We start from the raw sequence: 138,653 nt of genomic DNA, 5'->3' as shown, positions 1-138,653 counted from the left end.
CTTTACATACATTTTCATTTGCTGGTATCATCGGAGACATCCTCTAATATTTGGAGACATGCTATGGTTGTGATATTAGCAAGTAGAAATTATATCAAGTTTGAAAATAAGAGGCAAAAAATATTTTTGAAGAGCTGAGATGTTATGGCTATTCCGCGCCCACCCCTCTCCCCCAGCCAGAACAAAAGTGCCCGTAGTGTGTATTCTGTTGACTAGAAAATGTTTTTGTTTTTCCCTGTATTTACTTTCAAACAAAGCTCTAACCATTCAATCTACTAATGCATGCCAATGTCATATTTCAGGCTAATTATGGACTGCAGTACTATTGAAGGCTGCAGTGAGATTTCTTTTTTTATTTTTATTTTTTTGATACTGGGAAAAATAAAAATCTCAAATCCAGTGAGTGTGAGCTTCTTGTACCACCCATTGTACTGGACCACTGCATATGTTGTCTACATAGAAACTAATTCTACAATCATACAGGTTTATTTTTATACATGTTTGCAAATCTGTCCCAGTATTAAAACTGTGATGCAAACTGAGGGTATATGGCACTTTTTTTTTTTTTGATTTATTGAAATAAATGAAATTCCTGTGATTTGATGTATTTTGAGATAGCTAATATGATGAAGTGTTAAAATAAAACTAATTTTGATGATTGGTCGGTTTGGCAATGCAGGTATTTGAGACTGTCTGGAAATAATGGGGAGTGTAGCTCAAACAATCTGCAGTGCCAAATCTGAACATGTTTTATACTGCTCGATATGATTCTTGTATTTGTAGAAGTAAATTGGTGCCAAGGACTAGGGAAGGTTTAAGCCATGGTGATTTTTTTTATTTATTTATTTTTTTTCATGTTTTTCGTTCATCCGAGTGGCAGTCACCAAGTAACTTAAAAAAAAAAAAAAACACAGAATGCTGCCCCAACTCTCTGGGCTTCTCTGGACAGATAGGTCAGGTAGCGTTGCCGTCCAGCTTTTATTTTAGGGAAAATATCGGATGGTATTCTGTTGAGAGAAAATGTGGCTTGTTTTCCATTTGGCTTTGCAGTGGCGGACCTCGCAGACACTCCTCAGTTACCGACCAGGTTCAGTTCCTACGACCCGGTCGTAGAATGAATTGGTCGGTAAGTGGGGAGTTATGGAATTCTTTGCTTTGGTGCGTTTGTTTATGTTCGGGGAAACTTCCCCGAAAATAGACGAACGCACCAGAGCAAGGAACCCCTCTAATCTATGTTCGGGCAAATTTCCCCGAACATAGATTAGAGGGATTCCCTGCTCTTGTGCGTTTGTCTGTGTTCGGGGAAATTTCCCCGAACATAGACATGCGCACCAAAGCAGGGAATCCCCACGAACGGCAAGTAAGTGCGAGCCGTCGTAAAACAGGTAGGGTGCTAAATGAGGACCACCTGTAGTCCCAAGCTGAACACAGGAGGGGCCTATCTTTTTTCAAGACTGTCTGCACCCCCATCAATAACCCGCAAGAACACCTAAGCATTTATATAGAATGGCACCCCTAAATGGGCAGCACAGCCAAAAGTAGTGTTGCACACTGTAACGCTGGAAAAGAGTTTAGTTGTTTTGTCCTAAAATTTGAAATTCAGAGACCATGTCAAATAAAAACACCCCCCTTCCTTTTCCTGAGAAAAGGGTGTGGACTTTTGTTTTTGGACAAAATAAGTAATGTCTTTCAGCCTTTGTTCTTGTTTAAAAAGTTCTGAGACTGGATCATTCAGCATTTCTTGTGATTTCAAGGTTGATTGCTATGCTTTTAGAGCTTTTCCCTTAAATGAATCTTTATTAATAACCTCCTCCGTATTTTATTTTCTGCCTACACACAGCATAGCTTGAGGAATCCATTTAAGTCATCTAAATCCCATCTTTGCCATTTAGATGGACATTGCAAAGACATGATAGACCCAATCAAGGCTAATGTGCTCTATATTAGAATTGCTGTCTGAGTACTTTATTTACTGCTAACAGTGGGATCCCATTTCTGGACTCTGATTGTCTGTTTGTGATGGAGAGTAGTCTGGTTAATTGGGGAGTGCTTTTAATCAGAGATTGGGATACATTGTTACTCTCCATCTTTCGGTGGATTATAACTGCCATTGCTGAGCTAGCATTCGGTTTGTGACGGGAAAACAAAGCATCTGGTTTTATTCTGTACAAATATGCAAAATAATCCCTACAGAGCAGTATAAAACATTATTTTTTTTTTGTTTTTTTTTTTTAAACCGCTACAGGCTTGTTATGTTTGTTTTAGACCAAAGGTGCCCAAAATGTAGATCCCCCAGATGTTAGAGATGCTTTGCAAGCCTTAAGAGTGCTTTAGAATGACAAAGCATTGTGGAAGCTGAATTTGAAAACATCTGGGGATCTACTATTATGGCACCCCTGTTTTAGACAAACCCCAGGTATGTCCTTTCTTTACAAGTCGCGGTTTACGAATAGCAATTAATCGAACTGAGAATCATGGAGAATTGGACATTTTTGCCCCAAATACCCAAGCTGATAACCTTGCCATCGTGGTTAGCTTATGATAATCTGGGAATTGACTAGGGGATGCGAGTTGGAAGTAAAAATGTGAGGGAAGCGGTTTTCAATTTGGCGTTCTGTGAAAACACTGTTGTTGTTGTTGTTATTGCTTTTTCCCCATTTTCTCCAAAACACCCAGTTTAGTAAATAGACCACAATACATGTTTACAGTGGGATTATAAATAATGAATAATGATCGACTGTTCGAGTAGCCTTGCAATCCTAAGTGAGAGGTTGCCAGCGGGTATTTCTAAAATGTTTAATTGTAAAAATGACTTTCTCATGCAAAAATATGCCTCTGTAGGTAATTATTTAAAAAATAAAATAAAAAAATAGATTTATTATTTTGCCCATCGCATGGAAACATATTCTTGTTACTTTTAACCCTCTCGCTAGCCCTGCACGCACACGGTTACTGTATTGTTTCTCCGAACACTGAAAAAGTCTATAGAAATTTTGTAAGATTTGTCTATAATGAAATTAAAGTTTTTCTTAACTAAGTTTCTTTGTGTATTTATTTTTGATAACTGTGGGTATAAGACAAAAGCCTATATATATTCATATATGAAGAGCAATTACAGCACACATTTCTAAAATGGATGCCATCACCATGGAAACAATGGAATCGGTGGTAATGTTGCACTGGTTACCGTGGTGATTACTCCAATTTTAAAGGGAGTGACTCCTTTTTTCAGTTTGTCGTTAAAGGAAAAAAGCTGTATTCTTAACATACTTTTCCCTGACCCCCCCTCAAAGGGTTAAATAACCCTTAAATCCATTCTCCTTATTCCAGCGTTGAGCTCCCTCCGCATTGGCTCCATCTCAGCCTACTCCAACATCAGCGCCGATGGGGATCCTTCCCTCCCCTATAGGAAAGCATTGACTCAATTCTTTACTATGAGGGATTTGAAGACGCTGAATGTCCTTATAAAAAGGACAAACTCCGTGAAACATCAGGAAGTGCTTCTAGTGACTGTCTGGTAGACAGCCACTAGGGGCAGTCTTAACCCTGCAATATAAACACTGCAGTTTCTCTAGAACTAAATAAGATAATGAGTGAGCAGTATGGGTGTTGTAGTTCATGTTGTCATTATGGGGGAGTTGCACCCAGCTTTGAGAGGGTTTGACTTATTGCCTGGTGTCCGCTAGCACTGCTGCCTGCCTCTCGTCTCGTATAAGAGCTAGAAACGTCTGGTAGAAGCTTCCGTCTGCTCTCCCTGCTGTGCAAGGCGTGCTCATTGGCTGATAGTGTCAGCAGATTGCTCTCAGCCAATGAGCAAAGCCCTGCACCTGGAGCAACGACCAGCAGACTCCAGGTGAGAAGTCACACCATTCGCTAACAAATTAACTGCTTACCTTGAGGAGGCACTGCAGTGGTTATAGTGCTTATAGCATTCCTTCGAAAGTCTCTGATTTTTATTTATTTCTATTTCCCTCAATGACTGATACCCCTTTTTATATGTAATTAGTAGAGTAGTATTTACACCCTTGCATTGAATCGCTAGTCAGTTGTATCGCTAAGTAAAAATTTGCATACATTTATGAAAAAATGGGCATTTAAAAAATTTTGTGTTTTGGTCTAAATTTTCCTGGTCATTTTCTCTGTTGGTTAATAACCCCTGATTGTGTCATATTTAATAAGATTTTTTGTCTTTTTGGGGAAAAAAAATTGTATTTATTACTATATTTGTTACCCTGCTAAAGAGTAATTATAATGTCTGTTCTATGTGCATAAAACACACATATGACACTTGACTCATTCGACTGTTACCCTGTTTACTGGCCACATATAACATTCGCTTTTACAATAATGTTTTATATGTATACGCAAAGTGAAGGGGGGGGGGGGGCGGGCGCATGACGTGGGGAGTTAGGCTTTAATAATAAGGTATTAGCACTCGCAGCTTCTAAATGTATTCTATTCAATCCCATAATTAGCTTAGTTCATCTACATGTTCTTTATGTCATCAGTATCCTTCTAAAGACTGTTTAAGTTAACTCTGTCTTTTTAGAGTGGTATGAATATAATTATCCTCATGTGAACTGGAAAACCAAAATAGCTGCTTCTGCCAGAAGCACACATATTCTTAACTCCCTACTGGGATTGTCTCTAAAACAAGTCATTGAGGAGCCAACTCGTAAAGAGGCCATACTAGATTTTGTGTTTACAAATGGAGAGGTGGTATCAGATATTAATGTAGGTGAAAGTTTAGGATCCAGTGATCATCAGTCAGTGTGGTTTAATATAAGAACAGTGACTGAGTCACACCACACAAAAACAAAAGTTTTATACTTTAGAAAAACAGACTTTTCTAAAATTAGAATATGTGTAAAGGAGTCATTATCAGACTGGAGCAGTTTAAATGCAGTCCAAAAGAAATGGGATTATTTAAAAGTTGCACTGCTGAAGGCAACAGAAAATTGCATTGTCAGTAACAGCAAAAAAAATTAAGAAACCACTGTGGTACTCCGCAGATGTGGCCAAAATAGTAAAAAACAATAAGTTGGCATTTAGTAATTATAAAAAAAATTATAATTATAAAAAAAAACATAGTGAGGAAGATAGACAGATCTATAAGATTAAGCAAGTTATAAGAGCCTCCAAACCACACACAGAAGAGAAAATAGCAGTCAGTAAAAAAAAAAAAGGGACATTTTTTTAGATACATAAATGAGAAAAGGAAAGTAAAACAAAAGAAGGAAGGTATGGAGAAGAGGATAAAGGTCTAGATGACTGCGTCAATGAATATTTTTGTTCAGTACTTACAGATGAAAATGAAGGAAAGGGGCCTCAGTTAGGAAAAAGGACAAATTAATAATTTGTTACATGTGAGTTTACAGAGGAAGAGGTTCTATTTCATCTGTCAAAAGTAAAGACAAATAAGCCAATGGGGCCTGATGGAATACACCCAAAATTATTAAAAGAGCTTAGTGGTGTACTCGCAAAACCATTAACAGATTTATTTAACCAATCATTAACAGGAGTAGTCCCAGAAGATTGGAAGTTAGCAAATGTGGTGCCTATTCACAAGAAAGGTAGTAGGGAGGAGTTGGGCAACTATAGGCCAGTAAGCCTTACTTCAGTAGTAGGGAAAGTAATGGAAACCATGTTAAAGGATAGGATTGTTGAACATCTAAAAACACATGGATTTCAAGATCAGAGACAACATGGGTTTACTTCATGGAGATCATGCCAAACTAATCTTATTGATTTTTTGATTGGGTAACTAAAATAATAGATCAGGGTGGTGTTGTAGACATTGCTTACCTAGATTTCAGTAAGGCTTTTGACACTGTTGCACATAGAAGGCTTAACAATAAACTGCAATATTTAAGCTTGGATTCCAATATTGTTGAATGGGTAAGGCAGTGGCTGAGTGACAGGCAACAGAGGGTAGTCAATGGAGTATATTGGAAGCATAGTCTTTTCACCAGTGGGGTACCTCAGGGATCTGTACTTCGACCCATTCTCTTTAATATTTTATTAGTGATATTGCAGAAGGTCTTGGTGGTAAGGTATGTATTTTTGCTGATGATACTAAGATATGTAACCGGGTTGATTTTTCAGGAGGGATAAGCCAAATGGAAAATGATTTGGGTAAACTAGAAAAATGATCAGAGTTGTGGCAGCTGACATTTAATGTGGATAAGCGCAAGATCATGCATCTTGGATGTAAAAACCCAAGGGCAGAGTACAGAATATTTGATAGAGTCCTAACCTCAACATCTGAGGAAAGGGATTTAGGGGTGATTATTTCTGATGACTTAAAGGTAGGCAGACAATGTAATAGAGCAGCAGGAAATGCTAGCAGAATGCTTGGTTGTATAGGGAGAGGTTTTAGCAGTAGAAAGAGGGAAGTGCTCATGCCATTGTACAGAACAATGGTGAGACCTCACTTGGAGTATTGTACGCAGTACTGGAGACCGTATCTCCAGAAGGATATTGATACCTTAGAGAAAGTTCAGAGAAGGGCTACTAAACTGGTTTATGGATTGCAGGATAAAACTTACCAGGAAAGGTTAAAGGATCTTAACATGTATTGCTTGGTGGAAAGGTGAGACGGGGGGGGATATGATTTGGGGAGACAAAATGGGCCGAATGGTTCTTATCTGCCATCACATTGTATGTTTCTATGTATCCGTTAATGCAAGAGATGGACTTTGCTTTCCTATTTTTTTTATTTTAGAGAGGACAGGGAAAAATAACAAAATAAAAAACAAACAAAAATAAAACCCAACAGATGATGCGTAAGGACCCGTTGCTTAGAAACGTGTATTAAATGTGGCAGGCTGTGTACAAAAGGTCACAGGTAAGAGACTGTTCTTGGAAAACCTATTTATAGTTTTGTTTGTCTGTGTCACAGGGATATGCCTTCACCGTGGGGTGGGGGGGCAGGATTGCACTTTTGCAAAATTTAACCTGCCGGAGAGCTCCTGCTCACAATGGTTAGTGGATCTGCCACTGAAAACTCTACATCAATTTTCTTTAATCTTCCATTTATTTTTCACAGGTGCAGACCCCCACCCCCTGTTCCTTAAGTAAATGGTGCCATCCAGTATCGTTAAATGAAGTTTGGGGTTTGTGCACTAAATTCCTAATCACAGCGAATCGAAAAATATCTTGTGAAATTTAGGGCCATGTAGCCAAGCTATAACTAATCTTAAATAGCTGAGAATTGCAAATTTTATGTCAACATAGCGAGGCCAAAGAATGTCCCAGCATCATAATTGTGCTTTTATCTGGAGATAATGTCCTGTCTATTCTGTAGGCTGTAGTGTAAGGATTAATAATGGACTTTGTGGGAAGCCACTCTGTTATCTATAGTTTTATTTATTTTTAGGGGTACATTATATTCCTTTTGGGGTACATCCTATTCCTCTGTGGATATGATTCTTTTTTTTAACATAGAAATTAGTTATAAAAATGGAAACAGTTGCATCTTTTCCCCTCTCTGTCCTGCATTCAGATTCCGCTTAAAAAAAACCCCATCTAATTTCAGGAATAAATAAACCAGTTGTTTTTTCTTTTTTTTTTTACATTTTCTGATGCATTTGCACAACCTAGTCTGAGCACTAGAGGGAGCTGTCTGTCTGTAATGTTCATGTTATATGTTGGTGTTTGTGGTGTGAATCACATGCTGTCTCCTAATCTTGATTTTACTGAGTGGACTATGAGGTTTTTTTTCAGGAATGTGCTGTATTGGTTCAGATGAAATCTCAAACTAGGCAATGAAAGTTTTTGTTAGTGAACCTTATACCACTTGCTATTCCGCGTCTTTTTGCGTTGCTTTTGCAGTGCGTAAAATTAGATCAAGTTGAGCCATATAAATTCTGCTTTTATATATTTACATTTTTTTTATTATTTTAAAACCATAGTGATGTATATTTCCCTCTGTATCCAAGTAGTTATATGTATTCAGATACGCCTGCTGTCATCTTGTGTAATGAGTAGAACTGCAAGTGGGGTCTGAACTACCTAACACATAAACCGCTGATGGGTGGAGTTATGAGATCATAAACGCCGCCAGAACCAAGAATGAGAGACTTTTGATTGGTGGAGCATCTTCCTGGTCTGATAAGGTATGAACACGTATTAGCATAAGCAGCACAGACTTTGAAATCGAGAGAGCCTTATGCCTATCCCACGCATGCTTAAACACCTTCACTGTGTTAACCTCTACCACTTCAGCTGGAAGGCTATTCCATGCATCCACTTCCCTCTCAGTAAAGTAAAGTGCTTTCTGATATAATTTTTTTTTTTTTTTTTTTTAAATTCTTTATTTTTTGGTGCATTCAGTTAATACAGTCACTTGTTGTGCCACAACAGCAATAACAAGTAGAGTGGGTAACATTGTTTAAACAAGTTTGTGGAATATAGAGGTACTGCACACTTTTTTAAACAGATAAGTAAACAAGGTTTTCTCTCGGGCTTCATAAAAACAAAAGGCTACTTTCCTGGCTAGCAGACAAGCTTCGTCCAGTGGGCACAATAACAGTAAAGCAGGCTAGGACATAAAATTACATAACTGAGCTTAACACTTCTATCACAGTGTCTGGCTACGCACGGTCATGCCGTTAATGTAAGTTTAAATGTGCTACGCTAGGTGAGAATGCAATGCGATTAAAATAGGTAACCAGGGAGTACAGGCTAGTTCCTCATGTCTGAGCTGTGGATCACGTTTTGGTAACTCAGAGAAGCAAACTAGGCATGAAGGTTAAAAACACGACAACAAAAAAAACAACAATAATAAAATAATAATAAAATAATAAAATGTCGCTTGTCTTACAAATGATTCGAGAGTATGGAGCCGTCTCTACATGGCTCCCTAAGTTTGGTACAGGCTAAACATTCCTGGCTAAGTCTGGCACGTAAAAACTAAACAAGGTGAAAACAGGTTCAATAGTGTGATCTATAATACTAGCTGTGATTGCAGGGCACATTACTATGTACTTAACAGGCTATTCTTAAGCATGGGACGTATTGGCAGAGTAGGAAACCCCAGGATAATATGGATTTGACATATAGGTAAGGTAAGCGTGTCTATTTCAGGGTTGAGTAAAGCAATATTTCTTTAATATGTCCCTGTATGTCTATAGGGCACCTTGTGATGTGGTTGCCGCGAGTGTCCTTTGGTGGTTGCGGTCATCTCTGTATGCTGCTTAGCCGATGCCCTGCGATGGGAGGCTGCAGAGGTGTAAGTGCTTTAGTAGGGCATGTAAGTCCTGCTGGGGTAGGGCAAAGTTCTGCTGTGTTAGTTCCGGTGTTGGGCCCATTCTCCTATTGCCATAGGTACTTGTAGTTGCGTTGCGGGTAGTTGGTGTTTTGTAGGCTGGATCTCCCCGTGTTCTTGGCAGGTTCTGGTGTCGTGATAGGAGCCTACCTCTCGGAGGTTGCTTAACGTGTCTTGGTTTCATGTGGGGTTTGGTTGGAGCCTGTATGTCCCTGCGGGCTGCCATCACTGCTTGTTTCAGTCTCTTACGAGCGGGCGGGAGAAGTCTCCGTCGATGGCGGCAGCGCCATCTTGTGGTTACCTTTGGGTGGGAGACAGCGCGGCTGTAGCTGGTACATGTGGGTCTCTCTCTGGGTAGGTTCGCTGGCATGTTGCCCTGCCGCTCTCTGTGTGCCAGTTTCTCCCAAAAGGCGTTGAAGATGGCGTCCAGCCGTGTCAGGATGTTGGTCCCCTCTCTACCGCCATTGTGGTCGCACGTTGGGTCCGCCATTTTGTGGGCCTGTGTGGCTAGGAGTTGCTTGTGGGGCTCGGTTTTCTGCGTCTGCTTTTGCCAAGCTGTCTGGCGAGGTTGGACCGGGATCACCCCCACCGGTCCTGAGGGGGGGTAGCGGGCGATCAGTGGCTCAGCACCCCCGGCTTGGAGGCGAGGGGAGCGGCCGCCTCCCCCCATCCCCGTCCACCGCAAGTCGCCGTGGGTTACTTCAGGTTTGTGCTTGTGGGAAATGCTTGTGTCTGGTATCAGGCGATTCACCAGGGTGCCCCAAGCTTGGGTAGCGTACCCCGGCATCTTTTTTGGCATCAAATCAGCGGGCATTTTCCCAAAAGTCGCTTTGGCGCTGGGAGCTCCTCTGCCAAGCGACCGTTCAGTTTGCAAGTCAGGCCCCGCCCCCCACTCTGATATTATTTTTAAATAATTATTTTTAAGATCATAGAACTAAACCCCCAAAAAGTTACCTGCGCACTATACCAAATGTATAAGTACTTTTAAATAACAGAGGTTTTTAGTACAACTGCAATGGCAAATAAAATGGCTCTGTCACCCCCGTATCAAAAATGAGTATTTCATAAAGATTGAATCTTTACTGAATACTCATATTGACTGTGTTGAAATTTTACTGAAATTTCGACCCAGTCAAAAGACTGAAGAGGATGGCAGCACCTGCTAAGGACATGTTAGGGTAAGTAAATCTCACTTTTCCCTGCATCACTCGGCCACTGCTCCCCCAGCGGCAATGTCAACCTCGGGGGGTCTTTACAAATTATTCAATATACAGCAGGTTAGCTTTGTTTGTTTTAGGTAGAGTCAAATGCCTATTACAGTAATTAGTAGATACAGTCAGGTGATATAGCGTGCTATATCTATTACTTCTGATTATCTACCGAATGTCTAACTGACATGTTCTGCTATTGCACAATTATTTCTAAATCTGATATTGGCTGGCGCTGCCACAGGGAAACGGGCACATTTCTACGTGTGTTGTGGAGCTGCGCTAAAATACAATCCTATTGGAAGAATGTCATCTCCCTCACTCAACAACACACCAATATTAAGGTGCCAAACTCTCCCGTCTCCATTTTATTATTTATGTTTGATGAACTACACGCTAAAGCTGGCAAATACCTGATATTCCATATCTTAAAGGACCACTATAGTGCCAAGAAAACAAACTTGTTTTCCTGGCACTATAGTATTAATAGGTCCCCCCTACCCTCATGGACCCCCTCCCGCCGGGCTCTAGGGGGAGGAAGGTTTAAACAATCACCTTTCTCCAACGCCGGGCTGCCTCGGCGCTGGGGACTCCCCTCCTCCTTTGGACGTCATCGGCTGAATGCGCAGCAAGAACCGCGCGCGCATAAGTCAGTCCATAGGAAAGCATTCTTAATGATTTCCTATGGATGCTGGCGTCTTCTCACTGGGAAAATCACAGTGAGAAGCGCAGAAGCGCCTCTAGCGGCTTTCAATGAGACAGCCACTAGAGGCTGGATTAACCCTATTTCTCTGAAACTGCTATGTTTACAGCAGGCAGGGTTAAACCTAGATGGACCTGGCACCCAGACCACTTCATTGAGCTGAAGTGATCTGGGTGCCTATAGTGGTCCTTTAATAACAGCACTGTCATACATAGTTTAAAAAATTGGCTATCCTCATCCACTGCAACAATGCAAGAACTTATAAGATACATTTCACAAGTAGGCAGATATGAAATAGGCACGGGAATATATAATTGAGACAGAGCTGGAGACACAAAGTATGGGACACCCAACCTGAAGGGACCCTCTAGATAACGACTTACAGCACCTTCACAAGACTTTGCCAAGACACCAAACAGGGCCGATACCCCACTGAGAAGCGAGTGAGAAACAAGTGAAAATAGAATTACACTGGAGTCCGTCCCCCCCCTCCCTCCTCTACAATGCTCACACATTTTATTCTATACACATGTATCCCTATGTTAAACCACACCATCCAGTGTACGTACTCCATCGCCATAGCCAAAAAGTGATACGCTGACACCAGATACGACTGTGAGAGGTACCACCCTATGCTACCACACCTACACGTACGATACAAACCGAACTAAACAGGGCACACATACCGCAACTAGCTGAAACACTAGCTGTCACAAGACGCGTTCCATCAGAGTCTCAGCTGTATTATATGCCAGTATACCCAAAAGTTTCCATGCGTGGTAGTACACAAGTAACTAGGTCTAAGACCCTGGGCACAAAATAGCGCCACAGAAATGACAGTTTATTGGTTTTTGATATATGATCCAGATCGTCTGCCAAGGTTCAATGTTGGCTGTTACCCACCACAACATCTGTACTACCAATCTCTACATAGGAACACACCGGCTCTAACTGATGTTCTATATCTGTGTGGCTTGACTATTGATTTATTACTGTTTGAACGTATGTATCAGATATAATATGTTGTTGCTCTCCCAATCCCCCTTTTCTTTTCTGTTCCACCAATTTTCTATTGAAAATAGAAATTGCCAAATTGAAAGAAAAAAGCCTTTGTTTCCGAGACATCACTCTAAACTCATTAGCACCTGTAGTCTATACAGCGTTAGTCACATGGTGTCAGTCACAGCAGAATTCCCTGGTGTATGTAGAATGCGTCATTTGCAATGTTTTTTTACACTAAAAATGAACTTGTTGAATACATTTGACACATTTGCGGAACTCGAAAAGTGAATAATCGTTTTAATTTAATACATATATTTGTAAGTTGGCTACAGTTCCTAAACTTATACAGTTCTGGCTGTTACTACCGAAACTAATTTTTCCAGAACAGATCATATTATGTGTTTATTATCTTTGGGGAATGTTAAAAAAAAATAAAGACATTTAGGATGATTTACTTGAAATATCAGGAAATTCAGTGTGAAGTGGAACGTAGCAGGAACTCAAAGTACATTTCAAATTTTAGACCAAAAAATATGAACTTAGAGATTTTTCCAATTCAGCCATTTTTGCCTTAAATTTGAAATCCACTTTAAATTTACTCTGACTTCTCGACAATTTTCACTTTTGTAAATAACCCTGATTGGCACAGAAAGTCATCATTCCCCCAGTACATCAAGGGGAAGGGTCCGATATCATGTCCAATCTGGATGCCTCTGACGGGCATAGGCTGAATGAATTCCAGACTACCATCTCCCAAAGCCTGACTAAGCCTTGGAGGAGTGATGGACAAGGCATATTTCTTTTCCGCTATGACCATAACTATAAGTTGTGCTCTCCTATACTCTGGACTCTCCTATACTTTATATGGGGCCCTATCGTGTTCTTTCATGTGTGGTCAGCTAATCTCTTGCGGTATTAATTAATTTGTGACCTGGCTCACACTTGTCTCCTATACTTTATCCTTTCAACAAAAAAAAAAGGGGAGTCGGGGGGGCGTGGCCGGACCGGGCATGGAGTAGGACGCATCTAACCGCAGCTCCGTGGCCCCAGCACACTGTAGCACCGATATTCGAGCCGGAATTGACCCAAGATGGGTAAAACAAGAAAATTGCTCACCCCGGGACCCTCCCAGACGGGCTCGCCGAGCCGAACCGCGGGACCCATGGACGGGTACCTCGGAACTCCGAGAGACTCGCGGGCACACCAGGCCGCGGCCAAAATGGCGCCGACCTCGCCTGAAAAGCGCCACACTGAAAGCCCCACGAGCAGCCCGGCCAGGGGGGAATCCCTCACGCAAATGGCGGCGGACATAGCCACAATCACAGCAAACATGATGTCCAAGTCGGACAAAGCTGAATTACTGGCAGAAATCCGTACTGCGATCAGGGAAGAGGTCATGGAGGTAAGGAGAGACCTGACAGCCCTGGAACGCAGGGTGGAAGAACTAGAGGCAGACAGAGCCCAAAACATACAGCAGCACCAAGCTACTGAAACAGCCGCTACCAGGCAGGGCAATGTCCTGCTGGAACTAAGAAGAAACCTAGAAGACCTAGACAATCGCGGACGCAGAAATAACATCCGCATACGCGGGCTGCCTGAGTCCGCCGGGGAGGCACTGCCGGAACTCCTACAAGGCCTGTTCACTCTCATCCTAGGGGACAGGGCCCCGGCGGACTTTGGCATTGAGCGTGCCCACAGAGCTCTACACCCTGCATCCACAGAAGGCCCACCAAGGGATGTCATCTGCTACCTGCTTTCCTACTCGTTGAAGGACGACATTATGAGGGAAGCACGGAGTCGGCAAAACCTCACCTATATGGAGGCCCAAATCTCCCTATACCAAGATCTCTCTGTGCTCACGCTAGAAGCGAGAAGGGCTCTGCGCCCACTCACCACCATGCTCCGAGACCAGCGGATACAATACAAATGGGGGTTCCCCTTTAGTCTGCAGGCGAAGGTGGGCAACACATGGCACATCGTGCGCTGGCCAGCGGACGTCCCACGATTCTTACGGGCCGCAGGCCTCCCAGCAGTGACAGTATCAAACTGGATCCTCGAAAGGCAACCAACGCGCCAGAATGCACCACGTGAAAGGCCAGGCACCGGCCTCACAGGAGCTGGATTCCGCCGGGGTGGCCCGGACAGCCATGAGGAATGACCTACCCTGGGGCCGGGACCCGGCAGGGTGGGGAACCAGCTGTCGGCCCGACACCCCAGCCCTACACATAGACACACCGCTGCGCCAAGACAGGCATCCTTACCCCCCCCAGGGTCTACGTCGAAAGCCAGCCTGCCTATGCAGCACACAGCTGTTTGATCCGGAGCTGCTGCCAACCCACTGGGTATGTACTTGACCCCTTACTTTGGGCCCCTACTGTTATGGAACTAGCCAGAAATGCATGACACTGAAACGGGAGGGAGCCACACGACTGGGGCGGGGGGCTCTGGTGGGTTCATGGATCACCCGGGGAAGCATGAGGGAGGGGACACCCCACGCTATACATGATTGAGGCTTAATAATGTCTGAAGCCCCCCCTTTTTTCTTTGTGCGAGTGGGTGGGATATGTGGTCGCCCCAGCAGTCAGCAATGAGCAGTGGCCCGGGGCGGACCCTGGGCTCACCCCTAGATGAGCCCTTCTATGCCTGGAGGCGCATCACCCCAGACCCTGCCAAACCCCGTGATGGTTGCCTTGCCCGCAGGCAATATAGCCCGACCCAAGGCCTGCTGAAAGACGTGGGGGTGGGAGAGAAGTGGCCCCTGGGGAGGGGGGTAAAGGGGAAATTGCATGTTGTGGACTGTCATGTACTGCTTTAAGGTTCATACTGTTTCTAATGTTTATAAGTTTTAAGCTGCATTTGGCCGCACACACACCTACACGGGAGAGAGGGACACCCTACAGCTCCCATTGGTTGGGGGAGGGAGGGCCGGGGCGGGAGCCCGGGGTGGCATCTGGTCCCCATGGGGGCTACTGAGCTAGAACGCTACAACACATACCCGCTAAGGGGCCATTAAAACCTAGAGAGGCACCTAGACGGATTACAGGGCACTGCCCCATACGAGTCCCCCGAAACGATAGGGACGATTCCGACTAATCTTGATCAGTGGGCTGGGAGCCAAGGGAGCAGGGTGACACACACGACGGTACACACCTGTACGGACGACCCACGTGCCCCTTGTAACCGACTCGCGCTATACAATTACTCGGAAGCAACTCTGGTGACACGCCCCGAGGGGACTGGACACCGGGGGGCGACTAACTCCGAGGCGAGTACCTGTTACCTACCACACGGACTGACACCCCCACTGACACTGACCCGACTGTACTCCCCTTCCCCTCTCATACCCCACCCCCCCAACCCTCGTGCAGACAGGGATGGGTCCTAAAGATGAACCGGCACCACTCACTCTATGGTCAAATAACGTTAGAGGCTTGAACGTGCCCGAGAAACGAACCCAAATACTCCGCACCCTATTGTCGGAGCGTGTCTCGGTCGCGTTCCTGCAAGAGACGCATCTCAGGGGAGCGGAGGCACCCACCATTAGGAACGGGAGATACCCCACGGGATACTATTCAAACCACCCAGATGAAAAGAAAGCGGGTGTGGCGATCCTATTCTCCCATAATGTCCCGTTCATATGTACTGAGCAACGACCGGACCCAGGGGGTAGATACCTGTTTCTCAAGGGGACAATAGCACAACACCCTTACACATTCGCCTGCCTATATGCCCCGAATCGCAACCAACACGTCTTCCTAACCAAAACGCTTGCGAAACTAGATAAATTCCGGGAGGGACTTTTAGTTCTGGCAGGAGATCTTAACATGCCACTGGACACTAGGCTAGACACCTCTAGAGGGGAAAGCTCGATACCAGGTCACTGCATACGCGCTGCCGGGAGAGCTCTGACACGGTGTGGACTAGTTGATTGCTGGAGGGTGGCAAACCCTGACGGCAGAGACTATTCCTATTACTCGGCTGTGCACCGGCGTTACAGCCGGATTGATTATATTTTTGTGGCACAAGAAGCCCTGCCACTGCTCCGTAAGGCGACTATAGGCCTGATGGCAGGGTCAGACCACGCCCCGATCACGGTCCAGATACAATCACCACTGTACAAACCCGCTGAAAGACAATGGAAGCTAAATGAGAACATGCTCTTACACATGGGGGACACGGACCCGGTCAGACAAACATTGCAACAGTATTTTGACACAAACACTACCCCAGATGTACAGCCGCTGACAGTGTGGGAGGCACACAAATGTGTCATACGGGGACATTACATAAAGGTCTGCACACAGCGGAAAAAAGACAACGCACGACAACTAAACACACTGAACACACAAATTGCGACCCTAGAGCAAACCCATAAGCAGAATCAGGACGAGGATATATTCCTCCGACTGACGACGCTTCGGAAACAGAGGAGGGATATACTAGCCCAGGGCCTCCTGCGCACCATTAGGAAATCAGCTAGGTTCTTTTTTGAACACTCTGATAAGAACGGGAGACTGCTGGCCCGCCAGCTCCGAGACCGGAGGAGGGCGAGCCACATTCATAAAATTAGACCCAAGGACGGGACAGAAACCCGTCTGCCCGATGGGATTCAGCGAGCGTTTGTAGACTTCTACACGGAACTGTACAATATACCCCAAACCACATCAGACGCTGCTCGAGCACTGCGCTCCCGGCAGATCACTGAGTTTCTAGAACGCAACATAGATAAAAAACTGACCGCGGAAATGCGAGAAGACCTGGAACGACCCCTGTCGGCGGAAGAGCTAGCGGCGGCCCTTAAACTCTCCAAAGCCCCGGGCCCGGACGGCCTTCCCTTACTGTACCTACGCACATTTAAAGATGTTTTGCTACCACACCTTTTACTTGGCCTCAACTCCATACTGGAGGGGGGCCGTTTCCCCACTGACACTTTAGCAGCCATAGTTACCGTGATACCTAAAGAAGGGAAAGACCCGGCGAACTGCGCGAGCTATCGCCCTATCTCATTACTAAATGCGGACCTGAAGCTGTTTGCGAAAGCCATAGCCCTGAGAATCGCAAGCCACCTCCCATACCTCATACACTCGGATCAGGTCGGATTCATCCCGGGCAGGGAAGGGAGAGACAATACGATAAAGGCACTGAACATTCTTCACATAGCGCGGTCGCAACGCAGGGAACTCCTGCTATTGTCGACAGATGCTGAAAAGGCCTTCGATCGGGTGGACTGGTCGTACCTGGGGAGCACCCTTTCGCACATGGGCTTCGGCCCCAACATGCTGTCCTGGATGCTCTCCCTGTACACTAGTCCCACGGCACGGATCCGAATCAATGGAGCACTGTCCGCCCCTTTTCAAATCAGGAACGGCACTCGGCAAGGATGTCCGCTCTCCCCCCTCCTGTTTGCCCTCTCCCTGGAACCATTCCTGGGGGCGGTCAGACGGAACGGGGGAATATCCGGCTTCTCCCATGGTCGCCACGAATACAGAGTGGCGGCATACGCTGACGATATGCTGTTTTTTCTCACTCAGCCACTGATATCACTGCCGAACCTCCTCACAGCATTTCAGGAGTTCGGAACACTCTCCAACTTAAAACTCAATACAGATAAGTCAGAGGCCCTCTACCTCCCTCCCCCAAACGGCCCCCCACCCCATCTGTACTCCCAATACCGCTTCAAATGGTGTGACACCAAACTGAAATATTTGGGAATTTGGCTGCCCAAACACCCATCCCAACTATACCTACACAATTATCACCCATTGCTACACTCCCTGATGGTAGACATCAAGAAATGGTCCCCATACTATATCTCCTGGTTTGGACGCATCAATGCGATCAAGATGAACGTGTTGCCCAGGATACTATACCTTTTCCAAACAGTACCGATTACCGTGCCCAGAGCCTTTTTTAGCTCCCTATCGACTGCTATCCGACAATTCGTTTGGAAATCCCGCCAGACCCGGATTAAAAAATCCACGCTGGAACTCCCAAAGCGGAAAGGAGGCACAGGCTTGCCCTCCATTGAGACCTACTACCGCGCCACACACCTACACAGGCTGGCAGACTGGCACGTACAATACCCCACAAAGCAATGGGTAACCCTCGAGCTGGATCAAACGGACAGGAAAATTCCCTCCAGACTATGGCTACACACCGCCACATACTCTGACTTACGCACCGACAACCCCCTAATTGACGCCTCGATCAGGGTATGGACAGCCGTACGCTACAGACTTAGGCTCACTACCTCCCCGAGCCCTCTAACCCCCATCACCCATAACCCAGACCTGGCAGGCGCACTGACCCAACGAGATCGGGCTGGTCTCCAGCAGGCTGACTGGATGTACTTGCACCAATGGAGTGGCACGAGGGGACTTAAACCGCTCACTGAGATATGCCCAGACAGACCACCAACGTTACTTGAACGGTTCAGATACCACCAAATAAACACATACTATCACTCTCTACCTGGCCGAGGGCACCTACTCAGACCTCTCACCAGCTTTGAACTCTTATGCGTACATAGAATACAGGTACACAGAGGTACCTCTACCATATATGCCTGGCTCATGGCCCAGGCCAATGGGGATGTGGAACTCAAGTTTAGGAGGCACTGGGAGGCAGATTCGGGGGAAACACTCACCCCACAGGACTGGGATAAAATATACACCCTCACCCATAAATGCTCCATCAGCTCGAAGTACCAAGAGCTAAATTACAAAATCCTAACCCGCTGGTATAGAACCCCGGACACACTACATCGCATGAACGACAGCACACCGGACACATGTTGGAGATGCGGCACACACAGAGGCACATTCATCCACATATGGTGGGAATGTCCTGACATCACCACTTACTGGGAGAGAATCAGGGTAGAGATTAACAGAATTACAGGGACAGGGATGCGCTTAGACCCCCTAACGATGCTGTTACACCACACCCCCGTACCCATCAAGACCTATAAGAAGTCCTTAACTTTACCACTGCTTAATGCGGCTAAGGTCCTTATCCCTGCAATGTGGAAGCAGAGGGGGGCGCCTACCCTCCAGCAATGGATAACAAAGGTGGAGGAAATCCACGCGATGGAGTCTCTAACGGCGGACCTTTATGGCAGACAGGAGCAGTGTGCATTGACCTGGTATCCCTGGGAGGTGTATCTGGCCAACGGATCCACCAATTCCAGAGGAATATCCCAGAGGGCCATAGAGAGCAACCAAGTGCAAAGCTAACCTAGACAGACACCCTTCCCTCTACCCCCCCCACATCCCTCACCTCTTTCCCGGACTGGACGACAGACATACCCCCAACGACCGACTCGGACAGACCCTTGAGAGGGACTCACTGACAAGTAAACACGAGACGTTGGACTTGAGAGGCCATGTAGGGCACGGTGAACGTAAGACCTGAGGTCACCTTTACAACGCAAATCACCTGACTACCTAGACCGACACCAGACGGGCTTGAGTCTCCTGCTGACACTAGGGTACAAAAGGCAAACATATCCCCAGCCTAATCCTCACCCACGACAAAAAATTGAACGGAAAGACGTTAGCTTACCGGGCCCTCGCCTACACAACCCTGAGGTTAGCATGGAGCAGAAATTTGGGCAAACATGAGTACCTTCTACCCTAGAAGTGTTCCCAGCTAGGGCGGCTCAGCGACGAGCCCGGTAATATTCTGTTCAAAGGGCACACAGATGGTGTAGAAAAACTAGCTAGCATCAGGGGAATATGGGGAGATAAAGCACGACAAACTAAGAATACTCATAGCAGTATAAACCCACACTAATGTGACTCCGAGCTGTCTTAAAGAAGAAAACAAATGGTAGAAGTCTCAGATTGAGATCTGGTGGTACCACTCAGGTGGAGAGATTCACTCAGACTACTACCACCGCTGCACTACACACTTCTCAGTCTATACGAATTGTTGAAACCGATTGAATTACTATGTTTATTTTGCCAACTGAACTGACGAGCAATTAGTATGTAACCAATTATTGACTGTGAGTTGAGAAGTACAATTGTACATATGTTTACTGACTTCACTGTTCTGTACCTTGCTACATACCATATGTGTAAAAAACTATTTGGAAAAATAAAGATTGTCTAAAAAAAAAAAAAGGGGGGAGTCTTCTACACTCTGAGTTTTATTCCAATACATACTCTTGTCTAAATGTACATGATTTTTTTTGTTTTACCCTGCACAGCAAAAATAAAGATTGTCAAAAAAATTAGGTGCAAAATACACATTTTTTTTTAATCTACAAACTGGGCGCATGCAGAGATATATAAGATTTATTCTTTAATAACGTGACAATAAAAAGGTTTCAGGCGCAAGTACACACAGAGACTCAAACGAGATCAATTTTCCCTAAATTAGAATGTGTTCACCCGGTACACCCCTTGATGTTCCTTTTTAGCTATATATGAGTAAAGTTCCATTAAGAGACCCGGACAAAGGGCGTCTTGCCGAGTTTGTCATCAAAACGCAGCTGGTAAATAAACTCTGTCTCTGTCGAGCTTTTTATAAAGATATAGCCTTGTGATTGCCTATGTCACCTCATTGTGTAAATGTGAGACTATCTATGGAAGATACTGCAGTCTCACCAGGGTTTCCATAGACTTGTTTTGTACAATAGTGAAGGTTCTTGGCAGATAAAGTCATCAGGAATTAAAAAAGCATGTCAGGTTCAATGTGCTCTAAATTTCAAGAGCTTAATTATAAGCTATTGACACAGTGGTACAGGACACCGGAGATACTGCAATGAATTAACCCGGCAGTGTCAGACGTGTGCTGGAGATGTGGAGGGAGGTCGGCTCCAGCCTAGTTTCTGGTGGATGTGACCGGTGAAAAGAGAGAACTGATTCTGATCTACCATTTCAGCCCATACTCATTCTGTTCCCCTCCATTGTAACAATTGCCCCCTTTTTTCTTTGAAACCGCTGCGATGTATGGGTATAGAGCGAGTGTTGCCTCATTGGAGGGGGGGGGGGGGGAAATAGGGAAAGAAAATTGGCACAGAGGGAGACATACTGGATCCACGAATTAGGAACATTATCACCAAGAGGCCTCAATTTAGATGTGGATCTAGTGTGCTTCCTGGGATGTTAACCTTTATGTTTCTTATATATTCCAACTTTCTTCTGCATTATTTGGAAGAAATTATTATTAATTTTGAGATGAGCTTAGCCATTTATAGCACTGAATTAAGGATAATATATCAGCACAGCATGGATTGGTAATTGGATACTTAATTGTGTGTGTTTGTTATATGACAAACAAAAAAACAAAACAAAAAAAACATTTATTATTATTATCATCTTTTTCCTTATATAAATCTAATGTTACTGTCGACACTGTTTGTAAAGTAAACTTGATAAACGAGCTCTTATAGAAAAATAAATATGAAAAAATAAATAATGTTTATTACATAATTTCTGATATCTTAGTACCTTATCACCGTATTGAGGTGAAATTAATACAAGGTAATACACATTCAATTATACTTTACAGGCGAAATTAATATAATGAAATATATATTTAATCATATTTTATAAAAAATATATATAAACAAGTGGGATGCTATGATAGGGAGCTCCACTGTGTTGTATAAATAAGAGTTAGACTTCATTATTTTATATGAATTATGAGATGTAATTCGTTAGTGCATTATACTGCTTAGTAACAAGTTTTTTATTTAGATGTATTGGCGTTTTTCTTCTGGCGACCAGAGGGGGAGATGATGAGTTTTCTCACATCCTTACCCCTTGGAACGCACGGCCATTTTCACTGGAACGCAAGCGCATCACGTGTATGAACGCGGAAGTCATCCTAAACAGCCGTCGGAAGTTTCATTACACCGGTAATTTGCCACAGATGGAAGGAATTCCCCGAGCAAATGAAAGAAGCTAGAAGGTGAAGACGCCCATCGATTACTCCAATGAACTTTAAGGGTTAGCCCTATTTAAAGCAGTATGTTTGAAACTGTTTATTAGATTGATTTTTTTGATGCATGAATCTTAATCATTGTTTTATTATCTGGTCCCTGAGGAAGTTCTTGCATAAGAACGAAACGCGTAGGACCTGTGGACTTTTTATTCTATTTTTTTTAAAATTCTTATATTGAATCAATGTTACTTTGTATTGTATTTTATTCATCAATTAAAACCGTTTTTGGGAGCTGTTTGGTGAGGCTGGATACTTGCTCTGTCCTAGCAACCGGGCACCCTGCGGTCATTATCTAAGGAGGCTTTCTATTCCAACCCCCATCTTTACTGTGGAGAGGCACCTTTGATATGCTCTAAAAACGCTTGGAATTTGTGAGTGTACTGTCACACCTTACAACTTGATGTGGTTTTAAACAATATTGCACTACGTTTTCTATCTTTCATTATAGGCATTTCAGCGACATCCCAAAACCCTATCTTCTGACATACCCATACTGTTGAGTCACATTAAAACCCTGCAATGGCACACCCAGGCATGAAAGGGTTAAACCGCCGTTTAGTAGATCTTCCCCTTCCAGAGACACAGGCACAGCTACTGTAGACACCAATCCACCGAACCGGAGAAGCATACAAATGCTCTCAAACATACGAATGCTGTAAACAGTCGAATAGGAAAAAACATACGAAAGGTTTACACTCCTAGCAGTCGAACTGGAACAGCATGGCGCCGTGTTGAGGGTCAAAAGAGGAACAGCCAGAGCTGTGGGTTTATTGTTCTTATATACACATTCTTACACATTAGTACCACCCACAGGGTTTTGTAAAACAACCAATAAACACGTACAATACACTCAGACACTCCCACACAAAATCCTCCCCTCTGCCTGTAATACACTTACATTACACAATGGGTTAATGTAATTATCACAGACAGAGAAATACAGTTTTTCCCCTTTATTCATAACTTTAAAAGTATATATCACATTCACTTACATTTTTAGAATCCACATACTACAAATACAAACATATGTCAAAATAATACAAATTGGTCCAGTGGGTCAAAAGTTAGATCAAAGTCCTTTGTGACCAAATGAAGCATGGTTTTTCTGCCCAAAACCAGTTCCACAGAGTCTTCTATCCTGGAGATAATTGAGAAGTAATCCAATTATCTCCAAGGACAGAGGCAAAACTCCACTAGCCACATGGTAGCAAAAGACAATAAAATACATAAAAATATATAACTGTGCAGCTATTGCATAAAACAGGTACATTCATATCCCCAGATAGCTTAGATCTGAGCGCACATTATTACTGAATGGCGCTCAGATCACATACATACAGTTCAATTGCCATGGAGCCAAAGTCTTTCACATAGTCTTTCGTTATACGAATGGGCTCCATGGCATAGCTATCTGGGGTATCACTGTTCAAATAGGGCAAGTACCGAATGACCGGCTTCCGTGTCTTTGCAGGGGAAAATCAAGCGTTTCAACATGGGGCCATAGTCTAAAGGCAGCAGGTGGGCAACCAGGCTCCTCCAAAGCACAGTGGCGAGATTGGTCTCGTCACAAGCCCCCATCTCTAAGTACAAACAAATCACTCACCAAACATTTACTGATAGCGGCAAAATCACAGATCTTTTTAAACTGGAAAAAGATGGGTTCTCCATCCCTCTGGCATTGGATGGACGACGTAGAAGAGATATACACCATGGAAAATGTAACTGTGGCTGATAGGGAATGCAGAAAAGTGTACACAGATGTGGATACCATGGTTAGACTTCATATCAGGTAGCCATGCTTGCACGGCAGCAAGCATGCGATACAGGTGCCATGGCAGGACGGGGGCTGCAGGGAGGAAAGGAGAGGATGAGTTAGGGATGCTGCCATGTGGGTATCACCCATGTATCAGAGGGAAGGTGTGCAAGTTAGTGCGCTGACTCCCAAACAAGAGGAACATCATAAATAAACCTAAACCTGTCACAACCCTAATTAACGAATCCTTGGAAGACTGTAAGAGTAGTGCCTATCGATAAACTTGGTGAAGCTACTTTGGTTTCTAATTATCGCCCAATTTCATTGCTTCCAGTATAGTCAAAAATCTTTAAAAAATGCGTCCATACACAACTATATAGGTATTACCAACAATCAAACTATCTGACTCCTGATCAATAGGGTTTTTTTTTTATTTTCTTTCATAAATAAAGAGTGTCAAAACAACAAAAAGAAAAGCACGACAGCAGGGAGATGGCGGCCCCAACAAGGGAGACGTAAAGGTAAGTAAATCTCCTTAACTGCTTCCCTCACCGGTAACCACATCAAAACCTTGAATGCCATCATGCGGAGTCTTAGTAGAAAATGTAAAGACTCTATAAGTGGCAGGGCTTCCCTATACATCACTAATGCCCAAAGCCAGTAATTCACATCTGCCTCTATTGGACCCACCACCTACTTAGCATTTGCTAAATATTTACCACTATAAACTATTCTGCTGTTGCTATAAGAACTCTACCTGTACTCTATAAACACGGTTGTTGTGACCTCAACAATTCTACTAGGACACATATTGATACACTATTGGAGTTACCATAACCACTCTACCTGAATAGACGACTGTTATCAGTGTTGGTGTTGCTATAAAAACTCTACCAGGACACTCTAAGCTCTGTTGGTGTTAACATAGCAACCCTACCAGAATACTAGGGCTGGGCGCACAGTGGGTCACCAGATGTTTTAGAATTGGAACTTTCATGATGCTGTGCCATTCTAAATACATCATGACTGTTCTAGAATATCTAGAAATATTCTGTTCGCCCAGCTCTGATATAAACTGATTGTTGGTTTTGCTATAGAATCTCTACTAGGACACTATAAAATAAAGGGTAACAAAATAAAAAAGTCGAGGCACTCCAAGGTACAAATCAGGCAATTTTATTGAACCCACTCCATCGCAACGTTTCGACCTACACGGTCTTTGTCAAGCTTGACAAAGACCGTGTAGGTCGAAACGTTGCGATGGAGTGGGTTCAATAAAATTGCCTGATTTGTACCTTGGAGTGCCTCGACTTTTTTATTTTGTTATTCAGCATTTTGGTCTCTGGTACTGAGACTGTCTGAGTTGCACCCAGCTACATACTGCTTAAAGGGATAGAGTGCAGTTCCACACCCTACCATAACTACTTATAAAATAAAGGGTGGCCAAAATGTTGACCCCTGCAGTTTTGTACTTTTTTTTGTTTTCTTGGCACTATAGTTTCCCCCTCCCTCGCTCCACACTTCCACCGCCCTCCCCTTCTGTCACTTACCTCAGTCCAGTGCCAATGTCCCTTGGCGCTGGCTTAGGTCCGCCTTCGTTCCTCCCCTGACGACGTCAACCAGGAATGGCCGTGCTCACTTTGGAATTTCCCCATAGGAAAGCATTATATAATGCTTTCCTATAGGGTTTTGGGTGACACTGAATGTCCCCATGCACAACGTGAGGACGTCCAGCGTCAGTAAGGCGACCAAAAGTTGCCACAAGACACGGAGGTTAACCCACCAAGCTACAGTGAGGGAAAAAGTATTTGATCCCCTGCTGATTTTGAATGTTTGCCCACTGACAAAGAAATGATCAGTCTGTAATTCTAATGGTAGGTGTATTTTAACAGTGAGAGACAGAATAACAAAAAAACAAAATCCAGAAAAACGCATGTCAAAAAAGTTATAAATTGATTTGCATGTCAATTAGTGAAATAAGTATTTGACCCCTTCGACTTAGTACTTGGTGGCAAAACCCTTGTTGGCAATCACAGAGGTCAGATGTTTCTTGTAATTGGCATGCAAATCAATTTATAACTTTTTTGACATGCGTTTTTTTGGATTTAGTTTTTTTTGTTATTCTGTCTCTCACTGTTAAAATACACCTACCATTAAAATTACAGACTGATCATTTCTTTGCACACATCTCAGGAGGGATTTTGTCCCACTTCTCTTTGCAGATCCTCTCCAAGTCATTAAGGTTTCCAGTCTGACGTTTGGCAACTCGAACCTTCAGCTCTCTCCACAGATTTTCTATGGGATTAAGGTCTGGAGACTGACTAAGCCACTCCAGGATCTTAATATGCTTCTTCTTGAGCCACTCCTTTGTTTCCTTGGCTGTGTGTTTTGGGTCATTTTCAATGCCCTGGCTGAGGGAAGGAGGTTTTCACCCAAGATTTGATGGTACATGGCCCCATCCATTGTCCCTTTGATGCGTTGCAGTTGTCCTGTCCCCTTAGCAGAAAAACACCCCCAAATCATAATGTTTCCACCTCCATGTTTGACGGTGGGGATGGTGTTCTTGGGATCATAGGAAGCATTCCTCCTCCTCCAAACACGGCGGGTTGAGGCCAAATAGCTTGATTTTGGTCTCATCTGACCACAACACTTTCATCCAGTTCTCCTCTCGATCATTAAGATGTTCATTGGCAAACTTTAGAAGGGCCTGTACATGTGCTTTCTTGAGCAGGGGGACCTTGCGGGCGCTGCAGGATTTCAGTCCTTCATGGCATAGTGTGTTACCAATTGTTTTCTTGGTGACTATGGTCACAGCTATCTTGAGATCATTAACAAGATCCTCCCGTGTAGTTTATGGAATAAAAGAAGCCTAGGTGGGGATTGTACGACTGGCGCCTGATTCATAGAGAAGTTCATTTGCTCTACAAGTTGGGAGTAACATTTCATTTGGTTTTATATATACAGAGAGCACTACTGTTTTGTCTTTTATATTTTGGGTTTTATGGTTATTTTCCTGCTGTGGACATCTACATCATATATATATATCTTACAAGTGGAGATCTATACCACTGAACGCTGTTTATGGTAGAGCTGATTATAGCCCTAACAAATGTGAGTAAGCCATTATTATATGTTGTACAAGCTCCATTTGCCCTGACATAAAGCACCATTAGGTCCTTTGGTTTTATCTTCTCTTTTGTATTTTCTTACAGACTCCGTGACGAAACAAGAATCTCTACTGTGTTTCCCCTAACAAGAAAAGACTGTTTATTTGGGGACCTGTTGTATTTTACCTTCCTTTAAGTGGTATGAACCCCATACCCATACATACAGACTTCATTGTTTATTTTCTCCGATTTATATTTTTACCTCTTGTTTTAATATATTTTCTACTTTTTATTTGTGTTATCGTTATACTTTCTTGCACAACTTGTTTTTTGTTTGGCTTTTATCATTTGATATACTAGTGGTATGGGTTCTCTTTGTAATGGCACAAACTAGCAAAAAAAATTTGGGGGGATTCAATGTTTTATTAAGATGATTGCTTAAAAGTTAAAGATCATTACGGTATCACAGATCGGAGTTACGGTGTAAACAACATACATGTACAGCAAGATATAGCACCTTCTTTTATGAATTTAAGTAGAACATCAAAACAAGCTAATGTATTTTAGCATCACAGGAGCAGAACATCTAAAAATATCAAAATGAAAATTCAAATACTTTGGACTCAAGAAAACAATTTAAGGGATTAAAATCAGTAGTCGAAATATTAAAAAAAAAATACAAAAACAGGAAGAAATTGTGCAGGTAGCACCCCTTGTTGAGAAAAGGCGTTTTTGAGACTTAAGCGGATTAACTAAGGGGCAAGCTACTGAGATTTCTCCAAGATTTGTCCGTTTCCAGAGTTCTCATAATCTCTGTTTTTGTTGCAATGCATGTATATAGGATCTCCCTAAATTACAAGACTAGCCCAGATGTTGACCTGTTGGTCACTGTGTCTAGAGGGGTGTCATGGAGTAACACTTCCGGGTTCGGCACTCAGCGGTGAGGAGCCGGACCCCGCCCCTCTCTGACACAGCTCTGACGGTATTTAGGGAGACTGGGCCAGAGAGAGGGGGCTTGGTGATTGATTGTGTGAGCTAACGTGTGAGCTGCCTCCGCGAGACCGCGGGCTCCACAGGCTCAGCTACTGGGAGCTACTTCCACCAGACTTACCTCTCTACAAGCTCAGACAAGCCGTTCCAGCATTTGAGCAAATGCAAGGATTGCTGCATGCCATAAAGGATTACTGGAGAACGGATACTTTGCTACTTTACAAGTGGACAATATGTCTGGACTATTGGAGGACTACCCATATTAACCTTAAGTATATCTTTCAGCTATTCTGCAATATCATTTATTAATGAACTAATGCTTGCTTACTCAAATCTTCATTGCTACAAGTTACTGATCTCATGACGGACAACTCCCATCATGCTTATTCACTATGAACTGTTTCTTGCTTTGCAATTACATTCAGTGCTTCAAGTTACTAATCTCATGACGGGCAACTCCCATCATGCTTATTCACTATGAACTGTTTCTTGCTTTGCAATTACATTCAGTGCTTCAAGTTACTAATCTCACGAAGGACAACTCCCATCATGCTTATTCACTATGAACTGCTTCTTGCTTTGCAATTACATTCAGTGCTTCAAGTTACTAATCTCACGAAGGACAACTCCCATCATGCTTATTCACTATGAACTGTTTCTTGCTTTGCAATTACATTCAGTGCTTCAAGTTACTAATCTCATGACGGACAACTCCCATCATGCTTATTCACTATGAACTGTTTCTTGCTTTGCAATTACATTCAGTGCTTCAAGTTACTAATCTCATGAAGGACAACTCCCATCATGCTTATTCACTATGAACTGTTTCTTGCTTTGAAATTACATTCAGTGCTTCAAGTTACTAATCTCATGACGGACAACTCCCATCATGCTTATTCACTATGAACTGTTTCTTGCTTTGCAATTACATTCAGTGCTTCAAGTTACTAATCTCATGAAGGACAACTCCCATCATGCTTATTCACTATGAACTGTTTCTTGCTTTGAAATTACATTCAGTGCTTCAAGTTACTAATCTCATGACGGACAACTCCCATCATGCTTATTCACTATGAACTGTTTCTTGCTTTGCAATTACATTCAGTGCTTCAAGTTACTAATCTCACGAAGGACAACTCCCATCATGCTTATTCACTATGAACTGCTTCTTGCTTTGCAATTACATTCAGTGCTTCAAGTTACTAATCTCATGAAGGACAACTCCCATCATGCTTATTCACTATGAACTGTTCTTGCTTTGCAAATATCCTTAGCTACTTGATTATTGTTCCTATTGAAGATTATTCTCATGAACTAATGTTACTTAATGCATCTCTGAAGAAATACTTAATAATGAACTTTGTGTTGTTGATTACTTGCACTTCTTCTTATTGGATTATTGCCTAAATGCAATTCATTTAAGTTTAACACTTATTAAAACTTCGGTTGAATCAAGTTACCAGTGATTCTCTCTTTTCTTAAAGCTACAGTATTGATACTTAAGGATTCTCCATTTCTTCACTATTGTAATTAGGGAGATTACCAGCTGCAGTTGAGTTCCAATCCAAATCACCCCTAGTAGCGTAAAAGGGGGTATCAGACTCAGCTACACCTTGCTGATGAGCCCAAAGAAGGCTGTATGTCTCATGCACACGGAACTTGCAAAAGAATTCCGGATCTGCACTGCCCTTATAGGTAGGATCTGATAAATGGTGTATATATAGGCTCTCTTTGTAATGACACGAGTGAGCAAAAAATTATTTTGAGACCTGAATGGGGACTAACTGAAGGGCAAGCTATTGAAGTTTCCCTAAGCGTTTGCCTGTTCTCGTTCACTCAAACCAACAAGCACACACTGTTTTGTGCGCATGGAAAATAAATATAATTAAAATATAAATTTAAAGATTTTATTTGTACATTAAACAAAATGTAAGTGAGTGAAAGATGTTTACCTATCGCAGAAATCTCGCCAATCTGAAAGCGATATCTCCAAAACGAATCTGAAAGAAAAAACCTGCACCTGTTTTTTTTTTTTTTTTTGTTTTTTTAAATTTGAAGCAACAATGAGGGGGGAAAATAATAAGAAAATAAAAGGAAAGAAGTCTAAGGTAATATTTTGGTACAAATAAGGAAATAAATCGACAGAAACAGGAAAAGTGCCAACAAAAAAAAAAAAGCCTAAAAAATGAATACTACGCTTTTTAAATGTTATATAACCACTATAGTACCAAAAGGGAGCCTGCTAGTGCGGCCCCGCTGTCGCTGGCCCCTTTGGAGACGGAATACCTCTTTCAGACCTTCTCTTCTTTGTTTCGTGGGAGTGATTTCATTTTGGGATGCAAATCTAACACATAGGTGACATGGGCTCAGTATAGTTTATAGACTCTGTGGTTTACGGCAAAGCTATAAAATAGCAGAATTTTAGTTTTTAGTTTTTTTTTTCAAATTAACTATTTTGGCCTAAACTTTAATTTCTCAAATTCTTGGTGATTTTTCGAATTGTGTAAATTGAATACATGAATTTCTAGAGTAATTCTGAATAGTGGATTTCGAAAGTTCCCGAAATGTAAGCCTGTAGTTCCCAAATAATCTTGGCAAACCATTGGACAAGAAAAAATTAATAAATCAGACCTGAAAAATCTCTGCACCCTGTCCCAAACTGCTTTTATCATGGACATATTGAGATATTTACATATACAGGTATATCATTATTTTGTATTGTTATCAATATTGCAGCAGATAGGTCGACCCTAGTAATATAGTTTTGGTTAGTTCTATTAAATAAAAAAATAAAAAGAAATAAATAATAATTAATATTGTGTGAAATCTACCAGAAAATTAACCCTTTGAGTGCCAGGCGACCTTGATACATGGGAGTGGCAGAGTTGCTCTCTAGTACCCCAAGGGTTTAATCTACTATAACTACACACAGTGATTGCATCAGAGCCCTTTATACAGCAAGTCCCTTCCTTTGATTGGCTAAAGAGCTGTGTCACGGGCAGGAAGGGGTTAACCAGCCTGCTCTCCCCAGGGATGCGGGATCGGTGCCTTGGACACACTGCTGCCTGACGTCACAGGCACAGGCCACGCCCCGGCCAGAGCTGCTGCTCTTTAAACCTGAGCTGATTACTTGGAGGGGATTTAAACAGGGAGCATGGTGGAAAGTGGCACCTGAGGAGGGACAGCTCAGAGAGGAAGGGGACCAGGAGGCTGGGAGACGGCTGGCATCTTCTCAGAGAGGAACAGACAGCTGGAACTTGGAACAGGAGAGCTGTCAGGAGACACTACATGAGAGACGCTATAACACAGAGAGAGAGAGAGAGAGAGAGCAGGTCCTGAAACTTGGGAGCAGCTCGATGGTGCAACTTCAGAGCAGAGAGATAGCAGGGTGCTGAGACTGAGATAGCAGGGTGCTGAGACTGAGATAGCAGGGTGCTGAGACTGAGATAGCAGGGTGCTGAGACTGAGAGCACAGAGATAGCAGGGTGCTGAGACTTGGTACCATAGATAGCAGGGTGCTGAGACTTGGTACCATAGATAGCAGGGTGCTGAGACTTGGTACCATAGATAGCAGGGTGCTGAGACTTGGGACCAGAGATAGCAGGGTTCTGAGAGCAGAGATAGCAGGGTGCTAAGAGCAGAGATAGCAAGGTGCTGAGACTGAGAGCAGATAGCAAGGTGCTGAGACCTCAAAGCAGAGATAGCAGGGTGCTGAGACATGAGACCATAGGTAAGAGGGTGCTGAGGATGAGATAGCAGGGTGCTGAGACTGAGGTAGCAGGGTGCTGAGACTTGAGAGCAGAGATAGCAGTTTGCTGATAGCAGAGATAGCAGGGTGCTGAGACTTGAGAGTAGAGATAGCAGGGTGCTGATAGCAGGGTGCTGAGACTTGAGAGCAGATATAGCAGGGTGCTGAGACTTGAGAGCAGAGAGATAGCAGTGTGCTGATAGCAGAGATAGGGTGCTGAGACTGAGAGCAGAGATAGCAGGGTGCTGAGACTGAGAGCAGAGATAGCAGGGTGCTGAGACTTGAGAGCAGAGATAGCAGGGTGCTGATAGCAGAGATAGCAGGGTGCTGAGACTTGAGAGCAGAGATAGCAGGGTGCTGATAGCAGAGATAGCAGGGTGCTGAGACTTGAGAGCAGAGATAGCAGGGTGCTGATAGCAGAGATAGCAGGGTGCTGAGACTTGAGAGCAGAGATAGCAGTGTGCTGATAGCAGAGATAGCAGGGTGCTGAGACTTGAGAGCAGAGATAGCAGTGTGCTGATAGCAGAGATAGCAGGGTGCTGAGACTTGAGAGCAGAGATAGCAGTGTGCTGATAGCAGAGATAGCAGGGTGCTGACACTTGAGAGCAGAGATAGCAGAGTTCTGAGACTGAGAGCAGAGATAGCAGGGTGCTGAGAGCAGAGGTAACAGAGTTCTGGGACTTGGCAGTAGTGTTAACAGGGTGCTGAGACTTGGTTAAACTGATAGCAGGTGTTGAGAATTGGGAGCAGAGATAACACGGTGCTCAGACTTGGGACCAGATATAGCAGGGTGCTGAGAGCAGAGATAGCAGAGTCCTTGGACCTGGCAGTAGTGCTAACAGGGTGCTGAGGCTTGGTATTAGTGATTACAGGGTGCAGTAAGTTGGAACAGATCATAAAGCAGGGGGAGCTGTGAGGAAATCCACCTGGACGCACTTTTATCCCAGTACTGAGAGGAGTGCCATCTGGGAGCAGACACCAAGGTGTCAAGGCAGCTACTACTAGCAGAATCCAACCAGGAACCACAGGTGAGTAGTTTAATAATGTTCTGTGCCCTTGCCCCCCCTCCCTTACCTCCCTTACCCCCCTTACCCCTCTTCCCATCTCCTGTCCAATATTTGCAACTGGTGATGATCACGTCTTCTCATATCAAATTGTTTTGCCAAATTCTTTTTATGTGGGATCTGCTGGTTACATTCATCTTGTAATTGTCACAAAGTTGCCCCCTCCTCTGGCAGTAGAAGTGTTGTGGGCAAATAAATGAATGAGGATTATCACCAAATAGGAAACTGTGGGAAAAAAAATTACATTTTAACTTAAAATTGCACAAAAAAAATAACTTTTAATTTTTTTTAAAATACTTTTTCCCAGTTTAGTGACTGATGTATAGTGTCTGTGTTTCTTTTCCATCTCCCATGTCTCTTCACCTGTTTCTAAGATCTGGATTTACCCCCGAGACCCTGTCTGTTTTAGTATAAATCGCCTTATTTTATATTATCATTACGTATAAGGTTTATGAAAGATAAATTAACTACTTGCGTAAGGATTTAATTCCATTGTGAATAGCGATTTCTGTGATGCTACCATTGTCTAGCAGTAATAATAAAATACACTATTTAATCTATAACGCGTACAAAGCTGATTATTTCTGGCAAGCAATCACTGACCGCACAGTGTAATATGCTGCATATTACTGGTCTCTGAAGAAATAAGCAGACTGCAGCCTTATAACACTGGGGAGTTATTAACAAAATGCCCAATTGTAGTGAACTAAAAACCAACTCTGGTGTATTCACTGCTTAGCTAGGTTAAATGTGCAGAGGATTTAAGCAAAGAGCATTTTGTGAAAATAAAAATAAAAAATTGGGGGGCGGGGGGGATACAAAGAGCGATTGGCGGACGCTCTCAGCCAATGAGTGTGGTTCTGCATGGCTCTTTTTAGCTTTAACAACCCAACTATTCTTCAAAAGCAGACTCTCAGAAGCAAGAACTGCAGCTGTGGGCCCCTGGGGGACTGTCCTAAAGCAGTTTGACGAATTGCACTGGGACAGTGCCGAGACTTTGCTGGCATCATAAAATAGTGGTTATGGCGTTAGTAGTGTTCCTATTGTCATAATGTATTTAATTAGGGAACATATTAATAATAGCAAGTTATTTAACCAGGAAAGGTACATTCAGATTACTCTGGTTTTCAGGTACATCCTGGGGATGTTACCTTAGCCCAACATCCAGGGGTTGTTACTATTACCCAATTTAATGGTACTCATTTTATCTACCTCGGAAGGATGAAGGGCTGAGTCACCCCTGTTAGGATTTGAACCTGCAACTCAAGGGTTGAACAGATTCTATTGCTGATGCATTAGCTCACTTAAATATGTCACTGGCTACAATCAACCATTTGTTATTATAATCTGGGCCGGATTTTCCTATAATCTAACTAGGCTTCAGCCTAGGGCCTCAAGATCAAGCGGGGCCTACATTCAAATTGTTAGCAAAATTAAAATTACACTATTCTAAAAACGGTGAACACTAAAACACTGAACCAAAAATAAGGAGAATTTCTACGCATATGATATGACCAGTGGCGTACTAAGGGGGAGCGGGGGGGGGGGGGGCGGTGCGCCCCGGGTGCCACTTACTAGGGGGGTGCCCGGGGCAGACTGCAATTCCCCTCCTGCCGCGATCGCCGAGACCGGCGGTCTGCAGCTCCGCAATGTGCAGAGCTGCAGACCATGGATCTCGCGTGCACTGCCCAATCAGAGCGTTGCCGCGGGTTACCACGGCAATGCTCTGATTGGGTCTTGCGAGATCCATGGTCTGCAGCTCTGTGGAGCTGCAGACCGGAAATGAGGGCCACCGGACCACCAGGGACCCCACCGGACCACCAGGCAGCCCCCACTCGACCACCAGAGATTTAAGGTAATTTTTTGTCACCCCCCCTCCCTCTCACAATCACCCCCCCCTCTCCTCATCACCCCCTCCCTCTCACAATCACCCCCCCTCTCCTCATCACCCCCCTCCCTCTCACAATCACCCCCCCTCTCCTCATCACCCCCTCCCTCTCACAATCACCCCCCCTCTCCTCATCTCGACTTTTTTAAATTTATTATCCGTGCCACATTTTTTATAAAGGTTAGTACCAATCACATTATGTTTCATTTAACATATTGATATATATCACAGTAATGATGTATTTTATTGTCTCATGTAATTTACTAACTTAAAAATGGGAGGTGAAAGGGCCTCATAAGTGGAATAGCCTAGGGCCTCTTTTCATCTAAATCCGGCCCTGATTATAATCAATTTAATAGCACTCGTTTTATAGACATTGCCAACTCAAACAGAGAAATATGACCAAATAAATGAAAGGACCACTACTAAAGTCACACAGGCCACATCATCGTAATAATGTGGCCGTTGTGCAGTGGTCCTGTCAATTGAACCATTGAAGGTAAAACATTGCCATTTAGCCGAAACTGCAATGTTTACCGTGAGAGGTTAAACACATCTCCAGTGGCTACATTGACGTAGAACTCATTCATGAGATGTGAAAGATCCCATAGGAAGAATTGGTTCCTTCCTATGGGGATGTTTGGATGCGCACGTGGTTCCCAGTGCTCCTTTGTGAGGAACATTGGATTGGCTATACCTCCTCCAACACGTCACAAGAGGGGGAGAGGAAAGCAATGCCGAGGGAAAAACGTGACAACAAAAAAATATTTAACCTTTTTTATTTATTTGTTGTTTTGTTTTTATAACTAACTCCAAGTATATTGTTTTGTTATTTTCCTATATGTTTATTAGAAAAAAACTTTTTTTAGAAGACATACAAGCATGTGACAGCTGAGTTAACATATTGTACACAACTGGACATCGCGAAAGTAAAAACCAAAGTAAACAATATACCGAGAAAAGTTAATATCTGTTCGACCGCATGAAGCAGCACGCTTGGAGTTGAGGATGTGTCTAATAGCTTCATAAAGAGGATTTTCACAATATCACTTCCTCAATGCGTAATATCTATAAACAGTCATATCTATCGCATATAGAACCTGACTAATGAATTTTCAGTCAAAACAGAAAGGGGAAGGAAAAAAACAAGATAAATTAACCAGGAAAGATTGTGGTGGGCGAGGTTAGCCCTTTAACTGTGTTCTCCAGCCAAAAACAGTGTATTATGAAAACCCTGCTTTGTTGCTGGGGTAACCCTTTAACCCTTTAAATATGAAATGTACTTTTACTTCCCTTTGAAATCCTGACAACTTTTACTTTAGTGCAGGCTTCCCCAAACTCCGGCCCTCCAGATGTTGCTGAACTACAAGTCTCAATATTCTATGAATAAAATAGATAGGCTGAGAATCATGGGAGTTGTAGTTCAGCAACATCTGAAGGGCCGGAGTTTGGGGATGCCTGAGTGAATAAGCCTGAGTGAATTCAAAGTGTGTTTTTTTTATTTTTTTATTTAAGACTAATGTTGCCAAAATTGAGACATTTCTCCCAGTCAGTCATGCTTGCACTACTTTGGCCTTACATTTTAAATTGACATTTCTCAATGAATAGCTCTGTTTCCCTTTTTTGAGCAGTTTTGTCTTTATCAGAGGCATCACTGAGTGTGTTTCTGTGTGTCTCTGTCTGTGTCTGTAAGTAACTGTGAGTGTGCAAAGAGGCATGTTAAGCAGTAGGTAGAATTGGGGCAGGAGTTAGGGAGGGGCCAGGAGTGGGGCTTTAGAAAGGGGTCACCAAATTATTTGTGGGCTCAAACCCTGGGTATTTTTTGACCCCATTGACACCCCTGGTCTATTTTTATTCTGCATGTATTTCTGTTCATTGATTACATTTTTGGTAATTTTTTTTACCATTTTTGGGGGTTTGTATATATGTATTCTAATACTCTATGCTAATAGTAACAGTGTCACTTTTGGAACTTTGTCTGTTTTACTGACACGATTTGTCATGTTTTATTTCTTATTTTGTAATATATACAAATATATATAATATTTTTTGCCGCCCCCTGGAAAGTGCCGCCCAAGGCAAATGCCTTGTTTGCCTCGCGGCTAATACGTCCCTGACTATACCCCCTATACACACATACTCCTTATAGCCCCTAGACATGCACACTACAGCTCCTAGCCACACACCACAAACACAACACAACTGAAACAGAACTATTTTTACAAAACAACCACATCACAAGCAGCCTCCAAACACATGGACAACATGTTTTCCTGGACCTTTTGGTATCCAGCTTATGGAAACACAAGAGACAAGTCACAAGAAAATTCAGCACAAGCATATCATTAAATTTTCTTGCTTTGAGCAGAACAAATACAGGGCCTTTTTCCCACGAGAGAGCTCTTCATCAGAACTCTGCGCACGGGCTGCCCCAGAAGAGCATTAAACAAACATGTCATATCATACCTCCCAAACAGGACTGGACTGGGAAACAAATGACCTGGGCATATTCAAATCAGAGAGGCTCAGTGCTGGAGCCAGAGAGGGGGTCCCCCCTAAAGTGGCCATGTTAGTTTTATTCGAACAGTGGTGTAATATAGATGGGTTTACTTAGATAGAAGTAAAGCTATCAGACAGTTGTGCATTGGGAGATATAATCCTTGGGTGTTATTCACTAAACTGTGCAAGGAAAATTTTATGCCAAATTAACCGAGCTGGAAAAACCACAAAGTTATTTTCCTTTTGACTATTTAAGCCCCCAAAATTTGTAATTTCCATCTCAGTTCTCCACAATCTACAGTTTATTGAATAACCCCATAGGTGTATTTTATTATTTTGGTTTCCTGCCGAGGCTCCTACAGAGTGTTAATCTGGCTCCATGTGTATTAATCACTAAAAAGGTCAACCTCGTAGAAAATCTCATATTTTAGGTTAGATAGCAGCTGGAAACTGAGCTGAGTTGGAGGATTTTTCAAGTTTCGTTATTTTGGCCTACATTGATAGACATGGATCCAAGATGGCGGTCCACAATTTCAAGATATAAAACGTATGGGATAATTAAACATGTTTAAAAGTCCCTGGCTGTTCCCCTTTAAAACAAAATCCTATTGTGATACAGTTAATATTATTATGTTTTATTTGCACGTTTGGATTATTGACTTGAGCAGTGTGCGATAAATAATTTATCTTAGCGATTAATAACAATGCAGAATTCTTGTGGGTGACAGAGTTTGTGATGTGAAGAGGTGATATTTTAGGATTCTATACAGAAGCTCAGAGCAGAGATACATTGACAGTGTACAGTCTGTAAACTTGCACAGATCCACATTGGTGTCTTTATAACTGTTAATTAGAAACACCGTTTCTACAGATATTCTCTGCTATGTTCTATCATAGAATGGGTACTAGAACATGCAGAATGTGTAAGGTTTTGTGGCGCATCGAAGATTAACCCCTAGGAGTAAACGCAATGAGATGAATTTCAATGCATTACAAATCGCAAAGGGTTAATGCTAAGCCACATCGCCTTTAAGCGCAGAATTTTCAGGTGTGTTTAGCTCTGTCCCCCACCCTAAAAAAAAAATCAAATTCTCTGTCTCTTGCTCCATGAGTTGGTGGAAACACAAGAAAGTCAGTAATTACATATCTCTGCAAATTAAAAAAACAAAAAATATACCCCATGTAAATGTAAAAATATATCAAATTCTATTGAGAAATGAGAAAGTGCACATTTGTAGGCAGCTGCCTACTCTGCCTGCTGGTCATTGTAGTTAGACACAGGGCTGAGTCACATGACAAGCGCTTGCGATGACTCTGTAAACACGATGAAGGCTGGTGATGATTGCAGAGCCCAGGTCGTTGCTATTAGTATTATATCTATAGCAGCAGCTGTGCAGTGGGGAAATTCACATATTGTGACATATTGATATAGACAGAGACAGATGGTGTGGGTAGCGCTGTTTTCTGACCCCCCACCCATTCAACCTCTGCAGCAGTGCTGGCAGCACTCATACGTCCATTTCCCAAAGACAACCTTGGATATGAGGCTGAGCACGTGCACTCAACTTCTTTGGTCGACCATGGCGAGGCCTGTTCTGAGTGGAACCTGTCCTATGAATCCACTGTATGGTCTTGCCCACCGTGCTGCAGCTCAGTCTCAGGGTTATGGCAATCTTCTTATAGCCTAAGCCAGGGATAGGCAACCTTTGTCACTCCAAATATTATGGACTACATCCCCCATAATGCTCTTACACCCATAGTGCTGGCAAAGCATCATGGGAGGGGTAGTCCAAAACATCTGGAGTGCTGAAGATTGCCTATGTCTGACCTAAGCCATCTTTATGTAGAGCAAAAATTCTTTTTTTTTCAGATCCTCAGAGAGTTATTTGCCATGAGGTGCCATGTTGAACTTCCAGTGACCAGTATGAGAGAGTGTGAGTGATAACACCAAATTTAACACACCTGCTCCCCATTCACACCTGAGACCTTGTAACACTAATGAGTCACATGACACCGGGGAGGGATAATTGGGCCCAATTTAGACATTTCCACTTAGGGGTGTACTCACTTTTATTGACAACGGTTTAGACATTAATGACTGTGTGTTGAATTATTTTGAGGGGGCAGCAAATTTACACTGCTATACAGGCTGTACACTTACTACTTTACATTGTAGCAGAGTGTAATTTCTTCAGTGTTGTCACATGAAACGATATAATAAAATATTTACAAAAATGTGAGGGGTGTACTTACTTTTGGGAGATACTGTATATACTGTGTGTAAAGCTCTGCATACATGGTGCTTGTATACTGGCTATGAATGTATTTGTATGTACTGCTGCCATTCAAATGCAGTGGTGTATTTGTGTGTAGTGATGGCTTGTAAATGCGGTTTTGTGTTTGAATGAAGAGGCGTGTTTGTATATAATTTTGGAGTTGGAATGCAGGGGTGTGTTTGTATGTAATATCTGTGTTTGATTGCAGGGGTGTGTTTGCATGTAGTGTTTGCATCTGTATGTGGCAGTGTTTGTGTGTAAGTGCATATATCCCAGCAATCAAACACAGATATACACACACATTAACACACACAGATACACACATCTAAACACATACACACACATTCAGATACACACTGAAACATACTCACAAATATACACACAATGACACATACACACCCTCAGATACACACACTGACACAGAAACTCACACTGACACATACACATACATATACTCTGGCACAGATACACATTGACATATATACACACACCTTGACACAGATACACAGACACACACCCTCACACAGATATATTCACAGTCATATACACACACCTTGACACAGATACACATACACACACCCTAACACACAGATACACATGCTGACACATACACACACTCTGACACACAGATACACATGCTGACACATACACACACTCTGACACACAGATACACATGCTGACACATACACAGACTCTGATACAGATACACACACTCACACACCTTGATACACACTTATACATACACACAAACTGATACACACATACACAAACAAGTCATAATGTTTATATTTTGTACTCACTTCCTCCCAGCATCACCGATCATACAGTTCTGTAATACTAAATCGGGTGGCCATAAGTCCGTGGACCACCCGATGGGCCCCCTGATCGCGCAGATACCGGTGCAGCCTGGTGTTAATCCGCCTCTGCCTGTATATTCTATGTAAAGCTCTGCGTCTAAACCAATCAAGGCTCAGAGATGGCAGCTCACATAATCCAACTGTAAGGCAACAAGAAGAGAAATAGAAGTGACTTAAATGTGTTTTTTCTTTATTTTTTGTTTTCGATATTTAGACATTTAGAAGAACACTCATAGTATCATAACAACTACAGTGCCCCGCCAAGCCCCCCAGTGTTCGTTTTCAAACTGTTTGCTAGCGGGCCATGCCAAGCTTAGAGCTCCCTTAACCCCAAACATGCCTACATTCTCCAATCCGATACAATGTTTGGTTTAGTGAATAACCTAAAGTAATTAAAAAAAAATTGTGCAAAAACTTTCGTTGAGTAAAATAGTATTTTTTAATAATGTAAGTTAAGCTTTAAAGGGGAAATGGTATTTCCCAGAATTTCTAATATTGTGCTTATTTATCCATTTTATGTAATACATATATATTTATGAGATGTGAAAAATATAATTAAATATAGAAATCCAAACTTCATTAGCCTGTAACTGGTTGCTTCCATGTTCCCTATCAGCCACAGTTATAAACTCTGTCATTCACTCGCTTTTCTCTGAGAGGGGATAAAGAGAAAAGGAGAAATGAAAGAATGTTTCTGTTTTTATAACAATGCAATGTGTCCTGGCCGTGTCTGGTCTGATGAAGATTGTGATGTCATTTGTTAAATCTCTAATAAAAATGTGAAGGAAATGAGAGTATCACATAGAAAATAGGTGTGAGGACACACAAATAGGAATCCGAGTTTTGGTCCCTGTGGTGAGAGTCCAACTCTTGTTACAATGGATCACAGCTAATAAAAAAGAAAATAAGACTCCAGAATTCGGCTTCAGTGGTGTACTGGTGGTTTATTCAACCATCCAACAGGGTAAGCAGTGTTTCGGCACTACATGTATCTTTATCAAACCGGCTTCATAAAAAGCAGTTTAATGTCGAAACTTTGCGCCGAATTGGTGGTACTGTTGCAGAGGGAGATTAGGTGTGTGGACAATAAGTCCATACATTTTTTATTATAGAGTTTAGTGAACCTGTTTGGCCCCAGGGCTTTATTTGTGGTGAGACCTTTAATGGCTAATTTGACTTCCTCCAAGTCTGCACAATTACCCCAGGATATACTTAGTTCTAATGTCATAACCCTCCCCAAAGCAGGAAAAACCCTACGACTTGTCAAAATTGTTGCTCCATCTAATTAACTAATACTAACATCAAGTTGTATGTGAAAATACAAGCAACCAGATTTAACACAATCCTCCCTACCCTTATACACAACGACCAAGTAGGATTCACATTAGGAAGGCAACAACACCCGGAAGGTGACTGGGTTAATGCAAAGCTTGTACAAGTCTTAACTTCTCACATTAGGAAGGCAACAACACCCGGAAGGTGATTGGGTTAATGCAAAGCTTGTACAAGTCTTAACTTCTCACATTAGGAAGGCAACAACACCCGGAAGGTGATTGGGTTAATGCAAAGCTTGCCTTAAATCTTAAATCTTGACCAAGTCTCAATTTTTACAAACCTTCATCAAGGTCATTTTATTTAGATTTATTTAAATTCATTGGATTGGCTCTTTGCATAGTATGTTAATTTTTTTAGTTTGTCAGTGTGACGGACCACTCAAAAGAGGCGTGTCCGCAGCCGGTTTTTAACCCAATCAGGAAAAAGGGGTGTTACCGGGAGTTACCACCAACTAGCCTGGAACTATTATTCAGATCTAGCGAACACCACGATCCGGTAAAACTTTAACCAGTGCTCTTTTTGGTCCTGGCCCACAGATAAGGGCGCTATTTGGAGGGACCATAAAGGAGTCTCAGAGGCATTCAAAGACACCAAGCTCGTGGGGGAGCCCACTATATTATCCGAAAGTGCCATGGTTAACGATGACCGAGGAAACTCACCCAGGTCACTGGAACTGTGCCGGATCGGGGCTGCCCGTGTACCGCTGAACTTTAACCTTCCATGTAATTCAGGCTAGCCAAAATCGATCCATGAGCTTTTTGGACACTTTGGGCGCTCCAAAAAGACCTTCCGGGAGATGTGGGACATGGAGTGATTCATATATGTTTTAAGTGTATTTTTGATATTTGTGTGATTTTATGCTGAGTCATGCTGACACTGTACTTTATAAGCATATTGTGGGCCTGTTTACTGTACCCTTGAAATGTATATAAATGGGCCATCTGGCCGGAATAAAACAGATCTTTGTCAACCTTCACTAAGTCTCGACTAGTGTTTGGGTGATACCGCGGTTACCCCCTGCAAGCAGCTATAATCACTCTGGAGCTAATCACAATGGGACGGGGCAACCTAGGTGGTAGAAACCCATCTTCAGGGGGGTATACCACCACAGTCAGGACAGTTATAGTTTACTGTGTGCCTTTCAGTGGCTGGAAAAGAAGGTTTTGTGAAAATATGGAATAAAACACACGTATTAATTTATTCATTCAACTTTTAAATGATAAATTATACATTTTAAATGTATCTGTTTGTTGGAATGATATACCCAGCTTAAAGCAGATCTATCATGTGATATCAAAGCCTGATTGGGACAGAAAATCAGCCTGGGCACCTTTTTACCCAGTCTGGCTGGCCCACCTCCACGTTCCCTACCAACGTATATGGGTCACTAATAATTCAGTCCTGGGGCAAGTATCAGCAAAGACCTATATTACTCACCTCACATTGTGGCCAACAAATGGCAACATGGGGCAGGGGAGGAAACTGCAGCCAATACATATATAACGTAGCGGACGCCCTGATTCACAGGGACGGCTGGATAGATCATCTAGTCTCCCCAGTCTGGCTTCCATCAATGATCATTGTGTCCTTTTGGACATTTGCCAAGTTTGCCCAATAAACTGTCTGATACATTAATACTAGACATTAATGCTATATCCACCATAATTTCCTAGAAACATGCGTACAGGCAGGGAAAACTCCTGTGGTGTGTAGTATTCTGCAAAAGTGAATTTATTTCCTTCCTGCAATAAATTAACATATTTCAGGCAGCCATTTTTTTTTTTTTTTTTTTTTTGTCAATCTTTCTTTTATTGAAGCATATTAGATGGGGTACAGAAACAAAGATAGGGAAATGTAAAAAACTGATTACATTAAAGGGTAAGTACATCGTTTGCTTGAAAAATTACATTTCCTGAGTGATGATGCTTCATTTTTTTTTAATTGTGGTAACGTGTCGTGTAACAAAAGCGTGTTGTAGCTAGTATCAATGCCTATTCTGATAGACTATTAGAGAGTAACAGTGGGCTATGCAAAACTTAGGCACATAGTAAATAAGTAGTATGTGAGGTCATAGTAGAAAAAACAGCGAGTGGTATGCGTAGGGTACATGCTAGATTAGACTAGACACCAAGTCCCATCCCCGGCAGTCCGAGTGCGCTCTGGCCAAGCTGGTAGGCATGCAATTACTCTATCACACTTGATTAGCTAGAGAGACAATACATAGCAAGCATTTGCATAGTGTGGCAATTGAGTAGTGGTACATTGTTGTGTGTTACTAAGAATTAGGCTTTTATCATAGTTATGTTTTACATGCAATTGACCGTATGAGTAGAGGAAACGGTATAGGCCGAAACAGTAAGGGTTAATAACCGCTAATGTGTCCTTATTATGACATTACGTGAGGCCATATACTGCTCAGCTTGGCGCTCACGGTGCTTAGTGTCCAGTCCGGGTCCTTCACCCGACTCCAGATGCTGTGAGGGTGTAGCTGGCGTGATGGCTCGCTTGTGGATCCCCCCTCTCGGGGCCCCTCCATCTTCCTGCCGGTATGCAGTCCGAGTGCACAGCAGTACAGGTCCCCTGTCTTGTGGCAAGCACGTCGTGTACCCGTTTAATGTGGTAGGGACTGTGGTGCATGCGTTGGTTGGAAGCCTCTGCCTCTTGTTGGGTATTGGGATGTTCCCCTTCGCACTCCTGCCCCCGTGTGTAGATGTATCGGGCTGGGTTGTGCCTGTGAATCGGGGAGCCTCTGTCAGGGTGTTTTCTCCCAGGAAATATAGTGGTCTCCGTGTGGGAAGGGGGGGTCTGGGTAGGCAGTCCCGGGGTTTGTCGCTGTTCAGTCGTTTGACTCACCGCCAGTGGTCTGTTGCCGACCCGCTGAGGCTTGTGTTGAGTCTGCCTCCTTCTCCTCCCAGCCTTCCAAATTGTAGTTTGGCTCCTTCCTGTTGCCTTGTGTTGCAGCACGGCAACCTGTGGGTTCATTGCCGCTGGTGCCTCTGCTGGTGTGCTCCTCTGGGCTGAGAGCTTGGCCCAGAAGTCGGAAAGCAGGCGGTCCAGCCGTTCTGAGAGTGGCAGCAGTGGGGGACCCTGTCCTGTCTGGCATGTGGCGCCATGTTGTGTTTTGCCGGACCGATGGTGCAGGTATGCTTGGGTTGGTGCTGTGCACCCGAGTTGTGAGCTGTGTGCCGGGATATCCCCCTCCGGCAGGGGGGGGGGGGGAGAGAGTGTGTTGGGGAGACCTCCAACTAGGTTGGCTGCAGTCCCCAGAGGGGTCGGCCGCTTCCCCCGTGCCAGCTGAGTAGGCCGCTTGTAGGCCTCAGATCGATCCCCGGGTTCTCGTCGCTGGTTTCAGCCTCGGTTTCGTTTAAGTTTTGTTATCGTGCTGGGCCCTCGTCTCTGGTGTGGAAAGGCAGGCTGTTTTAGGGCTCAGCGCAGATTTTTGGCTTAATTTAGGCTTATTTTGAGAGGAGCACTCCTGATGTGCGACCGTTCGGCTTAGCTGCTAGGCTCCGCCCCCCCAGGCAGCCATTTTTATGTACAGGTGATATGTATCCAGGAAAACCTGCTGTATCAAAGCAACCCTGGATGTACTTAGATGACCCATCCCTTCTGAATAGAAGCTATATACTAGCGTGCTCCTCAGTACACAGGTAGTGTGTGTAGTCACTCAGGTAACAGTTGTTACATTATAACCCATGAGAACTGAGAGCTTTTTTTTTTAATGTAATTGTATTGTCTGGGGATTTATTCACTAAACAGTGAGGGGACGGGAGACTTACACAATTTAGATCAAAGAAGCAGACTTAGAAAACATGTTAGTCTGAAATGCAGATTTATTGAATAGTTCTTATCACTTATGTGAATAAATGTGTATTGATAGTGGAATTAGAACTACAACATTTCAAAGGAAAAAAAGTGTAGAATGTAAGTCACCAAAGCAAATTTTAGTACAAGAAAAATACGGCCTATCGGAATCCATGTATCCAGTAGGGGGAAAAATCAATAGAGAATATTAGTCTCTTATTATTCCTTAAGAATCCGCTGTAGGTTGGAACAAACATCAAACTGAGTACAAATCATAGAAAGGCTGGGGAAGAAAAGGCTGATTGCTACTGCTAAAGAAGTACTAAAGCATGTGCCTTTAACCATGGGACGTGTGGCCTACGGATCAAGTCTCCGATGGGCAGTAATGGCTCAAGCAAGATGTAATGGTTTATATTGCATAGGTTGTGCCTTTAACCATCCACTTCCTGCAAGGGAGGCTATTGTCAGAATTTGTTGAGTGACAAAATCCTACAATTCTTAACTCCTGGTTTGGAACCCGGAATTGGATCCCCAATGGATAGTGTCATGGGCCCAGGGTTGCAGGGCAGGGGTTCCTCTTGGGTGGGAATTTTGCGAGGGGCATTTGTTGTGTTTATAAAATATGTTTGAACTGTTTGAACTTTATTTAATGGGCACATTGGTCTAATAGAGAACAAAGACTTTCGTATTCTTTCCACGTGTTTTGTTAATAAGAGTGATACGGACAAAATGGCGCTGACTATTGTTTGTTTTGGTGGGGCTCAGGGTTATTTTAACCAAGAAGAACAAGGTGTTGTGGAAAGAGGTCTTGGTGGGGAACTGTATGTACTGTTTATTACGCTATTGTATGCAAATTACCCTCTTCTGGTATAAATACCTCTGTACAGCTGCAATAAAGTCAGTTATGGCGGCAGAGAGCGCAGAGCACAGCACTACTCACCACAGTGATTCAGAGACAGTCCTTATGGCGGTCCACAGTTGCGGCTTGGGAAGAGCCAGGAGAACAGTTTGAAGCTTTCCTTGCATACACCTGCCTGCCCACTCCTGGACATCCACAGCCTGCAATCTTCCTCCTGGATGTGGGACAGGGTTTTGCCCAGGGAGGGCATCAGATAAATCCAGGCCATAGCCCAGGATTGCCAACCTTTTCCCATATTTGGGTAATGGGTGAGGGGACTTAACTGTTCTAAAGTCTAACCATTTAACTTGTTTTGCCTTGGGCTAATCTTGTTCTCATTAACCATCTCGCTAATCGCTGGGGGGGCCTCCTAGGGGGAAAAATCTAGAGAGGTCTGTTAATATCACTCTGGTTCTAACACTGATCAATCTACGATGACCAAGCTTAGTTCATATTGTTTGTATATTCCCTGTCTTTACACTGTGTTAGTCGTTTTGCGTTTCCTAATTCCTTACCACTAGACTGACCACAAAAAAAAAAAAAAAAAAAAAAGAACAGCACCGAGGACTAAGGAAGGCGATACTGGATGGTCCAGAAATAACGAAGGAAGCCGAGAAGTAACTCAGCCAGGTAGCCCATCAGGTTTCATACAATTTCCTCAATAACCGTCTTGCAGAATTTATATTACTTTATATTGCGTTACAATGGAAGAATACATCACTGAGCTAATTTTTCAGATAAGGAATGTATCGTCAAGCTAATGTCATGTATATATTGCGTCGCTGTCAAAAAAGGTTAAGAACCCCTGCACTGTACGATCAGGAACTCTGTTTTTTATCATCTTTATTGACAGAATAATACAATTTGCAAATCCCATGTCAATCCTTGAAAATTCCTGGTTAAGTGAATAAAACCATTATTATTATTTAGAGTAAGAAAGTTCATGTACATTTTGTACTGTATTACAAACAAATGTCAGCTCCATAGTATGGACATTGTTACTGGAACAAAAAGCAGCACGTGCACTTGTACAGAGCCCCAGAGTCTTCCACCCGGATTATTTTTCACAATTCTTGTGTACGACTGTTAAATCGAGGGAATGTTTTGTTAAATCATTACCACTCGTTAGTATATCATTCAGTCAATGTAGGTATATCATGTGCGTTATTTAACAGAACATGGCCACAATACAACTATATTGTGGAAACAATTTCCTAAATTATTATTAAATAATGCTCATGATATAAACAATGTGATCTATAGTATGACACAGAACCCTGTAAAGTAATAAAATGTGAGCAGGATATTGCTTTGCTGCAGAGGGATTTGGATAGATTGGGGGACTGGGCACTAAAACGGCAGATTAAATTTAACGTAGAGAAATGCAAAGTTATGCACTTCGGAGTTCAGAATGCTCAAGCAATATACACCCTACATGGTAGTGAACTAGGGATAATCACACACGAGAAGGATTTGGGAATTGTTATAGACAACAATTTAGGCAGCAATATGCAATGTCAATCTGCAGTTGCTAAGGCCAGTAAGGTTTTGTCATTTATAAATGGGGCATAAATTCTCGGGATGAAAATATAATTTTGCCTCTTTATAAATCGCTGGTAAGACCACACATTGAATATGCTGTGCAATTTTGGGCACCGGTTCTAAAGAAGGAAATCATGGCACTAGAAAATGTGCAGAGACGAGCTACAAAATTGATAAAAGGAATGGAGCATTTTAGTTACGAAGAAAGCTTTAAAAGTTTAAATCTCTTTAGTTTGGAAAAACGGCGCCTCAGATGGGATATGATAACATTATACAAATCTATTCAGGGCCAGTACAAACCATTATCTGGAAATCTATTCATAAACAGGGCTATACATAGGACACGAGGTCACACATTTAGGCTGGAAGAAAGGAGATTTCATCTAAGGCAAAGAAAAGGTTTTTTTACAGTAAGAGCAATAAGGATATGGAATTCTCTGCCTGAAGAGGTGGTTTTATCAGAGTCCATACAGATGTTTAAACTGCAATTGGATAAATACTTGCAAAAACATAACATACAGGGATATAATTTCTAATTAGTGGGGTAATAGCTGCTTGATCCAAGGAGACATCTGACTGCTATTTTGGGGTCAAGAAGGAATTTTTTCCTAGTTTGTTGCAAAATTGGAAGCACTTCAGACTGGGTTTTTTTGCCTTCTTTTGGATCAACAGCAAAAACATATGTGAGGAAGGCTGAACTTGATGGACGCAAGTCTCTTTTCAGCTACGTAACTATGTAACTATGTGAGATGGGATAGATACAATGTCACCCGTGCAATAATCACACAATTCCACCTACTAAGAACACACTTGTATAATAAATTTTATATAAATATAATGCTAAATACACCCTTCATATTTTTTGTATATATTGCATTATATTTTTACCTCGTTTTTTTTATGTGCAAGCTCATGAGATACCTATGTTGAGGATATGTTTAACTAAATTATTGGTTACAAAATACAACAAATTGTGCCGTCAGTGTGTGTCTGTGAGTGAGTGTGTGTTTTTCAGTGAATGTGTGTGTGTCTGCGTCATTGTGTGTGTGTGTGTGTGTGTGTGTGTCAGTGAGCGTGTGCGTGTCTGTCAGTGATTGTGTGTGTCTGTCGCTTTATGAAATTTTCTGCCTGACAACTCGAGGACTCTATACCTGTGTCCCTGTTTGTGTGTATGTATGTGTTTACATGCATGCAATGTGTATCAATCAGTTTATAGGCTGTAATCTGACACAGATTGCTCACCAGACAGGATTAGAGCAGTGAGTGGAGGATTAGACTGATTAGAAGACTGATGCAAGAGATACATACCTTTTTATTCCATGTCTTGAATGCTTTAATAAGAAGCTGTTTCAATGCAGAAACACTTAGGGGTTTATTAGCTAAACACCAAAATGTGGTTAAAGGGGTACTCCAACCACCATGACCATTTCTGCTTTTAGAACTGGTCATCAGTGATGTATTAGCCGCGAGGCAAACAGGGCATTTGCCTTGGGTGGCACTTTCCAGGGGGCGGCAAAAAATTGCCAGGCAAATACCTTGTTACGAAAGAAGTAAAAGATAGGTTAGCGCTAATAATACAATGGGTAGGCAGCGGCCTATACAGAGGGCAACCCTCTTGCCCTCTTAGATAAGAATGTACAACAAGAAAAAGGAGAAAGGCTGCGCCAAAATGAAAACAAAATAAATAAATAAAATTAGTCCCAATATATATATCAGAAAATAGAGTGTCTGTTCCACAAGTTCCACTGGTGTTTCCTCTGTCTGTAATACTTCAAATCGTCTCGTGATATGGAAAACACAAAGGGAAAGGACCAATCGTGCAGAGTGTTTAAAATTGAGTAGTTGTAGAATAATAAGATATATTACACTCACATTTTCATGAGCTAGGACCAGCTCAGGGGTAACAGGTGTTCAGCAGAATAATCCCTGCTTGTAGGATATTTCGGATGCTTGTCCTCTGGAATGTGATGATGTCCACCTTTCAGGAAAAGGGAAATATAGGAACAACAAATAGTGCTCTCTGATGGTATGATGTAATATAAATAAGAAGGAGATATACTCACAAATGGAGTGCAGATCTTACTGCACTTTAAATATAGCGTTGGCGGTATAATCCCCACCTCAGGATGTATAAAATGCCAGGAAAGAAAATATTAAAAGTGTAGAAAAAATAAATAAATAAATATAAGTGGCACAATTATCTAGCCAAACTTAATTTATTATTTAAAATACACAATTAAAACCATTAACGCATTTCACCACTGGGGTTTTATCAAAATGGAATAACATTAAAACCTGGCAAGAATAGAATATTTATAGGGGCACTGGTACTTTAAAAATTGCGCCAAAAATAGCATCAATGAGTATTAGCCAATCAGAGTTGAGCATAATACACATAAATAGCAAAACTTTTAGTGAGAAATAAAACAAAAGTTATAATAGATATAATAGAAGTATATCATGTTGCAATCATAATACATTACATACAGATAAAAAACGAGGGCTCCGACTTAAATTATACTTTGTTGAATATATATGTATATTAAGCGCGTCACGTGACCTGGCAGCACTATGGGAAGTGTAGTGCGCGGGTCACGTGATCGCACACCGGTCTGAATGCGGCCGTCCGAAAACTGGGTGGAGTTTGCGTCATAGGGGGCAGGTACATCATGCGTCACGTGACCCGCGGCACACAAGACAGTGTAATACGCAGTCACGTGATAGGCGCATAGGCGCTTGGGAAATGTAGTAAACAGAGGCAGAACGGCCATAATATGAGAATTAGGCTATAAATGCCTATTAAAACATAGAAATAATAGCAGTTATAAACAACATATAAGATGGCAAAGAACAGGCATGTGCTAAAAATAATAAGCGTTATACATAATGATTATAAAACTGTATTATTAAGAAACCACTGTTGGAAAACATAATATAGTTAATAGCAGAATATATTTGAGCATCACAAAAAGAAAAATGTGTGTATAATGACAGCATGTTATTGAGCATCATAAACAGAGAAATGTATTTAAACCAATATAACTCAAGAGGCAGCAGGAAATACCTTGTTAGCCTGGTGGCAGGCAGCTAGGTGAGTTCCAGGTGGGCAACGTCATATTCCGGCTCCCGGCATCACTCTGCAGAGCGCCTGGAACTCAGCTAGCCGCCTGACTGCTTGCACACCTGCCTTCCACAGCAGCCTGGCCAGCACCCCCACCGGACCCCAGGTAAAAACTCCACCCAGCTTTCCCACAGGTAGGGAGGCTAGGTGGATTTAAATAAAAAATAAAAAATATATCTGTAAGTGTTGGGAGGAAATGTGTGTGTGTGTGTGTCTGGCTGTCAGTGTGTGTGTGTGTGTGTCTTGCTGTCAGTGTGTGTGTGTGTGGCTGTCAGTGTGTCTGTGTGTCTGAGTAACTGTGTGTGTCTGAGTGACTGTGTGTGTCTGGCATTGAATGTGCGTTTGTGTCTAAGTGATTGTGTGTGTATGTCTGCCAGTGTGTGTCTGTGAGGGCTCCTGTGTGTCTGAGTGATTATGCGTGTCTGTCTGTGAGTGTGAGTGTGTATGTGAGTGTGTGTGTGTATGTCTGTCAGTGTGTGTCTGTGAGGGAGCCTGTGTGTCTAAGATGGGAGATGGGATAGATACAATGTCACCCGTGCAATAATCACATAATTCCACCTACTAAGAACACACTTATATAATAAATATAATATAAATATAATGCAAAATATACCCTTTGTATTTTTTGTAAATATTGCATTATATTTTCCACCTCGTTTTTTTATGTGCAAGCTCATGAGATACCTATGTTGAGGATATTTTTAACTAAATTATTGGTTACAAAATACAACAAATTGTGCCGTCAGTGTGTGTCTGTGAGTGAGTGTGTGTGTGTGTGTTTTTCAGTGAATGTGTGTGTGTCTGCGTCATTGTGTGTGTGTGTGTGTGTGTGTGTCAGTGAGTGTGTGCGTGTCTGTCAGTGATTGTGTGTGTCTGTCAGTGTGTGTTTGTGAGCGAGTCAGTGATTGTGTGTGTCTGTCAAATCAGTGTGTGTGTGTGTATGTCAGTGTATCTGAGAGTGAGTGTGTGTCTGTCAGTCAAAGTGTGTGTTAGTTCTTAACATGAAAATGTGTGGCATTGACAGGAAGGGGTGGGGCAAATGTAAATTAGGGGGTGCCCGAGTTCCATCATGCCTAGGGCAGCACAGATCCAAAATACACCACTGGTGGTCATGGTGGTAATAGCCAGTAAATGCAGTATTTTAGCTTGGAAAATTGGCATTTGTGTGCACCTCTGGCTTATGTGACTTTGGCAACCCAAATCTCCATTCTGGATTACCAAATGTGAATTCTGTACATAAAATATATCCGTTCCTCAGCGTACACTGCACGCTAACAATGGACGTATTGGGCTTCTCTGCCTGCACAGGGAAGCCTGGGTTCCACCTCCCTTTACTCTTTTGTGCAGCCCTCTCTGTCTCAATGCAGTTGTATTTTTTCGGTTTGTCCTCTTCCTTGTCTCCCTCTTGTAACATCAGCAATTGATTAAATTGCCCTTTTCATTGGACACACCAGAGCTGACCATTTAGAAACATAGAATGTGACAGCATATAAGAGCCATTCAGCCCATCTAGACTGCCTAATTTTCTTAATACTTGCATTCATCTCTTATATCTAGGATAGCCTTATGCCTATCCCACGCATGCCTAAACTCCCTCACTGTGTTAATCTCTACCACTTCAGCTGGAAGGCAAAATTCCGAACCCTACGATGTAATAGAAGAGCGGTTCTCTGATTTACATGGGTCTCTCTTTTATACTTGTTGAAACCAGTAGAAAAAAATTAGAGACATGGTTGTGAATGCATATTATAGAGTCTGACATGAAGACTTGTCTTCTCCTCAGATATCTGCTGTCCCATGTCCCTTCATATTTTATCATAGCATTGCCCATGAGAGTTTGTAATTGTGAAGGGCATGCCAATGGACGAGAATCCGCAACTGAAAATAACTGTATGCTATTATTATTTTTAGTAATCTAAGATATTCATTTTTACAATTTGTTCTTACTTTTTCAGATGGCTTCTGTCACAGATGGACGATATGGACACAAAGATGCTTCAGACCAGAACTTCGATTACATGTTTAAACTTCTCATCATTGGCAATAGCAGTGTAGGCAAGACCTCGTTCCTTTTCCGCTACGCTGATGACACCTTCACGTCAGCTTTCGTCAGTACAGTGGGAATAGACTTCAAAGTGAAAACCGTTTATCGAAATGACAAAAGGGTGAAGCTGCAGATCTGGGTGAGTGGGAAAATTACAAAATCTTGCACAAAGTCTCAAGGCTTTAATCTATTCTGCTTTAATGTTAGACAAGACAAGTATTGCTATAGGTGGCAATTAGTCCATTAAGAGAAGTGTAATTTTAAATTCTTAGACTGTTTGTTTTCCTAAGCTCATGATATAACCACAACCTATTTCAGAACTGGTTGAATAAATCACAGGAGAAGGCGGTCAGTGTTTGCCCAAAAATTCTATATACAGTAGTCCATACTACCAACTGGTGTTTTGCCAGGTCTGACCTAGTACGCATGTCCATTCCAATCTAATATTTCCCCCCAATGTCTCAATCTCTACCATCACAACCAACATGTCCCTACTAACCCTTCCTTCCCTTTTCAGCCACCATGCCATTTTGCCCACCACGCGCTGTGCAGCCATTATGTGACTATGGTCCCTCCTTCGCCGCCATCGTTTACCATGTCTTTATCTAGTCTTTGCCTGTTTTCTTAGTATGTCATTCTCTCTCTCACACCTTCCCCACCATGTCACATTTTTTTTTTATGTCTCCCCCGTCTCTCTTTAGCCATGTAAGGTTTTTATATGGCTGCCGCATATTATGTATTATAGTTTGTATTGTATTGTGTATTGTGCATTATTGTTTGCGTAATTTTCGAACCCATACTGACTCACTGCATCCTTCTAGCGTCAATGCATGTGTTAAAGTAATGATGCAGAGCATCTCATGCTATTTGTCCTCTTGTGGTTAGTTCCTGGTCCCATTAGCCCAATCATGTTTTAATCCATGGTATTTGACTTGGGTTTCCTTTACCATTCTGACATCTTTGAACCGGCTTTGTATCTCATGTGCCTGATTTCTGGCTCCCTCTGACTCTGGGTGGTCTCTGACTTCCCTGTTTTCATTCCTTTGTACGTATGTTAAACCCAACCATTCTAATAATCAGTAATACATTACTGTATATTCTCTATCTAATCAAGATAGTGTGTTGCGATATATAACGGGACAAACCTTCATGCCACAACCTCTCCCTTTGCAGACACGTCAGCAGGTCCCTACATTCTTAGTAATGCCGTCTAATGTCCATGTTATTAGCATGCAGTAAAATAGAGAGTCAGGATTATTTACTGAGGATTTTTTGGGGAATTTTAAGTGAATTTCAAATTTAAGGCCAAAATATCTGATTTGGAAAAATGATCCAACCCAGCTATGCTTTCAGTTTGTTTTTATTTTAGTCTCACATATAAAGTTCTTTTTGAATCCACTTTGAATTCCGACAATTTTCACTTTAGCAAATAACGCTGAGTATCTTTGGCCTGGTGTTGGTAAAGGTATGTAAAACGAATGGATCACTGTAATGGGTGTCATAAAATGTTTTACATTAACATTGTTTTTGTTAAAGTGTGCTTGTCATGGTACACACGATGTACGCTCATTTTAAAGGATCCACTCTTTCACCAGAATTGCCTGCAAATGTGTAGATTGTGAGGAAAAAAAAACTATTTAAAAATAGGTAAATCGGTTCTTTGGCATAGACCTCTAGAATTGACTGACCGAGAAAGAGCAGGAGAGAACTACTTGGCCCTATTACAATGTTTGGGGCTTAGAGCTACAGCTCCAACAACCCCTATGTTAAGTTAAGCTGACCCTACATGAACAGCGTAATCAGTTGATAAATGCTCCCTAGTTATATTTTGGTGCCCCAGAACTTCTGAAAGCAAATTAATGATAAAATTGCAGATAACTGTGTTCAGGGTTCACGGAAGCCATGTACAGCTCTGGGCAATGCAGTATCTACACTGCTAGAATGCAGGTAAGTGGAATAATTAATTAAATATAGTATAGTTCTCGTTTCATTATATTACTGCCTGATGCTATTAATATTCGAGTGTGAGGTTAATTCAGCCAGTACATTATGTGCATGTTTACAGAGAATATCCCAGATAGTCTGCTTTATATCCACTGGGGTAGCATGTCGTGTTTGGCTCAAACACGAGTGCAGTTCAATCTGACCTTATATAGTCCGTACTGACTGACTGAGCAAAACAGAGACTACTAACTGCATCTACTTTCTGTATCAGAAATGGCTTATTTATGTCTATTTATTAATATTTAAAGTATTGAGTGATTTGCACGGAATAAAAAATGATAGTTTGTCCAAGTTGCAAATGAGCAATTCATAAAAATGCAGTAACTTAGATCTAAACTCTGGATAGGAGTGAATTGAAAACCAAATGTACGTCTTCATTTTGCAATCTGGATTTTAATTCGGTACAATTCAGAGCTTAGTGCATAATCCTGGCAGAGTTTTTCACACCTAAACATGAGAAGTGTTACACATAATTTAATTGTATGAAGATGCTTTTAGTGCAAAGGTGTTGTTGGGTGGGGGGGGCGGAGGCATTGGGGCTGAAGCCCAGGATATGGGACTCTTTAGCCCCAGATCTGCTTTTTAACCCCTTAAGGACCAAAATTCTGGAATAAAAGGGAATCATGACATGTCACACATGTCATGTGTCCTTAAGGGGTTAAAGGGGAAATCAGACCATAGAGTTGTTAAGATCTTTTGCCGAGGGTTATTTAACTATTTACCCCCCCAACAAGTAGCGCTGCTAACAGGCAAATAAAATGTAAAATTATCGTTTACTTGCATGAAAGCATTGTATTAAAACCAGTGCTTTGTGAATCCTCCGAATCCTTTAGTTTGTATTGATTTTAATCCTGACACTGAATGTATCTGGGCGATTGTTGCACATTTGCTGACTGTATTTAGCTTTAGTAAATAGGAGAACTACCATTGCGCTGAGAATTCAATCATTTTCACCTGATTTTGTCCACACAGTCTAAATCGGCGCACGGGGCGGGGGGAGGGGGGGGAGGGGAAGAGGGGGGTTAGTGAATGACCCCATAAGTTTTCAATTCTCTACATTTTGATAAAATTGCTGCACAAATTGCCACGAATCATATATATTGTTAATTTTGTTTTCAGTAGTGCCCAGATTTGCAGTAAGTCATTTAGGAGCACACAGCAGATAATCCCGTCTAAACCCAGGTCGTGCCAGTAAGCTACTAAGTACTCTGCAGCTATTAGTTCATCACAATAAAATGTCACATTTAATGAAAAGATTGTGGCGGAAGCAAAGCTAGAAATGTGACAAGATGCAGTCTGCAAGTTACTGAGAAAACTCAGAAAATAACATAAACAGCCTGAAATAGCCAGTCCCTTTTTGTCACTTTTTCAGTTAGATTTATGGTTGCAGCATCGTCACGATTTTGCATGATTCTGTTTTTTCACAACACGCATCCTTCTCATTAAAGCAAATGAAAATGGAGAATATTCTTTAACAGAAATAACAGTTAGAGACCCTGGTTTACCGCAGGACGTCCAGAACTCTCAGTGCACGTATCATGTATAAAATCACATGAAATGAGGATATTATAGTTTATATCTCATATAGATTGCAAACTCGTTCGAGAAGGGCCTTCTTCACGTCTTCTCTCTGCGCATGTTCTGTAGAACAATTACTTGTCAAATAGTCCCATTCTATAATTGTAGAGAGCTGCAGAATATGTGGGCTATGTAAATGATAAAAAAAAATATAGTACTTTGCACAGGTATAAACTGCATCTCTTTTTTTCTTAGAGACATACTATCTAACAAGCATTCTACGATTGAGCCACAAGGACTCTGGGATACATTAAAGTCACCAGAACAACTACAGCTTAAAGGACCACTCTAGTGCCAGGAAAACATACTCGTTTTCCTGGCACTAGAGTGCCCTGAGGGTGCCCCCACCCTCAGGGACCCCCTCCCGCCCGGCTCTGGAAAGGGGAAAGTGTTTAAAACTTACCTTTTTCCAGCGGTGGGCGGAGAGCTCTCCTCCTCTGATCCTCCTTCTCCTCCCCGTTGGCTGAATGCGCACACGCGGCAAGAGCTGCGCGCGCATTCAGCCGGTCACATAGGAAAGCATTCATAATGCTTTCCTATGGACGCTTGCGTGCTCTCACTGTGATTTTCACAGTGAGAATCACGCAAGCGCCTCTAGCGGCTGTCAGTGAGACAGCCACTAGAGGAAATAGGGGAAGGCTTAACCCATTCACAAACATAGCAGTTTCTCTGAAACTGCTATGTTTATGAAAAAATGGGTTAACCCTAGAAGGACCTGGCACGCAGACCACTTCATTAAGCTGAAGTGGTCTGGGTGCCTAGAGTGGTCCTTTAATGTAGTTGTTCTGGTGAGTATAGTCAGTCCCTGCATGCATTTTATTGTAAACATTGTCTTTTCAGACAGCCTATTACATTACAGCCTAGGGATATCTCTAGTGGCCACTCCTCAGACGGCTACTAGAAGTGCTTCCTTGGGCAGTGCTGCACAGTGTAGAGCACTGACGTTCAGCGGCTCCACGCTCTGCATGGGGACGCTGAACGCTCCCCATAGAGATACAGTGAATCAATGCATCTCTATGGGAACGTATTGTAATTGGCTGAGATCATCAATTCTGATGATGTCAGCCAAGGAGGTGGATCAGGGGAAGCGCCTAGAAAACAGGTCCTGGAAAAAAGGTGTTTTTTTTACTTATTTAAGAGATTTTAACACTATAGGATCAGGAATACATGTTTGTATAGTGTTCCTTAAGGTAACTCTCTCCACTGAAATGTTGCACATTGCGAAACTGCATTTTTCTTTCTTTCTTTTTCCCCTTCCTTTTTGTTCTCTTCTTTTTTCTTTCTCTCTTCAATTGGTTTTCTTTCCACTCCTCCTCTCTGTCCTCTCGTGTATTTTCATTTGTTCTTTTCTTTTTTTCTTTTTTTCCTTTTCATTCCTTTTTTTTTAATTTTAAATGGTAGTATGTCCAAGCAGACTAATACAATGATAACTAGATCTGTTAAATGTAACCAGTGATTGCAATGGGAAACATTTGTGCCAATCTATAGAACGTGTATGTGGGGCGCTGTCAGTAGTTCTGATTAACCCCAGATTAGCTCTCTAAATGTGCGCTGTCCTTGGTGCTGAAACATAAATCATTTTATCTTTTCTAGTGTCTACATTGCTGATCTCTGGGTCCTAGACCTGGTAAACAACCCAGAATTTCCCTTCCATACTCCTCTCAATGTCACTCTCACTGTCTCCAGATGCCGTTTTATGTTTCGTTTCTGATGCCAATCTCCAGTGACTTTTCATCATATGAATTTGTATCTCAAGTCTTTGAGATAGTTGACATTTAGCCGGTTAACGGTCCGTTTCCTATATTGGAGCTATATGTTTGTTTCCAAACATGTTCCATAATATGAGCAGAAATTAATTAGATAATAATAGTATCATTGAGATCTAGAATATACTTGAAAACTAGCAAAAAGCCAAATACACGCTTACTGCATTATTGCATTTTCTCCTCTGAGTTCTATTCTTGTACGAATCCTCGAAGATGTCATTCGGTACTCCTTTCCGACTGATGTTTCTCATGTACTCATTATGTGCTCCAGCGTTGCAAACTATGGCCTCCACATATTACTCAATGTCTTGACTTTACGGTTCATCACAGCCTTTGACTCCGCTCCTTCAGCTAAGTGATTTAATTTTCATGAATACTGTTGAAGTTGGAAGCTCAGAGTCTAGAATTGGCATGTATTCGTAAACAGCGTCATTACTTTCATTGATGTAATTTTATTTCTAAAGTCTTGTGCTGTGTACAGCTAATAAGTTGTGTTGTTTATTTGATTACACCACAAATATATTGGATTCCTCACAAACCGTTGACGTTATGCACACATTTATATTCATTTCCCCTTATTACATCCTAGCTGACAGCATCTGTAAAGCGATTCTTGCCCAGACACCGTGGCACAGTTCAGTATAATGTTTACGTCTATGTGACTGTTTACACGTTTGTAGCATCTCCTGTGAGATTTCAAAGGCCGATCTGTCACTTTAATGTTACATGTGACTCACCTGTGAACGTCTGCGTTTGGTCATCAGCCCCTTTCATCCGTCCCATTATGGTTTTAAAAATACACACAGGGGAAAACGTCTGCTTGATAAGAGCCTCACTGATTCTTAACATAACTGGGACTTCTGCCAAGGGTATCTGTGTATTTACACGAACATACTCTAAATGTTTCACGAGAAAGACAGAAAGGGATAGAAACTGTTTTGGGAAAAAAGAGAGAGAGAAAAAGGAAGATGCAAAATCTTTGTTTTTATTATCATTTTGTTGTGCAGTGTATTTCTCCTGGATTTAAATCTGCAAGCTGCAGGATCTGTACGTGGTATATTGTTCTGTGTGATGGACAGGATTATTCACTAAACTGAGAATTGCTGAAAATTCTAAGTGAATTACAAATGTAAAGTCAAAATAGTACAACAGAATTGACTTGGAGAGTGTTTGTGATTCAGCTAGCGTGGAATAAAAACTATCGGATGCACAATAAAACATGTTTATAGATATAAATGTTTTTTTTTTTTTTTATTCTTTATTTTTGTAGTGCATAAGCTTTGAACAGATGCATGTGAGGTACCCCAAAGGCAATCCTCCAGCTGACAATTAACAGTTGAACATAGAGGTACATGTTAAATCTAGCACATTTTTGTTATATAGGGACAGGATAGGTGTTAAATAGTATATGTGTTCGTCTCTTAGGGTGCTTAGGTATTCTCATAACACAATACAACAGCGCTTTACTATCTAGTTATGATATTATTATGTTGTGTCAAGAACTAATATGTGCATATAAGCTAAGTGTAGAATTAAGAGTTTACAACATTTTCAGGTACATGCATATAGACTATGTGCTGCAGGGTTGAGAAACGTAGTGCTGTATGCTTGCTAATTCCATGCTAATGGCAGGTAAGTGCCTATATCCAATTATGCATTACAGTTTTATAGTTTTTACCGAGCTTACTAATTGCCACACTTTGCCTAAAGGACCATGCTTACATAGCTTGAGTTGCAAATGTATTATAAGCCTGCAAAGGTAAGGCAAAGACAGGGAAAAACATAGTGAAGCAGGAACACATTGCTAGCTATAGTAACAGGTTAGTGCTTTGAAATTATAACGCTATATTCAGGCTATGTCTAGGTCACTGTAGTGGAATATCACCCTGGTTAATCGGCCCAGTGGAGAGGGCTGCCAGCATGGTGGTCCCGAGACCTCACAGACAGGGGGAGACCCGCCACTACCCGATACCTGCTCTGCTGTTTCCGAGTAGCTGGGAGTGAGTGTCAATCAGAGCAGGCATTAGGGTACAGTCCCTCCATGGTGTGCATTGGGTTGTTTGCTGGTATCTCTTGTGTTTCCGCTGTAGCTAGTTGCGCTTGCCTCTCTTGGTCCTCCGGGAGCTTGTGACCGCCATTGTAGAGGGTTTGGTGACGGCTGCTAGGGTATGCTGGTTTCTGTGTCGCCTCCGTGCAAGCTGGTTGGGAGTAAATTGTGGACGGCTGGGGTCACTGCCAGCTCCATCCCATCGCAAAGCTTGTTCTTCTAACCTTGGTCGTTAGTGAGGCTTGCTTGCAGAATGCGCTTCTGGGGTTGCAGCTCTGGCATGGGGAGGAAGTGCTGGCTGTGATGGTCCTCGCCTGTCAGCTTGCTTGTTCCAGAGTCGTTTCATGAGGGCTTGAGAGCCCTCAGGGACACCCGTATTAACAGCTCCAGTTTTGAGCACAGAGGGATCACCGTCTCGGTCGGTGCTGTTGCTGTTGCTGTACAGCCGTCGGCCATTTTGATAAGACCGCGTGGGAGACTAACTACTCAGGCTTTGGGCCACTCAGGTGAGATGCTTAGGCGGTAGCCCGCCTGGTGGGGACCGGGATGACCCCCCCGGCCCACAGGGGGGGGGAAACGGAGCCAGGAAGGCACCAGCCAGATGGTAGTTCGCCGTAGTCGGGGTGGGGAGTGAGGCAGCGGCCGTCCGCCCCTCTCCCCTCTCGGGTAGGCCTCAATCCCCGAGCTCCAGAGTCTCTCACCAGGACCTAGAGCCACCCTGCAGCGGGCGCCCCAGCTACACCGGGACACTCCAGAGCTTCGTGCCACAGACCCCTGGGTCTTTATAAGCCGGGTATGGTGGGTATTTTCCTTATTTCCCTCTGCTTGCTCGGGAGCCCGTGTGATATGCAGCCTGCTGGCATGGCCGCCCGGCCCCGCCCCCTGTTTTTTTTTAATTAAAAACACAGATACACTTAAGTTTATTCCAGTGGCGGGACATTCTCATCACTACAGGGTGATCCTCCCTTGCAGAAGTCTAAATGTCTTAGTGCAGTACCATAAAGAATGGCCGGGAGTTCCCATACCATTAGAACACTTGTGATGCAATAAAGCCCATTTTCGCTCGTATTAACGATAAAGACCGATACCGGTCAAAGTGAAAGGTTTTTCCTTAAATCTGAAGCAGAGGAGGAGATGATGGTAAAAGTTGGCCCTCTCAATATCACACTAAAGGCCCGTGGAAAAAGAGTTGAAAAAAACAAACCACAAAACTCCAGGAGACCAACCTAGGTTTTTTTCTTCTATCAAACATAATGTGAATGGATCTGTCAGTCTTCTAATTATTTCAATATAAAACATGGCAGCACAGCCCTCCAATCTCACTTGGAGAGATTTATCAAAGTGTTTTAAAAAGTGGTCTAAAATACTAAAAGTGGGCAGTCACCATGGAAACCAGTGGACTAAGCAGACATATTCCGTTGGTGACAGTTCACCAATTTTCCATGTTTGCACCACTTTACAGTACAGAACGCATTGATCAATCTCTCCCAGATGTGTCTGAAGTTTGAATGTCAGTAAATGACGAGGTATGAAAGAAAGAACAAATTACAATTGAAGAGGAGGGACTGTCAGCAAATCTACATCTAGCGACCACTGGGCTATGAATCTCTACCCACTCCACAAAAATACTGCAGGAAACTTTCCCAGCTTATTTCTTAAATTAAAGGAAAACTACATAAGTGTATTCCTAACGCTAACGTGTCCCTTTGTGCCCCCCACCCTTACACTCTGCATGGGTGAAGGACCCTAAAATCACTTACCTGATTCTAGTGCCACTCGCCCTCTGCGCTGGGTACATACTCTGCCTCCTGCTTCAATGCTTTCCTATGGAATTTAAGTGACGCTGGAAGTCCTCATGCAGAGTGCGAGGACGTCCAGCGTCAGTCAGGCGACCGAAAGTTGCTTAACCACCAGTAAGGGCCTCTTGTGGCTGTCTGACAGCCACTAGAGGCAGTCTTAGTCCGGCAAGGTAGTTATTACAGTTTCTCTAAAACTGCAACGATTTACATTGCAGGACTAAGGGGCACAGGACAATGCACCCAGATCACTTCAATGAGATGAAATGACCTGGGTGACTATAGTGTCCCTTTAACCCCTTAAGGACACATGACATGTCTGACACGTCATGATTCCATTTTATTCCAGAAGTTTGGTCCTTAAGGGGTTAAGCAGACTGACTGATTAATATGCATTGAGATAGGATGACTTGGTCTGCACCTATAAGATGATAACTCAACAACATCCAATAAGAGGCATCGTGAGAAATGCGCACAAAAAAGTAAATCTATTTACTTATTATAAAAATAAAACCTACTCAAAATGCAAATTACAAGGAACAGGAAACCTCACACTGGTTGCCCCTAAGGTGGCGCTAAATTCATGCCTCATTACCCGAAACACAAAAGAGAGCATGTCTAGTTTATATTTAAATAATAATGTTTTGCCCATCTTATTCTCTTGTTTTTCTTATATATTTTGTATGTAATTCATATAAAAAAATCATGAAAAATGAGATACCTACAATATCCAACTTGCTATGTTTAATGCAATATTTACAACTAACTTGCCTATGGATATCATTGATACTTGACATTAAAAAATGTTTGAAACTAACAAACATACATATATATATATATATATATATATATATATATATATATATATATATATATATATATATATATAGAAGGCGTACCCCTACTCACCTGTCTTCGTCGATTCCGGAAGTTCGCCTTCATTCCGCTTCACAGACCCTCTGACGTCATTTGTCCGCGACGTCCGCACAGCCCGCCGGTCAGCACAGTTTCCACGAGAACGCTGGCATCAGTAAAGTCACCCGACAACCGTAAGTTCCACTTTGTTAGATAATTAATTCGTGTCATTATGCATTCGCATTCGGCTAACTTAAACAGCTCATAATTTCACTTACTCACGTTTCAAAAAACGCTGTTCAAACAACGCATCTGATGACTACAGTACAATCACTTATCCTCCATAACGCTATTCTTAGCTCGAATTCTCGTAATTTTCGGTCTGTGTTGGTATTACTTAACTAGTTATTTTTCCTTAGAGTGGCATGCTTTTTTTTTTTTTTTTGTCAATCTTTCTTTTATTGAAGCATATCAAGTGGGGTACAGAAGTAAAGAGTGGGAAATGTAAAAACGGTTCACATTAAGGGATTAGTACATCGACATTGTAGAGAGATTACATTTCCAGATTGACAATGCCTCATTTTATAATTATGTGAGTATAGAGTGGCAAACGATAACCCTGTACAGATTAAAGTTAAACAGTGAGCAAGATAAACAAACATGTCTAGGTCAGGTTGCTAGAACAAGAGGTGCCTACATGGAGGCCGACATGTATAGATAAACAAGCGATTGATATACAGGCTTTTCATGTTACAAGTAACTCAGAGTTGTCTAGCTAGATATGCAGAGTAGAGCTGTCTCAAGTGGTACCTAGTTGAGTGTTAATCCGAGCATCTGAGTAATCGGGGTTTCAGCAACTTAGCAGTTCAGACCAAGTGGGGTGGCTGGGAGAGTAAGGCGAAACTTTGGCCAACATGGCGTATGCTAAGAGTTAATGCGCGTATCAGGGACCTGCTATGTGTCGGGGGTCAGTGTATGCAAGCGAGATAGGAGTAAAACACAATAACATGTTAGTACATACCCCGAATATACCCGTCGTGTTAGGCCTATAAACCCCTATAACTTCTGTAAGACATATGTGGAACCAGAGGATAGCCATGTTAGGTCATTTAGTTTGGCAGGAATAAGCGGGTAATATAACATGACTGGTGTGGCAAACTGGCTATAAGGGTAGAGGTAACGGTCTAAGTTAAACAGGGATTGCTAGCAGAGAGGTTTGCTATGTCAGGCAGGTGCACTAGTGTTACACGGCTAAGACATGTGTGAGTCCAGAGCGGTAGCTTTATATTTACGGCTGGTAGGTGAAGTAGTCCGAGATTCAACGTAGACCTGTCCCTGTGTTCCGAAGCTCGAAAACCAGGGGTAGCAATCCAACAAGGACTTAAGGCAAGTTCGCAGTCGTATGTCCTATGAGGTGCGTGTGTGTGCCCGTTGTCACCTGCTGAGCTGATCCCAGGGCACTGGAGTAGTTGCCGATCATCCGATTCCCACGGTTGGCAGCTGTGATGCAGACTCCAGGTAATCCTGCAGTCTGTGTAGGCTTGTGGAAGGTTGTGGTCGTAAGTTCCAGTCGAGGAGGTGCCCAGAGGCCCCTGCGGCTCTGTTGGCGGTGTCAGCGTTGTGTGGGCCGTGGCGGACCCCGCTCCAGCCCCAGGCCTTGTGGAAGGTCTGCATCAGTGTGCCACAGACTCGGGTATGCAGTGCAGCCGGGTCTTCCCTTTTGTGGGCGCTGCGGAGGGCCCCGGTGGTGAAACGCCGCCAGCGGCGGGTGGTCCTCCGGCGTCGTGGGTGATGCTGTGGGGGTATACCCCATTTGGCCTTCGGCCCAGGAAGGCAGGGAGCTTGGGTAGCGTGTGTTCCAGGTCGAGGTCTGCCCGAGCGGGGTGAGCTCGGCCCTGTCTCCGCGGCCTCCCGTGCATACTCTGGTGGCTGTGGAGCCATGTGCTGCTCCAGTCTCTCCCAGAAGCGCTGGAAGGCCTCGTCTATGCGTCGGAGGGAGCGCTCGATCATGTCCTCGCCGGGGCCTGTGTTTGCAGGCGCCATTTGTGGTGAGGCCTGTACACGAGGCCCGTCTTGTTCCGAGCACAGTCCTACATGCAAGGTGAGGTTGTGAGTGAGTACTTGCTGCTTGTCAATAGGGACCGGGATAACCCCCGCCGGTCCATAGGGGGGGGAACGGGTAGTCCTGTTGAAATGCTTCTCTCTATGTCGCGGCGGGAGAGCGGCCGTCTCCCCCGCCCCGGCCATGCTTGTAGGCCGCAGAGGTCGCTTGGGTGATTGCAGCTCGAGGGGCCACATGTTTGGTAGCAGTAGGTAGGGTTTGCTTTCCCCCTGCGTCCAGTAGCTGGTATCGAGTCCGTAGTCGCTTGGTGTCGATATTAATCGATAAATTTCACCACCATGAGCAGGAGCTTTGGTATCGTGCGACTGCTCTGCTGCAAGGTCAGGCCCCGCCCCCTCGAGTGGCATGCTTTTAAACACATATGACATTTCTAATTTACAACCAATTCAAGTACATGAACGTTTCTGCATAACAGGAAGGTATTATAGTCTGGTGTAGCGAGTTATGCTGACAGATTGGCAATAGTTTGGGTTAACATTAAATTCTACACTTTACCTTATCTTGAATTCCACTAGCAGTTGTTATGGTATATACAAATGGGTTAAACCTAGTATGTGTATATTTTCAATTACTTGCTAAATTAATTTTTTTTTTTATTGCTAAATTCATGGGTCTCCTCTGTATGCTTTGTTTTAAAAATTACAGGGGTAATTCTTCCAGGATACGTTCTTCAATTAAAGCTGTATTACAAGTTACGGTTTGGTTAGTAATATTTCCCTTCCTACACTACGTTATTCCTTCCTACCTTGCTCATTACTAATAGGAGTCGGTAAAAAAATTTCATAAACTAAAATTGGCTTGTTTCTTTTCTATTTTATCTAACATCACCTGTGTCCGTTTTTTCTGCAATTCGGGACATCAGCAGTACAAGCCGACAGTGTAAATTACTCTCTAGGTCATCTTAAGTTAATCCTGTCACTAATTCATCGTTCAGGTAAGTCTAATAATATTACAATACGAGAATGTTCAGTCGCCGCTATTCTCCCGTCCAGTTAGTCGTTGCTGGTTGCTAGGGTTTTAGGATCCCAATAGCGGTAATCTTCCCCTGGCTTCTTCGCCTAGGTTAGTGGTCCCGCGAGGCCAACTCCCATCCTCATCTCGGAGGTACTACGTCCCTCGGACCAAATCATAGTTAGCCGCCTCGCATTTTGTATAGAGAGGGCCTCACCAGTCACCCCCAGTCTGTCTTATGATTACTTCTCACCGAGAGGCCAACACCCCGCCACAACGCTCAGTGGCCTCAAATCCCCTCGCGCCAACTCATAGATAGAGCCTCTCAAGCCACTTGGCACTTAGCAAGGCCTCACCAGTCACCAACCTAGTTTAATTGCTTCGCCACTGTGGCACTAGCTAGTCAACCAGCACACACACACACGCATAAAAAAAAAATTTAATTTAAGTTTCCTCTCATGCCGTAGCATGTCAACAGCCTTGGTTCCAGACGATGAACAATCAGTCGCAAGCACTCCGTCCAGATCTAGCTCCCAGCCAAGACAACCTAGTGCCTCATCCAGCTACAGATCCTGGACTATTCCAAAGATTACGGCCGAGCTGAATAGGAGGAATATTCCCTTCCCGGCTACAGCCAGGAAAGCTGAACTCTTCCGTTTGCTTAACGCCCAATTTGCGGAGGATTCACCAGGCCCTAGTTCTGACGGTTCTATACAGAATAGTTTAGCTGAACTGCGGAGCATGATGTCCTCTTTGGTCTCCTCTGTAGCCGGCATTAGTACCAGGCTAGATACCCTGGAAGCCTTTGATCGGTCCGGCGTTACGGAAGTTCAGGTTCCTCTGGTAGATAAAAAAAAAGAAAAAAAATTAAAAAATTAAAAAAAAATAAAATTGGAGGGGTAAAGCGGTTAAGTGTTTTTCGGATAACATAGCAGCCTGCAATATAATTAACAAAGGCCGGTCTCAGTCCCTGTCTATCATGAAGTTAGTAAGAAGGCTCACTTGGTTAGCAGCAAACTGGCAGTTTTACATTTGTTGTATACATGTTCCAGGAATGTTCAATAACGCTGCTGACGCATTATCACGTTTCAATTTTCAGGAATTTTTCCGCCTTCACCCTACTGCGAACAAGCAACCCAAAACTCCCCCACAGTTCGCAGATCTAATCATGCTTTAGATCAATTATTGGCCCAGGGTAGAATTCTAGCACAGGCCGGGTAATCGGCAAACACAAAAAAAGCGTACAATAGGGCATTTGAAATGTTTAATAATTTTGTACGCAACTTTAACATAATAAATCGATTTTCAGTAGAAACTATGGTTGCATTTTCAACTTTTTGCCACATCTCATTAAAGCTTGCTTACAACACCATCAAACTATACTTAACAGGTATACAACACTTCATGCTTACTATCTATCCCGATAAGACCCCTTTCTTGTCCACATACCCAATTAAAAACGTTCTTAAAGGTATCCAGAGACTAAATAACCATAAAACCCTTGAGAGATTCCCAATTGATAGTAACATCTTTGAGAAAATCTCTGAGCTCTTAGATAAAGGTCCTTTTGATTGCCCTACTAATCTGATAATTAAATCCGCAGCTTATTTGGCTTTTTTCGGATTCCTACGGCCCAAAGAGTTTTCAGTAGAAAAAATAACAGACACAGACACTTGCCTTAAACAGAAAAATTTGTCCAAAATAAATGATCATTATATATTAGTTATTCCCCGTACAAAAACAAATCAAACAGGCCCCCCCGTGGAGGTTAAGTATTTCCCTACAGGGTCTAAATGTTGCCCAGTCCAGGTGCTAGATAACCTGTTAAGTCAGCAGATTAGGAATCCAGAACTGCCGCTTTTGTCCCTACAAGGAAAACCACTCACGACAAAACATTTCATGCTATACATACGTTCATTGTTACTTAGACTTGGCCTCAACCCAAACTCCTTCTCAGGACACTCGTTTCGAATCGGAGCAGCCACCACGGCTCCAAGTAATCATGTCCCATCACATATAATAAAGAAAATGGGACGCTGGAAATCTGCAGTGTATAACCGGTACATTCCAAACCCAGAGAAAGAGATCAGACTCGCTTTTCACAGTATGTCTAAATAATGTTTATTGTTGTGATGTTAATAAATATATAAACGTTACTTACTTTTTGGCCTCTTTTTTACAGGCCTAGCCTCTCGTCGGTTTCGGCACACCTCAACCGACTATTATTTGTTAAAACTAAACCTACTTGGAATGTACGCCCCTTTTCATAATCCCGTACACAAATATATATATATATATATACATAAGCTACTCAGGTTTAATCAGAGATTTTTATTTTTTGTAATGGTCCTAATATTTGAAGCTTCTGGTTTAACTGATCAATCACAATGTAAATCCATGATTAGTTTTCAGAGCATCAGATCTTGTGTTGATCTTTGCAATTTGAATTCTACCCAGCATTGATACACAGAGCAAGTGAACATGTTCTATTCTTCTGTGACATGTTGCCATCTCTTTATGGAACAGTAAATTATCGGAGGCTGTAAATGTCATAGTGGATTGAAAGCCAAGGCTTAAACCCACGAATATTAATGCATGTTTCTGATTGTAAACCAGGGTGTGCAGGAGAAATATATATCACAGCAGTGGAGTTAAAGAGACAAAGCACCAAAATTCCGAAACCACACCATCTAGAACTGTATTGAGGGAATGAGAGATCTACTTTTTTTCGTAGTTCAATATGCCTGACAAACTGAATATTCTTTGCCTAGGCATGTTGTGTATGTGGGTAGCCTGTCTATAGTATTGTGTTCAAGACTGTGATTGTGTTGCTGGGAATAGTGGGGTGGCAATTTAAAAAATATATATGGCTGTTGGTCAAAGATTGTAGGCTTTAATTAGAAGACATTTTAACCTGTTTTAGAATACTCTTACCTCATAATAGATTCAATGACTTGCCTACCTATTTTCACCTACCTGATACCATATGTCATTTATTTGAGGATATCAATAGCTTCACAGGAATCGCACATTAGCAAGATCCTTTGTCATGTCCAGCAAGCATAATTCATTGTTGCACTATAGAAATATTGTAATATTGTTAAATGGGACGTGCGTAGTGTATACATGGAATGATTACATTGGAGGTATGTCTGATTACAGCAATGTCAGGGTTAGTATGGTTGCATAGGAATGTGTTACGTGTTAGATCACAGGGCAAGATTTGCAAAATAAATTTTCCTTTGAAGCCCGGCACCCAACTGTGTCCCTCTGGCCAGGTATGGAATCCTGCACCCCATTGGACATTCATGTCTATGTCCGGTCAGAAGTTCTTATTAAGAAAATACTGAGCTGGTTACCAAACCACACAATGCTCCAGCAAATTATACAAATCATTGCAGCATTATTAGTATGAACAACAGCGTAACGAATTGCACCATGGGGGAGGTTGCCAAAGCCGAACGCATTTCAGACCCCGAGGTCCTTACTCATTCTTATAATATGGGGAAGATGATCTCATCTAACAATTCACCTCTTTTCAAAACTCCCTCGTGGCACTATCTTGGTACTACACTGATAAAGTTATCAGGAATGCAGACGTTGGAGGGAAATTGTGGACATGGAATTTTACATGAAAGAATCTTGGAGAATTTTAACTGACACTAACTACTGGTATTAGGTTCTTAGCTTTGATGCAACCTCCAATTTTGATAAAGAGTTGCAAGTACTAGTAGACCATATCCATTCACAAGAAAACATTGTACGAATGAGTACAAATTATTTTATTTTAAATCCCTTGACAGACCCAGTGACTGCCCCATAATATCCTTTATTTTATGACGCACATTCCAAAGTTCTAAATCGACAGACTTCAACCTTCAACGGTATGTCAATCATTTACATATATTAGAGAATCTGACATATCCTTGAATGTCTTGCAGATATGGAGTGGTGTCCAGATTATTTATGAATCACAGCAGAAGTCAGTGCTCTGTATAACAAGAGAGATAATAAATTACGCATAATCACTGTACATCATGTTTACTTAATGACCCACCAAGGCCGGCTTTCCTATTAGGCCGAATAGGAACCTGTAGAGGGAGCCTAGTTACAGCATTTATAATGTGCCTTTTTGGAGGTCAGGTGGGCTGACGGAGAGAGATGAGTGCTAGAAGCACTGGCCAGTGTCCTCTGTAGTCCAGTCAGCCTCCTATGTTTGATAGCAGAGCTGCAGGAACAGTTATAGAGGGTGTAAAACTCAGTGCTATCTGCACGTAGAACACATAGGGGCTTGTTCACTCACTATCTGCATGTAGAACACATAGGGGCTTATTCATTCACTATCTGCATATAGAACACATAGGGGCTTATTTACTCATTATCTGCACGTAGAACACATAGGGGCTTATTTACTCATTATCTGCACGTAGAACACATAAGGGCTTATTTACACACTATCTGCATGTAGAACACATAGGGGCTTATTCACTCACTATTTGCACATAGAACACATCGGGGCTTATTCACTCATTATCTGCACGTAGAACACATAGGGGCTTATTCACTCACTATCTGCATGTAGAACACATAGGGGCTTATTCACTCACTATCTGCACGTAGAACACATAGGGGCTTATTCACTCATTATCTGCATGTAGAACACATAGGGGCTTATTCACTCATTATCTGCACGTAGAACACATAGGGGCTTATTCCCTCACTATCTGCATGTAGAACACATAGGGGCTTATTCACTCATTATCTGCACGTAGAACACATAGTGGCTTATTCACACAGGGTGTTCTATTAAACTAACAACTAAATTGCAGTATTTAGGGCACATTATGCAGACATTTAAATATATTATGGGAAGTGTAAATATCACCTGTGTGATGTAAATGTCTGCAATTAAGATTATACAATAGCAAATCTTCTGTTCAATCAGTAAGCAAAACATGGCAGATCAATAATATTTAAACAAATAGGCTGCATAGACATAACTGTGGTCAAAGCCTCTAATGAAAGGCAACCCTTAAATAGGAAAACTCGGGGGGGGCGGGACCTGGCTGTGATGGCGGACGGACGCATTTTCAGAGAGCTCCAGGCAAATCGTTGAACCTAAGCTATTTATCCGCACTACCGGAGCTCTCTCGGAGCCAGACAGTGCAGTACTGCACGCCAAGTGACAAGCGACCGTCTTTGCACGATCGTCTGCAGCCGTCCAGACTAAGCCCTCAAGAGGCCGGAGTGAGGCCCAGGAAGCAGCGCGGAGGGGAGAGGCGGCCGCTCTCCCAGCCAAGCACAGACAGACCTCTGACTCTTGATGGCACCCTTCACCAGGATTAAGCGACCCTGCCTCAAACAGCATAGACACCCCACATGGCATACCAAATATGGCGGAGGCTGCGGACTCCACGCCTGACTACGGCACTGTATTGCCCAGAACACGGGCATTCCTGGACAAACTCCTAACCGACTTCTGGGGGACGCTGTCCCTCCGACAATCGGCACCTGCCCCACATACCTCGCAAGAGCACCTACCTAAACCCGCTCCCCGGCAGTCTCGAAAGATGCGTAGCACAAAGGAAGCACGAAAATGGCGACAAAGACTGGGTCAGCGGAGCACAGAGAGCGGGAAGCATCAGACAGGGGAGCCTATGGAGCCAGCAGCCAGAAGGACAAGCAGAATGAAGCAGGGAGCTGAGAGCAGGGGATGCAGAAGAAGACAATAAGCATCACGGACACTGCATCAACCTTGTTTGAGTCACTGCGCCTCATAAGTCATCCCAATACCTGGTACTGTACTCTGCCCATGACGGGCATAGGCTGAAAGCATAAAAAGTTGTCGGATCCACAATCACCTCACACTCAGTCAGGAGAACTAAACCTTAAGACTGCACCACGTGTCCCAAACATCCCCACACTAGCACCTACCACTACAATCACTCAGGGTGGCAAACTTAGCTTGCATAATACCTTTAAGAGCAACTTACTGCATGTTTAATTATCACTTAGGCATACCTTGCAGCAGCAAAGCTTTGATCTTTAATGCTAAATATATATTATAGTGTTGATCTTGTTACCGTGCAAACATATACTATGCGAGGTCTCTAACGTTACTTGTTTAATATCTGCATCTATCTTTACTTCTGTGACTTTCATTTAAACAAGCATGATTAGCCTATGTATTAATACACTTAAAAACTGTATATATATATATATACGCTCTACATTGTTTTCACTGTTTGCTAATGCTGTTGTTGTGGCACCGTGAACCTCTCTATTATCTTGTGCACAGGAATAAATAAAGAATTAAATAGGAAAACTCACCTTTATTCCAGCGCCGCACAGGTCTGATAGCACTGTCTCCGCCCCTGCCTCCTTGGCGGAGATCATCAGCATTTCTTATGGGAAGGCATTGGATTAGCTGAGATTGTCAATTCTGATGATCGCAGCCAATGGGGCGGGAACAGAGCCCAACACCACCCCTGCCAATCAGCCAAAGTTCAGTGTTACCATGCGTGGAGACGCAAAACGTTAGTGCTTCACAACCCAGGAAGCACCTCTGCCTTTTCTCTGAAAGGGCAGTGTTTACATTAAGAAGCCTTCAGTGACTGACTATACTCACCAGAACAACTACATTAAGCTGTAGTTGTTCTGGTGACTATAGTGTCCCTTTAATTTTTAAGGAGAAGAGCTTATATTTGTGGCATAGTAAGATTTTTAAATTTTGTCTTAAAAGACGATCTATCGTAAAATCCAAATAGCTGAATAATATGGATATCAAAACTTCATGAAAAAATGTACACAATTGCTATGGTAAAAAAAATAATCAAACTCATGTGTAAAATTAAATACATAACATAAATAGAATGAAATACAAACCTCTAGACATAAATACAATAGTGTACATAAATATGATGAGTAGTCACAGCTCAATCCAATGTGAAGTGCTGTTTCTAGCCCTTCTGAGTTGTCATGGTGATACATAAACTATGAGTACAGAATAAATAGCGTAATGGATTAAATAAAATACATATACAACAAGATGAAATGCGGTACATGCATGGACATAAATATAGTGATAAGTAAGCCATAGATAGAGCAGGTGTTCTTAGCTCAGTCCAACGTGAAGTACGGATCCTATTTTAAAGTCCTCTGAAATTGTCGTATTGATACGTGAAACAATGCAATAGATTGTATATTGGTAGTATACCGCTGCCTTTATTTACAAGTGTAATGTCAATTGGAGAAAATAACATACAATAACATACAACAAGCAATCTCAGCTACTAGCTGCTGGCGAGAAAAACAGACAATCCTTGCTACAAAAATACCACATTGGCATTTTGCGGACCATAGCTACAAGGTGTATTCATTAACACTTAAGAAGCTTTCTTTAAAAATGTCAGACCTATGGTGTATGTAATGCCCTATAATTAAGATGGAATACTTAGAATACAGACAAAGCGATGTCAGGAAGCACTCAGGCACTCTTGTCGACTGTCTGGGACCTGTGCATTTAAGGAGTTGTATTCCCCTCATCCTCCATGTTCTTTACCCTTCTGCTAGCCACTTTTCCATAACTTTTTGATATGACCTGATGAAACTACAAAGTTGTTTTGAGGCGTGCTCTCAACTTGTCCACTCGGATATTTCCTCGGATCTGTGAATTGAATGTTCAGAAACTCCCCATTGATTTGCACTTGTCTCCCCCAGGCCAAATGTTATCCCCTTTTAACTGTAAATGTGTATTAAGAATTTTTCTCAATAAAGAAAAAAAAAATAGGTGTCTGAATGTCCCCGTGTTAATGTACGTCTTTTCTCTGAAGTTCCACAAAAAAATTTCCTAGGGGAAATATATAGATAACAACTAATAAAAATAGTTTTTAGGGTGGCCTGGACACGGAGCGAGCTGGACGCGACTACCTAGAGCTCCGCTCCGACCTCACCGTAGAAAGCCAATATTAGCGTGCTAAAACCCCCTAAGCGAACTCACGGGGATCTCACTACCATGGAGAAGAGGCCAACCAAGAAACACCCAAAGAAGGGCCCGGAAACGGGCGCCTCAGTAGCAGAGTTCTTCACGGCCCCTCGTGCCGGACCCGCGGGCCCGCAAGATGGCGCCGACACTGATGCGGACACGGCTACCTCCCCAGCTACAGCCGCGCCGGGTGGATCCCCGCGAACGGCGGGAACAGCGGACACAGCGCGAATATTAAACACCCTGGCCGAGGTTAAGACATACCTCGCAGGGGAAATTGAGCGCTCAACGCGAGTCTTGCGTGGGGAAATCCAGGCCCTTGGCGACCGCACCACGAGGCTGGAATCCCGCCTGGAGGCTACAACAACGGCCCACAACACAGCTATACTCCAGGTGAATCACTTAACCACCAGGATGGCAGCGGCAGAACTGGCCATAGAGGATATGGCGAACAGGTCACGCCGCAACAATGTACGCCTCAGAGGCCTGCCCGAAAACTCAGGAGAGGGCCCAGTAACTGATATCGTTACCACCATCCTCAAACCCTTGCTGCCTGGCCTGCCGGACCACCTCTGGCATATAGAGAGGGCCCATAGAGCACTCCGCACCAGAAGGCTGGACACAAATGTCCCAAGGGACATCATTATCAGATTCCTGCACTTCCAGACCAAAGAAGCGCTCTTCAGGCGGGGGAGAGATGGCTCGATCTCTTATCAAGGAGCCAACCTGACGCTATACCAGGACCTAGCCCCGGCTACACTTCATAGAAGGCGTGAATGGAGGCCCATCACGGAGACCCTGAGGCTGGCTAATGTGCGGTATGCATGGGGCTACCCCTTTAAATTGCTGGCCTTTCTTAATGGCAAGACCCATATCTTACAGCCCAGAGACGACGCCAACGCCTTGTTCGCGGACCTGGGGATCCAGGCACCACCGCAAGTCCCTGCAACGCTGACTGGCACAACTGACCTTCAACCCCTCCCAGGAGAGTGGCAGACCATCGGGGAATGAGGTACTGGGGTTCCATTATAGGGGGGCCCACGGGTCCTCCCCCTAGGCTGATCAGCCGCTGACCTCGAGACACGGGCGGGAAAATCCTGGAGTTGGGGTGGGGATGAGGGAGACATTTACCTGAAAGGGCCCTGGAATGGAAAAGCCCCACTTGTCGGCCCCCACAGCAACAGCACCGGCACTGAAACCATAGTAGACTATGCCCCCTTTATTTTCTCTTTTTTTTTGTTTTTTTCTCCTGCCTCCGGTCCCCGGCTCACGTTGGGCGGGGGACCTGGGGGGGGGGATCGGGGAGAGGGGACACTGGTGTTTTCAATGCCTGGGACCCCCCATGGGGAGAGTCATGCCACACCGGGACAGGGCCTTGGGATGAGGCCGCGATCCACTGTCGTGAAAGTGGCATTGACGCCACCCAACATGGGGGACTCAACCGGCATGCCAATACCCGGCAACGCTGGGGTTTTACCACTACCCAACCCCGAGGCCCTGCTGCATGGAAATATTGAAACTAATGTTTTGCTTTAAATGTTGACGATTATGTTGAAAGTTTGTTTATGTACCCACTTGGATAAATGCATAAGTTGCCTAGGCAGGGGTTAGAAGACGTCCAGAGGAGCTGTACAGGGATGAGGGGGGGGTAGGGCAACCCACAAGACACGGCCACGATTACCACAGTGCGCTCACGGCACCCGACATTTAACTTGTGCAAGTACATACCCACCAGACACTGCAGGCCCCCCCCCCCCCTTTTTACCATCACCCTATGATTTGCCCAGGGAAGGGACAGGTGGACGGCCCAGATCTGAGGAACACCCGACCCATGACCGGACACCTTAGCCCCCCCTCCCCCCCCCTTACAGTCCTACTTATGGGGACAAGAGAAAGGCCCAATGACGGCTTGCAGACTCAACTACCTTAGCAGACCACAGTGAGACGACAGCAACGGTGGGGTGGGGGCGCAGCCATGTATATATACCCATGTTCAAGCCTTGTTATATGTTGCTTACGTAAATAGAACGTAATGGTTATGCTATGTAATGTCTTCTACTGTGTGTTCGAAATTTCAGATATTGGTAACTACGCCCCCAGCAATGGCACCCAGCCATACGGTGGGAGCACCTAGGTCACGGTTTGACAGGACATCCTCACCCATCCTACACACCACGCACGACACAGCACTCGCCCCGGAACACTGGGTCGGCCAGGGTAGCGCCGCGGGCTCACCACTTGGCTCACAGCCTGGGTCACCCCTAACAGCTGCAGGGCGTGACTTCTCCCCTTTATATCTTGCCAGAATTAACCACTTAGCACGTTTTAGGCGACCTATACACGGTGTGGTCACCCCCACGATACAGGAACCCGATCTCTACACTCCCCACATCGGGAACATGGATCCGGGATCCGCACCCCACACCGGACTGACGACGGGTAAGACCAGTCAATTGACTCTATTCTTCTCTCTTTCTTCACTGTATCTCTTCCTTACCCTCCCCTCCCTGCTTCCCCTTATCTGTTCCGCAGGATCGGTTAGCGGCAGAAGTCTCAACAAGGTGTCATCCACCCGCTCTGACGATAGCCCGACTAGATTGATTGGGAGTTCTCTAGACACTGGTAGGCACACTACTAGACTGAAAAGATGGCCTTGAAGTTGACCTCTATAAATGTTAAAGGGCTAAATGCCCCCAAAAAGAGACGACTGATGTTCAGGGAACTTAAGAGACTTGGCTCGGACATAGCCTTCCTACAAGAAACACACATCTCCAAAAACACTGCGTTCCGCCTTCAAGATCACACGTTCCCCACATCATATGAAGCCAGATCACACCGCAAGGGTAACGGGGTGGCCATTCTCATACATAGCAGGTGTCCGATACACGTACTGTCCTCGGAGCTGGACTCGGAGGGGAGATACGTAATCCTCTCCGGTACACTGTACTCGCACCCAATCCACTTGATCAATATCTATGCCCCTAACACTCCCGACACCTCCTTCTGGGAGAACCTAACCACTAAGATACAGGCCCTACCCTACGGCATGATCATAATGGGGGGAGACTTTAATGCCGTGCCGTGTCCAGCCGCAGACAGGAGCTCCAGAGCGGGCCAACAGAGATCACAGGGAAGGGGAAGCCAAGACAAGATGCTCAACGACTTTATCCGAGGCACTGGACTGGTAGACGTGTGGCGGGCTCAACACCCCGGCGACCTTGACTTCACATTCTACTCTGCCCCTCACGGGACTTACTCCAGGATAGACTACTTCCTAGTGAACAACACCAGCATGGCCAGAGTGGTGGACTCGAGGATCGGTTCCATTACGTGGTCTGACCACGCTGATGTATCCTTGACCCTGGGCAACCTATGCACTGCAGCACCGTGGAACTGGAGGATGAACTCCTACCTACTGCGAGACAAAGGCACGCAGGCAGAACTGCGCAACGACATACAAGCATACTTTATCGCGAATGAATCGGAGGACATGTCTCCAAGCATCATATGGGCGGCTCATAAAGCGGTCATCAGGGGCACCTTCATTAAACTGGCATCTAGGAAAAAAGCACAAAAGATGAAGAAACTACAGCAACTCTTGGGGGCCCTGAGGAAAATCGAACAACAACATAAGACGGTGCCAACCACGCAACTCCTCGAACAACTGAGAGAGACCAGAAGCTCCATTTCGGAACTCCTACTGGATGACGCAGCTAAAGCCATGTCGTGGACCAAACGGACCTACTATGAAAAATCGAATAAGATGGACACACTGTTGGCCAGGACCCTTCGTCCACGACAGAACAGTACTCTTATCACCACAATTAAAAACTCGGATGGTTCCATCAAGAGTACCCCACCTGAGATAGCCCAGGTTTTCACAGATTACTACAACAAGCTATACAATCATACGACCAGGGATCCTTCTTCCCAGGAAGACGCGACAAAACGCATGCACACATTCCTGAAAGACCTTGACCTGCAAAAACTTCCGTCTGCTACGGCATCACTCTTAAATGACCCTATTACGGTCGCCGAAATAGACAAGGCGATCACAGAACTCAAAAGCAACAAAGCCCCTATTATGAAACATTCAAAGAGGAACTCTCACCAAAACTGGAGAGACTTTTCAACAACCTCATGGATGGCGGGAACTCAGAAGGCGAGATGTCCCTGGCCAACATTGTCCTTCTTCAAAAACCAGGCAGGGACCCTCTACTACCCGAAAATTATAGGCCCATATCCCTGATTAACCACGACATCAAGATCCTGGCAAAAATCCTAGCAAATCGCCTCAACCCCGCGCTGACAACAATGATACACCCGGACCAAGTGGGATTCATACCCGACAGGCAACTATTTGAGAACACCAGAAGAAACATCGATCTCATCTGGAGACAAAAGACCATCGACGAACTGACACTATTGGTCTCCATAGATGCTGAGAAGGCCTTCGACAGGGTTGAATGGCTTTACCTGTTCCATCTTTTGGAACACTTAGGATTCCCTGAACGCTACGTGACGGCAATCAGAGCAATGTACGAACACTCATCCGCACAGGTTAAGATAGCCGGAACTGGGCCAAAACCCTTCAGATTGGGAAACGGGACACGGCAGGGATGCCCCCTATCCCCGCTACTGTTCGTGCTGACGCTGGAACCACTCCTACAGGCCATACGAAAACACCCACGAATAACAGGGATCGCAGTCGGAGGCCAAGAGTTCCTAGTTTCCGCATACGCGGATGACGTTCTACTGACCCTTACGAAGCCCAGGGACTCCTTGGAAGCCCTGCAAGAAGTCCTCACGCAATTCAGCGCTTTTTCCGGCTACAAGGCAAACCTAGAAAAATCTAGCGCCCTCCCGCTGGGCCTGTCTGCGGAGGACACGGCGGCATTGGGTAACTCATACAACATCCCCATAGTCAAAGACCAGCTAAAGTACTTGGGAGTACAACTGCCAGGTGACCCTAATAAAATCCATCAACTTAACTACGTCCCGCTCATACGAGCCCTAATACAGGACATGGAAAAGTGGCAAGACAGACCCATCTCCTGGATAGGGCGCATACACGCAGTTAAAATGAATATCCTGCCCCGCATTTTATTCCTCTTCCAGGCACTGCCCACAAAACTTTTAAAATCCGACTTAGCTCACTTACAAAAAGCAATAAGTGACGTCATATGGCATAACTGTCGGCATAGGATCTCCAGAAATGTCATGTACAGACAGAAACAGAGGGGAGGGCTGGGCCTTCCACATCTATACTATTATTACTTAGCCGCGCAACTCGCGCAAGTGACCATGTGGCACGCGCCCTTGGACACTAGGAGATGGGTGGACCTGGAATCTCTCCTGACATGTGCGGACCTTCCTCAGTACCACATTTGGGTACCCAAGGTAGATAGGCCTATCCTACGGACTACATGCCCGGCCATACTTAATTCCCTGAGAATCTGGGACGCCTCTGCTCACAAATATAAATTAACATCCTCCCCATCACCACTGACCCCCATCCTGAGAAACAGAGCTTTCCCCCCTGGAATGGTAGCGAGAGATTTTACGAACCTAGAGAAAGTGGGAATTCAGAGGATATGCCAGATGTTTGAGCACGGCCAGTTGGTCACCTTCGACCACCTAAAACAGCTGTCACACCTCACCCCCGCAGATTTCTTTCGGTACTTGCAAATTAGGGATTATGTACAACACCCACAGGTGCAACAGGCCGCCAGGGGGCCACAAACTTTCTTAGAAAGGATGTGCCTTAACGAAACCACACAGCGGGGTTTAATAACCACGATATACTCACACATATGCTCAGAAACAAAGGAATGGGGAACCCTAGCCTATGCAGATGCCTGGGAGAAGGACTTGGGGGAGACCCTGGAGGGGATAGAGTGGAGGGAAATTTGGGAAGCAAACAATGCAGTATCCATCTGTGTCTCCCTCCAAGAACAGTCCCTAAAAACAATGTTCAGGTGGTACACCACCCCGGCCAAATTACACCGCATGAAACTGACACAGACAGACACTTGTTGAAGGGGATGCGGCCTAAAAGGCACTTATATCCACATGTGGTGGGAATGCCTGCACATGCAGACCTACTGGACGAAAATACGAGACCTAATCAACGTGATTTTCCACAGAGCGCCCAAACTAGACCCTTGGACGTATCTACTCAACAGATCTTTAGATGACTGGACGAAGTTAGAACAGAATCTGATCCATAAGATCACACTAGCCGCTAGGAGAGCAGTAGCGTTGACCTGGCTACAAACAGACACGCCACCCATACGAAGGGTACTCTCCAACATTAAAGAAGTGTACTTAATGGACAGTTTGACCGCACGGGTAAGGGGGTCAATGTCCAGATTTGAAAAATTGTGGGAACCATGGCAGAGCAGCACCCTCGCAGATGATGCGATTCATTGCCGACCCCCTTAGTTGGTGACGACCCCAGAAGAGGGTCTACAAAACATGGATGTCGCCTACAGAACTTCACACCGCTCCGACCTGACGTGCAACCCTCCCCTGCCCCCTCCCTCCTCCTCTCTACTTTTCTTTCTTCTTTTCTATCTCTTCGTTTTTTCTCCTTGGTTCACAATATCGTGGGGGAACTGAGTCCCGAACCTAGTTTAATAGCAATAGGGAGAACCCCTGGCCGGCCCAGGGACAAACCACAAGGGACGGAAGACAGAGTTCCCTCACGACACAAACACTACCTTACTACATTATGAGCGATTTCAGATAGAATGATGTATGTTTAGTACCGTTAGATTCAGATAGTGTACGCTACCGACCGTACGCGATTTGTTTTGTTGAGACAAGCACCGGTCCTATTAAACTGGGACATAGGGGAACGAGATTGATTTGATATGCAAAGACCCCTACTGTTTTTTGCTCCCCTATAGTGCCTCGCACAATTGCAACTGTTAGGACAAACGGAACTGACAATACCATTGTAGTTATTCTTCACCAAAAAATAAAAAACCCTTGACAAATGGCGATGCGGGACGACCCAGAGGATAAGAGATGTAATGTTTAGACGTATTATATATATGTAACAATGTATATCGTTTTTGCGATCTTATGGGCTTTTGCACAAGCCATATTACCACTGTCATAATGCCATTTTTGTCAAGATGAAAAATAAAGAAATAAAAAAAAAAAAAAAAAAAATAGTTTTTAGAAGGGCTCTGATAGGCTTCAAAACGTAGACTTAAAGGTAGGCAGACAATGTAATAGAGCAGCAGGAAATGCTAGCAGAATGTTTGGTTGTATAGGGAGAGGTATTAGCAGCAGAAAGAGGGAAGTGCTCATGCCATTGTACAGAACACTGGTGAGACCTCACTTGGAGTATTGTACGCAGTACTGGAGACCATATCTTCAGAAGGATATTGATACCTTAGAGAGAGTTCAGAGAAGGGCTACAAAACTGGTTCATGGATTGCAGGATAAAACTTACCAGGAAAGGTTAAAGGATCTTAACATGCATAGCTTGGAGGAAAGACAAGACAGGGGGGATATGAGAGAAACATTTAAATACATAAAGGGAATCAACACAGTAAAGGAGGATACAAGAAAAACTACCACAACAAGAGGACATAGTCTTAAATGAGAGGGGCAAAGGTTTAAAAATAATATCAGGAAGTATTACTTTACTGAGAGAGTAGTGGATGCACGGAATAGCCTTCCAGCTGAAGTGGTAGAGGTTAACACAGTGCGGGAGTTTAAGCATGCGTGGGATAGGCATAAGGCTATCCTAACTATAAGATAAGGCCAGGGACTAATGAAAGTATTTAGAAAATTGGGCAGACTAGATGGGCCGAATGGTTCTTATCTGCCGTCACATTCTATGCTTCTATGTTAACTGTAACAAGTAATAGCCGTGAAAATGTAGCTATTAAGGACTATGCTTAGCAAGTCAGTTGGCAATTGAGCATGCAATGTACAACTGCCTCGATGTGGAAAACATCCGTCTTAGCTGAGTGTGTATAACAGATGGAAGGCTAAAGTTCATTTACTCGTTGGCTTTACTTGAACAGGTGCTGTGATTTTGTATTTTCTTTCTTTACAAAGAGACTCGGATATGGGTGATGCGATAGTCATCTCTTGTGCAAACCGCGTAATAATGAGCTGCTCTGATAAGGAGTTAGACCTGCACAGCTTTTTCCATCATGCGATTCATCCCGTCTGCTGCTGTTAATTAAAACCTCCAGGAGAGAAAGTGCGCTGTTTAAAAATAAACAGATACAGATTAACATCGTTTCCCGAATGCAAGCTGAATGACTACGTTTCGGAGAGACCTCTGTCAAAAGTCCCCATGGGTGAAAATTATAGCTTGCCAAATTGGTAGATGTGGAGCGTAAACAGGAACCAATTACCGGTAATTGGTTTGGAGTAGAAAAGCAGATTTCTATCTTGTCAACACAGCAGCGCAGGGGCCTTATTTCCTAAATACGGAAATGTGCTGACTTGGCAAACAACAAGCTTATCCCCCCCATTGAGCCTATGTAAATGCCATCTTAACAAACCCAGCCATTAGTATCTCCTATAGAGTGTGCTGACAAAGAAGGGTGTTAAACATATCTAATGCTGTTTAAGTGTCTGTGTGTTAGTAATGTATTCACTAGAGTGCTGCTTTGTTGCACCAACAATATAGTGTTTCTAGAAAAAATGGGGCATTAGGATAGAAAAGAGGGACAGAGGGATTTCGGCTCAAAGTAGGAACTGTTACTCCTAAATAGGGACACTTGGGAGGTATAGTGCAGGGTACACCACTGGACTGAACAGTGCTATAACTGTATCACTGTTACATTTATAATTATAGTTTAACATTTTATGGATTCATTTGATAGCAGTTTGCTAACACTGCACAATGTAAAAATTACCTCTATCCTCTTTATACTTTTACTTGCTTGATAGGTGCACATACATGCAAACACACCTAACGTGCATGTGTTTGATCAATGTAACATACATAAAACTTATAGAACACACACAAAGCATGTATTTCGGAATAATAACATACATACAACATTTAACCTAGTGACAAATAAAACTTTGGGGGCGGGGCCTGCCCTTCAATGCGGCCCCGGCGGTTATACCGCGCGGGCCAGGGCCACAACACATGGTGGCGGGCACCCGGTCGCAGGGGTCTGCAGGGTGGCAGTGACGGGCCCAGTCGCAGCTGCGACCCCTTTGTTGAATATATGTGTTGCTTAACTTGCGAAATGCTGTTGGGGCACCTCAAGCATGTTGTACACTTTTGCATCACTTATGTGCACTTGAATACGGCTCAGAATGCCAAATTCGCCGGACCGATCTTATGACGCCTGTAAGCAGCCTATAAGGCTCTTGTACCATCCATGAATCATATAAAATTCGAGGATGACGTGGGCCAACAGGAATGAAGTCCATCTTATTTATACTGGCCTCTCTCACTACATGTTACCTTGTTGTGGTTCTATTTAACCCAAAAGTGTGTTTTTGTGTATCCTTATTCTGGTATCTGATTCTTGGATTGTTTTACGTCAATCCCGATCTCTGTACTCCTTTGATCTCGGCTAGTTTACTGTTATCCAGTTTTCTCCTATCCTTGATCCCGGCTATTCTCTCTAACATTGTCCATCATTAATCCGGCCACTCTAAGGACCGGTACACGGAAAGGGCTGTACATTAAGGTTCCTACACTTTCCTGACAAAAAGAAAATCTATATACATTCACATGTAAAAAAAAAAAAATTCAGTGAGATTTCTAATAGATGCATGCCGACATTTGATGTGTTCGTCATGTAGCTGCTCATTATCTTTGACAGCTTTCAGATAGACTTGTCTCTTTATCGAGTTACGTCTTTTGTTTTGTTGCTGGGTTTGTTTTTTCTCTGCACAATCTGATAACTAACTGAAAGTTTGCTGTTTGTTGTGTTTTTTTTTCTTTCTAGTCATTACTAGTTTCTATTTTATAATTTGCATCTCTTATCCTGGTATCCTGGCACAAAAATACACAAATCTCTACTAGAACTGATATCCTTCATCTTTATTTCTTGTCGGCCATCATTACAAATGTTGCCCTTTTCGGCTAAGGAACATAGTGGAAGAGGAGAAACTAAACATGGATTCAGTTCTCCTTATTTGCATTGTGTGCCCTAGCTGTGCCTTGATTGTACTGGGTTCTGATGGCACATACTAAAATTTTAAGAAGCATTTTAAATTGAACCTGTTGTCAAAACAATCAACTTACCTTAAACCGATACCATATAAATTAAATACGTTATATTTCAAATACATAGTGCACTCAATGTAAAATATAGATAAATACTTACCTTTCCCTTGTTCCAGCGCCACCATCTTGAAGCTTCATGGGCGCTACACTTTATGTAAAACCCATCTTCTTACAATTTCTGAATATATTATATTGCTTTTTATAATTTCCCTCACTAGACATTATGTACATTAAATCTGACTGTATTTAGATAATGCCCAAGTATCAATGAAAGCCCCAGGAGATCTGACAGTTTTGCACCTTCTAACTTTTGCAATTTCTTTGTCAATATTCTACAAATCCCATTTTAGTAAATAATTCCATTTATGTAGAATCCATAGTCCCAAATATTACGCTTTTCAGGCCTTGACATATTTACGTTTCCTTTCCTGTGAGCGGCTGTAAGGCACTGGGTGAAAGTGGACCATTTTAGCAATTGGAAAATGGAATTGGGAAAAAAAAACCACTAAGGGTCAGGACTGCTTCTAAAGCACCAGGGGTGATACTTCACTGACATTGTATTCAGAGGGGGAGAGATGAAACTCCGAGATATGACTGTGCTGCAAGAATTGCAAACCAATTATAGATTGAGAGAGGAATAGAATTTACATTTCACAAATTAAATATTTCTCCCAACATAAGGATGGACCTTCCCTTTATATACATTTACACATGGTGCTTGTATTTACATTATAAATAATGAAAAGCATTTATTTTTGGTTTGTTTATTTTTAAAACTAATGATGATCACCCGCCTGTTTTCGAGGTTTGTTCGCCAGCAGTGAGAGAGTTAATGTATGCAATATGTATAGGTCCCCCCATCTTTTCTATAGTGCTTTGCCAGTCAGTGACCTGTATCTGCTGTTCACCTGTCTCCGGGAGCCTGCAGCTGATAACTAGCTCAGCCAAGCAGAACTTCATTTCAATCTGCAGTGCCTGCTGCCTGGGTTCTTAAATAGGGTAATAACCTGAGCGTGGGCTCTGCCTGCATCAAAAATACACACTCACCAGTCAATCCCAATCCCCGTCTGTGTGACGGCCATTCCTCGGGATTGTGGTGTGTATTGGTTGGTTCTGTTAAAAATAATAAATATCTGTGTTAATGCCCCGTAAATATTTAACGTTTACAATCTTCAGACTGAAGTAGTTAAAGAAGCACTCTTTGCGCCAAAATATTGATGTAGTGGTTTTGGTGCATAGATGCTGTACTTTTCCTCTGACAATGTCAATTATTGCTGTTTGTTAGAAATGGCAGTGTTTACATTTGTCATAGAAGACTTCTCTAATGATCGTCAGAATGGCAGATACAAGAGGCGCTTCCTTATGAAGACTTTTAAATAAAGGTGTTCACATCCTGTGACATCACCCTCGCTGTGCCTCTCAAAGTAAAAGCACTGGATTCGATGGTTCTCTATCAGAATTTGATTGGCGGTGCTGTGGCTATTACCACGGATGAGTTGCAGGTCTCCAAAGTTTCTCTTTGAAAAGCATTGAACCCTACAAAGATCATCACAGCTCATGAACATAGGTCAGTTTAACAGCAAAAAAAAAAAAAAAAAAAAAACAACTATGTAACCTGTAAAGTGACCTGTAAGCACTATATAAATAAAATATACATACACTGTGTACCTACTGCACTTACTGTACCTCCCTCTACTGTAATGTAACCTGTAAAGTGCTGAGTACACCTGTTAGCACTATATAAATACAATATACATACACTGTATACATAGTGTGCTTACTGTACTCCCTCTACTGTAATGTAACCTGTAAAGTGCTGAGTACACCTGTTAGCACTATATAAATATAATATACATACACTGTATACCTACTGCACTTACTGTACCTCCCTCTACTGTAATGTAACCTGTAAAGTGCTGAGTACACCTGTTAGCTGTATATAAATAAAATACACATACACTGTATACCTACTGCACTTACTGTGCCCCCCTCTACGGTAATGTAACCTGTAAAGTGCTGAGTACACCTGTTAGCGCTAGATAAATAAAATATACATACACTGTATACCTACTGCACTTACTGTGCCTCCCTCTACTGTAATGTAACCTGTAAAGTGCCGAGTACACCTGTTAGCGCTATATAAATAAAATATACATACACTGTGTACCTACTGCGCTTACTGTACCTCCCTCTCCTGTAATGTAACCTGTAAAGTGCTGAGTACACCTGTTAGCGCTATATAAATAAAATATACATACACTGTATACCAACTGCACTTACTGTGCCTCCCTCTACTGTAATGTAACCTGTAAAGTGCCGAGTACACCTGTTAGCGCTATATAAATAAAATATACATACACTGTATACCTACTGCACTTACTGTACCTCCCTCTACTGTAATGTAACCTGTAAAGTGCTGAGTACACCTGTTAGCGCTATATAAATAAAATATACATGCACTGTATACCTACTGCACTTACTGTACCTCCCTCTACTGTAATGTAACCTGTAAAGTGCTGAGTACACCTGTTAGCGCTATATAAATAAAATATACATACACTGTATACCAACTGCACTTACTGTGCCTCCCTCTACTGTAATGTAACCTGAAAAGTGCTGAGTACACCTGTTAGCGCTATATAAATAAAATATACATACACTGTATTCCTACTGCACTTACTGTACCTCCCTCTCCTGTAATGTAACCTGTAAAGTGCTGAGTACACCTGTTAGTGCTATATAAATACAATATACATACACTGTATACCTACTGCACTTACTGTACCTCCCTCTCCTGTAATGTAACCTGTAAAGTGCTGAGTACACCTGTTAGCACTATATAAATATAATATACATACACTGTATACCTACTGCACTTACTGTACCTCCCTCTACTGTAATGTAACCGGTACAGTGCTGAGTACACCTGTTAGTGCTATATAAATATAATATACATAAACTGTATACCTACTGCACTTACTGTACCTCCCTCTACTGTAATTTAACCTGTAAAGTGCTGAGTACACCTGTTAGCGCTATATAAATAAAATACACATACGCTGTATACCTACTGCACTTACTGTGCCTCCCTCTACTGTAATGTAACCTGTAAAGTGCTGAGTACACCTGTTAGCGCTATATAAATAAAACATACATACACTGTATACATAATGTGCTTACTGTATCTCCCTCTCCTGTAATGTAACCTGTAAAGTACCAAGTACACCTGTTAGTGCTATATAAATACAATATACATACACTGTATACCTACTGCACTTACTGTGCCTCCCTCTACTGTAATGTAACCTGTAAAGTGCTGAGTACACCTGTTAGTGCTATATAAATAAAATATATATACACTGTATACCTACTGCACTTACTGTACCTCCCTCTACTGTAATGTAACCTGTAAAGTGCTGAGTACACCTGTTAGCGCTATATAAATAAAATATACATACACTGTGTACCTACTGCACTTACTGTACCTCCCTCTACTGTAATGTAACCTGTAAAGTGCTGAGTACACCTGTTAGCGCTATATAAATAAAATATACATACACTGTATACCAACTGCACTTACTGTATCTCCCTCTACTGTAATGTAACCTGTAAAGTACCAAGTACACCTGTTAGTGCTATATGAATACAATATACATACACTGTATACCTACTGCACCTACTGTACCTCCCTCTACTGTAATGTAACCTGTAAAGTACCAAGTACACCTGTTAGTGCTATATGAATACAATATACATACACTGTATACCTACTGCACCTACTGTACCTCCCTCTACTGTAATGTAACCTGTAAAGTACCAAGTACACCTGTTAGTGCTATATGAATACAATATACATACACTGTATACCTACTGCACTTACTGTATCTCCCTCTACTGTAATGTAACCTGTAAAGTGCTGAGTACACCTGTTAGTGCTATATGAATACAATATACATACACTGTATACCTACTGCACCTACTGTACCTCCCTCTACTGTAATGTAACCTGTAAAGTACCAAGTACACCTGTTAGTGCTATATGAATACAATATACATACACTGTATACCTGCTGCACTTACTGTATCTCCCTCTACTGTAATGTAACCTGTAAAGTGCCGAGTACACCTGTTAGCGCTATATAAATAAAATATATATACACTGTATACCTACTGCACTTACTGTACCTCCCTCTACTGTAATGTAACCTGTAAAGTACCAAGTACACCTGTTAGTGCTATATGAATACAATATACATACACTGTATACCTACTGCACTTACTGTATCTCCCTCTACTGTAATGTAACCTGTAAAGTACCAAGTACACCTGTTAGTGCTATATGAATACAATATACATACACTGTATACCTACTGCACTTACTGTATCTCCCTCTACTGTAATGTAACCTGTAAAGTGCCGAGTACACCTGTTAGCGCTATATAAATAAAATATACATACACTGTGTACCTACTGCGCTTACTGTACCCCCCTCTACTGTAATGTTACCTGTAAAGTGCTGAGTACACCTGTTAGCGCTATATAAATAAAATATACATACACTGTATACCAACTGCACTTACTGTACCTCCCTCTACTGTAATGTAACCTGTAAAGTGCTGAGTACACCTGTTAGCGCTATATAAATAAAATATACATACACTGTATACTAACTGCACTTACTGTGCCTCCCTCTACTGTAATGTAACCTGTAAAGTGCTGAGTACACCTGTTAGCGCTATATAAATAAAATATACATACACTGTATACCAACTGCACTTACTGTATCTCCCTCTCCTGTAATGTAACCTGTAAAGTACCAAGTACACCTGTTAGTGCTATATGAATACAATATACATACACTGTATACCTACTGCACTTACTGTATCTCCCTCTACTGTAATGTAACCTGTAAAGTACCAAGTACACCTGTTAGTGCTATATGAATACAATATACATACACTGTATACCTACTGCACCTACTGTACCTCCCCCTACTGTAATGTAACCTGTGAAGTTAGAGTTATTTTATGTTTTACAATGAATGTATACTGTTATAGGAATTGGTGCGTGTAATTCTTACTGTATCTACTAGTTCTACGAATGGAGTTTGATCGCACAGACAGGTAATGACAGGAGTGTATTGCTTTTAATGTTGTCATAGTTCTACGACTGTTAGTGTGTTATTTTAGGATTGTTATTGTTAAGCACGTCATGTGTGAGATTATCAGTGGAGTTTTGGCAGATCCTGAGGTGCAGTTGTTATGGGAACAGATACGATTGCCTTTCTACCAGGTGCCGCTGGTGATATGGAACCGATAAGGAGCTTTGACGTCAGCTGGGACAGTGTGACTGCAGCATGTCTTTATCAGCGACCCATCGTTCATTTAATATGATGTATGGGCTTTGAGTCACAGCTAATCCCCCTTCTCATCCGTGCTAACCGATCGCTTTGAGCCTGGAGCAGCTGGCACGGCTAAAAATAAACTCCAAGCCATTTATTTAGGAACTCACCCATATAACACCTTCTCTGCACCATTAACCACCTACATGCCGTAATGCTCAGCTACTGCTTCATTGCTACAAGTTATACGTTTTAGCCCATCGTCATGTAATTATATGGTTCTCAGGTGGAACGTTTCTCGACAAAATCCACGCAATTCTACATTGGAAGCAACCATATTATCCTGTTATAAACAGCAAATCGTTATTTACAAAATTGTCTGGAAATTGATTAAACAAAATTGAATTCTCCAAGTCAGATATGTTTTCAGTGTGAATTTTCTGAAATTCAAACTGATTTTTAGATTTTAGGCCACAGTTGACAAACATTAGTGAGTAACCTTGTATATATGTTGAACAGGGTAGCCGATAACGGACAGGATAGGGCAAATAAAATGTAGCACTATGCATGATTGCAGTAGGAAAATCAATTCAATAATCAGCGGTTCCTTTGGAATTCTTTCTTGATTTGTGAATTGATATTCTTGTTGCACCAGAGATAATCTATAGACTGCAGTATTTTTAATGTATTGCTAATAATATGAATAAGTAACACGTGTCAACAAAAGCACTGGGTCTTATTCACTAAACAGTGAACTGTAGCAAAGTGAAAACCAAAGTTCAGGCTCATATAACTAAGTGGTGACTATAGTGGAGTTGGATGATTTTATTTTTTCGAACTAGCACATTTTGGCTAGATGTTGCAATTTCACACCTTCCAACATTTTAAATGGATAAAGAGGGGCGCTTTAATTTTAGGGGTGTGAGTGGGAGTGTGGCCAGGAGCAGGGCTGTGCTGAGACATTTTAGTGACTCACTAATAACAATTTATGTAACTAAAATGTAACTTAAATCAAGAACAATCTATATTCTTTACACAGACTAATTTCTAAACAGATTGACTGTAGTTTAACCCCTTAAGGACTAAACTTCTGGAATAAAAGGGAATCATGCCATGTCACACATGTCATGTGTCCTTAAGGGGTTAAAGAGTAGTTTTTATTGGGAGAATTATTGCTATGGAGCTCTGCTATACACTCAGACACACCAACAATATGGAGCTCCTAGAAATGAGGGACAGAGGGATTTGGGTCTAAAATAGGGACTGTCCTTCCTAATTAGAGACACTTGGGAGGTATGCAATTTGATTTCAATTCATTAAATTTCTGTGTATATTGAAAACCCCACTGCCTATTCCAACTCTCTACATCCCATTGCATATAAGTAGATTGTAACAAAGAAATGGATTAAAATGAATCCCTGGTTTTCTCATTCCGTGGCCTGTCTTTCATTAGTATTCTGTGATTTCTCTTCTTATTCTCTGTCTCATTCTCCCAGGGGTGCTGTCATTTTGCAGCTATTTACGAAGAATTATGCCGATGCTGGGAGGACCTGCTTTGAATTTTAGACGTATTTGACCAGATCAAAACAGACATGTATTGAACTTCCAGACATTGTGTGGGGTCATTGTTTGACAGCTCCATGTCGGGAGAGATTGCAGTATTATAACGTGCCAAATTGAAGATTTGGATTGGAAATTCCCAGCATTCGAAGTCTTAGGGGGTTTATTCTCTAAATTCCAAATAAAAATTTGGAAAAATTCTGCAAGTCAACAGTTAACCTGAATTACGCAGTTCTCGTTTCAATTTGCTACAGTTCAGAGTTTAGTTAATAAACATGTTACATAAAAAGCTGAAAATAGGACTACAGCTCCCATGATGCTTTGCAAGCCATTATATACACTGTAGATTAAAGATTATTAGTCCGGTGATGCAGATGCAAAACAGTTGGGTATAAATAAATTCTATTAGATAAACAGAATTATGGAGTGAAGGTGATTCTCCGCTTAGTATAATCTGTTATTGAAAACACTGAGCTCTAAAGAATAGAGGATGTTTTAAATATGAGTTGGAGGCACTATGCAAAGGTCATCATATGTAATGTTAGTCCAATCAATATGAGAAACAATATAATCCCGACATAGTGAAATTAGTGTATTATTAACGCCCATGCAGGCAATGCCCATTTTAAATTGGGATTTTTTTTAATTCTTGGATTTATTTTGCTTAGTAAATGTGTCATTACATGAATGCCAGTATCATTCCAATATACTATTTGTCCAATTAAATAATATTTATTTATAATAATACATTTAGGAAGTATTAAAAGATTGTAGAATGCTGTGTGAATCTGCGTGTAGAGGTATGGCAGCTCCCTGGATAATTAGGGATGTAGTGGGAGTTTATTCTGACATCCTGCAACACTTCAATGACTTCACAATGTCTCCCTGGACCATGTACGTTTCCTCCTGAACCGGATATAAATAAGGGGTTAATTTAACGTGGGCTAATTGTACTATAGGTCAACCTAGGGGTCACATGGATGGGTGGTTTAAAACTCACTGAAATATGTATGGGGACGTGGTATGAAAGAGCTAATTTCGACTACAATTGGCACTTTTATCAAATGAAAAAAAAAAAGAGAACGCACTCTTCTGTTAATTCTTCTCCTCCTTTTTTTTATCATTTATCCTCTCGGCCTCTATCCTCCACACAGTCCATAAGATGTACTGTGGGTTTGCCTGCACTAAGAAGTCATTTAAATAAATATGTATTCTTCGAATAATACTTTCACATGTATTTTTATGTTTTCTTGAATCTCAAATTTCTTATATCTTTAAAATAAAGATGTTTTGCCGATCAACAATTTTTTTTAATCGAAATTTCACCATTTAGTTTTTAATTTTCTCTGCTTAGGATTTCAGTGCATAATCTTCACTGTGCAATTTAGATCTCTGTCTGTATTTATTTAGTCTTTCACAAACACCCCAAAGGATACATTACTACTATTTGCATGTGTTATGGTGCATGGAGGTCCCTTGTCTCCGTTCACTTAGCATCTTCCAAGCAGATCAGTCTGAAAAAAATAAATCACTGCATCTACAAGTTCACCCCTGCATCAAATACGTCATAAATGGAAGCTAGGCTTTAAACGGAACATGTGTGTATTAGACTGTTGCCCGCAAAATGGACCGAACCTCCATTAAAATCACTTGGGGACAGTGGGTTATACAAACTTGCCAAATATGACAGCAGGGTAGTGAATAGCTACAACACCTGAACATAATTATTTTAAATAGCTTCTTGGAATATTCTCGATACTGGCACACGCCAACCAGACTGGCTGGAAAACGACGCACGTTGCAAGTCACTATGGATGGCGAAGTTTAACTTTAAGTTAATCAGTTACCCTGCTGTATAATCTAGCTCTGAATTGATGTGAGTCACAGGCTAGCTCCAAAAAAAAAAAAATAACATTCAGAATGATGCGTAAGACATGGTTGAGACTGTGAATTTAGAACTGCAAATTTAGACCTTCGTACCCATGTGTTATTGTCAGAAATTGGGGCGATAATCTGGGTGTTGAAGTGTGAATGAGAGAATAAAACACCTTTTTATTTTGTATCACTGAAATACCTGTGTGCCAAATCTTCAATGTGAAATAATTCTTTGCAAGGGGAAAAATTAGTTGAAGGTAAATTCCTACTCTTTTCTAAAGACATTTTATGCCTTTCAGAAACTGTATTTTTCACGAGAATTACACCTGATTTGTCTGTCCATCCACATAATGTCTGTGTCGAGGTATTATTGGTGTAGAACTCTGTAAAAGGACTCCAAAGGACCAAAACAGTGGACTGTAGTGGTTATAGTGGCTGGAGTGCCAGTTGCCCCTCCCATAATGAAACCATTTTATAACGCATTGACTTGTTATCTGGTTCCCACCAGGTGCCACTATCTGCCTCTTCCATCCTAGTAGGCTGCTCTCTGCCCCTTGCCCATTGGGTGTTGATGGTGTTAGGAGTGTTTCTTCAAGTTGGAAAAGATGGACATTGCAATAGACAAGACAGTAAGATTGATTTTGGCCCAAAAGAGAGACTGCCTCTCTTAAAGTGGGACATTTTAATTAAATTAAATAAACAAATATATATATTGAAATTAGACATGCTCCTTTATTTTAGATTATTCCCATGGGACTGAAAAGGACTGTAGTCACCAAAACAACTTTAGCTTAATGAAGCAGGTTTAGGTTATAGATCATGAACCTGCAGTAAACTATGCTCAATTTTCTTCCATTTAAGACTTAAAAATCACTTTCTTTATGCAGCTGTAGCCACACCTCCCTGCATGTGACTTACACAGCCTTCCTAAACACTTCCTGTAATAAGTCAGCTAATGTTTATACTTCCTTTATTGCAAATTCTGTTTAATTCAGAATGTCTCTTTAACTTTATTCCAACGCCAGGAAAAGGCAGTGTTTGCATTAAAAAGCCTGAAGGCAATGATTATACTCACCAGAACAACTACATTAATCTATAGTTGTTCTGGTGACTATAGTGTCCCTTTAAGCTAGTTCTCATAACTTTTATCCAATCTTGTGTTTGGAAGACTCTTTGGCATATGTGCGACTATGAACATGCAATCACCAAGTCACTGTTTTCAGAATATAAGTTTTTTTTGTCAAAGTAAAATCTTCAGTAGATTTAATAGATAACATGCAGTGCACTGACAGCTAGTTCATCCAAAGACAAACCTGACTGCCAGACTGAAGACTTTTTTCCTCCTCTTTGCAGCACAGATTACAAATTATTTTAGGATTTTTGTCTTGTTCTGAATAAACACTGGGAACAGGTATATGAAAGGTTGAACTTAAACCGACCTATATGAAACTACGTATTATTGCAGAGACTGGTTTTGAATGCTAGGTGTTGCATTCCAATGTTTAAGTGCTTTTATGTTGGAGATGGTTAGTGTTTGCAGCACAATTAATTATATATATATATATATATATATATATATATATATATATTACTCCTACTGATTGATTTAAATCAATATTTAAAATCAGTAAAAGTCTGTGTTATTTCTTTTATCTGTGAGACCCCAGGATATGGCTTGGTTTCTCCAGATGGCTGTGTCTGACAGATAAGCCCAGGTTTCAGTGAATTATTGGTTTGAAGGAAAGGCTGTGTCCATTATACTGGGAGATAATAATGTAACAGACACAGGCACACAGACTAGCCACACTATCCTGGGACAGAGTGCCTGATAACAGGGCTGCAGGTTTGACAGATAGGTTTGTGGCTGGCAAAAGTCTGCCCAATGAGTCTAGCAATCTGACGGAGAGCTGGTCTACCTTCTGGCACAACATAGTGTCTTAAAATGGCCAGTGAGGCAGTGAGTGTGTGTTGTAATTGGCTTTCTGAGTAGAGTTTACACGTTTTTAAAATTTGATTTTTTTTCTCCTATCATCCCCAGCCAACCAGTTATTGGGTGACCCTCACCGAGGTGGGTAAGGGTTCCGGCCGGGTCTGATGATAGTTGTTGGGATGAGCTGATCCTTCAGTCCTGGTGCAATCTGTATTTAGCTACATTTTCTCAATGTTACAAAAACACACATTAACGTGTGAATTGCCAGAATTCATAGTAAATTTCACATTTTAGACCCGAAATAGCCAAAGTGAAAACATGGGTCATGTTTTCCAATTTCGCTGTTGTGGCCTATGAAATTTCACTTTTAATTCACAATAATTCACATTTCAGCTAATAAACTTGATGGTTTGGGACACTGCGCATATTGACTGAACTTTGAGCTGAAAGCTGAGTGCAGTGCGGCGGGATTTGGATTGATATATACTTATTCACTTTACATTGCACAATGTCCTCGGCTTTGTTCGCTGACATATTTCAATATACCTGGCGTTAGTGTCTGCTCTCTCCTTTTTTGTTTATTCTGCTTCGTATTTCCACTTCAGGGGCTAAATTTGATGCCATACAGAACATTTTCAGTAAAATGTCTTTAACCTTCAGATGTAGAATGTTCATTTAGAGTCGGTTAATTGCTCCGCATAATAGCTCTATCTGCTGAATCACTCGGTGCAAATGTATCAGGCTATTAGCAGAATGACTTGCCAACGAGAATTAACCTGACCCGCAGTACAATTGACAGACACCTTTACTCCATCCGAAAGGACAGATCTGCTCTCGTAAAGAGGAGGCTTTTAAGCTGTTATGTTGGAATTTCAAAGACAGCTAATTAAAACCCTTTTTCTATATCTTGTACCCGACTCAGGCCCTTTGATTTGTGACTGTTCACAAATTGGATGATTTTTTTTTTTTTGTTATCTCAATGATGAACATTCTATAAATGTCCATCTGTTGCCTCCAATAAGAGGGTGTCTACCTGGACAAAACAGGAAATTACTGTGGCTGTCCTTATAATGTCAGACTGGCAGGGTTTCAGTGTCTGATTATAATGCTTTGTTAAATGAAGACTGGTAACTAGACAGTGAATTGCAGATGGTTACTGAGTCACTGAGCATTACTTGTGAGCAAATTTACAGGGGCTTTAAAATGGCAATCTTAGATTTCAAAGATTCAGCGACCTTGAGAAGACTGTAGGTCTCTACTCATTCATTTTGAGTGTGACAGACAAATAGTACACATGCTCACTCAACGGCGTCTAGCACCCCACTGACTAGTACAGTGAAGTCATCATTGTTCAGGCATTCCAGTCCACTGTCGATGTTGCGCACATTGTTATATTTAAAAGAAGAAACATTACCACAACAAGAGGTCATAGTCTTAGATTAGAGGGGCAAAGGTTTAAAAATAATATCAGGAAGTATTACTTTACTGAGAGGGTAGTGGATGCATGAAATAGCCTTCCAGCTGAAGTGGTAGAGGTTAACACAGTGAGGGAGTTTAAATGGACACTGTAGGCACCCAGACAACTTCGGCTCATTGAAGTGTTCTGGGTACAGTGTCCCTATTGCCCGGAGTACTGCAATGTTAAAGGACCACTCTAGTGCCAGGAAAACATACTCGTTTTCCTGGCACTAGAGTGCCCTGAGGGTGCCCCCACCCTCAGGGAACCACTCCCGCCGGGCTCTGGGGGGAGGAAGGGGTTAAACTTACCTCTTTCTCCAGCGCCGGGCGGGGAGCTTTCCTCCTCCTCTCCTTCTTCCTTGCGACGTCATCGGCTGAATGCGCATGCGCGGCAGGAGCCGCGCTCGCATTCAGCCGGTCGCATAGGAAAGCATTTACAATGCTTTCCTATGGACGCTTGCGTGCTTTCACTGTGATTTTCACAGTGAGAAGCACGCAAGCGCCTCTAGCGGCTGTCAATGAAACAGCCACTAGAGGTTTTGGAGGCTGGATTAACCCTCAGTATAAACATAGCAGTTTCTCTGAAACTGCTATGTTTATAAAAAAAAAAAAAAAGGGTTAATCCTAGAGGGACCTGGCACCCAAACCACTTCATTAAGCTGAAGTGGTCTGGGTGCCTAGAGTGGTCCTTTAATTTAATATTGTAGTTCCAGAGAAACTGTAATGTTTACATTGCAGCACTAAGTCTGCCTCCAGTGGCTGTCTACCAGACAGCCACTAGAGGGCATCCTGGATTGAAATGGACTTTTGGTCCATTATCTGACGCTGGACGTCCTCATGCTCTGCATGAAGACATCCAGCATCAGATTTTTCCCCTTTAGGAAAGCATTGATTCAGTGCTTTCCCATGGGGAGGTCTAATGCGTGCGTAGCATTCACCGAACATGCGCATTAGAGCCCGCTCGTCGTAAGAAGGAGGAGGGGGCGGAGCGTCGACCCAGTGCAGAGGGACATCGGCGTTGGGATCAGGTAAGTAAATAAATGTTTTTTAACCCTTTATTTCCCGGGTTGGGGGGAGTGCGAGAGAGGGGAGTGATTCTGCCTGGAATACAGCTTTGTATTACTGGCACGATAGTATCCCATTAAGCATGTGTGGGGTAGGCACAAGGCTATCCTAGATATAAGATAAGGCCAGGTATTTATGAAAGATGGGCCAAACGGTTCTTATCTGCCGTCACATTCCATGTTTCTATAAATTATGGATAATTTACAGGTCCAATGATATCTTTAAATTGCTAAGCTAAACTAAAAGTTGTTGTTTATCTTTGATACCCTGACATCTTCCCCCCCCCCCCCCATTTTGTAACTTCTACGGTCACCTCCTCCATACTTGATGGAGCTGTCCTTTTCTTTGTAATGGGAGCAAATGGCACCTCCCAATATTTTAATGTTGATAGAAAAACACTTTAATTTTAGGGGTGTGAGTGGGGGAGTGACAAAGGGCGGAACTGTTTCGGTAACTTGATACTAAGTTATGCAGTTAAAACGTTATGTAGAACATGAACTGATTTCTAAATACATTTATTGTAGTTTAAAGGGACACTTTGTCTCAACGATGTGGTCTGGGTGCCATGTCCCTGTCGCTTTAATTCTGTAACTAAAAACAAGTGCTGTTTCGCAGGGTTTAAATGCCTCTAGTGGCTGTCAGTCTGAGGTGCTTCAGCTAAAATAGTCAAGTGAAACTGGCATAGCATCATGCAGCTCAGGCTTTTACAGCCCATGTGCACAAGCGTCACAATAATATCCTACGGGAAAGCATTGGTTTGGCTGAGACCATTAATCTTGATGATCTAGGAAGGAATACACATTTATTATTGCAGATAAACGAGACAAAAGATTGTTTGAGGTTGTTGCTTAAAGTCTAACATTTTGTTTCTCCCATTGAAATGTTTTTTTTAGGACACAGCGGGACAGGAAAGGTACCGGACCATCACAACAGCTTATTATCGAGGAGCTATGGGATTTATTCTAATGTACGATATTACAAATGAGGCTTCATATACTGCTGTCCAAGACTGGTATGCACCTAGTGTTATTTCTTAATATTTCCCGAAAATCTTAATCTGTACAGCACCAAAACAAACATTAATGGAACACCCCATTGGGAACAAAATGAAAAATCACTATTTAGTAGATGTACCCTCACTGAAACCGCTCATGCATTTAATTCAGCATGCAGGTGCTTTTTCTGACGACCTGATGTCTGCAGCTTTTGCAAGTCCACCTCTCTGTACGCAGCCCGTCTTAAATGTTACTGAGGTTTAAATCTTAAGCGTTATCTGAGTTGTGGTCTAGGCTAGCAGCATACTGTGCAAGACACAGTCCTATTTTTTTTAATAATGGTTTATTGAATGTTAACAAAAGATGAATTATTTATATTTTATTCTTCATCCCAATTGTCATCCCATTCTAATTAATCCATGCAAACAATTTGCGAGCTGCACTGTCTGCACAGCACGTTTTGTTGTAGGAAAAAACAATCCTATGAGAACGAAGGGGTAATTGAGTAATTACTGAGTTTCGATGAGTTGACAACAGACTTCCTAATTCCTGATCAAAATAGCTGATTTGGAAAAATATCTCTAAGCCACCTGAATAGGATGTCCCCCTCCCCCCAGCTCACGGAGGCTTAGGCTTTTCAAATCACTTGGAAAGTCAAGTAACCATGGATATATATATCACTTTTGTGAATTGTCGAAACTATCTGGATGAATATAGAGGAGTAAACTAGAAAACCTTAGGAGCAGTCCATTTATTACAGTAACCCGGATTTGCTGCTCATTTACACTGAATGGATCTGATTGCAGAGTTGGAGATACACAGCTCTGCTGAATTCTTGAAAGGAACACTCCAAACAACTACAGGACTTTACCATGCTGAAGTACTTTATATTTGAGGAGTGTATTTTCTTTTTTTCATTGTACAAATTAATCTTGTTACACCCCCTGGTGTATATCTGAAAACAGCTTGCAGGAGCAATAGATCTCTTGTCTGCAACCTTTGCAAGCCCTCCCCTTCCAACCCCGCCCAGACTTTCTGTGGCTGTCCAATCACAGATTTCCCAATGCAACTCAATGATAAGTCTTTGCAAAGCAGGTGGTCTGGGCAATTGCTGCCTCTTGAATGTATCTCCATTGAGTTAAACAAACCAAGAAGTAACAGGGCTGGTTGTCTGAGTGATAGCAAAGGGGGTGTAATAAGGTTAATTTACAAAAGTGTCAATTTCTATTGCAGAAATGAGCCCTGTTTCAAACTCCCACTACTCTTGGGCAGCAGTAATTCGCTTATAGTATTCCAATATATATATATATATACAAAACAAAGGTATAACGCTTACTTGTGTGCTGTCATTGTACATTTAAATAGCGTGTTTTTGGTTCCATGGCATTGGCCATTAGATTGTGAGCTCACCTGTCAGCGTCAAGGCAAGTCCTGCAATTCTTATATAACTTAGTTCCATGGAGCAAACAAAAAATTAACAAACGGCAGTCACTAAATCCACAATCATAAAGGATTGGGCTTGAACCCAAGTGCGAGACAAATCTGATACTATAAATGAGGCGGTTAGGTGAATAAAACTATACAGCTAAATGGGCTGCATTAAAGTAAAAATTAAACAAATAGACCTATGGGATTATCTGCATATACGCAAGAAAAGGTGAATAACGTGTTCACTGAAAAACGTGAGAAAGGTGGCCGTAGGCTAAATGAAAGGAGCCAAAACGTATCGCAGAAGGTCTTAGAAACTAAAATATGAGATCACGACTAATATTGATTCACCCTCCTAGCCACTCACTGAACTAAAGAGCGATGGGCAATATAAATTTACAGCTAATACGAAGGTAAGCTGCATTAACCTACAGAGACCTATGGGTGGGAAATAATAATAACAAATCAGGGCTCTGCTTTATGGTGCACTGATGTAGTCAGGGACCTGTATACTCACCCAGTCTCCACTCCTTCAAAACATCTTTGAAAACACACTTCTTCAGGAAAGCGTGTCATCTAAACTGTTAGTTGGTCTTTAATTCCTCCCCCTCAGTGAATACTATTCTAGCAACCTACTTCATTACCCCTACTTATACCCTTTGTGTCACTATACCCCACTCCCTCTAGCATGTAAACTCACTGAGCAGGCCCTCAATCCCTCTGTTACTGCTTCACTATACCCCACTCCCTCTAGCATGTAAACTCACTGAGCAGGGCCCTCAATCCCTCTGTTACTGTGTCACTATACCCCACTCCCTCTAACATGTAAACTCACTGAGCAGGGCCCTCAATCCCTCTGTTACTGTCACTATACCCCACTCCCTCTAACATGTAAGCTCACTGAGCAGGGCCCTCAATCCCTCTGTTACTGTCACTATACCCCACTCCATCTAACCAGGGCCGTCTTTAACATTGATTGGACCCTGGGCAAGCATTTGTTTGGGCCCCCTGGATCCTGCCATCCCTCGCCCTCCCCCGAAACTTTCACTCTCTGGCATGCAATCACACCCTCCACCCCAACACAGTGGCAGAACTAATGTAGACAGGGCACTGGTGCAAGACATTGTTTTGAGCCTTCCCTCTAGCGCAAGAGCAGAGAAAAGATAGATCCTCATCTGTTGTACAATTCCCACGATGCTATGCCAGCTGGGGATCTACCATTTGACCATTCTTGCAGGGCTGTATTTGTGAGCAGTGTTTGTGCATTTGAATGTGAGCATGTTGTTGTATACAGTATGTGTGTGCATGTAGGGTGTAGTATTTGTGTTTAAGTGTAGGGATGTGTTTCTATATACTTTTTGAGTTTGAATTCAGGGGTGTGTTTGTATGTAATGTTTGCAGGGGTGTGGTTGCATGTTGTGTTTGATTGCCTTGATGAATGATATACATTCACAGATATACATACACATTAGCACACTGATACATGCAAACATCTGGACACATGCACACACTGACAACGACTGGCGTATACACACACAGCCACATACATAAATACACGTGCACACACAGAGATAAAGACACTGGCACATCCACACACAGATACACACTTACACAGATATATACACAAATACATATGTATTTGTGTGCAGTGTTGGCGTAGGAATGCTGAGATGTATGCATTGTCACACATATGCACTCTCACACAAACAGTGATACACACAGGAACACAGATACACATGCAGTGGTGTATTTGTGTGCATTGTTAATGTTGTAATGCAGGGTTGTATTTGTGTGCAATGTTAGATGGGATGTATGCATTGCCACACGCACAGATATACACACACAGGTACATATACACACTGACACAAAGGTACATGTACACTGACACAAACACAGCCAGATAAACACACACTGACACACAGCCACAAACACACACTTACACACACAGTGTCAGATACACACACACACACACAGTCAGATACACACACAGCCAGATACACACACAGCCAGATACACACACAGCAGATACACACACAGTGAGATACACACAAACACACATACACACACACAGTCAGATGTACACACAGTGAGATACACACACACACACACACACACACACACACACAGTCAGATACACACACACACACAGTCAGATATACACACAGTGAGATACACACACACAGTGAGATACACACACAGTGAGATACACACACACACACACACACACATACAGCCAGACACACACACACACAAACAGTCAGTCATATGAATTCACATAGTTTAGCCACCCTCCTTACCTTTACAGAAGTGTGGCTTCCCTGTAGTCCAGTGGGAGCTGGATGGCTGAGATTGATGGGAGTCTTCTTCTTGGTCTGTACCTCCTCCTTCTCCTTCTCTCCATGTATGTCTAATCCTCCCCAGCGGCACTCTGTTTAATGGGAGGAAGTGACCTCACAACACTTCCTCCCAGCAGGCCGGAAGACAGGGGCTCGGTCAGGAGCTCTCTTAAAGGGCCGGGGGCCCCTGATTACATCACCTGCTGCAGCCCACTGGGATATTTCTCAGTATCCCGGTGGGCTGTTCAGACCTGGCTGCGGACAGGGGGCACACAGGGCAGCTGCTTTGGGCCCCCCAGGAGCAACTGGGCCCGGGGCAGCTGCCCTGTTTGCCCCTTGTTAAAGACGGCCCTGCATCTAACATGTAAACTCACTGAGCAGGGCCCTCAATCCCTCTGTTACTGTCACTATACCCCACTCCCTCTAACATGTAAGATCACTGAGCAGGCCCTCAATCCCTCTGTTACTGTGTCACTATACCCCACTCCCTCTAGCATGTAAACTCACTGAGCAGGGCCCTCAATCCCTCTGTTACTGTCACTATACCTCACTCCCTCTAGCATGTAAAGTCACTGAGCAGGGCCCTCAATCCCTCTGTTACTGTGTCACTATACCCCACTCCCTCTAGCATGTAAACTCACTGAGCAGGCCCTCAATCCCTCTGTTACTGTGTCACTATACCCCACTCCCTCTAGCATGTAAACTCACTGAGCAGGGCCCTCAATCCCTCTGTTACGGTCACTATACCCCACTCCCTCTAACATGTAAGCTCACTGAGCAGGGCCCTCAATCCCTCTGTTACGGTCACTATACCCCACTCCCTCTAACATGTAAACTCACTGAGCAGGGCCCTCAATCCCTCTGTTACTGTGTCACTATACCCCACTCCCTCTAGCATGTAAACTCACTGAGCAGGCCCTCAATCCCTCTGTTACTGTGTCACTATACCCCACTCCCTCTAACATGTAAACTCACTGAGCAGGGCCCTCAATCCCTCTGTTACTGTGTCACTATACCCCACTCCCTCTAACATGTAAACTCACTGCGCAGGGCCTCAATCCCTCTGTTACTGTGTCACTATACCCCACTCCCTCTAACATGTAAACTCACTGAGCAGGGCCCTCAATCCCTCTGTTACTGTGTCACTATACCCCACTCCCTCTAGCATGTAAACTCACTGAGCAGGGCCCTCAATCCCTCTGTTACTGTCACTATACCTCACTCCCTCTAGCATGTAAACTCACTGAGCAGGGCCCTCAATCCCTCTGTTACTGTGTCACTATACCCCACTCCCTCTAGCATGTAAACTCACTGAGCAGGCCCTCAATCCCTCTGTTACTGTGTCACTATACCCCACTCCCTCTAGCGTGTAAACTCACTGAGCAGGCCCTCAATCCCTCTGTTACTGTGTCACTATACCCCACTCCCTCTAACATGTAAACTCAGTGAGCAGGGCCCTCAATCCCTCTGTTACTGTGTCACTATACCCCACTCCCTCTAACATGTAAACTCACTGAGCAGGGCCCTCAGTCCCTCTGTTACTGTGTCACTATACCCCACTCCCTCTAACATGTAAACTCAGTGAGCAGGGCCCTCAATCCCTCTGTTACTGTGTCACTATACCCCACTCCCTCTAACATGTAAACTCACTGAGCAGGGCCCTCAATCCCTCTGTTACTGTGTCACTATACCCCACTCCCTCTAACATGTAAGCTCACTGAGCAGGGCCCTCAATCCCTCTGTTACGGTCACTATACCCCACTCCCTCTAACATGTAAACTCACTGAGCAGGGCCCTCAATCCCTCTGTTACTGTGTCACTATACCCCACTCCCTCTAGCATGTAAACTCACTGAGCAGGCCCTCAATCCCTCTGTTACTGTGTCACTATACCCCACTCCCTCTAACATGTAAACTCACTGAGCAGGGCCCTCAATCCCTCTGTTACTGTGTCACTATACCCCACTCCCTCTAACATGTAAACTCACTGCGCAGGGCCTCAATCCCTCTGTTACTGTGTCACTATACCCCACTCCCTCTAACATGTAAGCTCACTGAGCAGGGCCCTCAATCCCTCTGTTACTGTGTCACTATACCCCACTCCCTCTAACATGTAAACTAACTGAGCAGGCCCTCAATCCCTCTGTTACTGTGTCACTATACCCCACTCCCTCTAACATGTAAACTCACTGAGCAGGGCCCTCAATCCCTCTGTTACTGTGTCACTATACCCCACTCCCTCTAGCATGTAAACTCACTGCGCAGGGCCTCAATCCCTCTGTTACTGTGTCACTATACCCCACTCCCTCTAGCATGTAAATTCACTGAGCAGGGCCCCTTAATCCCTCTGTTACTGTGTCACTATACCCCACTCCCTCTAGCATGTAAGCTCATTGAGCAGAGCCTCAATCCCTCTGTTACTGTTTCACTATATCCCAGTCCCTCTAACATGTAAGCTCACTGAGCAGGGTCCTTAATCCCTCTGTTACTGTCACTATACCCCACTCCCTCTAGCATGTAAGCTCACTGTTCAGGCCCTCAATCCCTCTGTTACTGTGTCACTATATCCCAGTCCCTCTAACATGTAAGCTCACTGAGCAGGGTCCTTAATCCCTCTGTTACTGTCACTATACCCCACTCCCTCTAGCATGTAAACTCACTGAGCAGGCCCTCAATCCCTCTGTTACTGTGTCACTATATCCCAGTCCCTCTAGCATGTAAGCTCACTGAGCAGGGCCCTCAATCCCTCTGTTACTGTGTCACTATATCCCAGTCCTTCTAGCATGTAAGCTCACTGAGCAGGGCCCTCAACCCCTCTGTTCCTGTGCGTCTATTTGTCTGGTTACAATTACGTCTCTGTTAGTCCACCCATTGTACAGCGCTACGGAATTTGTTGGCGCTATATCAATAATAAAATAATAATAATATAAGTTTGTATGTGCACCCTCTGCCCTTCGTGCCCCCAGGTCACCATAGATACGTCTCGAGTGAAGCAGCTATTCCCTGATATACCCTTAAAGGGACACTATAGTCACCTGAACAACTTTAGCTTAATGAAGCAGTTTTGATGCCCCTGCAGCCTCACTGCTCAATCCTCTGCCATTTAGGAGTTAAATCCCTTTGTTTATGAACCCTAGTCACACCTCCCTGCATGTGACTTGCACAGCCTTCCATAAACACTTCCTGTAAAGAGAGCCCTATTTAGGCTTTCTTTATTGCAAGTTCTGTTTAATTAAGATTTTCTTATCCCCTGCTATGTTAATAGCTTGCTAGACCCTGTAAGAACCTCCTGTATGTGATTAAAGTTCAATTTAGAGATTGAGATACAATTATTTAAGGTAAATTACATCTGTTTGAAAGTGAAACTAGTTTTTTTTTTTTTTCATGCAGGCTCTGTCAATCATAGCCAGGGAAGGTATGGCTAGGGCCGCATAAACAGAAACAAAGTGATTTAACTCCTAAATGACAGTGAATTGAGCAGTGAAATTGCAGGGGAATGATCTATACACTAAAACTGCTTTATTTAGCTAAAGTAATTTAGGTGACTATAGTGTTCCTTTAAGAATAGTTGGATTATTTCCCACCCATAGGTATCTGTAGGTGAATGTAGCTTACCTTCGTATTAGCTGTAAATTTATATTCCCCATCGCTTTTCCCCTTTTATTTATTTTGTTATTTTCCAAATTATTTTTATTTTTTTAAATTTTAGTTCCGTGGAGCTTGGTTTTACTTTCCTTTTCGTTTTCCTTTTCTCAGGGCCACCCAGATAAAGACGTATTCCTGGGACAACGCGCAGGTCATTCTGGTTGGGAATAAATGTGACATGGAAGATGAGCGAATTGTTCCATCGGAGAAGGGGATGCAGCTGGCCGATCAGCTGGGTATGTGTTATGCAGCAGCCCCCCCTTATGTTTGCCAGTAGTACTGCAAGCATCTTTATATTGGCATGGTCATACACACAGCTTACACTTTATTGAATAACTATTGCGCTTGGCTCATAATTGCAAGTTTTTTGCTGCTAACCAGGTGTAAAAGTTACTCGTCACCACAAAACAAACATGTATATTTGTCTTTGATTGATAACACGTCCCTCCAACATACAATGTTAGGGTTGTATTTATCTGCGGTGTCAGTGTTTGAATGCAGAGGTGTATGGTTAACTTATCAATATTAAAAGCATCTGTGATGCACAAAAAAGAGTATACCCCCTTAAACTCAAATTCTGAATAGTGTTTCCCTTTAAATCTTTTTGTTTGTGGGCTTGTGTCACGTTCACATTTCTGAGCTTTACAAATGTCTGCCATTGCAGGGCAAAATAAAAAATTATTACTTTATGAGTAGTGATCAGTTCAGTATTTAAAATCATTAAACATTATCTGAGCATTTTCAGTGACCGTGTCCGAAATATAAGCCCCAGATTTAATCTAGCTGGTGACAATCTCCCAAGTGCTTGAGATACATTGAGGCAAACATTTCAATAATTTATTTTGTTTGCTAATATGTTTTTTTATTCCTTTACTCCAGAGCATGTGGAATTAAATTCTAGTTGCTTTTATAATGGGGATGACTATGCATAGGATGAGGCAAAGGCATCAGTGATGCCCACCGATTATCAAAGATAAAGAACACAGTAGTGAACAGTTAAATCCGAGCTGCAGGGTCTCCTTACTGTAGTTCCAACAGTGTAACAAGCAGATAGACAAAAAATGTAGTTCTGCGCATCAAGTAGGTAGTGCACAACCAGTTGCTACCGCAATTTATTAGAGGACACAATATAAACAAACATTTCGGGCAACAAGCCCTTCCTCAGTGCTAATGTTTTATAATGGGGATGTATATATTTTTGTCTAACTTAATGGTACTAATTTCTCATTTGGCTTCTGAAAGTTGAAAGATTGAATCCATCATTCAGGATATCAAATCTGCAGCAATGAGGTTTAAGCTGACACATACTATACTACAACTGATGTACCAGCCAACTGCCCTATCTCACTCGATATATTATATATTATATGTCCTCTACCTGCAGGAATTGTGAAGCACTGAGAATTTGTCCAAAAATAACCCAAAATAGCCAACTTGAAAAAAAGCTAACTGGGACAATAACTCCATTTCAGCTATTTTTTTTGCTTAAAATGTTAAATCCCCAACGGTTCAAAACCTTAATTTCCCAACAGTTATTATTATTATTAGCATGTATATGGTGCCAATGTATTCCACCGTACTTTATAATATTATAGAGGGAGAAGTTTAACAATAAATGAGACAAAGTGATACAGGAACAATAGGTTGACGAGGACCCTGTTCAGAAGAACTTACAATCTAGAGCAGGGGTGCCCAAGGGGTAGATCCCCAAATGTTTTAAAACTACAACTTCCATGATGCTTTGTCATCGAAAGGCATTCTAAAGGCATGCAAAGCATCATGGATATTTGGGCATCTACATTTGAGCATCCCTGATCTAGAGGATCGCACTTTAAGTGACTAAAACTGTAAAGTGCACAAACAGATCAGAATTTATAAGATACTGAGTAATAACAGATGCTGGATTCTAAATAATAGCTGGTGTGAGATATAGGAAAGGATATAATAGTCTACTTGACCCCTTAGTGAATCTCGTATTAGGTGACTGCGTTCTGGCCCTGGGATGATATTGAATAAGGACAGTGCATTCTCTCTGTGATCATGCAGCTCAGATCAGCAAGAGAGGACAATGGTAGCTGATGAATTTGTAAAACAGACACAAAGTCCACAGTCAGCTGAAAGACTTCTCTTTGTTCCAATTCGAGCCGATTGTGTGCATTGTAGCATTGCTCTATAGAAGATCCCTAGTCATCAGTCTACATTGTATTACTCAGGCGTGGGGTAGTCACAGCAGGATAGGCTGTAGGACTCAAATCAAGGATTCGTGTCATGCCACAACTGTATAACCGACTCTGTAAAATCAACACCAGACAATGGATCCATGTATCTCATTAGCAAGAGCCCCTTCCATAACAAAGTTTAAATAACACATTTTATTTTTGTCTGTAATATTTGCAGTGGAATACCAGAGTCCAAAGATATCATAACAAAGTTTGTTTTATAAATAATGATAACGTAATACTTTCCAGTTTAAGAGGGACGCTCTCTATTTTGGGCCCAAATCCCCTGTCCCTCTTCTCTATCCTAACGTCCCTCTTTAACAGGAGCTCCATATGGTTGGTGTGTCTGAGTGTATAACCGCAATAATACTCCCAGTAAGGTGTCTTTAAACTACAGTAAATATGTTTAGAAATCAGTCTGTGTAAGTAAGATACATTGTTCTTGTGTTAAATTAAATTTTAGTTGCAGAAATGAGTAAATCACCTAAAAATATCTCAGAATAGCGCCACATCTGGCCACATCCCATCCACACCCCTAAAATTAAAAAGTATCATTCTTTGTCCGTTTGAAATGTTGGGAGGGTTTTCTGCCGTCACATAATAATACTGATTATATCCTGACATAGGAAGCCTGTTTGGGTTTTTGTTTATAGGTCTGCTATGTTATTTAGTAGTGATAGATAACCTAGGAATGCTGTGAGTTTGTGAATTATATTCCGCTTGATGCACAGCTGTATGTACACTAAGCAGCATTGATAGCGGACTTTCAAGCTTAATAATAAATGATATATAGGTTAATGCATGTGTGTACTTATAAACACATATCTGAGCGAAAGTGAAGATGTATACACTGCATTTAGACCCTTTAATTTTGTTTCATATTTTTTATGTTGCAGCCGAATGCTACAATTCTCAAATGATTTTTTTTTTTCCTCATTAATCCACACTTAGTACTCCGTAAAGACGAAGCAAAAGAAAAAACTGATTTTTTTTTAAATGTTGCCAATTTATTAAAAAGAAAAAAAAATCCCGGATAATCACATTGACATAAGTATTCAGAATTTTTGATGCCATTTCTCTGTGTCATCTTTAAAAATTATTTTAACTTTGGTTGGAGTCTGCCTGTGGCTAATTCCATTGATTGGATGTGATTTGGAAAGGCAAACGTCTGTCTATATAAGTTCTAACAGTTGTAAAAGCATATCAAAGCAAAAACCAAGCCACCAGGCCAAAGGAATTGCCTGTAGGTTTCAGAGACAGGATTGTGTGGAAGCACAAATCAGGGGAATTCTACAAAAAGCTGAATTGAAGATTCAGAAGAGCACAGTGGCTTCTATAATTCTTAAATGGACAAAGTTTGGAAGAACCAAGACTCTTCCTAGAGCTGGCTGCCCAACCAAGCTGAGCAATCAGGTGGAGCTCCAGAGAGCATGTGTAATGTTGAAAGGAATTTGTGGAACAAGAACGATCATTGCAACACACAACTGATCTAGCTTTTTGGCAGACTTGGCCAGACATAGGCCTCTCCTTGCTGCAAGACACATTAATGACAGACCACTTGGAATTTGAAGAAAAAAAAAGCACCTAAAGGACTCTCCTACTTTAACCCCTTAAGGACACATGACATGTGTGACATGTCATGATTACCTTTTATTCCAGAAGTTTGGTCCTTAAGGGGTTAAGAAACAAAATTCTCTCATCTGAAGAAACAAAAAGTTTGGCTTCATGCTTTTGGGGCAAGGATTGGGAGAATGGTTAGGGTTGAAGGAAAGCTGAATGTAGCAAAATACAGACATGTCCTTAATGAAAAACTGATCCTGAGCTGGACCAAAAGTTCACCTTCCAACAGGACAATGTCCCTGAGAAGACAGACAAGACAACGCAACAGTGGGATAATATTAATGTCCTTAAATGGCCCAGCTCCCAGCTCGAGCCTGGACTTGAACCCAATCGAACAACTTTGACATGTCCTGAAAATGGCTGTCCATTGATGGTCCCTATCTAACTTGACAAAAGTTGAGAGAATTCGTAGAGACGAACGGCAGAAACTACCCAAAGCTTGTCGCATCATACCCAAAAAGACCCGAGGCTGTTATCACAGTCAAAGGTGCTTTAACAAAGTACTTCATTATGCGCCTGAATAGTAATGTCAATGTGATATATAACTTTTTTTCTGTTTAATATATTTGCAATAGTGTAAAAAATCTAGTGTAAAAAAAATGGAGTTCCAAAATAAAAAATTTTGCCTTGACATTATGGGCCTATCGAGTGTAGAATCATGCAGAAAAAAATAAACAATTGTAGCATAAGCTGAAACATAAAATTGTTACAATTTGAAGAGGAATTTGAATAGTTTTTGAATGCACTGTAGATACATGATTCCTATATTGCTTGCAAAGTATCATGCTTGTTTGTGGATTCCTGCCTTCTGCAATGGTGTCTTAAGGCAGATATAATACAGAGCTCCTTTTTTGAATGGAGCATTGTTACCTTGTGATACACAGCTCCTTTGAATGGATTATTGGTACAGAATGGTACACAATATTTTTTTTAAATGAGGGAGATATTTCTAGGGTTTTTTAAGACTCTATTACATTCTCCAATTAATAAGTGGCACAATCTTGGTCCACCCAATTCCATTTGGACGATATTCCACAGAGTGTTCAGTAAGTAGCTCTTCAAAACTCTACAGCATTCCAATGGTTAGTTCCTGGCCTCTTTACTCTCGTATGAAGGAACTTGCTTAAATGGAGAGGGTTAATTTTGGTATGTTATTTTATTACCCCACCCCCCCTTTGCACTTTAAGTGAGCTGGCGGTAAGCACATCGTGGTATTAAAGGCTTTGGATGTAAATGACAGTTTAATTACAAATATAAAAATGGGCTCTGCCTGCAGCTGTACAAGACAGAAACGGGGCTTAATTAAAGAAATATAATTTACTACGGATGTTTTTAATTAAATTCCCGATATGACATATTCCATCTAGTCTGCAGAAAAACCCGCAAAGCGGGAATACATTAATATACAGCCTGGGTTTTATTCCTAGGACGTCGTCTCAAAAGAGAATAAAATGACTAATGCAAACTGTATCATTCTATCTATACAAAACAGTCTTCCCTGACTACAGCCTAGCCATCTGGGTTCTACCCTCAAAATTGATAGCTGAATCCCAAGAAATCCCTGATCCAGCTATTTCATCCTCAAGTTTTCATTTCCCATTTCAACTTTCCATATTTTCTATTTTTAGTGACCAACCGTATATATGCTCATATAAATAATGATAGATAAGTGGTTAAAGGGATATACTACAGACCCCTAACACACTTTAGCTTACCGTAAAGCTTTACATTTGACGAGTTTCCTCTTTATTTATTTTTTGCAAAAGGTGCAGATTTCAATAGAAATTGGCAAATGTATATAGTAACCTGGTTACACCCCTTTGCTTTCAAGCTGACAAAAGGTAATGTTACTTCCTGGTTTGTTTAACTCAGTGGAGCTAAACTCAGGAGGAAACAACAGTTCGGAGCACCTGCCTTGCTAAGACTTCTTATTTAACTGCATAAGGAAGTCTGTGATTTGACAGCCAATGGATGTCACTCCCTTGCATTCACTACTTCCTAGGAGAGACCAAAGCGGTCTATCTGAGCCCAGTGTTGCTTGCGGTCAATGAGCTAGCCCTGCATGGCAGATCATTATCTCAGGAGAGCTATTGGAAGCTCCAGATCATCCAATTCTCAATAGGAAGTAGTGGAGATGGGCAGCAGGGCCCTGGCCAGAAGTCGAACCGTTCTAAAACAATGTGACTCCTTACATTGAGGGGTTGCTAGGCCATTCCTGGTACAATAACCATTACAGCGAGCATTAGTGCTAATGGTGAATGGAGCGTTCCTTTCTTTTCCGATTAGAAGACAATACTTCCTACAGGGGATTACTTGTTGACACAAATGCTATTAAGTGGCTTTGTTTATAATTGAAACATTAGAAAAAAAATAAAACCAAAAACACCAATACTGATCTGTACGTGTGCATTTCTTGCAGGTTTTGAATTTTTCGAAGCTAGCGCAAAGGAGAACATACAGGTTAAGCAAGTTTTTGAGCGTCTGGTGGACATAATCTGCGACAAGATGTCAGAGAGCCTGGACGCTGAGAACTCAGCAGCCAGTGGGGGTAAAAACATGCGATTTACGGATTCCACTCCCCCCACCCAACAAAAATGTACATGCTGACCTCATTGTAAATCGCTGTGGGCTACACATTGCCAGTCTCACTCCAAGCTACGTCACCTCTTTTTGTGGTTGTGTTTTTTTTTTTTTTTAAGTCATAAATTTGGTAATAAGCAGTCAATCCTGTGGTAAAACAAAACAAAAAACAACAACTAATAAATACATTTGCATCGTCTGTTCTAATTCTAAGTGCTGGACTTTGTATACATCTGGTTTCTTTTGAGGTCAACTTCACCATTTGGAGCCATTTTGGCAAATAAAATGCATAAATCATGTGATCACCTAAAGCTTAATGCCCCTACAGTGGAATAAAATGGCTGTGTCGTGTCTGTTTACTAAAGCGGTAATTGTGGGGAACGTATCATTTCAGGAAGTAATGTCCGGATTGGCTAATTAGAGGGAGTTAAGAATTCATATATTTTGGCCTAACCTTTGTTAGTTCCCCTCATTTCCTGGTTTAGGAAGGAACCCCCATGTGTGTTAATTGTGTTTTACTTGTGACCCAGGTTTAGTCTTGGTTTTATGAAATTGTGGATTTTGTTCTTATAATCAAGTCTTATATATAAATATATATGTTCATATTCTATATTCGAATGTCACGGTAGAAATGTAAATATATAAATATATGGATGTAGTAATGTTATGGACAATAAAAGTGTTTGTTGATATAAATATACACAGGTGACATGTTTTCCATTTGAAAAGTCGATTTTATATAATAACATATAAAACAATATTTGCCAAAACATCTGTGTGAATGTTTTTTCAATATTATTATATAAACAGCCGTAGTATCAGCCCATTTATTCTTTGTCATTTAATAAACATCCACCAAAATCAAAGTTCAGAGCAGTTTGTTATACCTCCATGAATTAGTAATAAATAAACAATTATCACATAAAGCGAAATTAAAACAATGATACTCACATATAATGTAACCAGGTGCTCAAATATAACCTTGGGGAAACTGGATTTCTTAGTTAAAGTGTTCATAACTCAATCTTTAAGGACTGTACAGATAGAGCCCCCTATTCTGAATATGGATGAAGAATGGACTTTGAATGTTCCCAAAATATTAACCAAATAAACATTACAATAGTTCAGTTGGACCTCTGGAATGAATATCACACAATAATTCAAAATATATTATATGTGCTGGGGACTATATATTGTTGCTTATATATAGGGAGTGCAAAAAAATGTGAACCTATGATGAATTCCTTAAATCCGTCAATTTTCAACTTTATATTATCCATATTTTTTTTTTTACTTTAAAGAGCCATCAAGGCACCATCACTACTACAGCACAGTACAGTTATTATGGTGCCAGCAGTCACCTGGTGCAGTCCAACAGCAAGTACCTAAATAGTTTAACCCTTACCTGGATCACCAAAGCTCTTCTGGTCCGACCTCTTGCTTGAATATATCTAAAGTGAATCCCCTTCTGCTAAAGACATTTTAAACAAGTAATTTTTTTAATTGCCCTCTCCTTCAAACCCAGCCTGGACTTTCTGTGTCTGTCCAATCATAGGCTTCCCAATGCAGCTCAATGAGAAGTCTTTGCAAGGCAGGTTCTCTGAGCAACTGCTGCCTCTTGAGTTTAGCTCAACTGAGCTAACCAAACCAGGAAGTAACAGGACCGTCATCTGATTGACAGCCAGAGGGGTGTAACCAAGTTAATTTATAATAGTACCAATTTCTATTGAAATCTACACATTTTTGTAAAAAAAGGACATCATCTTAACACAAAGCACTTAAGCAAGCTAAAGTAGTGTAGGTATTTGCAGTGTCCGTTTAGTGTTGTAGCTATTTGGATGGAATTCATTGTATGAGAGATCAGATGACACGCTCAAACCATTAAATTCTTTCCAAACTCGGGCAGAACTCCTATCAGTAGGAACTATCAGAGGAGGGTCTGGACCTCAGGCATCTAGGATCCCAGGCAAGTTGGAATTTGTTTTAAATAAAAATGGTTTAATGGCTTACAGCGGCGTGGTCTCACCATAACTACCTCATGGGACATAGACTATCCCTTTTAACCTACTTCTCTGTTTTATTAAGAGTAAATGTGTTTTGCAAAGTACATTTTTTTTAAAATATTAAAACAAAATAACAAAGGAGAAGGGGCGGGGCCTGGCAGCCAAAATGAACAGAGGTGCTTTATGTGGGCTCCTGCACTAGCAGACAAAAACGACTTTCACAACCACACAAACGGTGCCAGCTTCGCAAGAAGCCTATAAACAGAACCAGGACCACACGGGGATCAGAACGATACCCGTCCGACAAGCAAACACAACGCAAGCACCTGAACCGACCATGCGGCCTACACCAGAACAGAGCCTGAGGCCTGGGGGAAGCGGCCAATCCCCCGGCACAGAACCTCCTCACAAGCAGCAATCAAAAACTGCCCTGCTACCCAGTGGTGTATCTTGGTTTTGTGCTGCCCTAGGCAGGACAAAACTCAGACACCCCCCCCGCGCGCGCGCCATCCCACCCAACCCTTCCCCCCTGCCCCGCCTTCTAAATACACACACATTCACTGACAGATACGCATACACTAGCTAACAGACACACACAGTCGGACACACACACACTAACAAACACACACAGTCGGACACACACAGTCGGACACACACACACTAACAGACACACAGAGTGAGACACACACACTAACAAACACACACAGTCGGACACACACTAACAAACACACACAGTCGGACACACACACACTAACAAACACACACAGTCGGACACACACACTAACAAACACACACAGTCGGACACACACACACTAACAACCACACACAGTCGGACACACACACTAACAAACACACACAGTCAGACACACACACTAACAAGCACACACAGTCGGACACACACACACTAACAGACACACACAGAGTGAGACACACACTAACAAACACACAGTCGGACACACACTAACAAACACACACACAGTCGGACACACACACACTAACAGACACACACAGTGAGACACACACACTAACAAACACACACAGTCGGACACACACACACTAACAGACACACACAGTGAGACACACACACTAACAGACACACACAGTGAGACACACACACTAACAGACACACACAGTCGGACACACAGTCAGACACACACAGTCAGACACACACACACAGTCAGACACACACACACTAACATACACACACACACTATCAGACACACACACACTAACAGACACACTAACACACACAGTCACAGACACACACTAACAGACACACACACACACACACTAACAGACACACACACACACACACACACACTAACAGACACACACACACAATAACAGACACACACACAGACACACACACACTAACAGACACACACACACACACTAACAGACACACACAGTCAGAGACACACACACACACTCACTCACATTAACACATTTTTTTTTTTTTACTCCCCCCCCCAGCCTCCTTACCTTTGGGAATGCTGGGGGTGGGGGGGTTCTCCCATTCCCTGGTGGTCCAGTGGCTGCAGGGCGGCACTGGCGGGCAGGCTGGGCGGCCGGCGAGGGAGCTCTTCCCCTGAGCTCTCTGCTCAGCTCCCTCGCGCGCCGCCCGCAGAGTGAGGCTGGGAGGCGGAGCCGGAATATGACGTCATATTCCGGCTCCCAGTCTCACTCTGCGGGCGGCGCGCGAGGGAGCTGAGCAGAGAGCTCAGGGGAAGAGCTCCCTCGCCGGCCACCCAGCAACCAGCCCAGCATGTCTGTTAGCCGCAAGGCTAACAAGACATTTGCCTTGGGCATTTGGGGGCAGCGTTTTTTGCCGCCCCCTGGAAAATGCCGCCCAAGGCAAATGCCTTGTTTGCCTCGCGGCTAATACGCCCCTGCTGCTACCCCCCCCTCTGGACTGGCGGGGGATATCCCGGTCCTCGTGGGGGCCGACCACCCCCACAAAGCGACTCACACAAACTTGCAGCTGAGTGGGACTATGGGGGCCCGAGCACGATGGTGGCGCGGACGCGACCGGCAACAAACGGTACCCTCACCACACCACCTAGGGTCAGCACCTCCACCAGGTCATGAGGGAAATGGCGGCATGGATACGCCCGGCCACCCGGCGCCACCTTTGTCACTACCCACTCCGAGCCCCCAGAGCAGCCTCCAGCCGGGGGAAAAGCAGGAGACCAGAGGGCCGGGAAAGAACAACATATCCCACTCACCTTCGCACACAGCAGAGTGAGTCCACCAAGCCTGCCCGATCCACTCACCACCAGGTGGCACCAGAATCCTCCGCCCAACGCAACGAGACCCTGCATACAAGGACTGACACTGCAAGCCGTGTGGCGCACCCCACGACAGCACAGCTCCTTTCCAGCGATAGACACGGGCGGAGAACACCTCTAGGCCCTGCAGGGTAAGACGCATGGCCGCAGCACCACGTCAACCGCTGCATCTGGCCCGCCTACCAAGTCCCCAGAACTGATAAGGGGTAATCAAGAGGGAAAGCACTGGAGGCAGACTAGGCCCCTATAGGCCCATAAGCGGTGATAATATATAACCTCACCAAACAGGCTATAACCGAGACAACTGTATCCAGGACTATCCTTAAATGTTAAACTGCATAACTTAGCATGTGACCTAACAAATAGTATCGCATACAGCTAGTATGATATATTCGTATATGATTATACCCATCCGGTACCTTAGTAACCCGTAGTACTATAACGCTGCCTACCAAAGATCAAACCGTTACTTTCATCAGATCGTTAAAATGTTAAGCTGTTTTCACTTTTTCACCTACTAACCTCCGCTTTTATCAGCATGTTCCTATAATATATAAAATGTGCACTGCCTATATATGCTATGACACTATTCACGCCTGTTATTATCAAGTATGGTATCGCTGTCGTGGCGTACCCAGCTGTATGTTACTACTTGCACAATAAAATAAAGAATTTTAAAAAAATAACAAAGGAAAGCACAATGACCAGATGATAAAAGGATGCACACACCAATACCCAACATCAGTCATACAGCATATTACAATGAAGCATACAGAGGTGAGTTCTGAAATGGTACAGAGAATCTCAAAATACATGTATAAACACAGCTAGATTCTGATATTCCTGGTTCCCATGTGTGCTGTACTGTCTCTACTGGGTTTTACTGTCTAATAAGGGCTCATTAAATTAATCACTTCTTAATCTCAGCAGAGCGGCTAATCTACTGACCCTTAACCCCCAATCAGCCTATCAACTACAAGCACTATTTATATCATTATTACAGTTAAGCTTCACAACCCAAGACAGTTTCACTAAACAAGAGGCCCTGATTGTACTATCTGCTGGGTTGCATATCAGGGTCTAAAAATTGAATATTCACATGGAGACTTTTCATAATTAGGAGAGTCCCCCAGAGCACCTGTCTTCAAATATGCCGTAAACATAGGTCCCTGGCAGCAATGAATCTATAGGATCACTGATGTGACTGTGAATATTCGATTTTTGGGGAGAAATGACTGGTTATAAAGGACAGGAATAAAAATAAAGAGAGAAAATAAAAAGGTTATATTATTATTATTATTACTGGTATTTATGTAGCGCCAGCATATTCCGTAACACTTTACAATATTATAAAAGGGGAAGATTTAACAATAAATGAGACAATTACAAAAACTTACACGAACAATAGGATGAAGAGGGCCCTGCTCGAACAAGCTTACAGTCTTTAGGAGGTGGGGTATAAAACACATTAGGACAGGAAATAGCAATCAAATAAGGTGGAGTGAAGCAGAGCTGGAGGAGAGAGTAGAGTGCTGCCCTTTAGGAGAGAGCAAGAGACAGGTATGTGAGGTAGAGGTTACTTTGGGAGGCCATAAGCTTTCCTAAAGAGATGGGTTTTAAGGCACTTTTTAAATTATTGAAGACTAGGGGAGAGCTTGATGGTCGTAGGAAGGCTCTTCCATAGGAAGGGAGCCACCCATGAGAAGTCCTGCAAGCGTACGGGTGCGAGCAGCGGACAGGAGAAGGTCATGGGCAGAGCGGAGAGACACAGAAGGGGCATACCTATGGATCTGTGAGGAGATATAAGAGGGGCTAGAATTGGTCAGTGCTTTATAAGTATGGGTTAGCACTTTGAATTGACTCCTATAGGATACAGGAAGCCAATGTAAGGACTGAAAGGGGGGTGAGATGTGAGAGGAGCAACAGGAGAGGAAAATCAGTTTATTCATTACAGTCTGTAGCGGGGTAATACGACTTGTGGGAAGACCTTTTTGGAGAGAGTTACAATAATCCATGCGGGGAAATTACTAGAGCATGGACAAACTCCTTAGGTGCATCTTGCGTAAGAAAGGGGCGAATGCAGGCTTAAGGTGGACTCTACAGGATTTGGTAACAGACTGGATGTGAGGCCAGAATCAAGTATAACACCAAGACAGTGGGCTTGCAAGGATCGACTGATGTGGGTACAACTAACTAACTTGAAGGGAGAGCGAAGGAGGAGGATCATTATTAGGAGGAATGACAAGGAGAGAGATTGAGTTTCAAAAAGCGGGAGGACATCGTCAGAGATGGAAAAAAGGCCAGCAGTGACACGTTGCAGGGGAGAGGTCCGGGGAGGAGAGATATATCTGAGTGTCATCTGCGTACAGGTGGTAGTGGAATCCAAATGAGGTAATATGTTTGCCAAGAGAGGCAGTATAAAGAGAAAATAGAAGGGGAGCAAGTACAGAGCCTTGAGGGACTCCAACCGAGACAAGACGAAGGGAGGAGGTATCATTAGAAAAGGAGACGCTGAATGAGCGTTGGGAGAGATAGGAGGAAAACCAAGAGAGGACAGTGTCACAGAGACCAAGTGATTAAAGAGTTTGGAGAAGGAGAACATGGTCAACAGTGTCAAAGGCAGCAGAGAGGTCAAGAAGAATTAGTATGGAGTAGTGGTCTTTGAATTTAGTTGCGATTAGGTCGTTAGTGACTTTAATAAGAGCAGTCCTAGTATAGTGGAGGGGGCGAATGCCAGACTGAAGAGGGTCAAGGAGAGAGTTGGAATTGAGGAAACAAGTCAGACAGGTAATGACCAGTCTTTCCAGAAGCTTTGTGGAAAAGGTGAGCAGGGATATGGGACGATAGTTAGAAGGGGAGGACGGGTCAAGAGATGTTTATTTTAAGGATAGGTTCTATAGTAGCATGTTTAAGGGCAGCAGGGACAACACCAGAAGAGAGAGAGCAGTTGAAGATGTGTTAAGGAAGGCACAAGACAAGAGAAGAACTGATAAGGTGAGACGGGATAGGATCAAGCGGGCAAGAGGAAAGGAGAAGCGCAGCCACCTCTTGTTCGGTAGCCGGGGAGAAAGACTAAAGGGTAGGAAAGGCATGCTTTACGTGTGGTTGAGAAAGAGAACGACAAGGTGGGGAGAATTCTTTCCTTAGCTGTTCAATCTTGTCAGTAAAGTAGCATGTAAAGCTATCGGCTGTAAGGTTAGTTTGGGGGATGACAATAGCAGGGCAAAGAAGGGAGTTAAAGGTATTAAAAAGATGCCTGGGATTGTGGGAGCATGAGGTAATAAGGGAGGAAATGTATGACTGTTTAGTGAGGGCAAGGGCTGCGCTGTATGAACATCATATGAATTTGTAGTGGAGGTAGTCACAATCAACTAAAACAAAACTCCAAATTACCATGAAATATGGTAGAAATAGAAAATAATGTAATCACTTTATATATTTTTCTTCATCAAATGGTATAAAGAAATTGCACAGCCAAATTTGCTAAATCGGCATACCTCATATCAGGGTCGATCCTAGGATCACAGACGCCTGGGTGCTGGGTGGACGTGGTCATCTTGCTGTTTCCATAGAAACATGCATGTCCAGACTTGGCAACTGTCCAGTCCAGACATGCATTTTTCTATGGCAATGACCCACATCTCCATCTATATGCCCCACCCCTTTTTGTAATAAGACATACTCACTGACAGACACACACTGACAGACACTCACTCTCAATGACAGACTCACAATCTCACTTATTTGAAACACTCACTGACAGACACACACACTCATGAACACACACTGACACACACTGACAGACACACACACTCGCTGACAGTCACACACTCTCACTTATTTGAAACACTCACTGACAGACACACACTGACGTCATATTCCGGCGCCCAGCATCACCACAGAGGACGCGTGAAGGAGCAGGAAGAACAGACTGCGCTCCCTCGCTGCTGCCAGTTTTCTACCCCCTGCACAGTAGGCACCTGCAGTGTGGGGAAAGTAGGTGCCTACTGTGTCTAAACTGAGTAAGCATTGCTCCCGGGGCACCCCTAGTTAGCCACCTCTTGGGTCCCCTGTAACACTCCATCTGCCCGCTCCTTGCTGTGCCCCCCACATCCTGGTGCATGAGCGCTATGTGACCGAGTGTGACTGGGCACTCTGTGTTCCCCCAGGAGGCAGATGGCTGTTCGTTAATGCAGAGTAGGCACCTGCTTACTTGAATGGCAGTCTGCAACCGGATACAGGTATGGATGTTTAAATTTCAAATGCTACACAGAATAACCTTATTAGTATTTGGTAAGCATCATATCACATGAAAAAAGACAGGATCTTAAAATAATTAAACAAAGCTGCTGCAAAATGATCCTTCCTACTTACCCCCGCTGCGTTATTCATCCCAGTAACTGATTAGTGTTTAGTTGAGTGAAGGAACAGTGACACTTCCTCTTTAAATGGTTACTCCAACCACTTCTGCTTTTAGAAGTGGTTATGGTGGTAGGAGTCTGTACATACAGAGATATTTGCACGGTTTTGGCAGGTGCTAGTTGAGCCCCCCAGCACGAGATTTGGGCTGTTCAGAACAAAGTTAATTCTGTGCATTAAAGGGAAACTCCAGTGCCAGAAAAACGATCCGTTTTTCTGGCACTGGAGGGTCCCTCTACCTCCCACCCACCAATCCCCGGGTTACTGAAGGGGTGAAAACCCCTTCAGTCACTTACCTGAGGCAGCGACGATGTCCCTCGCCGCTGTCTCCGCCTCCGCGACGCTCCTCCCAGTGATTGCGTCGGCCGGTGGGCGAGACTGATCTCGCCCACCGGCTGAGGAGACGTAATGCGCATTACGTCTCCCCGTAGGAAAGCATTGAAAAATCATTTCAATTCTTTTCTTATGGGGTTTTGAGCGACGCTGGAGGTCCTCACACAGCGTGAGGACGTCCAGCAACGCTCTAGCACAGGTTTCCTGTGCTAGAACCCAGGAAGTGACCTCTAGTGGCTGTCTAGTAGACAGCCACTAGAGGTGGAGTTAACCCTGCAATGGAATTATTGCAGTTTATGAAAAACTGCAATAATTACACTTGCAGGGTTAAGGGTAGTGGGAGTTGGCACCCAGACCACTCCAATGAGCAGAAGTGGTCTGGGTGCCTGGAGTGTCCCTTTAAAGACTTCTGCTGTCAGCACAAGGGTGACGGACATAATGAGATTCTCCCTTGCCGGCAGATCTCCCCCACTCACTTAATTTAAGGGAAGCTGGTGAAATGGTCCATTTAAATGCTTCGCCCGGGAACTTTCTCAGTGCTGGATTCCAGCCACGTTTACAGCTTAATATTTAGTCGGGTTTTCTTAACAATGAAAAAAAACAAAAAAACATAAAACCAGTATTAGGGGTGGTGGACATATATAACATGGCCCCGGTAAGGGGACAAGGCTTACAATGAACCTTTAAAGGTTAGCAATATAACAGATTTGTAGTGAAAGTTCCTATTGGCTGTCAATCAATGAAGACAGAATTGCAAAGATTTAAGGGAAATTAAATCGAAGACCTGGAGATCTAGAGTTGTATAACCCCTGCTGTATGTAGTAGGTGTCCAATTGACCAGATAAATGTCTTGTCTTTTTATTAAAGGTGGAGAAGGGGGCAAAATTAAAATACTTGCATGACTGCACAAAAAATACTTATACCACCTCTCTCATCCAGGCCTATTTACACTTCGTGTTCTCACAAAGCAGACATTTGGAATGAACTGAAACCCGATTAGCAAAATGTTTGAAAAAACATCCTATAGCTCAGACTGCAGCGTAGTTGCAGAATTGTTCTAAAATCGGTGCTTGATTAACAGACTTTTGTGAGTTAGCTTTAGATCCTATTTCCTGCGTTTTGACCTGGACGTTTATTCATTACATCGGGATTTTGCAGTAAACGGTCTAGAAAACTGCATCCCAGATGGAAATATTGCTCATTCATTTTTGCAGTTCTGCCATTTTAACCTTAAAATCCCCATGGGAATTGTCGGCCCATGGGAATTGTCGGCTGCCTACAATTCCCAATTTAGTGACGAAGCCCCCTTACAAATCTGAATTGTGATGAAAGATGTGTATGATTGGTAATGGAACCTGCTCGGACAGATACATCAAACAACACCTATTTTCTGCTGTAGACATTCCAAGGACAAGTTGTCATTTTCATCAAGTCTTAACAGGTCGAAACGTTGCAATAAATCTGCCTGGAGACAATCGCAGTGAGTGCCTGGGATTTTTTCTATTTGTACATATGCCTTGGGGTTCTTTGCTGACCTATGCTCAGTAGCACCCTGTGTTTAATTGTTGTGACTGCGTGCGACCCTACCTTTTTTTCTATTAAAGGGACATCCTGACCGTGGGCAGCACCCCCTTAAATAAGGTACAAATGCCTTCTTTATTCCTGCACTGTGTGGGTCTGCCGGCGCTGGCCCTGCTGCCATCATCATAACTGATCCAAGAGATCCTCAATTGTGATGATGTCAGCCAAGTAGGCAAAGCCAAACACAGTCCTGGCCATTTAGCATCTCCTCATAGAGATGCATTGAATTAATGCTACTCTACGGGGAAAGTTCAGCATCTCCATGCAGAGTGTGGAGACGCTGAATGTCAGTGTTGCACACTGTGCACCACAGACCCAGGAAGCACCTGTAGTGACTGCCACTAGAGGTGTGATTAGCGAGCAATTTAAACACTGTCTTTACATTAAAATGCCTGCATTAAACTGTAGTTGTTCAGGTGACTATAAGTCACTTTAAAAAAAACCTTTGTCATTCAATGTATGCTCCAGCAGTCTATTGATACCCATCTGTCTGTGATATCCTGTCATTCCTCTAATCCAATCAATACTCACTGATTAACTTTCCTCCCACAGTTTGACTTGAGAACAGCTAGTTTTCAGATAGATCCATCAACAGATACACAGAGCAAAGAGAATATTGATGAAATGTCAATGTTCACATCTACAAAGTGTCAAGAATGAATAGTACAATAATATAGATATTTAGTGTAGGAACTTCACTAATTATGCTGACAGGGGACTGAAGTGCTGGCCAGTCTCCTCAACACAGCAAATCTAATTGTGATCGCAGTATTCATGCATATTAGTTCACCATAAAATCCAGAACATTGAGAGGTATAACCAGGACTCTGACACAGTGGCGTACTAAGAGGGGGGCGGTCCGCCCCGGGTGCTATCCAGTAGGGGGGTGCCACACTCTGTCCCTCCTGCTGGTCGTCCTCTCCCTCGCGGCTCAGGCGCTCAGTGAGTGAGTCAGAGCACAGGGAGGGGATTCCCAGCCTGTGTTCTGAGTCATCACTGAGCCCCAGGGAGGTTGTTATGGAGTGTGCCAGCAGGGGGCGCAGACCGTGTATTCTGCAAGGTTTCTCCCCTGCGGCCACTCTGCCTGCACCTCCTGCACTGCCTGCGCTGGGATGGAGAGAGACAGCCCCTGAATCATGGTAAGTTAATATAATTGTAATTGCACCCTCACCCCCTCCCTCATTCACCCTGTCATCCCCCCTCTCACCCCCTCCCTCAGTCACCCTGACACCCCCCCACTCAGTCACCCTGTCACTCCCTCTGTCACCTGTCACCCTTTCACCCCCCTCAGTCACCCTGTCACCAGTCACCCCCCAGTCACCCTGTCACCAGTCACCCTGTCACCCCCCCTCAGTCACCCTGTCACCCCCCTCAGGCACCCTGTCACCCTGTCACCCCCCCCCCCCAGTCACCCTGTCACCCCCCTCAGTCACCCTGTCACCCCCCTTAGCCACTCAGTCACCCCCCTCAGTCACCCTGTCACCCCCCCTCACCCTGTCACCCCCCTCACCCTGTCACCCCCCTCAGTCACCCCCCCAGTCACCCCCCTCAGCCACCCTGTCACCAGTCACCCCCCAGTCACCCTGTCACCCCCCCTCAGTCACCCTGTCACCCCCCCTCAGTCACCCTGTCACCAGTCACCTCCCCAGTCACCCTGTCACCCCCCTCAGTCACCCTGTCACCAGTCACCCCCCAGTCACTCTGTCATCCCCCCTTAGCCACTCAGTCACCCTGTCACCCCCTCAGTCACCCTGTCACCCCCTCCTCACCCTGTCACCCCCCTCAGTCACCCTGTCACCCCCCCAGTCACCCTGTCACCCCCCTCAGTCACCCTGTCACCAGTCACCCCCCAGTCACCCTGTCACCAGTCACCCTGTCACCCCCCCTCAGTCACCCTGTCACCAGTCACCTCCCCAGTCACCCTGTCACCCCCCTCAGTCACCCTGTCACCCCCCCTCAGTCCCTCTGTCACCAGTCACCCCCCCAGTCACTCTGTCATCCCCCCTTAGCCACTCAGTCACCCTGTCACCCCCTCAGTCACCCTGTCACCCCCCTCAGTCACTCTGTCACCAGTCACCCCCTCCCCAGTCACCCTGTCACCAGTCACCCCCTCCCTCAGTCACCCTGTCACCCCGTCACCAGTCACCCCCCCAGTCACCCTCCCTGTCACCAGGTTGTTAGGTTGTTTAGTAGATAACTCACTTATTTGTTATCCTTATGTGGGATTGACATATTTAAGGACACCAAATTAGGGAGTTATCTACTAAACAACCTAAAGATTAAAATTAAGAAAAGGGCTTTTTAAATTTTGATCTTTTAGCTGTTTAGTAGAGAATTCCCTAAATTGGTGCCCTTATGTGAGATTCCACATGTAAAGATACCAAATTAGGGTGCTGTTTAGCAGATAGCTCCCTTATTTGGTTTCCTTAAATATGGCAATCCAACATCTCAGCATCTTGCCAACACTACACACAAACACATCCCTGCATTCCAGTGCAAACACTACATACAAACACACCTCTGTATTAAAACATCACCATTATATATAACCACACCACTGCATCTCGCCAACACTACACACAAAAGCATGCCTGCATTAAAATGCCAACACTACATACAAACAGACCCATTCATTCACTCACACTTACTCCATACAAAAGCATGCTTACATTGAAACATGCAAGCACTGCTCAATGCTACATACATTAAAAAAATTGTGGGTGTTTTGTACATTTTAAAGTGCAGGGGGAAAGGGGGTGCCAAAACTAGGACCCGCCCCGGGTGCCATATGCTCTAGGTACGCCCCTGCTCTGACATACCTCATTATTTCAGAAAGGGTGCGTGCTAGGTTGCACTAAAATTTTTTAGGGGGTTGAAAATTTCCCTCGGACAGGTACTTTGAGACGCCTGACCTAGAGTGATCCTTTAAATAGTCCCATTGTATAACTTGGAAGTGCTGTGGAAAATGTTGGTGCTATATGAATGAAACAAATAATAATAAAAGAAAAAAAATTATAGTAGAATAGCAAAACAAATCACATGATGTCAGGGCTATCTTAACAGCATTATAGGCCCCCATGCAAAGCAGCGCACTGGAGCCCGGCCTACAAATCCACCCAGAGGAATAAAATGTAAATTAATTATAAACTGAAGCTTATATTTATTGGTACCTCCAACAAAGTCAGTGTTTAAACATTAAAAAAACATGCTGTACGACAGATTAATCCACGCAAATGTTTGGACAATATAACATGAGCTTTGATGTTGAAAACCCAGAAATTCTACATAAAAATGGTACTCAATTGGTAAATCATACAGACGGAGATCGCACAGTAAAGAAAAAACTATAAATTATTTATTATTAATCATGTTTAACAAAAACATTTTAGAATTTCTTTGCAAAGGATTGCTTTCTAATTGGCATGTGCAGCTAACAGCTGATACTGAGGTGATCAGTCCACCTAGACGTTTTAATAAAGAGAGTTTGAAGGTTCTGAATAAAAAAACTGTGGGGCCCCTATGCTCGTGGGGACCAAGGGCAACTGCCCAGCATGCCCATACGTTGACGTCTCTGTATAATGTCGTAGATACATTGCACGGCACAAAATGCGTTAGCATCTCCCTCCTTTGTGCCCCACTCTTTTCTAATGTATTGTTAACACTTCGTGTTCAATAAAGGATATCTCTTAACTGACAAGATTGGGTCTGGTAATTTTGTCCTGAATGTGGAAATATGGAAGCATTTGCAAGAAAAAAAACCATACAAACGGTGGGAGGCGAGAAAAAGGCAACGCAAGAAGAACCCCACTCACAAGTCCAATAACAGGCACATGGGTGACAGGAGGAGGTTAAGTTAAAATTGGGAGGATTAAACTCTGTATGTGCAGCATTTCAAAGCAAAATGCTGCCCATTTTAACTCCAGACACCATGAGCACTTCAAATCACTGAATGGGTTGTGTTGTCTGGAGTAATCCTTCAAGGATAAAACAGCCCAAACAGAAACATTCTCCAAGTTAGCAATGCTTCCAGTCAGACTACCTTTTCATTAAATCTGAACTACACTTTGAATTCACTAAAACGACATAAAATTCAAGATTTTCCTAGGCGAGTATTATGCATTAAAAACAAAAGAGTAACTGAAATGGAATGTTGGTAGCCAATCAGCATCCAGCATAGTCCATATAGTGAATGATCCCCAATATTCTCCCTCTTTCGAGCTGCGAATGTAGAAGAAGTGTCTAGTAGAGTAACTCCAAGGATAGAATGACGAAACTCCAAACAGGATTAAGCTGAAATATAAATAACAGGGTGGGTTAATGGGAGGGATATATCGCCTCCTGTCTTTAATAAAATCTATATTTTCTGACGTCAAGACTAGGAAAATCTTGAATTTTATAACAAGACAGGAGGCTCGTATTATGCATGTTCAAAGCTAAATAGTCATAATATAAAATACATCAGAAGTTATTACAATATTATTTTTGAAACATGCAGGATAGGTCTAAAATAAAACTTTTAACCCCTTAAGGACACATGACGTGTGTGACACGTCATGATTCCTTTTTATTCCAGAAGTTTGGTCCTTAAGGGGTTAAATGTAGATTCTGAGGACCAATCTGCAGTTTTTAACAGATCACTTTAGTAGTCATAGCTCCTCTTGATGAGTGAGCTCCAAACATTGAAATATTAATACCTGCCATAGACATAGTTTGTCGTACCCATCTAGCTAAAGATGTAGAGGAAACAGGCAGAAAGGTTTACGAAAAGAGATTAGTAATTGCGAGAAATTAGAATTTCGAATCAAAGAGGTTTTAAACTCATATGTTTGAAGACAACTAACAACACATAGAAAATGAAGGATAGAATACAGTGCGGAGATTAGTTTTGGTACGTCTAACGTATAGATTAGTTTTGGTACGTCTAACAATAGAAAAATTAACACCATCAGGAGTATATTGTCCATTATTTAAGTCTAAAGCCTTAACGTCAGAAACTCTTTTGAAAGAGATGAGACATAGTAAAGTGGTAAGCTTAAACGAAAGCAATTTTAAGGCTAATGAGTCATTGGCACCCCATGATTCTATCAACTGTAGTACCAGAGTAACATCCCAGGTGGAATTATATTTAGGGCATGGAGGAATTTTAAATCTGATACCCTTCATAAGTCTGCAGACTAGAGGATGTTTACCCAGGGGCGTATTAGCCGCGAGGCAAACAAGGCATTTGCCTTGGGCGGCATTTTCCAGGGGGCGGCAAAAAAGCCGCCCCCAAATGCCCAAGGCAAATGTCTTGTTAGCCTTGCGGCTAACAGACATGCCGGCGGGCTGCTGGGCGATCGGGCGGGCGGGCGGCTGGCGAGGGAGCACTTCCCCTGAGTTGTCTGCTCAGCTCCCTCGCCAGCCGCAGAGTGAGGCTGGGAGGCGGAGCCGGAATATGACGTCATATTCTGGCTCCCAGCCTCACTCCGAGGCGCGAGGGAGCTGAGCAGACAGCTCAGGGGAAGAGCTCCCTCGCCGGCCTGAGGGATGTGTTAAAAATAAATAAAAAAAAATGTGTTAAAAAAAAATAAAAAAAAAATGTCTTAAAAATAAATAAAAAAAAAAGTCTTAAAAAAAAATAAAAAAAATGTCTTAAAAATAAATAAAAAAAAAGTGTTAAAAATAAATTTTAAAAAATGTGTTAATGTGGGTGGGTGAGTGTGTGTCTGTTAGTGTGTCAGTGGGTGTGTCTGTTAGTGTGTGTGTCTGTTAGTGTGTGTGTCTGTTAGTGTTACTGTCTGTGTCTGTTAGTGTGTGTGTGTCTGTTAGTGTGTGTGTCAGTGTGTGTCTGTTAGTGTTTGTGTCTGTTAGTGTTTGTGTGTGTGTCTGTTAGTGTGTGTGTCTGTTAGTGTCTGTGTCTGTTAGTGTGTGTGTCTGTTATTGTGTGTGTCTGTTAGTGTGTGTGTGTCTGTTAGTGTGTGTGTGTGTGTCTGACTGTGTGTGTCTGACTGTGTGTGTGTCTGTTAGTGTGTGTGTCTGTTAGTGTGTGCTTGCCTGTGAGTGTGTGTGTATGTTAGTGAGTGTGTGTGTCTGCTAGTTTGTGTCTGCTAGTGAGTGAGTGTGTGTCTGTTAGTGTGTGTCTGTTAGTGAGTGTGTTTGTCTGTTACTGAGTGTGAGTGTGTCTGTTAGTGTGTGTGTGTTTCTGTTAGCGAGTGTGTGTTTCTGTTAGCTAGTGTATGCGTATCTGTCAGTGAATGTGTGTGTGTATTTAGAATGCGGGGCGGGGGGAAAGGTTGGGTGGGGGTGGCGCGGGGGGAGGGAGGGCGCCTGAGTTTTGTCCTGCCTAGGGCAGCACAAAACCAGGATACACCACTGTGTTTACCCACAGGTAAAAATTCAATAGGGTCGTGATTTGATCTATAGACACTAATGGTGCGATAAGCTTTCCCTGAGTCAAAAGAGGCTGACAAAAAAATGTAGAATGTTTGCTAAATCTGAATGTATGGGATCCACTGCCCGTCCCATGCACCAATTAAGCCACATTTTCCAGGCTGATCTGTAATTTGCACAGGTTCCCTGTGCCCATGCTTCTGAGAGAATGTCTCTAGTAGTGTTTGAAAATTCACTATGAGATTTGAATGACCCGAAATGAGAGATGCAATCAAGGGTAGTTGGCCCGACAGCACTAGAGGATGAAAATTTCCCTCCGGATCGCGAAGAGAATCCTGACGCATCTGTATGAGTCGTGGGTAGTCTATCAGCATGCTAAGAAGCTGAGGGAACCATGGTTGTGACGACCAGAGAGAGGTTATAACTACTAAGGTCGATTTCTGGGACCATGCTTTCAGAAGTACCCAGGATATCATCGTAAACGGGGGGAAAGCATAATTGATTCCGTCTTTCCAACATTGGAGGAAAGCATCTTGATCTACTGCTTTTGGATCCGGATGCCAACTGAAAAATGTTTCTAGTTGGCGATTGAGTTGTGATGCAAAGAGGTCGTATTGAAAATGGACCCCACAGAGCAAGTAGTCATTGGAAGATGTTGGGATCCAACATCCAGTTGCTGTAATCCACTAGGAAACGGGAATTCCAATCTGCTACTGGAAAGGCCGGGAAGGTATTCTGCTCGTAACGTTATGTTTCGATCGAGGCAAAAATGCCATACTTCTTTGGCAGTGTCCGCCAGTTGCTTGGATTTTGTACCTCCTAAACGATTTATATATTGGACTGCTGATATGTTGTCCATCTTGAGAAGGATACAACAATGGGATTTGTGTTTCGCAAAATTGCGTAGAGCGAAAAACCCTGCCATGAGTTCCAGGCAGTTTATATGCATATTCGTCTCTTCTAGAGACCATTTGCCTCCTGTGAAATTGCCTCCACAACGGGCTCCCCAGCCTAATCGACTTGCGTTGGATTCTATAGTTAGGTCTGGGAATGACGTGAAAATGGCTTTCCCGTTCCAAATTTGAACGTGATCTAACCACCAGGATAGTTCTGTTCTTGTCTCTGAAGTTAGAGAAATCTCGTCTGAATAGAGGAGACCGTTGCGTAGATGTTCTTTTTTCAATCTTTGAAGAGCCCGATAGTGAAGGGGGGCTGGAAAGATAGCCTGGATAGAGGCTGATAAAAGACCTACAATCCGTGCTAAAGACCTGATGGAAATTAATTCCATCTTTAGAACTGACCTGATCTCTTTTCGAATCGTTTTCAATTTCCATGATGGAAGGCTGAGAGTGGCTAAATTGGAATTCACTAGAAATCCTAAAAACGTTATCTCCTGAGAGGGAGTTAAAATCGATTTTTCGTAATTTATTACAAAGCCAAGGCTTGTTAACAGATTCAATGTCCATAGAGAATGTAGTTGAAGAGTTTGCACACTCGCAATGATTTGAATTGCCATTTCTTCCCTTGCCATAGGAACTGTAAATATTTCTGACATGAGTGGTGGATAGGTACCGTGAGGTATGCATCCTTCAAATCTATTTTGATCAACCAGTCATTGAATATCAATAGGTCTTTGAGGTAATAAATTCCCTCCATTTTGAAATGGTGGTATCTGACAAAATTGTTTAAGTATTTCAAGTTTATGACTGGTCTGTGACCAGAATCTTTCTTTTTCACCAAGAATAAATTGCTTATGAAGTTTGGGCTGCTCATGGGCACCTGTATGATGGCATTTTTGAGCATAAACTTAATATTTCTTGATGCACCAGGGCCTGGTCTTGGGTCGAAATTTATCGGGATAGGCATGTATCTTTGGACAGGGCATGATATAAAATCTATTTTGTAACCTAGAACCATGTCTAGTATCCAAGAATTGTTAGTAATCTGACTCCAGACATGGAAAAGATGAGTGAGTCTGCCCCTAACCCTACCAGGGAAGAAAGGGGGGTTGTCGTACTCACCGGATGAAGATCTGAAGCGAGACATTCCTCGATGGCATCTTGATCTCCAAGGTCTGCCACGTAGTGGAAAGAATGGAGTTGATTGTTGGGTGTCATATGAGGGACTGGTGGGTTGAAAGGTGTTCCTTGGAACCTGTCTATGTTGAAAGGAACGGCTGGAAGAACGGTTCCTTCCTCTTCCAGCCCTTCTGAAAACCTTAGAGTTGAAAACTTTCCTCAGGGATGACTGAGCCTTATCAAGGGAACTAAATAGATTAACATTTTTATTAATGTCTTTAATAAAGGATTCTCCGAATAGGAGACCTTCCGCAGCTGGACCAGGTTCGGAAGTGGCTAAATTTAACAGTTGAGGGTCAATTTTCATTAAAATAGATCTGCGGCGTTCGCTGGTCAGTGCTGCGTTAGCATTCCCCAAAAAGCATATAATGCGTTGGGTCCAGCCTCTCAAAGTATCAATGCTGGGAGAATTCCCAGAAGCTGCCGCATGTTCTAAAGTTTCAAACATTTTAGCCACAGGACCAGAAATGTCCATTAATTTATCTTGACAAGATTTTAGTGATCTGTCAAGACCTTTATTTGGGTTCTTCCCTGATTTTGTTAAAAAATTCCACAATAGTGGGATCTAGATCAGGGGGTCTGTGCGACTTTCTTTGACAAGGTCTGTCTAGGGCATTCAGCTCTTAGTTTATTTCTAGCCGCTTGGTCAAGGAGTTTCCTCAACCAGTATTCAAGATATTTGGCTGCATGAGCCATAGGACCCATTCGGCTGACCTGGGGTGTTTAATATGGTCTAGACATGTGCAATTGATTTCGGCCTGAATTAAAATTCGGCCGAATATCAGGTAATTCCGACATTCGGGTGCTTCCTAATGTCCGAATAGTTAAATTGCCGAAGTGCCGAATTGCTTAAGTCCCGAAGTGCCGAAATTACAGAATTTCCGAAGTGTAGTAGTGCCGAAGTGCCAAATTGCTGAAGTTCCGAGGTGTCAAAGTGCCGAAGTTCCGAGGTTTCAAAGTGCCGAAGTTCCGAGGTGTCAAAGTGCCGAAGTTCCGAAGCACAGTATTGCCTAAGTACGAATATACTTACCCAGTGAAAGAAGAAGAATGTTACACTGTATACAATTTTAAATAAAAAGTATACAAACATAGCCAGGATTCAGCTGTAAGCATTTGCAACACTTACAACAATCAAGTAACATACATTCATATAAAATGTAAGTTACTTGGCCAGTCAATGTAATGACAGGAATGAATAAGTAGATAACTCCCTAATTCCCACGGTATTAGGGAGCTATCTACTAGAAGGCTGAAAGAGCTAAATTGGTCTTTTAGCCAAATTTACTAATACTAAGTAAAGATTACTTAGTATTAGTAAATTATGCCCCTACTCGCTATACCGCGAGTAGGGACATGTCTATTAAACAGTGAGCAGTCTGTTAAAGACTGCTCACTGTTAAAAAAAATAAAATAAAAAAGGGTCCCCCCTCCCTGAGTGGGTGGGGGCCCTAAAGTAAAAAAAGGGGGGAGGACCTATTGTCCTCCACACCGGCCCCCACCCCTGAGCGGCGGGTGGGGGCCCTAAAGTAAAAAAAGGGGGGGAGGACCTATTGTCCTCCCCACCGGCCCCCACCCCTGAGCGGTGGGTGGGGGCCCTAAATAAAAATTGGGGGGGGGACCTAATGTCCTCCCCCCTGGCCCCCACCCCTTACCGGTGGGTGGGGGCCCTAAACAAAAATAAGGGGTGAAAGACCTAAACAAGAATAAGGGGGGGGGGGCCTAATGTCCTCCCCCCTGAGCGGTGGGTGGGGGCCCTAAATACAAATTGGGGGGGACCTAATGTCCTCCCCCCTGGCCCCCACCCCTTACCGGTGGGTGGGGGCCCTAAACAAAAATAAGGGGAGAAAGACCTAATGTCCTCCCCCCTGGCCCCCACCCCTGAGCGGTGGGTGGGGGCCCTAAACACAAATTGGGGGGGACCTAATGTCCTCCCCCCTGGCCCCCACCCCTGAGCGGTGGGTGGGGGCCCTAAACAAAAATAAGGGGGGGGGACCTAATGTCCTCCCCCCTGAGCAGTGGGTGGGGGCCCTAAATACATATTTAACCCCCCTCCCCCCAGGTGACTAGGGCTCCCCCCCTCTCCCAAAAAATAAACTCCTACCTACCCCCCTCACCCTAAAAATAATGAGGGGGGACCATTAAAAAATGTTTTACAAATAAAAATAAACTCACCATTCAATGTTTTCTTTCTTCTAAAATCTTATTTTTTTAGCCCCAAAAAAGGCCAAATAAAAATCCATAATAACCGACACAATAAAAAAAAAAAAAAATAGCGCCAAAAAAAAAATCCATCTTCACCTGGCGAGGGCTCTGCGCAGACTGAGCTCTGCAGGGCGGGGGAAGGCTTATAAAGCCTTGCCCCGCCCTGCAATTAGGCTCAGAGCACTCTGATTGGTGGGTTTAAGCCATCCAATCAGAATGCTCTGACAGGTAAATGAAGAGACTGACAGGTAAATCTCTACATTTACCTGTCACAGCACTCTGATTGGTTGGTTTGAAATCCACCAATCAGAGTGCTCTGTGTCATTTTACACAGCGTGGGAAAGTTCTTTGGAATTTTCCCACGCTGTGTAATTTGACTCATAACACTCTGATTGGTGGATTAAGTAACCAATCAGAGAGTTATGAGTCAAATTACACAGCGTGGGAAAATTCCAAAGAACTTTCCCACGCTGTGTAAAATGACACAGAGCACTCTGATTGGTGGATTTCAAACCAACCAATCAGAGTGCTGTGACAGGTAAATGTAGAGACTTACCTGTCAAAGCACTCTGATTGGATGGCTTAAACCCACTAATCAGAGTGCCCTGAGCCTAATTGCAGGGCGGGGGAAGGCTTTATAAGCCTTCCCCCGCCCTGCAGAGCTCAGTCTGCGCGGAGCCCTCGGAGGGTGAAGACGGATTATTTTTTTTTATTGCGTCGGTTATTATGGATTTTTATTTGGCTTTTTTTGGGGCTAAAAAAAGATGTTAGTAGAAAGAAAACATCGAATGGTAAGTTTATTTTTAAAGGTACTTAGTTAAATGGTCCCCTCTCATTATTTTTAGGGTGAGGGGGGTAGGTAGGAGTTTATTTTTTGGGGGGACTAGGGGTTTGGGGACCCCTAGTCACCTGGGGGGTTAAATTTTAATTTAGGGTCCCCACCGCTCAGGGGTGGGGGCCAGGGGGAGGACATTAGGTCCCCCCCCTTATTCTTGTTTAGTGCCCCCACCCACCGCTCAGGGGTGGGGGCCAGAGGGAGGACAATAGGTCCCCCCTTATTTGTGTTTAGGGCCCCCACCCACCACTCAGGGGTGGGGGCAATGGGGGAGGACAATAGGTGCCCCCCAATTTGTATTTAGGGTCCCCACCCACCCCTCAGGGGTGGGGGCCAGGGGGAGGACATTAGGTCCCCCCCCCTTTCTTGTATAGGCCCTCACCCACCGCTCAGGGGTGGGGGCCAGGGGGGAGGACATTATGTGTCCCCCCTCTTATTCTTGTTTACGGCCCCCACCCACCGCTCAGGGGTGGGGGCCAGGGGGGAGGACATTAGGTCCCCCCATTTGCATTTAGGGCCCCCACCGCGGCTCAGGGGTGGGGGCCGGTGGTGAGGATAATAGGTCCTCCCCCCTTTTTTTACTTTAGGGTCCCCACCCGCTCAGGGAGGGGGGACCCTTTTTTATTTTATTTTTTTAACAGTGAGCAGCCACAGGCTGCTCACTGTTTAATAGACATGCCCCTACTCGGGGTATTGCGAGTAGGGGCACAATTTACTAATACTAAGTAATTTTTACTTAGTATTAGTAAATTTGGCTGAAAGACCAATTTAGGTCTTTCAGCCTTTTGGTAGATAACTCCCTAATACCGTGGGAATTAGGGAGTTATCTACCAAGCGGCTGCAACAAAAGCCTGAAATGACGGAGTTCCGAAGTTGCCGAAGTTCAGGAGTTGCCGAAGTGTCTAAGATCCGAAGTGCCGAAGTGGTCAAGTGCCGAATTGCTAAGTCCCGAATTGATGAAGTCCTGAATTTCGGAATGCCGATCCGAGCCGAATATTTTCCCCATGCACATGCCTAATATGGTCTGGGTCGAATAATGGTTTACCATTAAAATCCAAAATAATATTTTCTTCATCAGATTTAGAGATAAGCTCAGGTGTCTCTGAGATATATGAATAATATGAGGCAGAATCAGAGTCAGATTTTTCATCCCCTGAGATTGAAGATGAGTCCCTATCTGAGGAGGTTTTATAGGAGTCAGGTTTGCTCCTGTGAACTGCCGTCCGAGCTCGTTTGTCTTCCTCACGAGCAGAGGGTCTTTTGAGTGATTGATTACATCAGTTTTGCGTGAGACACGCATTGTGTTCTTGTCTTGGTCCTTGCCTATCTTAAGTGGCTTAGAGTCGCCAGGGGAGTCTGCAGGACCGTCAAAGCAATGTTTGCATTTTTGGGTGGCCTTCCCAGACCTCCCAAAACCTTGAGCTAGGTTCTGTTCAGACTCCACAGATGACCAGAATTGGTCTGAAGGAGTACTAATTAAGTGTTCTTGCATAGCAAGACCACTTAATGTTATCTCACATATATATTATTATTATTATAGCCAAATTTACCACCCTAACTCCTCCCACAGTTTTTACACTACATAGACAAAAATATACCAAAACGTGCGGATTGTTCCCGATTGGTGTGCTATTACTTTGTGGAACGTTTCGCCGAATGGTTCACGGAATATCGTCGTTCTCGAGGCAAAATTGGTCCCATAGGAATGAATGGCAAAATGTTCAAAGCTCGAGTGGGAGCTGGCAAAAGCTGAAAAATCAGGACATGATTTCTAAACTGCCACCACTCCCTCATTTTCAAGCCCACCTACACAAATCTTATATTAAAATGTTCAGCTATCCCTGCTGCCACTAAAATTGTCCACGGCTAAGCCATAGTCCTGATTGTTTTCACAATATGACCATTTGTTTGCAACTCACGCCGTCCATTGACATTCATTGAAACTCCAATCTAGCCAGCTCAAATTTGAAGGGCAATTTCTAAACTGCGACTGTGCCTTCATTGTTAATATATCAGAGACTTTCTATGCATCAACATGTAGGTCTGGGTCTTGTGATTCTCACAATATAAAGCTCTTCACTGTAGGATTTATAGTTTTTAAAATACGACCGTTTGAAGATGGCAACCGCCAAAATACTCTGACCTGTGCCAGGCTGGAGCAGCAAGTGATGTCATAGACAGGGCCTTTTGTACACCTGCTAATGTTTTTATAAATGTATGTTTTTTTTTTTGTCAATCTTTCTTTTATTGAGGCAAGGGTTAAATGGGGTACAGAATGAAGAGGAGGGGATGCATAGTAAAAGTACATAGTGGGATCATTGTAACACAGTAGTACATCTCCTACGATTGGGAGCCTCATTATTTTTTATTAAGTACGCTTTCCAAATAGTTAAGATCCTGCGTAAAGTAGTAACGAGAAAGGTAGCTTAGGACTATACGGTGATACCGTCAGCGATAAAGTAAAGGGAACAAGCGTATAACTGATGAGTAACATACGGTATACAATCTATGCGTAGTGTGGCATGGAAACAACAGAGATAAACAGGCTATGGGGCCCACGACCTGGCTAAACAGGTATTCTGAGCTGGTGTCAGGCTGATCAGGCATGGAACACTGCTACACAAGTTTATGTACATCAACAGAGTAGAAGGAGAGGCCTAGACAATCAAGCTGAACAAATAGAAAAGGTGAGCTAAAGCTGTTTTGGTTGCATGCGTCATTTAACAGATGGAACAGGCTATATACTAGAAGTATTATTGGTATACAAATTTAGTTAGTCTTAGCTGGAGGTCTAGTCTAGGTATTATATACTGGTAAACGGGAGCTTAAGACTCATTAGTATTGTGAGCAGTGAGTATCTGTTAGTAATATTCAAAAGAAGGTAAACACTGCATGCTTAAGCACTATACTGCTAATAAGTCGTTAAATGATATATTGTCCGTCAGAGTCCAGTCTTGCCTCCACTGTGAGGTTAGCAGGAGTATCGTACATACAGTTCGGTATGCTCAGCCTATGCCGGCTCTGAGTGCTGGCTGGACGGGCCAGGTATCGTGGTCGGGATGATGCCTTGGTGAGTCGCCCATAAATGTATGTTTTAATGTAACTGTGAAGCACTTTGGGCAACAACGTTGCAATTAAATTTGCTATATAAATAAATAATAACAGTTACCCCGCCCACTCCAGTTGTAAACTACTAGTGGAGGCAAGAACACTTCACACAATTTCCCTAGAAATTGTAGCTTTTCTAGTTAAATAAATCTTCTCACTGGGTTTTGAGTTGCTTATGGCTTGAGCCACAGACTTTGCAATTGCTTCTTGCATAGAAGACATTGCAGTATAAATTGCAGAGGAAACTGACTTTTGAATGGATAAATCCACTATATTTTGTAAAGAATCCTCAGTGAGGATTTCACAGTCATGAGAAACACCAGGTTTTGGTGACTCAATTTGTCTAATCTCTTTAGAATTCATAATTTACAAAATTGCTACAAATAGCAATTGTATCTACTATTCGAGAATAGTTGAATAATAAAAATGTAGCCAACTATGAGGGGAAATCCTGACAGGAAAATCAAATAGTTCAAGTTATAATAATAATTACCAGTAAAGAGTAACAAATTGAAAGTTAGCTGAGGACCAATTAACTGGCATTCCCACCCATAAAACGTCATCAATGTATGAGGGACTAACTGACAGAAACGCGCGTGCAGCAGATCGCATAAAACTGCCGAAATGACTGACCAGTGAATTGACTGTTCCTATACAAAAAACCCGCGAACGCGAGAATAATAAAGTAATACTAAAAGTAAATGGGTGCAATTCATGTGAAAAACGAACAAATGCGATTCATAGAAATAACTGACCTCTTTTCAAAGACAAAACTACCGAACGCGGACGAACCGCGACTTCATTTCCAGATAGCGTGTATGAAAGTCACTGCACCAAATATAAATATATATATTTTAAAATAAGAAAACATAGAATTACTTCAGAAAATAATATATTCCAAAAGAATAAACACATATGTCAACATATAACCAAGCTAGAAGGTATGTATAGAAAACAGTAGCATAAGTGAATATATATGATACTTATCTCTACTGGA

General features: G+C 42.9%; 1 protein-coding gene across 7 annotated transcripts; it reads left to right on the top strand.

Moving 5' to 3' along the window:
* The first annotated feature begins 31,109 nt into the window (after window positions 1-31,109).
* Window positions 31,110-113,166, top strand: RAB3B (RAB3B, member RAS oncogene family). Of its 7 annotated transcripts, none has more exons than XM_063427814.1 (7): window positions 31,110-31,373; window positions 31,637-31,759; window positions 31,961-32,761; window positions 52,973-53,200; window positions 98,512-98,630; window positions 106,133-106,257; window positions 112,280-113,166. In XM_063427814.1, exons 4-7 carry the CDS (start codon window positions 52,973-52,975, stop codon window positions 112,465-112,467), a joined length of 660 nt encoding a protein of 219 aa, XP_063283884.1. In that variant the 5' UTR covers window positions 31,110-31,373; window positions 31,637-31,759; window positions 31,961-32,761; the 3' UTR covers window positions 112,468-113,166. The 7 variants fall into 7 exon arrangements, with proteins under 7 accessions (XP_063283884.1, XP_063283883.1, XP_063283886.1 ...); XM_063427813.1 differs by having other exon boundaries at window positions 31,110-31,395; XM_063427816.1 differs by having other exon boundaries at window positions 31,110-31,439; window positions 31,664-31,759.
* The last annotated feature ends 25,487 nt before the right edge of the window (window positions 113,167-138,653 follow it).

This window comes from Pelobates fuscus, chromosome 7, assembly GCF_036172605.1.
Source record: "Pelobates fuscus isolate aPelFus1 chromosome 7, aPelFus1.pri, whole genome shotgun sequence".
In the NCBI taxonomy this organism is placed as follows: domain Eukaryota; kingdom Metazoa; phylum Chordata; class Amphibia; order Anura; family Pelobatidae; genus Pelobates; species Pelobates fuscus.
The sequence above is the reverse complement of the archived record's forward strand: the minus strand, read 5'-3'. Positions and strand labels throughout refer to the sequence as shown.

Bases quoted from the DNA above. Each gene is read 5' to 3' on its own strand.
- RAB3B (XM_063427814.1), top strand. From the start codon at position 52,973: ATGGCTTCTGTCACAGATGGACGATATGGACACAAAGATGCTTCAGAC. The intron at 53,201-98,511 runs GTGAGTGGGAAA...TGTTTTTTTTAG, and splicing joins GGGTGAAGCTGCAGATCTGG to GACACAGCGGGACAGGAAAG. The intron at 98,631-106,132 runs GTATGCACCTAG...TCCTTTTCTCAG, and splicing joins TATACTGCTGTCCAAGACTG to GGCCACCCAGATAAAGACGT.